At 40.3% G+C, this 144179-nt stretch overlaps 2 protein-coding genes and 1 long non-coding RNA gene across 9 annotated transcripts; all 3 read right to left on the reverse strand.

Annotated features, from left to right (window-relative positions):
- Window positions 1-1715: 1715 nt before the first annotated feature.
- On the reverse strand, window positions 1716-75294 carry LOC119480940. Of its 5 annotated transcripts, none has more exons than XR_005205035.1 (7): window positions 75173-75294; window positions 73871-73980; window positions 73496-73587; window positions 70585-70727; window positions 25772-25829; window positions 9595-9647; window positions 1716-2689 (listed from the first exon to the last, which is right to left on the reverse strand). It is a non-coding gene; the product is annotated as an uncharacterized LOC119480940 (long non-coding RNA). The 5 variants fall into 5 exon arrangements; XR_005205037.1 differs by lacking the exon at window positions 1716-2689 and adding an exon at window positions 8021-8335; XR_005205036.1 differs by lacking the exon at window positions 1716-2689 and adding an exon at window positions 8021-9434.
- Window positions 75295-104265: 28971 nt separating this feature from the next.
- rnpc3 (RNA-binding region (RNP1, RRM) containing 3) lies at window positions 104266-124970 on the reverse strand. 3 transcript variants are annotated; one of them, XM_037757507.1, is made up of 16 exons: window positions 124817-124970; window positions 123088-123244; window positions 122952-122999; window positions 122695-122804; window positions 122148-122237; window positions 120124-120235; window positions 119394-119462; window positions 117845-117987; window positions 117461-117586; window positions 116969-117096; window positions 113421-113606; window positions 110235-110329; window positions 109968-110026; window positions 108091-108223; window positions 104787-104864; window positions 104554-104626 (listed from the first exon to the last, which is right to left on the reverse strand). In XM_037757507.1, exons 2-15 carry the CDS (start codon window positions 123238-123240, stop codon window positions 104796-104798), a joined length of 1521 nt encoding a protein of 506 aa, XP_037613435.1. In that variant the 5' UTR covers window positions 123241-123244; window positions 124817-124970; the 3' UTR covers window positions 104554-104626; window positions 104787-104795. The 3 variants fall into 3 exon arrangements, with proteins under 3 accessions (XP_037613438.1, XP_037613435.1, XP_037613437.1); XM_037757509.1 differs by having other exon boundaries at window positions 124708-124850; XM_037757510.1 differs by lacking the exons at window positions 104554-104626; window positions 124817-124970 and adding an exon at window positions 104266-104329 and having other exon boundaries at window positions 123088-123240.
- Window positions 124971-128789: 3819 nt separating this feature from the next.
- On the reverse strand, window positions 128790-130922 carry LOC119480185 (trichohyalin-like). The gene is made up of 2 exons (XM_037756220.1): window positions 129331-130922; window positions 128790-129168 (listed from the first exon to the last, which is right to left on the reverse strand). Exon 1 carries the CDS (start codon window positions 130765-130767, stop codon window positions 129463-129465), a length of 1305 nt encoding a protein of 434 aa, XP_037612148.1. The 5' UTR covers window positions 130768-130922; the 3' UTR covers window positions 128790-129168; window positions 129331-129462.
- Between the last annotated feature and the right edge of the window lie 13257 nt (window positions 130923-144179).

Below are 144179 nucleotides of genomic sequence, written 5' to 3' on the forward strand. Positions count from 1 at the left end.
TGACACCGGGGTGGATCTCGTGACTACTAGAGAAAAGCTGCTTTTTTAATTCCTGCTTTACTGGAAAAGTCAATAGTGTTGCTGCGCTCATCGATAAAATCACTTCCACCAGGCCTGCAGCTTTCGTTACACAGAATGGCGACTAATTATCTGAGGTTGATAATATTGACAAGCCGGTTGTGCTGCAGATGATACAGACACATGAGCAAAGTGAAATAAGATATCCCTCAATAATTGACAAAACTGATCAGTTCACCATATTATTTTTAACATTTCTCCTGTTGCCCCACTACGTTATAAAGATGCAAATACAATAATATTACCATTATTTACATTGTAAATGTAATTTCACACCCCTCCTTTTCGCTGTTTGTTTCTTAATTGATTCTGTACGCTGGCCTTTAAATGTGCTTTATGGCCATTGCATCATCTTTTCCTATTCTCCGTTTCCCGTTACACACCCGGGAAATAAACAGCTCAGCAAAGATTCGCACAGAGGTGCAAAATTTGGCAGAGAAGCTGGGGAAAAAGAAGATGGGGAGAAAAAGTGTTCTTCAAATAAACCCCCGCTAATGAGCTGGCGAGAGATTTACATACCTTGATGACTAAGGATCCTGGGTAATTACCCGTGTGCACCTCAAGGTTTAATCTGTGATGAGTATAGGTCTGGTGACAATGCCAGCCAATCAATCTCTGTCTCGGGAGGTCAACGGGAACAGCAGCTCCCCTGGTTTAACACAAGCTATCTGTTGACTTATACGCTGCTTCTGGAGATCACCAATGGCTTTATGGATAATTTCATCATTAGCTCTGAGAGGACAGACAGCATTAATGGAAGAGTGCCTCATCTTTGTTGGTGTGGATCATATTAATAAAAGGGAGACGCACAAACACCTGAACTAATCCAGCATTCCAATGCAAAATTTGTTTAAAGTCTCCAAGTGGGACACATCTGTACCTCTCATGGCAGTGCTTGTATTGTTCATGGATGCTATGACAACAAGCATTTCATCACATTCTGCGAAATGAATAGGTAATGGTGAAAAACATCTACAATACACAATGTTTCCTCTCAGTTAGTGAGAGGGAATAATTCAGCAGCAATGAGTTAAAGCACTACACATGCTATTATGGACAATTTCTTTATCTGTGTCTTTAAAGCTGGGGTAGGCAGTTTTCTATAAAAGGCCAAAAAAAGCCATAATTTGATAATACAGCCTCCCTCCTGCGGCTCTCCCCTCTCTGTCCTGAGCCCCTCCCACCAGACAAGCATGGGCATATGCATGCGCTTCATACAGTAACAAGTACGAGTACGAGTACGAGTCATTCGTTTCAAACATCAGCCACATCGTCATTGTGATCTTGATGTTGTTATATAGCGCCAATTCTATGAGAATTACCGTTCTGTTTTCTTTGCAGACTTGTGGCCTGTGAAACCCTCGACATACTGTGAGAGATGTGGTTTGAGGCTCTAGCGAGCTACATAGCTGCAGCCGAAGCAGAAGTGAGCCCTTTAGCTACAGTTAGCAGAAGGCTAAACCTTTTTTTTTTAAAGATTATTTTTGGACTTTTATGCCTTTATTGGATAGGACAGATTTATAGACAGGAAAGGGGGTGAGAGAGGGCAAGACATGGCCGCTGCGATAATGACACAGCCTTAGTACAATTTCCATCTCCATCTCTGAAACCCTTCACTGATAATTACACGTGTTTTATTGCATTTTTTCCTTTTTATTTCCTACTTTTCGACTCTCTTTTTGATAAGTTCGTCTTCCTGTTTTGTGTTGCTTTGCGGTGTAGTCAGTCTTTGCCCATGCTGGAATAGCAACTTTGCTTGCATGATATTCAACCATTAAATCAGGCTGTCACTGAAGAAACATGCATGCGCATCTGCATTTGTAGAACAGCCAATAGGAACGTCCTCATTCTGAAATGACCTGTGATTGGACAAAGTCTCCCATAACTAGCACATTTTTTTAGAGCTAAGAGGAGGTGCAGAAGTCCAGTTTTCCCTCAGACTACCTGAATTACAATATGCTGAAAGATTATTATGGAATTTTTGCCCAATGTGACGTCCCAATTTTTTTAATTTTCTTTTTTTTAAATGCCCACCTCAGCTTTAACATTAATTCTGCAATGAAGGATGAAAAAATGAGCTGGAATCAACCAACTTGTGAAATCCCCAAACAGGGTAATGTTTCCTAAAAGCAGGATTTCACTTCAGAGGCTCAACACGCAGGCAACTTCCAAACCAGTGCATGTTTTCTATGACATTACTTAAGCCATTCAAGGACTTCACTTCATTTCAAGTGAAAGCATGTCAGATTTGATTGATTGGAATGATATAATGCCTGCCCTGGGTATTACACAACTGTCATGGAAATAGGTTGACAGTTGGGGCAGATACTTTATCAGACTTATACAAACGGATTTATCTGCGGTGCCTAGCCCATGATTGTATTAAAATATGTATCGAAGCTCTGAAAAGACCCGAGTGTTGGGAGTGGAGGAATTTCATGTTGTCTTCAAGTGTGACAGTGGTGGCAGAGAAAATATACTTTTGAAGAAGCTTGAGACACATACATTGCCTGGAGATGTGCATGCGTGGTGTGCGAGGATTTTCTTGTCGGAGTTCAACTTGAGGGCAAAACTTGGAAGTTCTAAGAAGTCCTCGGCACTGTGATCGTGTCTTGAAAGAAGAGGCAGATGATAACTAGTGTTCAAATTAATATTAATGCAATCTAGAAGGAAAGCTTAAAGTGTTTCCCCCTAATTACTCATGTATCAATAACTATAACAAGCTCTGCTGCTGAACTGTTTCTGAAAAGAAGAAGAAGGTTTTAAGCACATTAATCACGGATCAGCGTGGATTGCAAGGTTAACGAGCAAATGTTTCCTCTAAATAAAGATTTTTAACAGTCACATCACTCAGCAGGTCGCTGCTTTTTAGTCCAAAACAAACCTTTCTCTCAGCAATCTGTCTTGTTGTTCTGTGTTCTGTTCACCTGACTGATTACAGTATAGATTTCTCAAGGATACAAATTGTTGGGAGGCTCTTACATAAGATGCCCAGTAATCTTTATGCTTGGTTTGAAGTACACAACAAGCCCATATTTTCCACCATGCTTACTGACATTCACTGGAACATGCCAAACAATTCCATCCACGCCGGCCAGTGGTCACTGAAATGTTCGACGAAAATATCCTCCTGCACCAAAGAAGGTTACAGTACACGCTAAGGCTGTCAATCGATTAAAGTACTTAATTGCGATTTAATCGCAAATTAATCACACATTTTTTTTTCTGTTCAAAATGTACCTTAAAGGGAGATTTATCAAGTATTTAATACTCTTATCAACATGGGAGTGGGACAATATGCTTGCTTTATACAACCGTATGTATATATTTATTACTGGAAATCAATCAACAACACAAAACAATGACTATAATTGTCCAGTAACCCTCACAGGTACTGCATTTAGCATAAAATATATGCTCAAATCATAACATGGCAAACTGCAGCCCAACAGGCAACAAGAGCTGTCAGTGTGTCAGTGTGCTGACTTGACTATGACTTGCCCCAAAAACTGCATGTGATTATCATAAAGTGGGCATGTCTGTAAAGAGGAGACTCGTGGGTACCCGTAGAACCCATTTTCATTCACATATATTGAGGTCAGAGGTCAAGGGACCCCTTTGAAAATGGCCATAACAGTTTTTCCTCCAAAATTTAGCATAACTCTGGTGCGTTATTTAGCCTCCTTCTCGACAAGCTAGTATGATATGGTTGGTACCGATGGATTCTTGCGTTTTTTCTAATTTCATATGTTACCAGTATCTTAACACTAGCTTTAAAACTGAGCCCGCTACAACCTATATTCTCAAGTTGCGTTAATGTGTTAAAGAAATTAGTGGCGAATTAAAACAAATTTGTATTTATGCGTTATTATCGCGTTAACTTTGACAGCCCTAGTACACACCCTGTACATTGAGTATTCCGACTATTATTCGTGACAACAGCGCTCGCCATAGAGGTTTCAATTATTGTGGTAGTCAATCTCTGTATCAAATGAGTGCTCTACTTTCATTCTTCAAGAGGGGCTCCAAGCTGTGCCTGTGAATCAGCCTTAAATTTGTAAATGATAACACTACCGAGGGCTGCCTCATTCAAAGTGCTTAATAAAAGAGACACCATATGCATTCACATGCTGAGGAGACGGTGCTCGGGATCGACAGCAAACATTGCATTCAGTGCACACTGCTCCTTTTTCTTTGGAAAAGAAAACATGAAAACAGGCCTGGCATCTCCTCCTTCTGCTCTGCGTGTGACTGTTCTGTTTTGACTCTTGCCTTCCAGGGGCGATAAAAGACCCACATGCGATTACAATTTCACTGCTGAAAGCGTCAATAATTCATAGCTACGCATCCGTGTAAGTAGTGGTGATCTACAAGTCAGTTGGTCCTCCCCGCAATCCCAACATCGTCCTCCCTCCCGCCCATCCCCTGGCCCTGCATGTCTACTGTACATCCATCCGTCCTCTGACCTCTGCTGTAAATCTCCGTGCCCAATAGTGACACCAGGCGGTGTAGGCAGGTCACTGGGTGATGAGGGAGAAATAAAACAACAGCTTTTATGGCTCCGGAGGATGCAGCAGTTAGGCTTAGTAAGCCTTGCACTTGATTGGAGTAAGTCACATTTACTGACCACTGATCTCCCACTCCATTAGTTGCAGTACATAAAGGCCATTAATCCAATGCAGCTCCGAGCAGGCCATCCTGACGGTGCACGAGCCCAACACACTTACTCTAGCAAACATGGGTGGAAGTACCAGCAGTTTAAAGCAAACAAAAAAAAAAAAAACTGCTCATTAGATTAACAATTGTAACCACGCGTCCACATCGAGGTAATTGTCTAAGGATTTTATTACAACTTGGCTCTTATTTTCATCGTTTTCGCCGTCATCTTTTAACAGCTGTGATAACATCGTACTCACAAAGCAATAGCTAAGATCTTGAAACATGGAGACTTCTCTACAATAGGCAAAAACACAACCAGATAAGTTGTAAATAAAGCTACAGTCTAAATTAGAAATGAAACGGTTAAGTGATTACTCAGACAGAAAATTAACTATTTTTGATAGTGTATTAATTGTTTCAGTAATTTTTAAGAAAAAATTCTAAATATTCACTGCTCCCAGCTTCTCAAATATGCTGATTTTAATCTGTCATATATTGAGTACAATAAATATCTTTGGCTTTTGTACAGATGGTTGGATAAAATAAGGGATTTGAAAATGCCGCCTTGGGCTCTGGGAAATGATTCATCAAGAAAATAGCAGCTCTAAACCACTGTATTTGAGGCAAAACTGAAAATGAGCTAACCTGAAATGTTAGTAGTAATTCAATTCAAATTCAAGCCCAATCTCAAAATTCACATGTCAATATTTATTTTCTCTTTATCGTTTATTTAATATTTTAGGATGCTGTGCAAACATTTAGAAACACCAACCCTCCGCAAAGCTCCAATGTGACCTGAGCTAAGGTGGCGCTACGGACGGCTGCCGTGTCTCAAGCTCCTCCTCGACTTTTGTTTTTATCTGTTACTTATTTTTTACTTTTTCACATCATGCGCACCGCCAAAGCGAGCCCTATTATGCAAAATGATAGGGGACAACTTTTGTACATGAGATCGTTGGTGGAAGAGCTATTAGCAGTACAAATTTTTGGTTTTCACTAGTGTGCTTGCCTTTTCATACACGTTTAATTAGCATTGTTGGAGAGAGCTCGAGACCCAAGATTTACATTGACAACAACTGCTTCTGTAATTGCTGTGCGTTTGATAATAAACAACTTGAAACTTGAAACTAGCGGGGTTAACCTCATCGTGATGGAGGGCCACTGTGAGGCTGAACACATGAGCTGAGCATGGAGCCTGCTGAAAATGAACGCTTTGCCGCAACCCAGACAAGCAGCGACCTGGAGGGCCGGCGTGCGAGACTGGATGGAGTCGTGGATATATAGTGCGTGACAGTCAAAGACTCAGACAACCAAAAAGCCAGTAACTCATCTATCAAAGCGACAAGCAGCATCTTAAAGAATGGATGGCTGCAGCAACCTTGGAGCCCGTGTAAAAGCCTGACAAACACACATGATGAATCTACACGGCATAGCGCGAGGTAGGCCGCGCGCCTATGTCAGCCTCTAGGCAAAGATCTCCTCCAGTGAACACAGCAGGAGACAGGACCGGTGTCAGGACCAGATAAGCATAGTCTGGCTGAAGCTCCTCAACCTATAGTAGATACACAGTATATAGTAGTATAGGCCCTATAGTAGATCTATTAAATAAGAAGCTATAGCTTTAAATGGTCTGTGTTGTTACAGTAAGTCTTCATCATTTTGTCAAATATACTGTAGCTTGGCACAGGAAAAGTAAGGTTATTTTCATTTTAGTTTTGTGACTTTGGATGAAATACAGTTTAGTTATAGGGTAGTGTTTTTAATTATTGTGTTTCTATTAATAGAAAGATAGATGGTATCAAGCTGCCTTATAACAAACATTTTGAATGTCTGAATACTTCTCCTGCAAGATTGATTCCATAGGGATGCACCGTTTTGTCAGCCGAACATCGGTATAAAAGTGAAAGAAAAAGTCGGCACTGTCTCAGAGAAAGATCAGTGACAAGAACGTTGTTATGTTCAACGAAAATATTAAGCAGTAAAACAACAGCTTACAAGATTTCTTAAAAACACTGCAGTCTGATTGGGAATGAAACTCATAATGTGTCACTAGAAGCCCGTCACTCCAACGAGGGATGATATACTTGGCGACCGTTAATATCTGGGTTGCCTGCCCAAGTGAAATCTATGCGTGGGAAATAGTGCTCATGTTTCTAATCATTGTTACATCTACATTTAATTTATGTTTCACAAAACAAATATTTTTTGTTGGGCTATATAAGCCTGAAGCACTGAAACATTGTTCTCATTGAGTAGGTGGATGTATAGCAGCTAAGAATACTTTTGAAGCTGTTCTTTAAATTGAATTAAAAAAAAAAAAAAGTTACATAATTTTGTATGATTGAATCTGTGCTCATTCAAAAGCAGCGTAATTAAATGCTGAAGGACTTTAAAAAAGCTCAAAATTATAATATAATGAAGAGGTCTTTGTTTCCCTGGCACAAAAGGGGAATAAAATAACAGCAAAAACAAAATAAATCAAAACATCTGTATCAGCTATCGGCCCAGAATTTCACAATCGGTGCATTTGCACAAAAGATTCATGGACGTTCTTACAACCATTAATCATATTTCGAAAAATCCAACTTTAAGCTATCACACACTTAAAAAAGACTGAGAGAGAAACATATTTCAAACTTCAAAGCATGTTTCCATGGAGCCACAGGGCGTTTCAGACCACATATGGTGATTGTGAATTGGATTTGGTTGAGGTTATTTCAAAGTTAACATGTTAGGCAACATTTCATTTAAGCAATAACATGTTGAATGAGCCTCATATTGCCACTTTGAAATTATTTGCCCAACAAAGTGGTTCCTTGGGATTCTACTATTTGTTGGGATGGTACAAACCCTTAATTTGACAGAGTAAGATTTATCGACTTTATGATCAGTTGATTTCGGAGCATATTAACATTACAAAAGAGATTAATTGCAAAATTGCTGTAGAGGTAACCCATTGAGTTGAGTTGTGTAGCAGCCTGCAGACAAACTATGCACATGTGACTGATGAATTTGATGTTATTTCTCGACATCAGACGTTGATGAAACATGCATGATGACCAATTCTGAGGCAGAATTCAAGATACCCCTCATGGTACGTGTCCACCGATGCGTTTTTTATCATGAGGGGACGCGCTGCTTCCCAGCATTGGACGCTTGGTGGGCTGCCACTATAGACATAACACAATAGGCACCTGATTGGACGAACGCTTTCCCTCCGTGGGCTGCTGCTCCCAGCTTTCAAACCGGAAACAATATGGAGGCTCGTTTGGAAACTTTCTTCTCTTATTTCACGAAAATAGTTCACCAAAATGTGTTTCTGAAAACATTTGAGGCGAGAAATAAGCCACGGAGTTGCTGAATCTGTCTTTATTTTGGATCGACAACGTTTATTTTAAAAGATTCTCGGAAGTTTCGAGAGCCGGCAAGTCACGTCGGATGCCCGTGATTTGCATAAAGCAGACTGAACCTCAACTTTATGCAAATGAAGACCGCCCGTCGTGACTCTTCGTCTCTCGAATCGCGCCGCCACGCTACCAGAATGCATTGCACGGCTGCTTACAAGGACAACGAATGGGAAGTGTGGAAAGGACGGATCCTGTGGACACGTACCATCACTGTGTCCAAACAGAATAGTAGAATTCCTGAGCATAAAATACACACACACACATACGAACACACACACACGCACACACACAATGCCATAAAGCGTCCATAATCCAGAGGCTGCTTTGAACAGGCAGTCCTGCAGGCGTCTTCCTTAACTGATTTTACAAAGCAGGAAGGTGCCGGGAGATGGAAGGTGGAGTAGAAGCTAATTGAAACCTGAGTTAGCTCAAAGACGACTCTCTTCGGTGCCGAAAGACACAGAGTTATCCATCAGGGTGCTACAGGGTTATGATGGGATTTTCGGGAAGTGGACGATATTCTCGACTCAGCAGAGCTGAGACCCGTGTCCTTGACAAGTACACTTAATTAAACTCGCAATCAGCTGTTGACTGCTTCCCCTGCCTCATCAATAAAGCAATTGAACCTGCATGCTGGAGCGCCAGTCTCCTCATGTTAACTCCTCTCCTCTGAGCTGTATTGTCAGCTCATTTATCACTGAAAAACCTGAGCCATGTTACCATAAGACTACCCTAAAACAGTAGAAGCATTTCATCCAGCTGGCCTCATCCTGGTATTCCCCACATTATTCACAGTGATATAACAAAGTTATGGATAAATCTGACACAAAGAGCGATGACGTTCTAAACTGGCTGTGCACAGCTAGCTGTCTCAACCAATAATTTGGCACAAACGGCGGGCGATCCATGTCTTATTGATGGCACAAATGCATTAGTGTCGTTACTTATAACAATCTTAATCCAACTTTATTGATTACACATCTTTTGTGAGATTTTCTACGACGCAAGAAAAAGTTATTTTTTCAAGTAGAAAAAATGTCTCATGCTGTCAGTCTTCCATTCTGCTGTTGATCTAGGTGTCATTCATCAAAACTCCACAAGAACATGTAATGGCGTAATTATATAAACAATGATTGGCAGCCTAAATAGCATCATATTTCTGGAGAACCTTTCAAAAGGGTGTACATTTGCATAAGCAACATGGATTAATGCGACAGCCGAGCAGCTGCTCTCAGCGGGAGGCCGGCACGATAACAACTTTCAGTGATTTGGCGTAATCAGGAAAACTTTCTGTTTTGAGGTTAAATTTGTGAGAACATGAGAAGAGGAAGGTGTCGGAGAAGGGGAAGGTAAACTCAGACGAGAGTGACACTGATACCGATTCACACCCACTAGATAAAATAAAACAAACTTCACCCTCCGAATGGCCATTTGTATATCAATTACTCACCCCGTGTTGCCTTGAATTGTTGAAGAGAACTTTGTTTTTCTCTCGTGCCTCCACTGTGAACGAGAATCAAAACACAGAAACATCTCGATGAATTGAAGTTAAATGGTTTAACATCAGAAAAACTATATCGAAACATCCGTTTACAAACTCTCACACAACGCGTGCAGAATAATCCAAGCGTCATTTATCCAGTTGTATGCTCAGTACTTTAAAAACACATGGATCTTCGCTTAAACCTTACTACTTAAAACACTTCCACATAAACAGTCTCTTGCTTGCGGAAAAAAAATGGTATTGTCACAATACACAATGCTAATAATACTCAGCCTAATGAAAAACAAAATGTTTAAACTGTCACTCCAATCTGTGGCCCAGTTGACTTCATGGATAATCTCCATCACAACATCTGGATGTTTTTGATGTTCACCACAAAACCCAACAGAAGCATACCATGACAAATAACTCTGCTTTGCTCTTTATAGCAAATAGCGATACTGTATATCATGTGATATGGTCATCTCCTATATTTTATATAACATTAAAGCAGTTTTATCACTCAACTGACCTCCTAACAGACGCTCCCTGTATTGAACCGCTAAACGTTTATTGTGATTTATAGAAAACTGGTCGATTGGAGACTCAAATCTTTGGTAACAGACGACTAAAAAAGCAATAACAAACACTCCAGCTGGACATTTTTCCAGCTCCCCAGAGAATCACACATAACAGAAAGGTGAACTTCAATAGATTTTTTAGCTCTGTGGCTCTGCTTTTTCCACCAGAAACTCGACACGGCCGGGGGAAAACGTTTTTTGAGGCTGAAGAACAATTTCAACTACTATCAATAGTAATGAGCCAATAATGCCCAATCTGATCTGTTTTTAAAGTTTGGTAAGGATGAATGGAATTCACACAAAGTTTAAACGTGCATCATATTTAGTGTGTGCCACCATGCCCACTTGACATCAGATGCATTTCAGTAATTTCACGGTTGAGAAATCTTATTTTACTTTCTTGGAATTCTGAATTAAAGAGCTGTTTTTTTTTTTTGCATTTACCCCTAGTAGGAAGTTTTTCTGACTTTCAGACATCTGAATGGCTGGTTGTGACAGGTGAGCATCCTGAAATGCCTCCCATCTGTTTGTGCATGTGCTCAGGGCAGCTCACACTTTTTGAAAGACCCTTCGACTGAAACCTCAACCCTCCAGCCTACAAGAGTATTAGACCTGTAAAATGTCTGACACATTTCTATTTGACAGTTTCTTCCTTTCTTTTGGCATTTCTAATTTGAACCAACTGAAGCAGGTGTCACTCTCCGCCAATCCTGACTCTCAGCCTGGCTTTTCATTACAGTCTCTCGAATTGCACCGAGGTGTGAGATAAATTGGTTATGTCTAAAGTCAAATTATATCCAGGTCTTTGCAATTCAATTCACTTATCAAAAAGAGGGGGGGGGGGAACTGCTAAAAAAGAAGTTTTCCAAGTTGCCGCTTTTCGCTAAAAGACAGATTCACAAAGAGGGGAAACTCGCGCCAGATTGCCTGCCAATTTCTGGTCTCGACATGAGTGAAGAGTTCTTTCACTGCCATTCATGTATTGCTTGACGGGGAAAGAAATGGTTTCAAAATAGAAAAGTCAAGTCCCTCTCAGCAATTATTTGACAACTATAAAGCTGCTATTGAATGGCATGCAACCTGCAGGCCCAAGTGGAGTGGCATTGTAATTTCCTGGTTGTGCTATTTAAGCACTCTGGCACTTTGGCTAAGCACACGCATCCATCTGCACAGCTTGATTATATTATGTTGGATTTCTTGGAGTTCCATTATAGGTACAGTTGTCTTTTCATCCGGTGACCCAGATTAGATTTTAATAAGCCTGTTATTCTTTGTTCTATTTTAAGACATCAGAAGTGATGCTGCGTTCTAATGATTCAACTGGTCATTGGGAATTCCATTATATAAAACATAAAGGAATATTCTGAGAGCCCAATATGGTGATGAGTCCGGTAAAAAAACGTAATTGAATCGAAGATGAAGTTGACTTTTATATGAACCGATGAGAGTTGTGGTGATTGAAAATTCCTTTTATACTCTTGCCAGAGGAGAATCCAGAAAATGTGTGTGGTAGATGTGTGTGGTAGCCAAATGAAATAACGAAAGGGAAGAAAGACAGTTCTCTGGTGTCACTTCCTTACTTACGTACGACAGTATTTCCCATTTGACTGAACAAATATATCTCATTAAGGCTTTTTTATGTATATATCGTTTACTAGGAATTGTGTTTAAAGACGGCAAGTAGGTGTTTCAAATGTTTTAAACCTGTAAAATCTCTGTTGACTTTCACATTTGACTATTTTTTTGTAAACAGGACTTGTAGTCTACAGCCACACTAGCAGCTGGATTTAGGCACAGCTGAACTTTGAGCTACATGCTGCCGTTAGCACGCTAGCATCCTCACAATTATGATGTTAAACTGCTGATGCACATTACTTTTACCGTGTTCACCATCTGAACTTTGCGTGTTAGCATGCCAAATCTTGTTAATTAGCACTAAAATCCAAGTACCGCTGAGGCTGATGGGAATGCCATTCATTTAGCAGGTATTTAGTCACAAACCAAAGTATTGGAGAAATATAAATTATGGCCTGCCGGTGGTGCGGGATGAAAAGTCGGCGGAGAGTGATTACACTTCATCCTGAGGAGATGATATGAATGTCTGTACCAAATTTCAATTGAGACATTCCAGTCAAAGCTACAAATGTCAACCTCATAGAGGTGCTAGAGGAAAAGTCAAGTGATCACCTATACGTGATAGAATTCATCCTTTGAGCACTATGGATATGTGTGCCAATGCCATGACAACTAGTGAATGGATTACCATGACTTGGTAATCCATTCACTAGTTGTCATGGCATTTCCCTAAGAAAAAAAAATTGTCAACCTCATGGTGGCACCGGAGAGGAAAAGTGAGAGGATTTCAGTTAGTGGGCTTCATCCTCTGGTGACAGTGAATGTCATGGGTACTATCCGTGGCTCTAACTCATTCATTACATCAGCAGAAAAATCTGCCCGGAAAAATATTGAGTCACATAACTTAGCAGAGTGAGATATTTGATTAATATGACAGGTTTCAGGATTAATGATGCACATTAAGATACTTTGGTCACTAATGCAATTGTATTATTGGTGGAGTTAGTGCTGACCAGGGAGCCAATGCAATGTTTGTTGTAGCAACAAATGAAATCAATGGTCAACAGTTACAGTAAATACAGGACAGAGAACAAGGAAACAGGTTACATAACTACAAAATCCTCGGACTTTAACCCTTTGAACTCAAAGAAATGGTCCGCCAGGGCCTACATTTGTATTTTTGCTTACTGTTGTGATGTGATTTCTTGGAGTATCTTCAAATTATTCATATCCCTAATCTGTACAACCTAAGTTAAAAGGTTATAAAAGTCAATAAACCATGATGATTGACAAGTGTATTGAAATTGTGTCATAGATTAAAAAAAAAAAAACGTTTTTCAAAATATGTTACTAAATAAAACCACAAAAACAAAAGATTTCTAAATGTAGAAACAAAAACAAAATATTTCTTAACACTCTTAACACTTTTGATAGTTTTGTTACGGTCCTCACATAACGTAACTTCATGACGTCATCACAAGCATACCATGTGGGAATGGCAGCTGTGGCTCAGAGGTCGGGCGGTTCGATCCCCGGCTCCTCCGGTCGCATGTCGAAGTGTCCTTGAGCAAGATTCTGAACCCCAAATTGCTCCCGAAGGCTGTGCCATCGGTGTGTGAATGAGTATTTAGATTAGATCCTGATGGGCAGGTTGGCACCTAGCATGGCTGCCATCAGTGTGTGTAAATGGGTGAATGCTGACATGTAGTGTAAAGCGCTTTGAGTGGTCAGAAGACTAGAAAAGCTCTATATAAGTGCAAGTCCATTTACCATTTACCACGTGGTGATGCATTTTAGATCAATTCATACAGGATCATTCAAAAAGTGCTCTCCCACGGGGAAATCTGGCCCCACCGCACGTTACGTAACATAATGACGTCATCGCAAGTGTACATCGTGATGGTGCAAAATACTGCCTTGACTTTCCACTGCAAAAGAATGAATGCTCTAGCTATAATGGTTTTTATTTCACATCGATTTAAACAGGATCATGCAAACAGCAACCTCTCGCGGCTGCCCACGGGAGATCCGTTTGTAAAGGATTGAAATGTTGATGTTTTTGTTTTACTAAAATGTGTTATACAAGTAGCAAACTTCTTTAAGGAATAACTCTGTGTGTAGTTTGTGTGAGTAACGTATGCAGTCGTGAAAGATAGAGCATGTGTGTATAGTTTACACTATTTGTCAGTGAATAAATGCTACAACTCCTCAAGACCTAAGCCAAAATCCTGTGTTTGCCACCTGCTGAAGGGGGCTAGCACTGAAGCTAGCCACAAGGCTCACTTAATGTGGACTGACCTTTAAGGTGGACCAGCTATTCTCAATTTAGTGACAAGCCGCTCTGAGTTTTGCTCAGCATCCCATTATTTTAAAGTAGTAGTTCATTTAACATTCTTTAGTGCTGCCAACATGTAAACCAACATGTTTTACATATACTTCCATTAAAAATGGTGTCAAGTTTCAATCACAATAAAGCATTTGTTCAACCAAAAATAACTCTTCTGTTGTCATTCCTTTAAGGGTCATTGTAATTGATAATAAAAATAATAATTGTGTAATATTATATTTTATGAGAAAGTTATAGTACCGTGAAAATCTGTTACTGTTCCACGAGTGGATTCTAACTGCTGCAGGAAAATCCAGTGAACATCATGCTGCACTGTACTATACAGCTGATGTTTTACTTTAACAACTGCAAGGGGTGTTTCACTTATGTGTGCCTTTCAGTCATGGAGGCGACTGTCTCTAGGGCGCAAGTGGAGGAAAGCTGACACTGAACTTACTCATATCCCACCATGACTCATGACCCACTCACGCTCTCTGCCTTCAATGAGTTGTGGGGCTGAGCAGTCCCTAAAAGGATTTAGTAAATGATGAAGTCATGCCTGGGGGTGAAAGGAGAACAGGACAGAGCTTCAGCGGTGAGACGGGATGGACTTTCAGCAGTGGAACGCTTTCCGCTCAGCTAACCTTAAGCTCCACCTCTAGACTGTCATCTATTGTCAGGGCCGGGCCAGCCTATTGACAGGGCCATTGATTTCCTGATTAATGGACCTCGCCACCATTGGCATTTACCACTGCCGACATCATTTTAATGTGTGCGTGATCAATATCTCCATCAACACTGAGAATATCCCGCCGTCAAGCCACGGGGGATTTGTCCGGGCATATGTTCCCATCAGACCGATCATGGTGAGGTTCAATAGGGCATACAGCATGGGTGCAACAGAGTGTGGGTTTGTTTAATTCCTTAAATGTGAGAGAGGCATGTACAGTATTTCTCAGGAATAAGGGTGAGAGCGATAGCTAGAACTTGTGTCATCTTTCGCATTGCCTGTAGAAGTCGATAATAAAGAGATAAAAAAAATAAAACACAACAGTAGAACTATTTATGGTGTCTGTCATGTAAATAGTTCTACCGCAAGTTGCATGCTTTGTTACCACACTAGCCTGATTCAGAAACTGTTACGGAGTACAACTGTTAATGTGTGTAGGGGAGGTGTTATATCGTTATCGGGATATGAAATGATTAATATCGTGATAGAAGATTTTGGCCATATGGCCCAGCCCTAATCACAAAATATAATGTTCCCATCTCAAGAGTAAGCCACCTTATACCTTCTCCTACTGTAGCAACCCCATTCTCTCCTTTTCCTTGCAACGGTTGTCTTGCATTTTTTTTTTTTAAATCATGCCTACAGCGGAGAAAAGTGGATACAATACTACTATTTAAGGTGTGTTGTGTGCCAACTTTGAGTTTGGTTGTTTTGTGAAATTGACTTTCAATGAGCATGCGTGTGATTTGGGGCTTTACGGAGATCCCCTTCAAGAATTTCAAAGTTAAGTAAGCACAGAAAGAATGCCTGGGTGCATATTATTCATGACTCTTGGCCAAGTCATTGGTAATAACCTCATTAGTCATGAAGTGAACATTGTTCCTTAAATACTTAACACTCTAAACTTCAGCATACCGTATGTTAGCTAATTACAGACAACTTGGTTCATTCTAAACGTGAGAAAATGAGAATTTGCAGCAGCAGGCTGGATTGTTAGTAAATGTTAATGACATGTATAAACCTGCCAGGTTTGCTCAGCGATTGGCAAAAAGAGAAATTCAACAAAAAGAACGCCTTTTCAGTTGAAGAGCTGCTCTCCTCCCATGAGACTCCCCACACAACTTGGATTGTTTACACAAGAATTAAACAAAGAATCCAGAAAGACAAAGTTCTTCCACTGTTGATTTGTACTAGCCACACTGACTACACAATTTGCAAGCAATAACATACTAAATTAAATCTGTGTATGGTCTGTCAGGTCAACAGGACAAGACATGAGGACAAGATCACATTATAGGCCTTTCAAAATCCTCATCTTTGTAGAAATGATTGTAAACAGACTTTTAAACAGTGTTCGAAACTCTAGACAAGATAATTAGGTGAAAGGAAAAATGATATATATACAGTATGTACATACTGTATATATATCCAATTTTTTTTTTACGATTCTGTTATTGATTTTTAATGCCAGAATCGATATGTTTGCTTCATTTAAGTCTATGCAGAGGTAGAAGGAAGTTCCCGCTTTTATTGTTGTAGTCTGAGTAAAGTGACGTCATATCTGTTCCGTATCCGTCAACCAAAACAAACTGAGCCAAAATGAGCCAAAACAACAAAGCTGAAAACGGTGGAGGGTCTGCATGGATACGACCTGCACCCTCACATTTTAAATCCAAAGTGGTAAAAGCTACACATCCAGTAAAGTATGGAAACACTTTGGGTTTCACACATTGCAGGAAAAGCAGAGCTAGACATCACGGCTAAAGTTGAATGCTAAAAAATGTAAAATCAGCCGACACTACAACTGTAGAGCACCCATATACTGACATTTATGTTAAATGCATTCAAACGGCCCCGATGGAGCTGACTATGGATGTATAATGATACAGTAGAGCTTGCAACGGACTGGGCGAAGTTAGCAGAAGTATACACGTGTGACCACATCTGGTTTTCAAAATAAGGTGTTAACAGAGGGAACTGTATATACAACATACTTATATGGAAATAAGATTAATTGGATTATATTCACCAGAAGTATTAAACATTACATGTCCCTTATGAATTGAAAAGAAAATAACACTAATTTGTGAGGGAAATGTCTTTGTCTTTGATTTTTGGATTGCTGAAAAAAAATGCCTGACAATAACTGATATATTTGACACCAGGACATGAAAATCAAACATTTCTAATGTATTTATTTTGATATTTTCCAAATTAAAAGTCCCTAGAAGTGTATGATTCAACTTTTTCCCATAGTCTTGTGTTAAAAAAGTTCGCAAAAATCGTAATAAATTGCAATATCGAATCGCAATACTTGTAGAATCACAATACTTAAAAATCGCAATACATACAGACGTAGGCAAAGTTGTCGGTAACGTTCCGTTAAAGAGAGAAAAACCCACAATGGTCACTGAAATAACTTGAAACTGACAAAAGTAATAATAAATAAAAATTCACTGAAAATTAACTAATGAAAATCAGATATTGTTTTTGAATTATGGTTCAGCAGAATCATTTAAAAAAACAAACTAATGAAACTGGCCTAGACAAAAATGATGGTAACGTTAACTTAATATTTTGTTGCACAACCTTTTGAGGCAATCACTGCAATCAAGTGATTTCTGTAACTCTCAATGAGACTTCTGCACCTGTCGACAGGTATGTTGGCCCACTCCTCGTGAGCAAACTGCTCCAGCTGTCTCAGGTTTGAAGGGTGCCTTCTCCAGACTGCATGTTTCAGCTCCTTCCACAGATGTTCAATAGGATTTAGATCCGGGCTCATAGAAGGCCACTTCAGAATAGTCCAATGTTTTGTTCTTAGCCATTCTTGGGTGTTTTTAGCTGTGTTTTGGGTCATTATCCTGTTTGAGGACCCATGACCTGCAACTGAGACCAAGCTTTCTGACACTGGGCAGCACATTTCGTTCCAGAATGCCTTGATAGTCTTGAGATTTCATGGCACCCTGCACAGATTCAAGACACCCTGTGCCAGATGCAACAAAGCAGCCCCATAACATAACCGAGCCTCCTCCATGTTTCACATTAGGTACAGTGTTCTTTTCTTTGGATGCTTCATCTCTTCGTCTGTGAACATAGAGCTGATGTGACTTGCCAAAAAGCTCCAGTTTTGTCTCATCTGTCCAAAGGACATTCTCCCAGAAGCTTTGTGGCTTGTCAATATGCATTTTGGAAAATTCCAGTCTCGCTTTTTTATGATTTGGTGTCCTCCTCGGTTGTCTTCCATTAAGTCCACTTTGGCTCAAACAGTGACGGATGGTGCGATCTGACACTGATGTACCTTGACCTTGGAGTTCACCTCTAATCTCTTTGGAAGTTATTCTGGGCTCTTTGGTTACCATTCGTATTATCCGTCTCTTCAATATGTCATCAATTTTCCTCTTGCGGCCACGTCCAGGGAGGTTGGCTACAGTCCCATGGACCTTAAACTTCTGAATAATATGTGCAGCTGTAGTCACAGGAACATCAAGCTGCTTGGAGATGGTCTTATAGCCTTTACCTTTAACATGAAGGTCTATAATGTTCTTTCTGATCTCCTGAGACAACTCTCTCCTTAGCTTTCTGTGGTCCATGTTCAGTGTGGTACACACCATGACACCAAACAGCACAGTGACTACTTTTCACCCTTTAAATAGGCAGACTGACTGATTACAAGTTTGAAGACACCTGTGATGCTAATTACAGGACATACCTTAGTTTAATATGTCCCTATGGTCAAATTATTTTACATCTTTTCTAGGGCTACCATCATTTTTGTCTAGGCCAGTTTCATCAGTTTGTTTTTTAAAATGATTCTGTTGAACCATACTTCAAAAGCAACAGCTGATTTTCATTAGTTAATTTTCAGTAAATTTTTATTTATTATTACTTTTGTCAGTTTCAAGTTATTTCAGTGACCATTGTGGGTTTTTCTCTCTTTAACGGAACGTTACCAACAACTTTGCCTACGTCTGTATCTAATCGGCTCCCCAGAATCGTGACAGTATCGAATCTGGACATAGGTGTATTGTCCCAGCCCAATATAATGTATATATACAGCTTACATGTATATATATGTTAGGATTTTTTGTAAGACAAAAGGCAGAAGGGCAATTGGACTTGATCAACCCTTGCAGCACGCTGACGAGTGCAGAGGAAAGAGTAATAATAATAAAAAAAGATCAGTCAAAAACCTGTGGACTCATATTCAGACCTGAAGCCTTTCCATCAATATTTTATGGCCAGCAGGAGCAGATTGGGTCATATATTGAGAATTTCAACTAACTTGCGTTGAGAGAGGGTGAACCAGGGAAGCACATTCTACACTGGATAATAGCCTCCTTAAGGCAACGGTCAAACTGCCCTTTCCTCCAACACTTCCTCCTGAACTCCAGCTGCAGTAGTGAAGAAATCCTACTGTGTGTGATCACCACCAACATTCAGCCACCCGTGAAACAATGCAGTGAGAGAAAAGACAACTTTTGTGGTTAAGTTGTGACGTTTGTTTACTTCTTGTAGCTTGTTTTATGACTTCATACAAGTACAGCGTTATGACATTTTCATTGTGTTTATTGCTCTATCAGCCTCGGAAAACTCACTGCGCCATTTGAAATCTCCATCATAAATATTCCAAATGTTTGTCGCTGGGTCTGTGCAAAAATATAACAAGATATCACAAGATTACCGTACTGACCTTCACTGCTTGGTAAACTGCTTTTGGAACACTGTGAAGTTATGAGTTTTTCCCTGATGGGCTCAAAGAGCATGTTAATATTGTGTGGCATAAAATGCTAGCGTCAACATAATATGAATAAAAAAAGATGACCTTGCCAGCAAACCATGATGTGTGATGGCAATTTTAAATCACTTTTATTAGAGGAATTTCCTTATTTGGTGGCAGCAGCGATTTCTACTACTGCGAAGCATCGACTTGAATGGAACAAAGTTTTGGCATCAAAAATAATATCTTTTATTAAGAAACTGGTTCATTCAAATATGTTTGAAATGCCTCAGAAAAGTATGGCAATATTGCAGGGTGGACACATTAAACCCCCTGCCATGCATATATTTATTATAATACAACAACCTTCTATTAACAAGACTGAGTCTACAGCCATACTAGCAGCTCCATAAAGCTGTACTTAGGCACACCGGTGCTTTGAGATAAATGCTAACATGCTGATGTTATGCAGGTTTAACGTTCACACGTGTCCGTGTTATAGGTGGTAGAGGCTGTGAGTAACAATCATGACTTATCACATTCACTACTTTCTCCCCCTTTAATCACAGGACTATCCCCCTCATGACGCACTGACAGTTTGGGAGTCCTGTAGAGAGTTTCCCTCAGAGGAAACGTATTGTTGTCTGGGCCTACGTACATTATTTTTCAACTTGTTTCGTCTCAGGGTATTATAATTATAATTGTGGAGCTCAGACGACATTTTGGCCAGGATGGAGACACCGTCCGGGTGAAAGACGGAACGGGCGGTCCTAAGGGAGTTATAAGCGGAGCGAAATGCCTGTTGATGCGCAGAAGGAACTGTGTAGAATAATTAATCCATACGACACGTTTGATGTGCACATAAGCCCGGAGGGTTCTGTGGATCAAAACTACACTTAATGTAACCAGCGGATATCTGTTGCGTCCGTGCGTAATGTTGGCTTGACCGCAATCAACATCACTCGCTATAGAGACTGCTGCGATGCTGGCTTTTTGTATACTTATCTCATGCGCACAAATTTATTAATGAGTGATAAACGTCTATGTAAGTATAATATTATTATTTTGATTGTAGTGAAAACCGGGACAATTTGTTAGTGACTGCTGAAAACCGGGACATTTGAGTGTTTTACAGATATGTGTCGGGACTCGGGACACGTCAGCTTGAAACCGGGACTGTCCTGTACAAACCGGGACGTCTGGTCACCGTAAGTATATCACATGACTAACACAGAACAACAGAAAACCCTACTTAAAGTCACTGCAACTCAAATATATTCTCAACCCGAGCTACCCGTTTACCTCACACATCATGTGCTGTAAATCCAATAACATAAGCTCTATACATCAATTTTAGCATGAAAAAATAGATCCATATCTAGGCTTTCCTGGTCAGACGACCTGTTTGTTTGCATTTAAATCAAAGACTGGACATTTAAAATCACATCTTGAAGAGAGATCCATATTTTCTGCACAGAGATGCTTATCACAGCGCCATACATCACGGACAACGTGCTAGCTTGCAATAGCCCAGCTCGAGCCTCGACCCGGGCCGCTGGGTTGACAAATGAGAGCGTAAAGAGTTTGAATGTGCAGATGAATGATCCCGATGATTGCCCAGGACCGTAGTAAAACACTATGTCAACTCTAATGCTGTTACCATTCCGTTGGTCTGCCGAGTGAAATGCTCCTTGGCGTGTCTGAGTGCTCAGATTTCATTTAAAAAAGAAACAGCTGGATGCTGGTTTAATTTGTTCGAGTCAACAAAAGTTGCGGGCGAGCGGAATCGCCACATGCAGTTCCTTTTAACAAAATTGTTGGAAGTTGAAAGGGAAAGATGTTGTCCTAATGCAGGTTAAAATACCATTTCCATGGAAACGACACTTAACCATTCAAAGATATACTTGAGAGCTGTATTTTAAGGCTTCTGTATGCGTGTGGCTTTTGTGCAGAAATATATAGCTGTGCCGCTGTAGGTGGGGAAGATATCACTTTGTTTATTTGTACTATTTTTACTCCTCACTTCAACTCCAATATTTGAATCCTTTGTAAATTATAATATTTTTTAACAGGTACAAATAAAGCACCTGTAATATATGTGTGCTTGTGTGCGGGTTGGTGTCTTCGTGTGTGCTGTAGTTGGTTCCGTAGTTATTGCCCTGTCATATATTTAAGCACCATCATCCATCAGGATAAAATTTCAAGACAGTTTCCCGGCTGATTCAGATTGTCCTATGATTTATATGCGATTAAAGTGACAAACCAAAGCTGACAGGGAGCACAGTAATACAACAAATTCATATTTAATTCCCTAATTGCCCCATGTTATTTGTTTTGTGGCATTTCTCTGGGTTGTGTTGACGCATGAAATCCCACACGCCACATGTTGCAATGCCCAATGCCACACACAGATCAGTATTGTTCTGTCAAACTGTTAGCTTTCTGTCAGGCTTTGATTTGAGGCATTATGGCTTCTTCTGCCTCCCGTGAGGTTTGATTTTATCCAAAATTTCATTGGACTTCGAATATCAGTTGTTAAAGGTATTGAGGAATTTCACTTTTTTTTGTAAGTTTAAATCCTACTTCGTTTCTGCACTTAATCCCAAGTGTGCTTGTGGTTCTAGCCTTTCATATGGATTTTAAGCTGAGCAACTGAAAAAGATCTGTATGGAGGGAGCCTATGGTGGGAAGCCAACTTGGTTCCCATTCGTAGAAAGCTTTTGAAGCTCAAAGAGAGGCTCCCTTGAAACAGCCGGGGTTGTTGAGTTGAGCGTTCGTAGAGGCCTGTGCCTGAGGCCATCCTCTGAATGGCTCTCATCTCTGGCTTCCAGAGAGAGGGGGGGCTGACGGAAAGCTTCCAGGTGACAACTATGGGGGGGGACGGCAGAGAGAGAGAGAGAGACAGAGAGACCTAGAGTCTCACCCTCAATACTTCCCTTTACTATTTACTTATTTTCTCCATCCTGTGGAAGTGGCTGACTTTAGTTTTTAGCATGTATTGCATATATATATATTGCTGCATTATATTCATAAATAATATGAATAGGGCAACTTATAGTAGAAGTATTGCAGGGTTTGGAAATTAGCAGCAGCCACCAGCCACATACTGGAAAAATATGCAAGTGTCTGCTAGATTGGCTTCACTCACCAGACCAAAAAAACAAAGGTCATCTATTGAGTGGCTGGTAGATTTTGAGAAGTAGTCTTGAATTTATTACTAAATTCAATATTAGATGGCATTAGATTGAACAAATGTTTGTGTTGTTGACTCCACATATACTGCGTGCATTGAACATTACTGAGAAACTGGGCCACAGACATTGGCGATATTTTCTAAAATGTGTCTTAAAAGTTACTTCAAGGAGTTTTTACTTGGTTATGAAACAGTCTGGATTTAATACTGATGCCTCTATATGTCCTACATAAGCAAACAAGACCATCAGTAAGAAGATTGGCTATTTCTATATACAGTAACTAGTTATTCTTAATGCCTGTCACCGGGTCCTATTCCCCGCGGAATCAGACCAAGCTAAAAATACATCCCCTCATCGCGATGCATCATGCAAACAGCTGTGTTTAAAAATGAAAAAATAGTATTAAAAAGAGGTTGAGGCAAAGATGAGAAACAAGGGAGAGTTTCCAACACGGATAAAGATTTTTTCAAGGATTGTGTCTGACAGCTACAGCTGCGGATTCAAGCAGCCAATAAAGTCGAAGCTGTTTGCTACAGCATGTGTGAGGCAGTGAGACAGCTCCAGAAATATTCAACCAATACCTGTAACTTCTCTTCACTACAAGACAACAGGTCTCGCTTGCTTCCCACCACTGCAACATCCTGAATCACACCATAACTGAAAGCACAAGCTGTAACAGTACATTCACAGTATGTGTACAATGTTCTCTTCTCTCAGACAGCTATGTCTCACAGTCTGACCTATTTCCTGTAGGCTTATTTAGGCACACCTTTGCATTTTGCAATTTCACGCTTCCATGTTCAGATTTGTGCAATATGTCTGCTCCGTATTTAGATTACCACACCCCCTGTTTTCTACTTAATTTGAGCTGCATAAAGAAATTTGTTAGCAGTACAAGTGATAATTTACCGTGTTTCTGATTAGATAAAATGCTATTTTAGAACAGTGTGTCTGTGTCAATCAAACACACAAACACAAGCAAATTAGTTTTGTAAAAAGTCCATAGTGGAACTACTCATAGAAAATTACTGTTTGCATCAAGGCAGACATGATGGATCCATACCTTTAGTCACTTTTTAATCTTTACAGACTTTTCTACTCTCTCCATCTTTTCCATGGCAAAAAAATCCCCATGCGTGTTGCACAAATTGCGCAGCATCAGTGACTGGGACTCCATTATGGTGAACATCCATGTTCTTGAGGAGGTATCTCCTTCTCGCCTTATGCCTACTAACATATACGCACTTTCACTAGCTATTTAAGCACAACGGAGCTATTCATTAATATTAGGGGTGTAACGACACGTTTTTACAACGACACGATTTCCATGGTTCCGATACGATTCAAGGACGATATTTGGCTCATCTAGAGCGATACGATACGATTCAATGATTTGAAATTGATACAGTAACTTTTTTTGCCAAGAATTCAATTAGAGTGACTGTGAAATAAATAGCTAATACTGGACAGTGCAGGTCAGGATTTCTCAAAGTTTTTCTTGTAAGGCAATCAGGGATAAATTAATTATGGATATAAACAAGTAAACAACGATTCATGGCAAATACATACACCTTTTATTTGAAAATAATAAAAAGTGCAACTGCAGGACCTGCTGATTCAGTTCTCAAGATACAAGGCAGTGCAATATATAACAAAAAATATAATAAACCAAATTCTATTCAAGTTAAATGAACAGTGGTTTAACCTGCTGCTTCTGTCCTCATTTTCAATATAAACGGTAGAGCAATAATACAGTGATGAACTGCTTATAGTGATCAAACAGCTAACACTAATCATTCCTATACAAACACTGTTTAAATGATTTGCTTATAGTAATTAAGTTGTCCACCTACAGTGTTCATTTGGGGTCTTTTCATACATGAAAACATACGGGAAAACATTTTAAAACTACGTTAGACTAACATTAGTTGAATTTCTGTTTTGTTTTTTACTTTACTCCTGTCGTGATAATTTGCCTCGCGGACCGTCTGCTTTCCGGCTTGATTCGCGAGGCGTGTGCATTGATATCGTGACGAGGATAGGAAAGTCATTTTCTCTGAATGAAAAAACGACAGCGCACGGGGAAAGCGCCTGTGGATTGATAGCGCCTGCTCACGTAATGTCCCCAAAATGAAACCCTCCACGCCACTACCGGGTGAGAGAGCAAGTCCAGTGCGCCATTCGTCTGCGTGCACACCATGAATGCGTGCTCGCGCTGCAGAGGGCGAAACTGGCAAGCTGGCGCATGTCTTGAGAGTGAACCAGAGTAACGTTTAAAATGTCTTTACTAATAAAGTGCTAAAAAACACTTTCATATAACGCTATCGTCCTTAAATACAAGGTGCAAATGAATGCAGAAAGAATGAAGACATCATTACTTTAAAAGGTGAGACAACATGTTACATCATTTCCGGAGGTGACATACACCACCTCTGAACGATTTGGCACTGTAATGCTCCTCTCTTGAGGTACGGCCATGCAAAGGTTTGTGTTTTTCATTAACAAAACAGGGTGCAATCGCTCACAGATTAATCAAAGGGAATATGACGCATCCCAAGGTTACCTGCCCCGTCATTGTCAGCAAACATAACAAGCAATCCTCTTCCAGCAGCCCTCACTTTACTCATGCGTGCATGTTTTTCTGTGAACACTTGTTGTAACTATGTGGCAGTCGCAGCTGCTCACAGCTGTCTCTTGTCTCCTGCTCATTAAACTGCTTTTCTTTCAGTTAGCTAATAGACAGGATGGATGTTTAAAACTAATCCTACATCCAGAAAACAGTCATTTACATAATGCAAAGGACGGCGTGGGTGGAAGGCAATCTGCTATCTACCTGGCTGCGGAAGATGTGTCGCTGTTGTTGTTTGAAATGCCATATAGCATTTTTATTCATGCGTCTTGTGTTTGCATCCTCTGGGTGCTTCAGTTTTCTCAGGTGAACTGGAAACTGTGAATTACTCCTAGGTGTGGATGTGAGTGTGAATGCGAATGTTGGTGTTAGACCTGTGATTGAGTGCTGACCTGTCCAGGGTGTTTCCCGTCCTTCCCTCCTTCCAGTGCATGCTGGGGTAGGCTGACCCTGAAAAGAATAAGTGGGTGTTAAAAAATGGATGGATGTACTGAACACACAGTGTGGATGACGAGCATCCGGACAGATGTCTGTCTGTACTTCTGTCTGGTTGTCTACTACACTCTGCCTGACATGTCTTCAAACAGTGGGAGCACACATACATGTACATACAAACTCCACACAGAATGGGTAATTAAACCTTGAGTTAACATTCTCATGTGATGTATTTGTATTCTGCACAAAATCACACACTTTCTCAAACTAAATAGCTGCAACATGGATTTGCCTCCACTTGTGATTATTTTCCATTAATTATTTTAAATTATGTGAGCAGAAAATAAACCTCAGAATTGAAGATGATTTTCTTGGACTACCTGCAATTGACCAGCACCATTATGAATTATACTGCTGTGCAGAAAAACTCTGATTTGATTTTAAATATACCCTAACGTCTTAAGTAAAAAATATATTTAGATCAAAGGAATTGGTCAACAACACATATACTGTATGGCATATTATTTGCAGATTTGCAAATTTGTTGTAATGTGTGTTATTGTCTGTTGTCAATTCAACCAGCAGAAAGAACATTATGAACAAAAGAACCAAAAAAGGAGCAAAGATGCACCACTTGTTACAGAGAATTTGGTCCAACTTTAGCGATTTGTGTTACTGTATATAACCAGTTTTTCTGCCTTCGTCAAATTTTGTCCCGCCTGAAGGTGTCTTCATGGAAAACACTATTTTATAACAAGCGTTGCCCTTGGCGGATGTCTGTCATTTGTAACTGCAAAAGCCGTTGTGGTGGCGCTGTATCGTAATCAACAAAGTGAACCGGAAAAGGCGCTGCCAAAACTCCCAAAGAGGAAGAAAAGAGCCGTCTGCTTTCGGCTGGACTGCGGCCAGCAAAGCTGGAGCGACGGTGTTTAAGCCGGTAACGTCTTTGCCACCACAGCAAAAAAAATAACCAAAGTCAACAAAACTCCTTTTCCCTGCCGTTCGATGTTTTACTATAGTTTTATATCGCCAGCCGGCGTGTATAAATGCCGTTGTAAGTGGCAGTCTGCGTTTGAGAAAGCCGCTCCATGCACCTCTACATGTGTGCCTCAACAGTTTCATAATAAACCGAAAATACTTCTACACCTCTCAACGGATGGGCTGGCTGGCATTCACCGGGCGCATTTCCACCTCGACGGTCCGCACACTGCTCAGCGACTGGCTCTGGTTCGGCTCGGAAAGGCCAAGGGGTGAAAGTGGCTCGCGGCTCCCGCCGGGAGGAAATACTCAAGTAACAGCAAAAGTAGTATTCCGCCACTGCTAGAGCACAAAATTATTGACTCTTCATAGATATTGCCTCTTAATTTTGCTGTCAAAGTGTACTAGATTGATGTGTTTAATTTTAGAATGCACAAAATGTTCCTCCAGGGGAGCATGCCCCTGGACCCCCCTAGAGGGTTCGAGGTCAGGATGGTACCACCTCCGCCTCATTTTGAGCCAGGAAAAACCCCCCGTATATAACATGTACAGCCACACACAAAGCTCATCCTTTTAATGCTCACACAAGTCGTATTCTGGCTACGTTCCAGCTCACTGTAAATTCTGCTGTTGTCAGTGACTGTCTATAGGAGCAGATCTTTAAGTTGTGAGCATGCGAAGAAGGAGGTTGGGAAGGATCCATAGTTTCCATTAAGAGTAATTTCTTGTCTGATCATTTGCTGAGTAAACATGCAATCCTTCCAAGTAGCCCATTATGAACAAAGACAATGCCAAACTGTGTAAAATCAATTCATCAAAATATGTGAATGTAAAGCCGGTTAGTTTTGCTGGCAACAAAGGTGCATAGTATGGCTTTTATTATTAAAATGCTTAGCAATATGTCTAGTAATACTATTCAATTTTGTTTTAGTGGACTACTGTAACATATTCAACCTGACAGAGGGACATAAAAGAAGCCAGTTCATTACTGTAATCTGGGTACATCAGGGTCATCAAGGTTATTCTCACGTGGGATAAAAACAACAATCTAAAAAACGTTAAAATGCATAGCTTCATCATACTACATCCCATAAGTACATCCATAGAGTAAAGTGCTCAGACTATGTAAAAGTACAGTAGTGCATTCTAGTGTTAAATGAAGAGCTAATAAATGAAATATTATTATCAGCTGCCACTGAATGAACAAACTGGAAACGTTATGTATTTAAGCAGGTCTGCTGGTTGGGCTCAGACCAGGCAGGATAACTGTGGCCGGCGGCGACTCCAACACTTCAGCATCACCATTATCATCATAACCAGGGATAAGGCGGTGTCTGTTATATTGTTGTTCAGCGTTCTGGGGCATTTTATTGTCCTTGACTTGCTTTCTAACGTAGTGTTTATATTATATAATCCTTCTGCACGTGCATGTAGACACACAATACACAAACAAACTGCACACTGCCAATTGCAATAAAATAGCAATTTGTTAAACACTTTTTAAAGCTTCTACAACTTTATTCTAAGTAAATATAGCTGCCCAGCGTTGTGTTTACTTTACTAGGCCTGAGTGTCAGGCAGGGTCTGAAATTTACTTTTTCACAGTGGCAGGCAGTGAAGAAAAACACAAAAAAAAGAAACAGAACAATGATCCGAAGGGGCCGAAGTTGATGCTCACTTCAGGGCTAACCCCCTTCACTTTACCCAGAAGTTGGAAAGCTACACACGGGAACTTTACTTTGGTCTTGCAGCATTTATTCATGGACACACTGAAACCTACACTGTACATTTGCCATCACTGGACAACTTTTAATTTCTCCTCTGCTCCGATCGCCAACACCTGTCTGCTCTGAGCGCATCCCCCACCACTCTCTCTCTCGTCCACACACTCACTACACAATGAGGTATTCCTTAAAGCTGCTTGGCTACTCTTTAATGCATCAACAACATCCTACAAATATAGCCAATCAATTAAGCTGTCAAAAACTGATACATGAAGTGAAGTTGATACGGTAACGAATGGCCGCGTTAGAATTTGGTGACCTTTGACTATCAATCAAAACAAATAAGGTTCTACGGCCAATAGCGTTGGCATATTGCAGTTGCGAGGGATTTTCAAATGTGTAGCTCTGCTCAATCACACGCTAACCTTACTAAATGTGTCTTTTTGTTGTGAATTTTCCCTGTGCACCAAAGTGGCAGATGGCCACACGATTTTACCCGCCACTGCCAACATTTGGCGGATGGCGTGTGCTAATTTCAGACCCCTGGTGTCAGGGCATGAAAGCTGGTCACCTGACGCTCTCCCAGTTGGCACTCCAGTGACAGGGGCAGAGCAAATAAACTACACGGGGGAGCTCAGTGGGTAGAGCGGGTCGTCCTTTCACCGTAAGGTTGGCGGTTCGATCCTCGGCTTCTACTGTCTGCATGTCAAAGTGTCCCTGAGCAACCCCAAGTTGCTCCCTGAGCACTTTACAGCAGCCCACTGCTCCTTAGGATGGGTTAAATGCAGAGGTCAAAATTATGGTATGTATCTGTAAATGACAAATGTAATAAAGTATAAGTTTAATTAAGTTTTGCCAGCTCTTCGCTCTGATCATTTTGTTCAAAACACACCCCACAGTAAAATATTCGGGGCTTTGCTAATAAAATAGGGGGCTTAAGCCTCTTAAGACCACCCCTGGTACTGCCTATAGTTTTAGGTACATAAAGATCAATAAACTGCTGATTCAAATAGCAGATACTAATCAATTCCTTCTTATCATTAAAGGAACAGTGTGTAGGATCTGGCAGCATCTAGCGGTGAGGTTGTAGTAACAATTTCTCCCGTGTGCCAACGGTGGCCAATGCGAAAACACGAATAGCCCTCTCTAGAGCCAGTTGTAAGAGCAGAGTGCTTAGAGTGTGTTTATGTGGGAAGTGAGTGGTGAAGCAAGAAAGAGAGAGCGGTGGCGACGGGAGAGACAAGCGTTATTGACTCCAGCCCAAACAGGAAACGTTAAGTTTGGTTAGTCCATCCTGGGCTACTGTTGAAACATAACAGTACAACATGGCGGACTCCGTGAAAAGGACATACCCTCCAGTTCAGTGACACACTATATACCGACACTGAGTGAACAATGAAGGTCCAAAAATAGAGTCTTGACGCACACCTTGCGTAATCATTAAACAATAATAAATAATGAATAAAAGAAGAGTTCTTTATTGTTTCAATAAGGTGTTGTTATACAAATGGACCTAATGAAACTATGAGTGAAATGTTCTTTAAATTAAAAATTCTTTTCCACCAGGTCCACAGATGGTAGATTTGAGTGTGTGATGTTTCAACCACAAACAGCAGTATTTCTTGTTTCTTTTGATGTTGTTCTTGCCCTTTCCAGCACCTCTCAGCTGGCACACTGTGCACAAAATCTTGATGCAACTTCATTCTTCAGAAAGAAACCATTTGATGTTTTGATTATGCTGGTTGTAAATGGTCTCCGGAGCTGCATTGAGAATCTCCTGTAACTGCTGAGCTCTGATTGGTATTGAACTGAATGGAAAACAAGCACTGTGTGTGGACCTACTTTGCCTTCTGCCACATGTACAGTATACTTGTCTGTTTGTTGGAAACGTGTGTTCTCTTTTATTCTATATTGATAGTCTTAGTATTACATCTTTGAAAACTTCCATCCACAGATCTTCCAAGTTCTCCCTTAGGGATCTTCCTTAGTATGACGGGATACCAGTTCCTTATCTACCACGACTATGCAAGCACTACCTTCTTATGTTTTGATTCTTCAGTTAATCATGGGAGTCTTTTATTTTTGCAGTCCCTGAGAAGAACTCCAGTTGAGACCGGGTACACATGACCATTAATGATCATAAACAAGTTATTCTGACAAGACCACATGACACATGCTTAATAATAAAACAGTAATACCCTTTTCCCACCAAAATTAGTGTGCTTATGCAGGTTTTTTTAAACAAGGGAAAACCTGCTAAAAATAGGCGATAGACTCCTTTCCCATTGCGAGTGTGTCGGTGCTGTTGCATGGTTAGTTAACAGTGAAAAAGTAGAAATGGTTACTACATTTTTTTTTTTATATCTGTTACTTATTCAGTCTCTCTTTCTAGCTCTCATCAGAGTTGGTGATTGTTGAATCAGCGGAAAGACTAACAAAAACGTTGATGAGTTTTTGTTTCTGTTGAGTTTCAATGAAGTGTGTTTTAAGACAATCAGCGAGGTAAAATTACTGTTGTCTGACTGGAGTCAGAAATGGATTTTCACTCCAATGAACTAGTGTATAACAAACATGACAAATGTAAGCATTTAAGAGAAAAAAGAAGATCCGTCTCATCTTTTATGGCAAGAGCGCCACCATGTTGCTGTGACGTTGGATGGCTCGGCTGAATTATACAGATACAGGGGTAGAGAGCGTGAAAGACGGAGACTGAGGAGATACAGGACAGAAGAAAACAAAAGAGGGGACGCTATTGTATTGTTCCTGGATGTAAAGATGAGTTTTACAATGATAAAACCATGGACAAAACAGTCCATTTCATAAACTGCCGCTGAAACGCAGATCAGTAACGTTTCTGCATCGCTGGCACGTGGCACTGAAAGAGCCCTCCGACAGGCACCGAGTCCAGCTGCAGCTGACTGTCTCCCCATCTCCCGTCCTTTCCCGTCTCTGATCACCTGTCTCTCCTCCTCTGCTGTCTCATTCAGACCGTTCAAAGACAGGGTCACTAAGAAAATAAACGCCCAAAGCACTACATTATTCTGAAGCCCACGTTATAGCGTTTGTTAACGTAACTTGCCAGTAGCTTCTGCTAGCTAGCTAGCTACCGGCTCAACATTAGCATACCAAAACTACCATCGCAAAGTAAAACTAATCACCAAAGCAAACACTACAGACATTATCGGCCTAATGTTACCTGTGTACTGCTTCAACTAACGAACTAACTAACTCACTCACTCGGTTATACTCCCAAGCCGACGGACACCACGGCGCGACGACTGGGTCTACCCCGTCCACACCGCTTGGAGCTGCCGCTGACAGCAGCCCAGCGAGTCGGCTTTAAGGAGAGCATGTTAATTGTATGTTTTCTATGTTAATAAATTGTAATAATTGTCCAAAACCTTGTCGATTTTATCTATTATACATTCACTTCAACTTCAAGGTTAAAAAATGAATCAACGGTTGGCCAAATCTAAACAGGATATATTGTGCTAAACTACTGTATATGTGTTGAACTGTACATAATTGGCAAATTATCATAACCTTATTTATAATCCCAGATTTTAAACACTGATTATCTTGATGTCAATGCCAAAGGATTTCGCAGCCAATTACTGCATAACTGCGTATACGTGAGTGTGTGAACTCACAACATTGATTGTCACCTTCTGCAATGACGCTCTGATGTTATTTACATTTACATAAAAGTCAATTTGAGTCAATTTACTCAAAAAGAGTAATGCAGCAAACTGTAGAATTTGTAAAACAGATTTTCCTTCTTTACAGCGCAGCTGAATTATAAAGCTGTGGTTGGTTTCTACCATTAATGTCATAGCTGATTGGTTGCCAGCTATTTGGTCTAATGGCTGCATGACATGGTTTATACCCGTTAATTATAGTTAGATTATTGCCTGCCTCGGCTGTTCTGGAGAAAGCCAGGGGTGTGGACAAGCGCTGTCAGCTCTTTCTGCCCCAAGTCTCTGAATCGCTGCTTCATTGGTTGTTAAGTGTAACATATGGAATGCCTCTCCCCTTCCATGCACTTCTCCCAGTAGAATAATCAAGCTATTCTCAGTAGCTCAAGACTATGGCTGCCCATCATCATAAATTGTGCAGCCTGTTCGTTGTCTCTGATAAAAATAGGCAGGGTTTTCAGCGGCCTGCTAACACACACAGTAGCATGGGTGCTTATGATGGTGTGACGCAAAGTGAAACAATAACTCGGTCTGTTAAACAGTCAGTAGTAGAGATCATTATTAATTACAACAATATAATGTTTATGTACCAGAACCTTCTGATTACAAGCACTGCACACAGCATCCTTGGGTATTAGTACATAAAGTTGTTGTGTGTTTAATCAGTCAGAAAGTTCCTGTGAGACAATAAAAGCCAGATGCATTGGCTGTATTTCCATTTCATAGACATTAGATTGCAATTGAACCTTGGCGGAGACAAGGGGGGAAAGCAAGATGTGACACTCCCAGTGCCCGGCGCACCTGCAAAATGCCGGCAGAGGCCTTGTACGTATTCAAGGTTGATTCTCCTCCTTGGGGACCATTAGTAACAACCTTTCAGAAGTACTGATTGGAAGGAGAGGCGCTCTGCATATCAACAGGAAGTAGCATCCCCAGAGGTTGGCAGCCTGGACGAAAAGGTGTAAAGAGGAGCTGACAAAGGGAGGTGGTGCGAAATGAATGAGAGGTGAGGGAAGACGCAAAAAAGGGAAAAAAAGGTGGGGGGCAGCCGCAGAGGAGAGGTGATTAAGATGCATTTGAGCTAAAACAAGTTTAACAGGGGATGTGGGAGGGTGGTTGTGAAGGAGGAGGTGGATAAGAAAGGTAGGAATAAGAAGGAATCACTTCATTAAGGCTGACAAACAGGATCAAACTTGGGCAATCTCACAATTAACTAAATGTATTCTCATTGCCGTTTTCAATATAAAAATGTCTGAATTTGATGTAGGTAAACTAAGAACATCTATATCAACCAATGACATCTCCCAAATTGCAATCAACAAGTCAAGAATCTTCTGGACCAATCACACAGAGCGTGTTTTGCAGGTGGAAACCGTGAGACGCACCGCAATGCCTTTTTGTTGCCCGATCAGTCAAGAGCGTTTTTCTTGCCATTTACTGCATCTTTTTTATTTTATATGTTGCTAGGCAACCACCAAATGAGTGCTAACATTACCTTGTTACAAACCATGGACTGTACGTGACCCAAATATTTAAAGCTTCATTAGGCAGCTTTTGACATCATTGGGCAGAAAATCCATAATAACCTTTCAGCATATTGTAATTCAAGTGTTCTTTTTTTTTTAAGTTATTTTTTGGGGGCATTTTTTACCATTTTATATTGACAGTGGATAGAGTCTTGGAAAGGGGGGAGAGAGAGAGAGTGGATGCGGAAAGGGCCACAGGCCGGATTCGAACCCGGGCCACGGCACCCTGTTACATGGGCGCCCGCTCTACCAACTGAGCTAACCAGGCGCCCAAGTGTTCTGAGAGATAACTAGATAACTACTTCTGCACCTCCTCATGGCTCTGTTTTCAGGCTTTAAGGCTGCCGGGTCACAAACTTTGTCATTTTACAGCTAAACAGTACACTACAAGATGTTTCTGAAAACATTTGAGGAGCGAGAAAGGAAACATAGTAACAGAATATTGATTAATATTTTATCAGCGCTGCCTAGTTTGACCGTTAAATCAGAGTTTGCGAGTGATTGACAGCTGGCTCTGATAGACGGCAGACTCCAGATCAGTTCTGACTGGTTGTTTTCCTCCAGTCTGTGAAATCTTGCAGATGCCATTAGGAGCACCAGAGGACACCGGAGGACACCGGAGGACACCGGAGGACACCGGAGGACACAAAGCACATGATTTTTTTTCAGATTACCGGTCTCATGCACTACTGTCAGGATATAGTGACCGATTTATAAAAATAATTCCTTTAAATCATATTTGCTCCAATTCTACCCACTGCAACTTTAATAGTATGGGTTAAATTAATGAAAACTACTTACCCGAAATCCCAAATACCGCACTAACTGGCCTCCTGCTGTTTTCTGTTCAGACCACGGTTACTACGGTTAGTAAAGTCATAAAGCTCCAGGTATCCATAAAAGTCTCCACAAGGAGAAAAAAAACGCAAATGACATCGAGCGCCTTTCCACTCTGAGTTGAATTTTTTTTCAACTCAAGACGTTCAGGGCGCTCCTGTAGCAACACGAGGCGCACAGTGCGGATAAACTCGAGGCACTCAAAACGCTTCAATCTCATTGAAAACAATTACAAAAAGCCACCCCAGGCTGCTAAAACGCACTCTGTCTGATCGGGGCCTCACTGGTCATACTGAAAATGAATCCTGTTGAACAAAAATCATTTTAGACAATCCTTTACACAAGTGTGTAAGGGTTGTGTAAACACCCTCTAAAAGATTAAACATGCTAAAATACATATTTAGGCGTATTCCAAGAACAGTGCTGAAAGGGTTAAAAGGTTCATGATATCTGCTGCTCCGTTCTCCATTTAGACATTTTCTTCCTCCGATAAACCTGTATGCATAATTTTAATGAAGCAGCTCTGATATTTCTTTATATCGCTCTGCCAACAGTAGGTATTTGATCACGCTGCTTCCTTCCTCTCTCCGCTGATTTAATGCAGCACCTCAAACACAAGGCTGTGCCATGTTTTTTATAGTTCAGATAACACACCATTAGATGTCATAAGATATTCTCCTCGGCTGAAGCTTCCTATGGCACCGAAACAAGGGAGAGCAAAGAGCTGCGACGCAGCCTTTAGCTCAGCAGTCAAAAAATAAAAAAAAAATATAGAGATGTAACCTAATGAAGACATCCACAGCCAGAGACCGGCACTGCTGCGCCGTGTCACAGCAAACGGGTGAAATATCACCTCAACAGGAGAAAAGTGAATCAAACAACACACACAGCAAACCTAAAGAAGAAAGAGTTTGGAGTGTATTGGTTCATCTATCAACACCATCTCTCTCTTCAAGGGAAAACCATCAGTCACATTTTTAAACAATAGTCTCTCCATCTTTGTCATCCGGTGCCGGCACAACGACTTTACTTCAAATGTCTAGAGAGGAATCTGTGGAGAGTGCTGGATTTTGGGGTCAATCTTGGAAAATGGCTGGACAGGCTGTCTTGGAGATTTTACTTCAAGAAGCCGGTCCCTCGGTCCCCCTGCTGTGTGATGTTAAATTCTGAGAACTGAGGAAACTGTAACAGCAGGCACAAAGAGAACGTCAACATATTGATGGTGCAGTGGCTCGCTAGAAGGCATTGATTGGAAGAGTGTGAAGACTTCTATGTGAAAAGAGCCTTCTATAAAAGTGCCATGAGTCATCCAGGTTATCGCTTTGCTTTCTGTCTGCGCAAACACGTCTGTCTGTCTGTCAGCGGCAGAGTGGAGGGCACACAGAGGTACACACGCTACAGCCAACTCCTTTATGGTGCATTTAGAGAATACCCAGCTATTCTCACACACAGCCCCTAACTTAATTTCAATTGACCCAGAAAATATGTGGTAACAGTATCCTGTCTCCCTCAGGAGTACGGACGTCTTTTGCATTCACCCTCTCGAGGTAAACAGCGGTGGAACACAGTAATGCATGCAGTAAAACCTATGATCGACTACAGCCTTTACATCATCCCTCTGAAATTTGTCAGGCTACATCAAATTATGCAAACACTGAATATTTTCCACAACAGTCAATACTGGATTTGCTGGAAAATAAAGCACAATATAACCATAAGCCAAACAAAAAAATGTCAAACTTGGAGAGGAAAATAACTACGTTCAGGACGGGGGAAAGTCTAATCTTGTGGCTTCAGGCCCTGATCTGACTGTAAAGCAAATCTTCCATCTGAGTGGTACCGAGAGTGTCATCCAAACTTTTGCAAAAAGTTCTTGCAACAGACAAAAACAACTGGTTCCAATCTTTGGTGTTTAACCCCAATATTTGAAAGCATATTATTGTAAAATGTCACCAGGGTTTTCTGTCCTTTTGGCTACATATACACACAATACATCTACGATAAGATTAATAGAATACTTTGACAAGATGAAGCTTAGCGGACGTTCAGTCAGGAAGACTCTCTTTACGCTCTCTTTACATATCTCCAGTATGCATAGGACCAGTCTACCTCACCTACTGTATCCCACAATGCAAAGCGCTGGACCACTACAGGCTACGGTTACAACAACAACAGCAGCCAAAAACGGCTTGTTTTTTACATTTTCCGTAGCTATTTCATCACTAAATTCACTTCTGAAAGGTTTTGAGGCGAGAAATCAACTGTGTAGATTTTGAATATTGATAGTTTTACAATATTAGATTGCGAATGGAACATTTGTTCCACCGTTTTTCGGAGTTTAGAAGCTCCACAAACTGCCGTGACAGCTAACCAGCGCCTGCCGGGGTCGCTACCTCTCACAGACGGCTATGTGCTGGCTGGAGCTCTCAAGAGACTGGTCTCGTAGACGAGGGGCTTTTATTTCCTTGTTGACGGAAAGTTTGTTTAAATATCACAACACAAATGTCCATTATAAATAAACAGGAACCTGTGATTATCTGCCTTTTGAGTTGAAAAAGCTCCACAATTGCCTCCTTCGCGCGCCAGAGTGGCGATTTCAATCAATTTGTTTAGGCAAGAACAAAATAGACAAAACACAAATTACAATGGTTAACATATAAAACAATGTAGGGCTAAAGGGCTGCCTTATTACGGTTGTATTATTAACATTACATAGAACAACTTTAACCTCGGATTTTGTGAGTATACTGATTAGCATTCTGCTACTTGTGCCTTGCAAAGACAACTTTCAACACGAGTTGTTGAGGCGTTGAAGGGACTAAACACAGCTGGCACAGAACATCCAATCATCCGAATCAAATAGATGGTGAATATGAGTGTTGGGCTACTGTATGTGCAGTTTTTATATATTTTATATAAGTCAGTCTGCCACCAGTCCTTGCTATGCACTGCTTAGGCTTTGTGGATGAAACCTTGAAGCAGCTAAGGTCGCAAATCCTCCACAGGCACCAAGTTAAAAAGACACCCACTGCTCTCCCTCAGCCCCACTGGACAATGCGAGGGGGGCGGCTGACAGCCCAGAATTAATTGACATGCCTCCGAGAGGTTGTTCTTTAATAACATATTGATCCACCAGGCCTGATATGCAAAGCATCTGCCAGCGAGTGTCGCTGGCGAGGTGAGACAAATGCCCTCAGAATACCTTCGACCAAGCTGTGTTGATTAAAGGAGGTATTAGAGCCCATGATCACATAGAACCAGCGTGTCAGGTATTCCACATCGAGCCATGTCAGAACCTGTCCTCATTAGCAGATAACATATTCCACTAGCACTAAAAGCTGTGACACATTCACATTAAACTTTCATAAATTACATGAATTCAGTGACAGGTTCAAGATTCACTTTTTTTTTTTGTTTTGACACTGTGTTGCTGAGTCTCAACAGGATAAAATGTTAGCGTTGCCGCAAAAGGTGGGGAAAAAAAAAATCTTTCAAACTATTCAAATCCGAGAGCTGCAGTAGTCGAGATTTTACTGTGAAAATACAGACATTTAATCAGCTTAAACCACAAGGTAAAAAAAATACTTCTGTGTAAAAGCGAATGTAGAAAGGTAAAGTACCACTGCAGTGTGGAAGTTATTATGTGCGAAGGACATGTTTTAAGCACTTTTTGTGTTGGACTGAAGATTAGTCTGGCTCTCTGTGTGCGCTCTTTGCTGACAGAAGGTACAGTGAAGCCAGTGGCAGCAAATATTAACAAAATTAATTGAAATTTAATTAAAAATAAAAACAAAAATCATGTAAGAAGTACTCAGAGTTGTCCTTTAAATGGGGCTGCTCTGACTTTATATTGATGTTACAGATTAAAACTGCATGTCCTTACAATTTAAATACATTTGCAGGACTAAAATAATTGTTCAAAAAGATCTGAATATGAACTACATTTGTTAGGTGTTCTTGTGCTTGCTGTCTTCTTTGTGCTGCAGCTCAATATTTCTTAAAAAAGACTGGCCAAAGGAAGAAAAACTGAAAAACTGTAAGTGGTCCATGAAAACCGGTATTGACAGGGACATTCCTTACAAGAGCAAGGTCCTCCGAAAAGGTCAAACATGACACTCTAGTTTAAATGAGACCAAGGTCGCTGTGGGTGAGGGATCACTTGGGAGGAGAGATTGTTTTGGTAAACTCGGTTGCCATGGAGTTCTCGACGTTAGCCTCTCCAAACAAAGGCAGAAAGTGGCAGCAAACTCAAACTGCAATCATGGGCAAATAAGCGAGCACTCGGCAAGGTGATTTATCATACATTTAATTCCTTACATGCATGAAAATGGTGTAAAACTAATTTGGTTTGCATGATGTTTGTTGGTAACAAGAGTTGATGATGTGATGTCATCTAGAGAGCTGCTTGAGTACAATAAAAGGTGCTTTCCATGCTTCAGCCACTCCGAGCAGAGAGAACAGGTGCTTCACAGACAAAGACAAGTCATGTGGGGAGAGTACTGGGAAGTATCTGAAGAGACAATGCTGGGTGCGTCAAAATGTCACACCACATTAGCCTACATTTAATGGCCAAAAATCTACATGGCTGTCCTGCTTTCTGAAGCAGCTGTTTTCTATGCTTGGAGAGACTGAAGCGTGTTGTTTACAGCTGCCTGAGTATAATTTGTATTTGTGGAGATGACAGCGTAGAGGGAAACTAGAATTGGTATTCTATTTTTTTTCCCTCCTATTCTAACTCTTTCAGTGAATAAAATAACACTACTGGAGACATTAATACATCTTTCTTTGCTTAGTCCCGGCTCTCATGCAGTGATAGACGCAGTTCAGCTCAGTATGGGGGTGCTTTATATATTTGAAATGACATTTTATGAATTCATATCAAAGCAAAACATTTCACAAGAGTTCAGATATGTTTGTGTATCTCTCTATATAAAAGAATATATTTACGTATAGTCAAAGCAGCGTTTCAACACTGAGAAAGCCACTCAAATACGGAGTTAATTGAAAGACAGGAATAAAATACTCAGTACTGGTCCCAGGCATGATTTGACGCTGTAACACCGCTGGTTTAAAGAGAAATAGTAGGGGTGTGACGAAATATCGTGTCACCAAATATCGCGATATAAAAACGTGACGATATGCATCGTTGAGACAAAAAACTGAATCGCGATATCAGGGCATAATAGATACTACGAACAGCCAATCAGAGAGGCCGCGGTGGAGACGAGCTGACGCTACGCTCGTTGCTGTACGTAAGTGCAATAAAACTGTAAAGCCAAGATACGTTATTACAGTAGTTCAACAAGCATAAACATGAGGAAACGGTTAAACATGTAGGAAAGCAACGTTTCAATCTGCTCTGTCCGCAGTCTGTCATCCACCGCTGCTATGTTTACACAAGCAGAGCGCGTTAGCTCAGCGGCTAACAGCTAACTGTAAACACGTGTAAGTTGTTATGTTGAGTTGTGACTGAAACTAAAACTGGCAGGAGGCTGTGTAGTCTAACTGTTTAAGTTAGTTTGTCATGTATCTTACTGGTAAACTGATCAGCTGGCTGAGACAAAGCCCCCCCACCAGCCCTAACATTACCTGATGAGTGACATCAGCACAAGACAGGAGGAAGGACTGATACTGACTGATGGAGGACAGAGGACAGGAGGACAGAGGACAGGAGGAAGGACTGATATCATCTAAAATGTAACTATAAAGCAAACAACAGCATTGTTTTGCATTTTATGTCTTTTGAATAAAAGGCAATTTTTTTCAGTTATATATTTTCATCATTCAAGTTTTGTTAAAATTATTGTTATGATATCGTATCGTATCGAGATCGTGAACCCAATATCGTGTATCGTATTGTATCGTGAGCTGAGTGAATCATCACACCCCTAAGAAATAGCGAACGTACAGAGCACCATAACACAAGCTCTACTACTTCACTGCTTGTAGTATTAGTTGTGATACAAAATATAAACGATACAAAGTATTCGGAATAGTCAAACGGACTACGGCTTGCGCACTTATTTAATGTGTATTTCACAAACCGCACTTGGGAGCCATGCCTCATATGCCAAATCGATACTGAATTTTACCACCAACAAAATTACAAAATAATATATTTACACAATTATTCATAATAATTGAACAGTAGATAACACAAGCAGTAAAATGTATTAACTGAAGAAAGATGTCTAAAACTGGAAAATTTAATTTTTTCACAGAACATCTCTGAGGAATATTAAGATGGAAATTAATGATGACAAATCAATGTAACTTATTGGCTTGTAACTCATTCTTTTATCATCAACAAAGTATTTTATACACCAGGGATGGACTGGCAAGCACAAAATGATAAAAACATCTAATCTAACCAGTCAATAGTTTTTACAGATTTGTCCATCTTCTTGTAAAGTTTGGTTAGAAGTGATTTGTCCATGAAGCTTCTGCTAACTACACTAAATTACCCATAATTCAAATGGTCATGCTTCAAGTTCTTGGTTTCTATGGCTATGATGACAAGAAAGAGCAAGCAGCCAATCTGCTGTTCCTGGCTGCGATACAAAGCCCACTAATTAAAAGTCTGTCCAGTCTGTAGCCCTCCCTTTGCAGACAACTCTTATTGGATAGGAGAGCTCACAGCCCTCCGTTTTGCATTTTGATGTCTTCATCATTGTAATTGCTGGTTAAGTCACCCTGCATTATTGATGAGTCCATACGGTAAAAACAAACCAAACAATATGCATGCTAAACAAATGCCCTCCAGTGCACAATGCTCACATGGGCCTTCACAGTCTAATCACTTTTACTTGTAGTGTCTCAGAGTTATGCACACAAGCGGTTGCCTTTGGGTCTTTCATAGTTTCTGACTGGAGAAACGCCTGAAGGAGGGTACAGGGAGGCAATTATACGCTGTGTCTACTACGATTCTGTGCTCCCTTTTGTGGCACATCCAAAATGGCACATGTTGTACATAATGTCGTTATCTATGGAGTGAATACATCTGAATAAAGTACATCGGTGTCCTCAGCGATCTCTCGTGGTGAGTCTTAAAGCCCAACTTTGGATTTTGTCGAAATAACTGACTCACTCTTGAGTGCAGCTAAAACAAAAACCCTCATTAAGTGTCCAAAAGCAAAGTTTTTGTCGGATAATTCACTTACTTTTCTCTCATTACTTGCACCCAACATGTGGACATTAAAAGTGGATGAGTAGCCAGAAAGTGGGCACACTAATAGCCGGTTTACTGCCGGTGTGTGATTGAAATTAGAGAAGTACTGGTAATTGTCAGCAGCATTGTAATTAGGGGCTAATCGATAGGGATGGGTCGTGATTTTAGATTTTTCCAATAGTCATTAAATAAAAAAAAAATCAACTATGGGCACCCCGGTAGCTCACCTGGTTAAGCGGGCGCCCCATGTACCACGGCTGAGCCCTTACCGCAGCTGCCCAGGGTTTGAATCCGACCTGCAGCCCTTTGCTGCATGTCATCCCCTCTCTCTCTCTCCCTTTCACAACTGTCACTCTCACTATCTAATAAAAAGGCAAAATGGCCAAAAATATCATCTTTAAAATAAAAAAATGTTTAAATCAACTAGTTTATGCAACTATCGTCCTGGCTTAAAAAATAAATACTTTCCCTTGTTTTAACCATCATGTGTGTGCGGCGCCGCGCCCCTCGTAGTTTCAGCAGGTAAATCAGCTGTTCCAGCAGCAGAACATATCATCATTCAAACCAGACAGAAGCAAAATGAGACTCACCAAAACCGTCTTGGTTGGTCTTTCCACTGGCCTCTTCCACTGATCCAACAATACGGTTGAAATAAATTCAACAGGCAGTCACACCACTCACCATAGTCCCACTTGGCCTAGGCAGCCAATCAATTCAAGCTAGCTGGCTTTACTACATTACCACTTCTGGTAGTAATGATGCCGGTAGATGTGGTAGGGCTAGCTAGCTGGTTAGCTGTTGGACTGGAAGGGGCAATTCATATCTCATGTCGTGATAGTTTCATGTCGGCTACTGTCTTTGAGAGAGAGAGAGAGAAAGAGAGAGAGAGAGGCCACATTTTTCCGTTAACCACATTTGATCGTGAACGCAGCCCAGTCCACAGGCGCACCATGCTGATTTGCCCGGCGCTCTTTGCCAAGGCGTTTTTGAAGCGCCCCCAGCCTGTAGCGGCGCATCTCGGTGTGATCAGCCCAGTGGTCAGCACCATGCAGGAAAAATCTCTTGTGCAGGAGTGAACAAATGAACAGGCTGATATCTCAGGACTATATCAGTCTAGATATCAACCAGTCAATTCTGGGATGGTTATTCATGACCTATAGCTACAGCTCTTTTTTTTAATGTACCCAAAAGTCTTCCTGCCACTGAATAGTGTAGTGGGTGGGTCAACCAGCCTTAATGAGATGTTAACTCTAAAGTAATCCATTAGTCTGAGTTTATGAAGAGAGTTTTAGTATCTGTTGTGGTCTAAATGCTGTTTAGAGGCCTTCTCACCCTGACAAGAATAATATTCTGGGGGACAAACTTATTATATACTCAAACACTGATGTGGACCACGACTACTGCAGCAAACTGACACTATTTGTGTAAGCGTTGCAATGGATTTGAGACCCCGATGTAAGTTACTTGTCATGCATCATGTTGGGCTCTGTCTGCCAAGTCACATTTTATAAGTCGTAAAAAGTGACAGCACCGCTCAGCACACGGCATGAGAAACTCTTATTTATGCGGAACAGTGGATTAGAGCTGATTGATAATTGTTTATGCCCTCGGCAGTGGTGAATATGTGTATTTCAGGAAAATTCACCAAAGCCAGGGCTACAAAGAGAAGGAGGAGTGCTGGCTAGCGTGCAGAAGTGGGTGGTAAGTTTAGAGACGCATATGATACAGCCTGTTTGGTAAACACACTGTGCCACCTCCTCCCATTCTCTGCTGTGCAGAGACATCAAGCATGGTGTGATAGCACTGACACATAGAAGTCTCAGTTATATGAAACGCAACATGCCACCAGTCTCTTCCATCAGAGAGAATATTGGTTACTAACAATCAAAAGTTTTTGTTTTGTCTTTTAGAGAAATTATGAATATTTTAGCTTAAACTAATTTCTCATTTGTAATTGTGCATGTCTTTGAAGTAAAACAACGCGCTATAAGCTGCAATATCTGATGCTATTTACTTTTTTCTCAATTCAAATAATAGCATCATTATAGAGTGGTGGCAGGTTTGTAGAACGGCAGATATGGTTGTTTGCAGTTTACTATTCATTTACTCAGGGAGAAAAGCTTATTAGAAACATTGACATCAAAGAATGTTTTTGGATGCGTCGTGAAGCAAAGAATTAGCTTTGTAAAATGTGTTTCATATTAGAATCCATTCATCATTTGGGATTATGTTACGTTATTCTTGTGTTCTTCCTGTGTTTACTGAAGATCCTCACAGCTAACAACAAGAGGTAAAATGTGTCTGTTAAAAAGTGAGTTCATGGGAGCTGTGTACAGTACATACCATTCAATATGCTCATTCACTATCATCCCTGGATTATATCATTCTAGTTGGCATGCCATCAGAAATAAATAACTTCATTTTCATCCACATGTTGTATTAGTAGTTTTAACAAGAGGACAACCAAGGGTCAATGTAGCCCCTCCATAGCTATGGTCAAGGGTAAAGCATGTGATGACTGATTCTCTTCCTATTCCTGTTGTTCATCTACAGTGGTGAATACAGACTATAACCTCGGGCTGATTTTACAAATAGAAAGAACATGGAAAATGTCCATATCCATGTTATTCTGGTCTCATAGAAAAATTATACTGGGGCAAACTGGTGATTTTAATGTACTTGCTTTCTTGTATCGCGGTTATTGGTACGAGGACTTTTGTCTCTATTACCTTATCATTCCATTTCTTTCTATGGCTGCTCAAACTGAATACATTTCTTGTTGTTATTGTTTTGTTTTATATATATACATATATATAATATATGTTGTTAATACAAACCACTTATTTACAAGAATTGTGGCTTTACTGACATCTACTGTAGTTAAATAAAGATGCTATCCCCTCAGGGGCATGTTCAAAATGCTAAGCCCCTGTAGGAAAATATTCAGAAATTTAGGAACTAATTTATCATCTATAAAACGGAGCCTCACAACCATTTTGCACTTCATGGATGCTTCAGCACTCACACTATATCTTCTCTTTAAATTCTATATATTTCTACCGACAAAAGAGCAAACAGTGTTCTGCTGTTTGCACACAGAGAAACACATTGTTTTTCACTGTATGGTGGATGATTCAATTTAATTCGTTTGCATAACAGCACATCCACATCACCCATTCTGGCTTATTCGTCGTCTCTCTGCTGTTTCAGCGACACATTCTGACTATCAAATACCGCCGTTTGGTCAGTGCTCCTCGTCATCAGAGACCCACGCACAAGGTACCCCTCTTGCGTGCGTCTCCTGCGTGTAAGTCCTGTGTTTTTTCAACCCATCCACCTCAACCCTCCTGCCCGCCCTGAGCGGATTCTCCCATTCTAAGTACTATGTCACATGCTCTGACCATCGAGTAACACTACGGGAGGGTTTATATTGGCGTTAGCTGAAAGCCCGGTTCGTCGTTTACAGTCGCTAAAAGGCGCCTCCGTGCATTGGTATCCGATGCCGAGGGGCACTTACCAAACGGCGGTGTTTGACGAGTTGGGAGTGAGAACAGGTTGGTTTCAGAGATCAGGTTAAATGGTGGTGACAATGGATGTAGAACACATCGAATAAGAGGCCAAAAGGGTGATCAAAGAGAAGTCAAACTCTAGCTTTCATTACTGTAAAACTACATTCACACATTTAAAATGTACATGGAAAGCTACTAAACAAAAGCACATTTGTTATTTTTTGTTTTCTGTTACAATGTAAGAGAAGTAACATAATGTAAGAAATTGTAATTGAAATATTTCCACAAATATACATCAATACATGTAATATATAAGCCTCTTTATAAATACTCTCATCCAGTGATGCTGCTATGTCTGCACAATGTTGTACACATTAGTTATTGAAAAATGACAACTTCCAGTGGTGAAGTAACCGTATCTGCTTTTCTATCAATAGCATGGTCTCAGACCAACCTCAAAGGTCGCGGGTTGACTCCAAACGTCTCAGTCCCGGTAGGCTTTAGTCGCAGCTTTGGACTAGACCTCCAGGAAACAGTATACGGAGCCCCACCACTGATCAATGCCTTTTCAATGTGCCCCCACCCAGCGCACAAACCACATGTGGGCGTCCAACTGCTTGCCCCCAATCCATATCTCTCTGTTTATGTATTTACAGCAAATGAAACATTCAGACGGAAAGACGGCTGACATCGATTGGCTTGTGGGTACACTATTTTGAGTGACATTTCATAAATGGAGCCGCCTCGTGAAAAAGTAATGAGCCGATGGCGATTAGCATTCAACTTTAATATGGCATGATTGATTAGATATTCAAATTTCACTTGGCCAAGGTTAAATATTGAAGACAAGCATATGAAAATCCCACAAACAATACATAAACTATTGGAGGTTTTGCCTTTTATGCTGTTTATTGGTCAATATAAACTGACTCGAGCCTCCCTGCTGATGGATCATAAAAAGAGATGTGTAATAATGAACTGAGTCCAGCTTTCTTTGCGAGCTGCTGTGTCTATTTGGTATTTGAGGTGGGAAACACAAAAAACCTTGTTGCTTAGTGGAGTTAGTCTTCCCTTCAGGGTACATTGCTTTAGTTTAAGAAATATCTGGACATGAATACATTTGAAGAATAAGGAACATTTAATTTTGTAAAGAAAGCAGGATTATGTGCATTGGCGTGTACTTTGGTCATATCATATCTGTGTTCATAATACCTCACCTAGGGTGCACATGTTGCTTTAAAAAACCAAGGACACGGTGTAGGTAGTACACACTTAGTATTCCAGCCCTGCATGCAGAGAGAGATTGCACCTGTACAAGCTGTTAGGTGATGTCTGTGTCACTTGGATGACCAGTATCTGTAGCCAAGCATTTCCTTGAGGTATGGAATTGGTTGTCTCAGGAAAATCTGATTAGTCACCGCTGACAATGCAGAGACAAGGAAATTACTTTCTTGTGCATATCATTAAAGAAAAATCAATATGACGAATGTGGTGGGGGCCCAGGCTATTTATTGTCGCTGAACTAAGGGCAAGGCAGGCTCTCTTTGCATTGGCCTCCCGTTATTCCATTTAATTTGTTCTTCAGAGAGGGCTCGAGGTGCATCCTGCCGTTTCCTCCCCTTACCATATGACTGTTAACGTCACCAACTTATTCCAACCTATGACTTAATTGCCTCAAAATTAATTGGCTCATGAGGAAATGCGAGTGGTACTTCAAGGTGAGACCTCCTCACACTTGTCTCCTTAATGCTCTCATTATCTGCAAAGATTTGAATTCAAGGCCTGCACCACAATGTTACGAGAGAGACTAACAAGGAATTGAACTAACCACTCAACCCTGCTTTTGTGGTGCTTCAAAAATTCTACGCATCAAGTAATTGAGTACCTTTCTCTTGTTCAAGTGAAATGTTTTTGTGGATGAGGGCGCACCAAGACTGAGCCAGGCAAAGAAGTATAATTGCAAGGACGTGTTGCTGATTTGATGTCGATAACTCTTTGAAGTAACTGAGTGTTTAAACTGCAGTACAATAAGGTCAATGTTAAGCACTCTGTTTAAGATCAAAAACTCCCTATCTTCATCATACTGCCATTTTCAGCCTGTCACGGATGCTGAACAGAGCTTACTACAGTAAAATAACAGAAAATAGCACATCATCTACTAGGGGTGGGAAAAAAATCGATTCACCCATCTATCACGATTTTTTTTGTACGATTTTGAAATTTTTTTAATACCAGAATCAATATATTTGCTTCACTTGAGTCTACACGGAGGTAGAAGGAAGTTACCGCTTTCATTGTTGTAAAACACACATCCAGTAAAGTATGGAAACACTTTGGGTTTCACACATTGACAGGAAAAGCAGAGCTAGACGTCACGGCTAAAGCTGCATGCTAACTCTGTCATGGACAGGAAATCGTATTGCGGTAACGTGAGGTCAAGTCAGCCGTCACTCTCATCTCCGTGGTCAAATCGGCCGACGCTAAAACTGTAGAGCACCCATATACTGACATTTATGTTAAATGCATTCACACGGCCCCGATGGAGCTGACCATGGATGGATAAAGAGAACGGAGCTGACGGGAGAGCTGGTGTCGGACTTAGCGTAGTTAGGGGAAGTATACACGTGTGACTACATCTGGTTTTCAAAATAAAGTATTAACAAAGGGAACTGTATATACAAAATACATATATGGAAATAAGATTGATTGGATTATATTCACCAGAAGTATAAAACATTAAATGTCCCTCAGAAATTAAAAAGAAAATACCACTAATTTATGAGGGAAATTTCTTTATTTTTTTATTTTTGGGTTGCTCGAAAAATTATGCCTGACAACTACTGATATATTTAACTTTAGGACATCTCTGGCTACATACGAGCTGAAAATCAAAATATTTTTTACTGTATCAATTTAGATATTTTCCAAAGTAAAAGTCGCTAGAAGTGAATGATTCTACTTTTTCCCATGGTTAAAAAAGTTTTTAAAAATCGCAATAAATCGTAATATCAAATCTCAATGCTTGTAGAATCGCAATACTTAAAAATCACAATGCATATCGTATTGTCACCCTAGTATCGCGATAGTATTGAATCGGGAGATAGGTGTATAGTCCCAGGCCTATCATCTACATTATCATTAACATTATTAAAAGTGATTTGGGAATGTTTTGGTGTAAACAGCATTTGCTGGTCATGTAAATGTACCATGAAAAAACCTGGGAGGGCACCGTAAGCTTATTGACAGATGATGATCTTAAAATAGAGCTGGTGAGTAGGATCCACATTGCTGAAATCTACATCATACGCCATACATCCTGCCACAACATTTTCCATCCAAGCCGTGTCTGTTCAGTATTAACCATTCTCCCAATAAGCGAGGACGGTCTTGAAATAGAGCTGGTGAGTGGGATTTAATATCCTGAAATCCACATTGTGAAATTCTCCATATGCCCTCCCACAACATCTTATGACTGCATTTCCTCTCTCCCTGTTTAAGGTGAAGTCAGGCTAGCTCCATCCCTGAGCACAAGATCACTGAAAATAAATAGTTTGATGCATATGGTGTGTGAAGCGAACACTCTGATCCCTTCAGTCAGTAGCATCCTTGCCATGCTGTAGCCCAGACATGCTTCCCAAACAGGCTGTTCTTTATTCCCTCTGCACCCGGTGGGCTACAGGCACACAGGCTGCAAAGCTACGTCATTCAGCTGACCTGCTGCTGTTTCCTCCTGTTTATCACCATGTTTATATCCACATTTATTTTTGACCTATCTATTTATCTGCATTATAATATGAGGTGGACTCGCAGCTTGCACTGACCACAATAAGTACAACATGTCAAAGCTGACTGTGATAGGCTTCCAATAGCATGTTTTCACAGTGCTTTGCCTCAGTGGCAAAGCATGTGGCATCAGCGTGATATACTGTAGATTGATCCAGTATATGACGTATGGAATAGGTTGGTTGTATCGCCTATTAGTGACCACTATAAATGTTTGTAGTAGGATTTCTATTGGTGTGTACAGCTTTTATTTTCAGTGGGAATTCAAGCTATAAATAGGAAACAGCTGTATGATTTCCCATATTCTCTGTTAATCTCATTCTATGGAGAAGCTTGTATAAAATATAGGCGGAGGTACTATACATCATCGTGTAAGATTAAGATGATATCATAGACAAGGCAGGGAAACTGTCAGAAAGACGACTGACTATAATAGAGAGCTTGTTCTCGGAAAAGGGAAAGAGTTCATCCTAAAGATTAATTGGTTTGAGAGAAAGGCACCATGTTTCTGAGTTCAAGGTATGACATTTAGAGCCAACAAGGGAGTGAACTTCATTATTAAGATTTATGAAAATGATTCAGGTAGAAAATTCCATTCACCCCTTCCTATTATTAATTCCATCTTAAAAAGCAAATTGAATTAAGTGGTGCATTATTCTCTCTAATTATGATGTCCATATTAATTCTTTTAAATAAGTGACTGATGTTGAATAAAAGAGATGCAGAACACAAAGCACTCTAACCTGACCAAATGGAAAAGGAATCAGCTTTGTACTGGTAACTCTTTGTTGTTCGAGTAATACCGCACAAGAGAAGAAGGAAGCTCAGACTATAGAGTTGTCTTCCTCAGCACAGCCTTGTTTGTTTCTGTAAAGCCAGCTCTGGCCATTAGTACACAGGGGAGATAAGGAGTTATTGAACCATTATTGATTGCACACTAGGAAAGTCTAGTGATTTATATATATTGTCCTTTTCCAAGGTAAGCAACCAATAAGTATCAGAATGGCTGAATTTTATACTTTTTTGTTTGTAATTATGACAGTTTATCATTCCCTTACTTTAAGAGATGGCATTTCAGCAGCGGGCTGCAGAAAAGGATCATAAACAATGGAATCGAAAAGCTGCGATCATCCTATTTTGTCTTGTAGCTCATGCTCTATTAGCATGTTCACAAGCACACACATGTACAGCATACAAATGATGCAATGCACAGTCATATCAAATGCAGAAGTAGTAATGTGAATGTGTAGTCCGCTCAAGCTGTATAACGTTCCTCAGTTTAACGCTATACCATTAATCGACAGTTGGTTGTGGTGACTTGTCAAGAAATGTAGCAATGCGCCAGCAAAAGGAGAGAAAGAAGACTACCTGCCATTGTAAACATGAATAAACACAATGTATTTGTCAGAAAAAAATTCCCAAAATTGCCTTTTTCAAATGTTTAATGAGGAATGAAAAAACTGCAAGTAAGCATAACTGTGTTTACAAGAAACCTCTGCATGGTACCTTTAAGGGTTTGTTAGTAAATTGATGTTTTAGCTTGTTCCCTGTTCCGTTATGTTCCAGTCCTCCGCTTATTAGTGTGAATGCAAACTCTTCTACAAACATTGTTGGTAGGTGTCACAGCATCAACGTGAAAGCTGGAGAAAAGAAATGTACACAGCCTGCAGCTACACGTCGTCATTGGCCCAGCATTCTTTCTTTTTCTGTAACGTGTGACTGAAAAATGCCTGATTATGAAGGCTGGGCTTGATGCAATATTGGCCTTCTTAGAAACAGAATTTTAATAATTAGCAGGGAAACTGTAGCCAATATGGCAGGTTCAGAGAATAAATACAAATATTTTCGATAGATGTAATGTTTAAGATTGACCATAATAATAACATTAAGACAACACCATTAACATTCACTAACATACTCTTGTAATTGCTCATGTATGACACACTGTAGCTTTATAAACTGAACACACACACACACTCATACACACTATAGGTTTGTTTGACCATAATCAGCCATTAGTATGGTACAACCAGCAACTGTCTCTCAAAATATTCTTGTTTTGATACAGTGTGAGTGATGGTGATGGCAATTAAAATCAGGTAAGATGATTTCCTGGAGATGGAGTGTGAATGATAATATTTCAGAATGTCAAAACCCCAAGCCAGCATTATTTTCTGTCAGACCCTATTCAGTAGAAGAAGCCAAAATTAACTTAGATTCATTTTGGGCCATATTTGCCTTAATTTGCCATCTGTGCTTGTTTAGGAGGGGGTATCTGGACTCAGATGAGAGCGTCCACAAATCTTCCTCAAAGTCCTGCTTTCAAAGTCCTGGAACGCCCAGAGAGGACTGACATGTGGGGGGTTTGATGTGCAAGCAATTTCCATTCACACAAAAGCCAGCAGACTTTCTCTTGTGGGTTGCTTTCCCTCTCTGACTCAACTGTTGTTTAATTTAACAGTTGATATCTATGTAATCACTAATCCTTTATCCATTTTTCACCCACATTTTCAACAGTAACACTTGTACGCATCATTTAGCAATGACATATAATCAGCAGCTAAAAAGCTGATTTGTTTAAAGTGAATCAAAATAGAAAATCATCATTATCATATTTACCTCCCACACACACAAACACCAGCACACACAAAAAAAAGGCATTGACAAAAGGTCTGTGCTGAAAAATTGACTAGTTTCTATTTTGGAGTTTCAAGGTGAGCACTGTCGTGGAGACATCAGGTTTCTTATTACTTGGCTTAACAGGCTGCCTTATTAAGGATTCTGGTTGGACGCATATTCTCGGAGAATCCTAATTAGTGTGCCTTTAACAAAAGACAGAGGATTGTGCCATCTGCCTCACAAAACGAGGATTCCTCACTAATTAAAAACACCTAGGAGAGCAGTTAGGAAGTAATACCTGGTTAGGTTTGTAAGGTTAGGGAGTTTTAATGAACATGAAAATGAGTAATACTGCTATAAGTACCACCTTTAAAATGAAAGGCGTTGTCTCTTTAAGGAAATACATATGTGCATGACAAAAACATTTTCCTCCTCTTGTTAGGTTGTTAGACGCCTGAAATACATGATAGAATTGTATGTGTGGCCTGATAGTTACATTCAGAATTTATATAGTTAAACGTTTAAGAGGACTGCACCAATGGTTTAGGTGGCCTATTGGTCACTTTGCCCAAAATGTGGGCAGAGGAATGACACATAAATCATATCATTTGCAGGTTAATGGAAACAATCACACAAAAAGGTTGGTATAGTTCTTAAATCCAAACATATTGTGGGGGGGGTCGATACAGCATAGTATATTTTGCATTGCAATATTGTATTGATTGACAGATGTCAAGTATTGATCTTTTATTATATAAACTATTAACCTCTGAACAATCCGACGCCCGCCCGAACGCTATTCTGTCTTTCAGAGGTTGTAGCGGGCTTAATCTTAAAGCTAGAGTGAAGATACTGGTATCACATGAAACTACAAAACATAGCACCAACCATGTTATGTTAGCTTGTCGGGAAGAACGCTAAATAACGCTCCAAAGTAATGGTAAATTTTGGCGAGGAAAAACTGGCATGGCCAATTTCAAATGGGTGCCTTGACCTCTGACCTCAAGATATGTGACTGAAAACTCTGAGATGAACAGAGCGAAAACTGTATCGTATTAGATAAAACAGATTTGCATAATTTGTAGTTGAAAAAAGGAAATAAATCGCAGTATATCTTATTGCAATACTTATTGCAATAATCGTAAAATGTTTAAAATTGCAATAAGATCATATCGTGACTTAGGTATCATGATAATATCATATAGTGGGGCCCACCCCTAAAACATACAGTATATAGCGGTTTGGGATTATGCAGGCTGTTTTACCTATTTAGAAAATGTGTTTGCTAAATCCAGATTACAATTTCTGATTAAGTTTAAAATTTACAAGAATATTCAATTATCGTTCAATGTGGCATAACTGCATATTGCGTTAACTTCTATACAACTCGAAGGGAGCTGAAAAATCACTTATATAAGCATAACACTGGAGTACATTTACCACTTAGATCTTCAAGTGGTGAAACGTCACCTTCCCGACTATTCGTAACTATTCAAATAATGACAGTTGCATGTTTAAAGGTTTTATTACACAACGAACTAGCCCCAAAACGATTCTACTGAGTGAGGAGCAAAGCGAATTTCTGCAAGTCCTTAATTGATAGTTGAGGCTAAAAACCGTTCCCCTTGAAAAGATAATTTGTTAGAAATGAATTTGTCACACAGTATTTAGTCGTCTGTGCATGTCAAGATAAGGGAAAAAAGAGGGTCAGTAACTGTCGGGCCACAACGGCGTCCAATTTCATGCCAATTCTACCTATGCCTAATAGGATGAAGGGAAGGGAAATAAATCTGACCATTACGTATTTTGTTGATAATTAAGGTACATGAGCATGTGCTACACTGTGCTGTTGTAAGTGCACTGACTATAAACTAAACAGATTTACATATTGCCATAACTATTAAAATATTATAATAGCTGTCATGTTCAAAGGCACTTTTCTTTGAGTTATCTTTTATACTGGCTTAAAGCTACACGAATGGCTGTGTCCAGCACACACACACCCACACATACAAACACGTACACGCACACACTCACACAGACAAATATATCATCTCTACCATACACTGCAAATGCCCTCCAGACACAGGTTTCATTTGAGCACATTCATTACCTTTTAATTGCCTCTAAATTGCAATGTGACCCATCACATCAATAACACTATCTTTGTAACAGGAGAAATGAACCTCAGCGGGGTTACACTGGGTATGTATGTGTGTCCGTGTGTCCATGTTTGTGTGTGAATGCATGCATGCTAGGGATGTTAATAATTTACGTTTAACTGTTAACCGGCATTACGAATGTTAACAGACTAACGCTATCGGTTAAGCGGTTAAAAGAAGTATGAATAATGAATTAAAAAGCTGAGCAAAACTCAGAGGAGCGGCTTGTCAGTTTAAGGTGAAAAGCTGGTCCATCTTAACAGCCCACCTTAAGGGAGTCTGAGCCGGCATTGCAAGATACAGGAAGTCGGCTCCGGTCTATAGCTCGTTTGAGCGGAGCAAGCCCCCAGGAAGAGCGCCGGTCGTTGAGCCCGACTTTTGTAGTGGCCAAACGGCGGTACTTCTGTGTCTGTCACGTGATGCCATTGGGCCCAAAAATACTTTTTCCCATAGACTTACACTGGGAAAGAGACGTCTGTAACTCAGCGGATCATTTTTTTTTAGGTAAATAAACTCCCCAATACGAAAACTCTAATAGCCCTTATTTAAATCATTAGGTTTTAGGAGTTGTAAATAGCACTAATAGCCAAATCCAGAGGTATTCCCTTCCTCCGTTCATGTGAATGAGACCCAGACCGAAGCTGTGACGACAGCGTGACGTCGGGACCCCGTGACCGAGCCATGTGACTTAGCGGACGCTACTGCGCATGTTCCATGTGCCTAAGATCTGGGTACTTTTCCAGGCGGAAGTCGAGCCATTTTGTCTTCATGCGCCACTGAGCAACTTTCATAGGAATGAACGGGGCCCCGTCTCCAACGCTGTATTCAGTTCTCTTAATAAATCCATGGAGCGAAGGAGTTGTAGCCTCGTAGCATTTATTCACCGACAAATACACACACTGCTACACCTACATTCACAGCTATAACGCCACCGACTACCCCGCACTGACCGCCGCCACACACACACGGTCTGTTGGACACTCGCTAAAGTTACGCCGAGCGACAGAGTACCATTACGCCAGGCTGACACACAGCTGACAACCTGCTAAACTAAAGGATGCGGTGGTGGTGGTGGTGGTGGCGGACTTTTACTGGGAAAGTGGCTGCATTTCTACACGCAGCACCGTGGCTTCTACAGTAACGCTCCCGGACGGGTGAACTGGGGACTCAGTTGTCGGTTGTGCTCCTAGACTGCAGCTGGCGCACCGCCTCACGAGATGCACTAATCATGTCAGTTAACGGTTAATAATCGGTTAACGTGGGTCGGCTATCGGTTAAAAAATGTTTCCGAAATTATCATCCCTAATGCATGCATTGTATGTATGATGTTTGTGTGTGGGATTGGTGTTTTCACGTGGAGCGGTTTAATTTGTGAAGAAAAGAGGACGAGGTGTGCGCAGGGTACAAACAGTAGCTGGTGCTTTGTGCCCTCAGCTGGAGTAGTCAGCTAGTTTTTAAAGGAGCGGATATTACCACGATGAAGGTGAATCAAAATGTGTTTCAATTTAATCCCTTCTGATTACACACTGTTATGCCCTACCTAAAGCTTGCCAGCAATGCTGATCTTAGACTTTCCCCCTGACCTTCAGTCTGCACAGAGGTGGCATCCTGCTGGCTGAAACCCTTATACAAGGAAATTTGATTAAAACAGCATTACCAATCACCAGGAATCTAACAATATTATAGTCGGCATATTCTTACCAGAATGCCAGAGAATATAATACGTTGAACCGAGAGAACTTCTTTTCTCTGAGTTTGTACCTGAGTAGAGTCACACTCCTGAAAATAAACAAACAGCTCTCTCTGGGTGGTGGAGGGAGCTGTGCAGCAAGATGATAATTCCACATGAGTAGGTCTCTGATATACAAGTTAACCTGGATGTGAACTTTTTTGGTACAAAACAGCTAGGATTCTTCAAATTGCTAAGACTTTTAAAGAAGTTTAAGCCTGTTCATTTAGGACAGGGAATTATGGACTACTACTGTTTGTACACTACAAATAGTGCAGGTAGTACCATTGCTGCTACTGTTACAACTATGCTAATACTATACTATTACACTAGTATACTTATTTAGTTAGGCCGGTTGTATGACCATTAAAGGAATAGTTTGGGTGTTTTGAAGTGGGGTTGTATGAGGTACTTCTCCATAGTCGGTGTATTACCTACAGTAGATGACGGTCGGCAAGCTCCCAGCTGGGAGAAACAGACAGGAGTTGCTGCATGGAAGCAAAGCAATGTACTGCTGTGGACGGGGTCGGCAGCAAAACGTATTTTAGCCATCTAAAAGAAAGGCCAACCTAAAAAATAATCACTATCAGTTTAAGTGTACACTATATTTAGAATATTTTCAGCAGTTTACCTTGCCGTGGGGCAGTTACAGTATATAGCCTATGTTACCGACAGGGAACTGAAGCCGTTATCTATGCTCACGCCATAACAACACGTTAACTCAATTTTGTTTTAACGCCACTAATTTCTTTAACGCATTAACGCAACTTGCAATTTTTAGGTTGTAGCGGGCTCAGTTTTAAAGCTAGAGTGAAGATACTGGCATCATATGAAACTAGAAAACGTGTGGTGAAGGAGGAAACTGTCATGGCCATTTTCAAAGGGGTCCCTTGACCTCTGACCTCAAGATATGTGACTGAAAATGGGTTCTATGGGTACCCACGAGTCTCCCCTTTACAGACATACCCACTTTATGATAATCATATGCAGTTTGGGGCAAGTCATAGTCAAGTCAGCACACTGACACACTGACAGCTGTTGTTGCCTGTTGGGCTGCAGTTTGCCATGTTATGATTTTAGCATATTTTGTTATGCTAAATGCAGTACCTGTGAGGGTTTATGGACAATATTTGTCATTGTTTTGTGTTGTTAATTGATTTCCAATAATATATAAATACATTTGCATAAAGCAGCATATTTGCCCACTCCCACATTGATAAGAGTACTTGAAAGATCTCTCTTTAAGGTGCATTTTGAACAGATACAAATTGTGCGATTAATTTGTGATTAATCACGATTAACGATGGAAAATCATGCGATTAATCGCGATCAAATATTTGAATCGATTGACAGCCCTAGTAATTTTACACCACAGAACACGGGAGTTGCTGGTCTACCGCTGCCTCGATCGGTTAGTTTGTTTGTGTTATTGTGTGACTTTGGTTAGTTCGGATTCAAGTATTTATGAAAAAAGGGAACACGTCATCAATATTCACGATCATTCCTCACTTAAAATTTATAATAATGAATGTTCCCAATGAAACACTAAAAATCTATCAATCTTCAGTAGTTAGGAGTCATACGACAGGCTGATGAATGTGCTTACACTTCTTACACTAAAGAAGCTAAAGCAAATCTTTGTATAAGTGTTACTACTCAGTTGCTTTAATCCACTCACCCAAAACAGAAAATTCCACCATGGTCAACATTATCTCTACTGCACCAATCAGACTAAACACCAAAAAATATGTTGCTGCATTTAAAATTGCATGAAGCAACTTTGCATATTGCTGGCTATAAATGGTACAGTAGGGGGAAGTAGAAGAAGTTATCGTTTGATTTTTTATTTATTTACTTTATTTATTCAAAAGCCAGTAAGCCTGTAAGCTGACAGCAGTAAACCGCAACAGAACACACTCTCATGTTTACCATCCTTGTTGATCTGTGACCAAAGAGGCAAAAACATGCAATGGTATTGAGCCCAGATTTGACTTTGCTGTTTCAGAGACACGTTGGATTTCCCTCAGAAGTTGTGATTCATCATTTCTTTTGGGAGGAGAAGTGCTCATACCCAACAGCAGAATGTAATTTGGGCAACAGAGTGAATTCTTAATGTTTCAATTACTGGGAACGGGACAATCCTTTCTTAGGCAATGTATTATAAATCATTCCTATCATGAGAGTAATTCACTGTCATTAACAAAAAGCCTCATAGAATACAGTTGGTATTTATATCTGTAGATATGGCCAACAGTTGCCTAAACATACAAACAGCCACTCTGCCAAACCACATCTAGGTATTCAATTTAGAGAGACATAACAGAATTCTCTTCACTGAAGGAAGCATTGATAGTTCATGATCCAAAAAGTCACAGGGAACAGAAAAAATATGTTCTAGCAGCATCCATTCAAATTCCAGTAACTTCTATTGCTACAGCCAAACGTGGCACTGAGTTTACAGCATTCCCTCAAATCAAGCTCCTGCAGCGTCCCACACCAGACATCCACTTTGAACTCTAGCCATGTTGTTCATTACGGCACTACAGACCTATGCTGAGCTGCATACCTGCATCGCCATTACCTCTGAGCATTGCTAGCCACAGAATTAATTAAAGTCTAATATAGCCTCGTCTGGAGAATGTGGCGGTCTGCGGTGTTGTTAACAGCAAATCAAGGCCGGAGCACCTTCCTGGATCTGAGAAAATGACTCTTAACTGTAAGGTGCAATTAAGTGGGAGAGCAGTGTTACCTGCTATTGAGAGTCTGCAGGGAAATCTTCAGTTAAGCTACACTTTTCTTTTCCACTCAGTCTGTCAGCACTCATATCTCAGCGTTTGACACAGTGGTGACAGGCAGTTGTTCGGGGTTCGATTTTTCTAAAATGGAACACGCCACAAACTGTAACTACTGCAGCGCTCTGCGAGTTTGAGGTTTTCATTTCTGAAATTCTGTTTTGATTTTGCTACTCTGGTGTTAAGACCTTTTTGCTGTGATGCTCTCAACTTCCTAGATATCGCCTGTCAGTCACTGTGTCCAGTGATATGACATCCTTTTCCTTGGTCTTTTTTTTTTATTATTGAAGACTGATTTTCTGTGGCCCTGGTTCAGTATCAAAATCATCTTCTGTTCATTACAAACATACTTATTCCCATCTCTTCCTGGGAACAGGAGGATGTTTCCAGACACTCGGGGAGAGATTTATCGACGTGAAAGCGCAAGACAAATTTGCGCTTTACCTTTCCTGAGATATACGCTCCCAAACAGTGATTACGCAGTGAGTAGGAGGGATATGCAAGCTCAAAAATAAAATCCCTGTGATACTAACGTTATGAAATGACAGATTCCAAAACATTTACGATGGCTGCAATTCAAGTCTGCCTTTGATAAATTACTTGGGAATCCTTCAGATTTAAAATTTGAATAACAGTCTCCATTTATAAAGATCTCTTTCAATAAGTAATGAAATAGGACCTATAAAAGAAAATTAAAAACAGATGGAATTGGATAATAAGATGCACAAAACAAAGTATAATCCAGCAGAAGCTCAGACTGGAGCAGCTGGGGAACATGCATGGCAGTGATACAGCTGATTTGTTCCTTGGTTGCTAAAGTAACTGTGGCCAAGTACACACTAGAAATGATTTATCCAAAGGTAAAATCAAAAGACAAAATTGCCATGGCAGCTCGCTGAAGGTAAGGTTTGATTTTAAAGCACGAAACACTACAACCCCTCAGGTTCATATTTTTTAGGCACTCTTTTTCTTTCTTAAACATTTACAAGTTAATCTAAAGTTATTAAGGCCAGCTGCTTTATATATATTGCGGTGCACTCACTCTTTGTCTGTTGCATGTGATGGAGAGTTCTGATGAATACAGGTTGAATTAAGTGTCTCTTTCCCATCACAGCATTTTCAATACACCAGCACATGTTGCACCTCTCCTTGAAAGGAAGGGAAATTGCAACACAAAAGTCCAGGCTGCTTAGATATGGCTGTTTGCATACATATGCTGGTAGGTAAATAAGTTATTACATTTCTACTAAGTGTACTGAAGATGGGTAATGCTGTTGTAAGACAATGTCTGTTTGAATCCACATTAAAAATTCAACATTTCAACATTAAACACACATCTCCTCGGGCTCTGTTGCCAACCACGAACCAGGCTGTGAAGCAATTATCCTGCAGTTTCTCTCATCTCAACTCAAAAGTCTGTCCACCCTCTGTGCCATATTTGAGCAAGGACTGGATGTCAATATGATAATCAGACATAAATGTATCATATTCAACCTATAACTGCAAAGGGTGACCTGTTTGTGTGACAGTAAACTACAGGATTAGTTTTAGAAATGCAGCGACGACAGGCGTGACAATGAGTCGAGTAGTTGCATCAGCCAATAAGATGAAAGTCGACCAGTGACTTGTGAGCTCAGTCGAGCCATGCCATGAAAACTACTCTAGTCAGTTTTCTTTTTTTTTTTCATTTTTCAATCCTAAATCCAGAGTTAGAAAATTGACAATATAAGTCAACAATGATGTCCCAATTCCATACAACATACTTTATACCAGGGCTGTGCAATTAATCAAATTTCAATTAAAATTTTGGCTTACCAACGATTATGAAAACAAGATAATCGACATAAAACGATTATTGTGCCGCATTCCATTTCGCAATGACGCTCTCATGTCTTGTGTTATGAATCCAGCTCACCCCTTTCCTTTACAGAGGTGCACTTTGGCCCCGCTCGGCGTGTCATAGACAGCCGCTCGGCGTGGGAGGATCCCCTTGTGGGTCCTTTCGCCTGCCAAATTTCCAACATAGTGGTGTGCCGCAAACCGCTCTAGGTCGGCTTGGAAAGGCCTGGGTGAAGGTGGCACGTTACAGCACAATGTCGCCCGGAACTCGCCGCTTAGGCGGGGCGGCAGTAGCTCAGTCCGTAGGGACTTGGGAGTCCCTCAAGTCCCCGCATGGACCAAATACTGAGTGTGAACTAGTGGTTGGAGGGGTGCCAGTTTGCCTCTTGGGCACTGCCCGAGGTGCCCTTGAGCAAGGCACCAAACCCCCAACTGCTAGGGGCGCCTGTCAGGGGCAGCCCCCTCGCTCTGACATCTCTCCATTAATGCATGTATATAGGTCCTGTTTGTGCATGTATGTATTTCGGGCCTGTGTGTACCGTGTAAAAAATAACAGAGTGGAAAAATGTAATTTCAATCAATAAAGTCTGCCTTCTTCGTAGTGCTCGCTGTGCCCTCTCTTTTGGCGGCGGGAGGGACAGGGCTCCCTGCCTTCGACGCAACAACCTGGGCGGACGGACCTCAGTGCGGCGATGTTGACAAACCCACCCGACCCGTCTTGAAAAACAGACCCCGTTCCGTTTACTATGCTTTTGTTTGCCGTGTCATCGCCATTAACATTCATACAACCGATGTGTTTAGGATTAAATTGTTTACTAGGGCACAAAGTTCTTCATAGATCAAGCCTCTCAATTTTGCTCTTCAAGTGCACCAGATTGAAGCATTTAACTTTAAAATAGAGCCTACAAAATGTTCTTTCTAAATGCATGATGTTTCCAGAGTCATTGAGTAATCGTGTTAAATAATTGTCAACTCAATATTGACCAAAATAATCATGCTAATGATTTTTGCCATAATCGAGCAGCCCTAATTTATAGATCGTTATTCTAGGTTGTAATGGAGCTCTCTCACTATCTGCTCTTCCATTCCTTTGTGCTCCTATGGGACAAAAGTGTCCAACAACATCACACTCAAAAATGCTATACTTCGTTCTGTCACTTTGAGTGTGAACACACTACATACTCAAAACATGCTTAGCATTAGTATGCAGTGCGGAATTGGCACACAGATAGAAATTTGTCATTTTCTAATAGTGCTTCTTCCATTGAGGCACCGTGTGCTCTTGCCAGAATCATCTACCACCACTGACTATGAATTAGCTGGTCTTAAATGATTAACCTCATGCTAATATGTAATTTCCCACAATTACATCCTAAGACCTCCAATATCCAGATGGCTCATAAGGATAAAAATAAATTGCAAAGGCATTTATTTAATGAAAGTTAATACCACTGTCTTAATTTCAGAGCGAGAGCCAATTACTTTGAAATCAAAGCATCAAAAGTCACACGCTGAAACCACATGTCATATGTAGTGATTTCATTTCTCGAGTCCAACTCCTTCACTTGGCTCAAGCTCTCCTCCAGGAGCTGATTACAAGTTCAAGGAAGGACTTTGTCTTCCTTGGAGCAAGTAAAGGCCACAGCCCTGTTGATCCACGAGGAAGAGGAAGTGGACTCATCAAAGCCTCACAAGCTCTTTGAAGGTACTTTCTTCGGCCCATCCCAATCCCTTGCAAGATACAGCGCTGAAGACAAGATCAAATTAAATAGTTTCAATAGCCTCCCTCTACTATGAAACAGTAAACTGGGTGCAGGCAATGTATGTAGGAATTGAAGTACTTGGATCAATACAGAGCTGAAAATGTATCAAGTCTTATACATGAGCAGAATAATCAGAACTTTAACTTTCGTCTTCAAAATGATGTGTGACTGTATGTGAATATGGTGCTAGTTGGCTTGATTGAAACTTTTGGGATTACTTCACAGAAAATGTTGAGAATTCCAGCTCAGAGACACTTAACGCCCCATGTGGAGGTGTTGATTACCTTAGCACTCAGCTCCTGTTAGTATGTAATTCATTTTTGTCAGGCCCTCAGGTATTAACTAGATTGTCTAATATCTCCATCTTTACTGCTCCAGCCTCTTGCACACTTAATCACTCCAGGCACAGCTCCCTTTCTATATTCATCCACACTTATACGTTACTCTGAAATCACAGGTTGACTGCCTTTGCCTGAACTATGTTTAGCTATATTTCACTGGTTATTTATGGTTACTCACAAGATAGCCCCCCCACACTCACACCGCCACTGTGACTAAGTAGGCAGCTGAATATTTTATTCATCTAGCATTCCTCTCATCATCTAAGTCTGGGGAAAAAAAAATGCATTGCCGGAATCAGGAATCATCCATGATCCAGGAAGAGTGATAAAAAGGAGGCTATATATAGATGATGAATTACTATCCCAGGGAAAAACAGCTTTTTGAATATTTCATGGGACAGACTTTCACTTCTCTGGCGGAGAGAAAGAAGAATTCCCTTCCTTCGTCAAGAAAAGTTCCAATATAGATCAGTTAATTACTTTATCATCCTTGTAATGTGCCTTCTATAGATCCATTATCTCAACAGAGATGTAGTCTGAGTTCCTTCTTCTATTTTATTATTTTTTGAATATCCCCCGCATGTCCCTCAAATAAAAGTAAAGTCTTCACTTGGTGGATTGAAATGGCAGCGAGTTTGTGGCAAAACATCAAAAGCAAACAGGTGTTTATAAATCTGCTGCCTCTTGGCTCAGTGCCTAATTTCCATAAAATGATGCATTAACATTTTCACTGAATATTCAGCGCTTTTTACAAGCACCCGCTTGGTCGGTCTTGTTAAGTCATTCAAATGAAATTATAAAAAATGCAGAATGGTGGTGCGTCCAAGACAGTGCAGTGTCCTACACGTAGGCAGCATATGGTATTGGGAATAGCGCTCATTCAAGTGGTTGATTGATTGGTGCGCCATTGCCATCCGGCTGTCAATCACACTTTTGCTCCATTGAATGAGACCACAGACTCAAAACAATTGCAAATATTAATATTCATGACGGGCCCATGTTTTTTTCTTCAATGTCTTTCTCATGTTGTCTTTGTTCTCTACCGCGTTGACTGCTGGGATCCATGTGAATGTCAGGATAACTTACAGTTTGACTCTTTTGTAATGCAAGCTACTTCTATGAAAGTTGCTTGTTGTTATTCATGCTATTGTAATTAATCATTTTTACTGCACCACTGGAGCCAACAATTATATCATATATTTGTCAAAACATGTTATGTTATGTTTTTTTTTATGTTTTTCTAAATATATTCCAATATATTTCTGCCTGTTTGAATATCAGATAGAAGGGTGGAGGAGGGAATAGTTGCTTACACGATACCACACAGGAACACATGCCTGATGGAAATTCACCTGATCAGTCGAGTGTAGTTGCCTGCTAGTGCACACAGCATGGTATGAGGCAACCTGTGACAGCAGAAAAAAGTCCTCTGTCAGCTCCCATGATTACACAGCACTGCAATTATGCAGCCCTCTGTCCTGTGTACTGCTTTCTCTGCAGCCTTGTTAAAGCCCAGCACAACTGCAAGTTACAATAAAGAACAGTTGACACACAAGAAGCCTTTTCTCCTTCATTTGTATGTTGTGTCGGTAGAAGACGCCTCGCAATTCACCAGGTGGGCAACAGCTGGAGGGGCTGTTTGATTAAAACAGCTCCCTGCTTCCACCCAACACCCCCCTCCCTCTGTGAATATCTACCCCCCCCGCCCGCACACATATGGGCCACACACTGCCTTTTATGATACAGCATCGAGTAACCTGTTAATGCCCACTTCCTCAGTCATTCTGGGGAAATAACGGCAACGTCATCTTGCTCTGCATTTTCTGCAAGTGTGAAATAAGGTGATGATAAAATATAATCTGCAATTTCATAAATAACATCAAGGCCCCCAAAAGGCTGCATTTCTTGCCAGTCAGTGATTAACTATCACTCAAGAGGCATTTACCATTATCCATAACAGGATTTGTTGCACTCCAAACAGCATGAAAGACAAATGTGGCTCTATTCTGCTTCAGATTTAACTGAGCAGAAACAAAACTGGAAAATTATAATGTTTTCAAATTGTTAGTTTGCTCAAACATGTCAAAGGTAACACTATAAAATACTAATAAAGGCTATTTCAATAGATGCCCAGTGTATCATCCATTACTATAGCATTATGGGCATGAGATTAATCAATAAGTCTTGAAAAAGGGCCTTAATGTCAGCTGTGGGAGGTGTTGACAAAAAAAGGCGATGCTTTACATGTTCTAGGACACTTCAGTTTGTATTGAGGAGGAAGCTATAAATACGGTGACCAGAAGTCCTTGTTTGTCCGAGATTGTCCTGGTTTCGAGCTGGGTGTCCCGAGTCCGAACAAATATCTGTAAAACACTAAAATGCCTCAACATTGACGACCAAATTTCAATCAAAATAATAATCCTAATAATATTATACTTGTTTTCAGTGCTTACATAGACGTTTATCATGTTCTGTCCCATTGATTATTACCTAACCCGATATAAAAACAAACAATGCACCACGCGTCTGAATTCAACACTGATTTGTGGTCAAATCTGGTGTGTCAATCAATCAATGTGTCTTTATCAACGTTGTTGCTACGACGCTTGCGGCTCTGTCAGTACGCTGACGGGTAGTGGTCATGCCGAAGAGTAAGTCAGTCTTTTCTAAAGAGCTCCAGGAGGCTTACTCCTTCCTTCGTAAAGTACCCGGCAACGAAAATGCTGCGTTCTGCACACACTGCAAGAGAACATTTTCAGTGGAAATGCAGATATAAAAGATCACATAGTAATACGGCCAGATAGCTATAAATCAACACTGTTCCCTTAATAAGAAGTATGTGAAGTTCTTCATTGTACAGTTGTGTCAAAACAGCAGCTTTTGAAACGTAGTAATAAGCAGAATATACACAAGAATAAACCAGAGATATATTTTCTGGTTCAGAAATGGTTCGTGATGGCAATGATTTTACTTTTTTCACTGCCTTTAGCTACTTTATCTTATCACTTGCCAGCAAAAAAAAGCCAACAGCATTTGGTAGGAAAAGAACTGTCGCCTCGAATGGTTGACATGGGAATTGCCGCAAGAGCTGTAAAGACAAATGTTATCCATCACATTGATTAAATTCCTCTTAGCTGGTGTCCTTGGCCAAGTAAGTTTGTGTGAATGGCTGTGGTGCTAACAGCAGTCCCATGGAGAGCTAGTGGATTAATTAGAATTGTACCAAATGGCCAGTCTTGTAGAAGTCAATCTGCTCCCAGTTACATTACGACACCTTTCCCCCTGTGCCTCCGGTGTCCAGTGATTGTTTTAATGCCTTAATGTGATTCGGTTAACTGTCTATTTCTGTAGCACACTGGACCTGTCTATGTCTTGTGAGAGATTTTTAAAAATATTGGTATGATATGTATATTGATGTTTAGATAGTGAAAAAGGTTACTAGTGGAAAAAGCATATTGGAAGTAAGAACTGCCTATATACTTTGTTGACCTCTATTTGTAGACAGCAGTAAGTACTAAAACATCTATAGATCTTCCACTCTTATGCAAGTCTCTGAAAAGCCCCCCCCCCGCCACATTCCCTCTGGCTTTTCATTTTCACAAAGATATTATTTAGCGAGCTTATTAACTAGAGCTACAGCAAAACCATCAAGTGCAATCATGAACCAATTCAAAATACCGTGGAGAGGGGCGTTATTGGGACCATGTTGAAATTTCAATTCAAACACAGTTTTTCTTCCACAGCGAAAAAGATAGAAATCATACTATTTTTGAAAACAAGTAATTGCTGAGTCATTGTTGTTGTTGATCTACAATCCTAGGAAAATATGACGGTCATTTTGTACAATTGTGGACAGAAAAACGCATTTACTGCCCCTTTGAGCTATAATTTTCTTCCTTTTTTAAAATATCTATTTATGTTAGAGAGGTTTGCTGAGCATGCAGCCTCATTTCAGTAACACACACACACACACACACACACACACACACACACTACCTTATATAGTTACACACATTCACCCTGCAAGATGCCCTGTACAACCACAGTCTTCTACTCTTAGCCAGTAACAAGCTCAACAGAACTAATGGGAGTTTAGTCGCCTAGCTCTAATGCACTTCAACTTGAGTTGGGTCGATTTCCGGTTCTGCCGGTCCAGTTTGTTGTACGACTTTATGCCAGTTCATGACACGTTCTGGCAAATTAAAAAGTAGCCGACATCAGCAACAGGTGCCGACGGCGTCACGGCACTGAATCCAGCTTGTATTGCATTAGTAATAAGCAATATGACAATGTGATTAACATAATATTATGTTTGTTTATAAACGGACTAACGGAGCCACTAGGGTCTGACAGGCTGTGCAATTGTTATGCTATGACTTCAACATAATACCGGCAACAATGCCGAGATCAAAATACAGTACAGATTGGAGGGGGGAGGTGGTGCACGTTGTGTTTGTTTACTACAAAGTGCACGTTTTTTTTGGGGTGACGAGACAAGAGAGGCTTCTGTGTATTGCAAGCCCGACGTCCCGTAACGTTAGCAAGTGTGCGGTCACTGAAGATATAGTAACGCTATAGCAATGAACATAGAAGTGCAGTGGGTGTACAGTTTAGGTTGTCTGTGAATACATGCTACAACTCCTCAAGAACCAAGCCAAGTTCCTGTGTCTTGCTTGCCACCTGCTGATTAAAGTAAAAAGGGTTAGCCCCGAAGATAGTGGCAACTCTGGCCCAGGCTTACTTCAGGTGGGCTGTTAAGGTGGACCATCCATCCATCCATCCATCCATCTTCAACCGCTTATCCGGGGTGTTAAGGTGGACTGGCTATTCTAATTTTGTGACAGGCGGCTGTAAAGTCAAGTACGACACCTAGTGGTAAAATTTGGTATACTGGTCCGGTTCGTTGTTGTGGCTTAAAATCAAACTGGTCTGAAAATGTTGACACTTGCCCAACTCTTACTTCAACAGTATGTAATGGTAGGGAAAGTGTTTCTCCCAGATACTCCCAGCTAGCTAAATCACATCCGAACTGACAAACTGTTATAATAATTATTACATTGTCATTTTCCAAAACAAAAGTGATACTAACTCAAAAATGTCGACTGACCTTTGATTTACGTAACAGGGAATTTCTATTATTCAAAGTTCTACTACAACACACAAGCAAGCTTTGGCACAAGTCCTGTGGTGGCATGCAATCAGCTGCTGCTAATTCATCTTATTCATATTCTCGGGAAGGGTTCAAAGAAAAGATTTCCTTTACACGATTAGTCTTCACTGGGTGTGCCAACTCTGCGCTAGTATTCCAAAGGCACATCTTATCGCAACCCCAATCTCCATCTTAAGTGCCCTCGGGTTACGTACATATTGAATTAGCTCACATCAAAGCGATTCCACACGACAAGCCTTTTAAGATTAAATGCTCTTTTAATTCTCTGATTACAAACAATTTACTCCATTGGGACACTGTTACCTAGATGAAAAATGATAAAGATCCTATTTATCACTGAAAGGATGTTATATGAAAACAACACGTCTGAGTAGAATGAAAAATGAAGATGAGAGCTGGCAAGGTGCACTGTCACATGCCGGTGATTCAAAGAACTTAATCAAGAACGTTACAGTTAATATTTAAAGCAGGCAGCAAAGTTCCAGCAGATGACAGCACACAATGTGTCATAGATTTTAAGCACATTGCAAATGGTTTCGGAAAACTGCTTTGTGGCTGCACTACTGTTATGTTGGAAGTCTTAATGACAGTAGGAAGCATTTAAATATCTCGGTGGAGTCAAAGACAAACAAGGACACCAAGGAAGGGTCAGCATCAAAGAAGATACCAAAGGTAGAAACCACCCTGTCTTGATTTATGATTGTAAAAGGAATGGATTTATAGAAAATCATGGGCTAACCGCCCTTCTCAAAAGGCTAATGGTATTAACTGACTATGAGAAACAAATGCAGATGGATGCTAACATGACGGTCAGTATTGTCTTCAGAAGATGGATCACTTAGCTGTCTAATCAGTGGTTTAGTATGGGCCTTGAATATTTGTCAGAGTTGGTTATACCACGAGTCACTTGGACAGTCAGCATCAGTTGTTGCAGGCATTCAGTGAGATTGATTTATTTTAAAGGGAGAATTGGGCTCCACCAGTCACCTAATCTTGATAGATGTGACAGTTTTGGGGAAGCCGCAGAAAAGAGACCAGACAGATTATTATGGATGAATATTTTTATGATGCTGCCTTTATTGCAGACCAACAACTGAGGCACTTAACGCGCATACATTTTAAGAACAAAAACGTACTCTGGATTAGCTAAGTACCATAAAATGGCCTGTCTCCTTTAGCTATTCTCCTCCTCCCTTGTCATTAAGCTGCCAGTCAGAGTTAGGGAGTGGCTTGGGATCCAATCAATCAAGCTGATTGGGAGTGTCAGGAAGTAGCTGCTATAAGCAGCCAGAGGTTGCGCCTGTTGCAAACACCATTTAACCGACACAGCATGTTTAGCCAGTTTGATAATTAGGGCAAAGTCCTTGCTCATCTCCTCTCTTAAGCTTCAGACTCAATGTAACTCAAACTGCAAATGGCACAGACTATGGTGCTGCTAATATGGGTTTCAAATGCCAACACTGACACTGTGCTTTGGTATTTTCAGTTCAGCTTATACTGAAAGAGATATATACTGCATACTAATTGCATTAATTTGTATTACAATACTAATGGTTTGTGCCAGTACTGAATGGGTTAATATCCTGCATCTTTCAAACACATACATACATACAACTGCATATGCACATTTGTTAATTTTATTATTTATTGTTACATTGTTATCTATTTTTTACTCTGTCTTGTAAGGTGACCTTGATTATTTACAATAATTCACTACATGTTTAGAACCAGATAGGCAAATTCATTAAAATATGCAATAGTAAAGATCAGTGTATATGATGGAATAGTGGCATTAGAATGTGCAAGAGGCACCAAATTTGGGCTTTTACGGCCAACAATGCCCCCGGATCCCCCTGGCTGGCTACCTTTTGCCACTGGCTAGCTACTCCATATCCTTGTGGAAAGCTCTGCTCTAGTAGCCGATTGTTGAGAATGGTCTACCGGACACCAAATCCACACACAATAATTACGCATAGGCGTAAAAAACACCACATGAAAGCAAGCCATGAGCCATAATAAATAAAAAAACACCCAGGACCAGATCAATCATGTTATATGCATACTTGACCGAAGATAAAATCAGTCGCACTGAGCAGGGCAGTGTTGCGCACACATTTAATTACAGATGACAGGGTATTAGACTTCAACTAGATATAATGTATTTCATATATTGTTCATTGCAGCATTAGAAATGCTAATGGTTATCAGTTTTTCAAGACCTCCCAAACTCAAAAATTGTGTTGCTTCTGGGGGAGCTCAGGCTAATTGGAGCACTGGTTCTAGCCAGCAGGCCCACCCATCTCATTGAAATAAGTAGTTACAGAGAGGAAATATGCCAGCAATAATGCTATAACTCATAACTAATGTGAAAGACTAAATAACCAAAAACATTTTAGCTTAAAAATTGAAGCTTTCGCTTCTCTGCTTTTTCTTTGAGCAAATAGTGTGATGGTGAGTAGGGCATACTCAATGTAAATATCAAATTTACATGGCAAACCTGGGTAGATCAGCTTACTTTTGTCAGGTTTGAGTATATAAACCACCAATACACAGAGGGGAAGGCTGCTCCAATGGGTACAAGGATTTGCACAAGAAAATTACGTCTCTATTGCAAGGAATACGCCTTTCATTGGCCTTGGTATTGCTACTGCATTACTTATGTGCAGTATATACTGTAGGTTAAATGGTCTTAGTTTCATAACAGTAGAGCAGGTACTTTCAACAATAATATAAAAGTTATGAGCAGAGCTTACAGCCGGAGAGAGAGAGCAGGTTTGCATTGATTACCAGAGTGGCCAGCTTGAGTAGAGAATATGACCCGAGCCCCTAAGCCATCTCTCCATCACTCCTCCCTCCCCTCTCAGCTCAGCCAGTGCTGTCTGTCTCCCTGAGCTGTCAATAGAGCCTGATGGGCCTTTTAGACACTTATCAATATTTAACCAGCCTCCCCCATTGACTCAGCAATTACTGCCTAATTGATTTGAGATTGATTATCATCAGCACCATAATGGCAGTCTCGGTCAGCTGCAAGTGCAGATAAAAATCCTTGGTGTAAATTAAATGATATTTTTATGCAACCAGTGTGTGAAGTGGAGCGGTGTGTGTGTGTGCGTAAAGAATGAAAAGTGTCTGTACCACATCAAGGTAGATTTGTGTAGCCCTTCTCGGCTGCTCCCAGTAACAAATCCTCTTGCTTCAGTGAAAAGAAGGATGCAGCTTTCAGCTCAGATTGGTGTGTACACACTCTGGATGTGTTTTCCACGTTTTCCTTGGCAAGACTGAAACACAGACACAAATTTACATATGAAAATTTAGTAGGTACTGTGTGAGAGTGAAGTGAGACTGTCACTAAGTCACTTGTAAGACATACAAGGCTTTCAGATAATGTAAAACACACGTATGTGGTCATGAAGAAGTTCTTAGTATGAGCACTGTTAACCTACAGACAGTTCATTGCATTTTTTAAATCAAAACCTTGATATGGTTAATGCTTGAGCTGTTGGATTGACAATTGATAAAGTGATTTATCTGTCTAGCGAACCATTGTATCTGATCAGCTAAGCATCACTTTTGTCTTGTAAACACATTCTAGGTTACATAAGTATTGAATGCAATTGCATGTTTTTATAAACTGCTTTGCTAAATTAGCATGCCTGTAATTTACGTAGCTAACAAACCCAGGAACAGTTTGTTTAGGCTAGTTTGAGCTATCTCTTCTCAAGCATTTTAAAAAAAAAGAGATAAGGGTTAAAAGTGTACTCCATTAATTAAGTACTGCACTGCCATACAGTAAGTGTGAGAGAAACATTTTTTTTTGTTTTAATTGGTCAAATGCAGAAATTTCTAATACGGGTGAGGCTCCAAGAACCCTGGTCCTATAATGCAACTCAAAAGCATCTTTTGTAAGACCCTCACTGCCTGATAAACACATACGTCTTTCAAACTCTACACTCCCAGTTTGTATCGTTTTCAATTAAAAATGCAGTCTAAGCCTAAACTGAGATTAATTAAGTGATGCCACTTCAGTCATTTTCTCAGACTAGACAAAGCTCGCTCCAGAGGGAAATCTATTGAAAGGAATAAATTAAATAGTTTAAAACAAATAATAGAAAGGGTTGCATTTTTAAAACAAAATTGTGCATCAGAGAAAACGTTGAAAAACACTTCTGTGTATCAATAACTTAAGTGGACAATTCCTCTTTTGCTTGATATTGAGGCTGGGGTGGCCCACTGTGTGCTCCAAATATATGATAAAGATGTGAGCATTTTCTGCCCACATCATTACAGTGTTGAGTGATCCCACCATCAACCGAATTCAAATGATTGCACTATATCACATCCTTTGACAGAAATGCAAAGCGGCATCTTTTCACTTGTTCACTTGTAAGGGCTGTGAAAGAGCTCTTTCCTTTAGGCCAAAAGACTCTATAGTTGATGCCAGTAAAACTAATTAAAGCTTTCTCTGCTGTGTATGTGAGGGTGTGTATTATATACGTATGTTCAAACAGCAAGGGAAGGTGGGAGGAGGCTTTCCAGGAAGTGCAGCCATCAAATTCATTACACTCTGGCCAACGTTTTAGATGTGTCTCTGATGTTCCTTTTGTAATCTTTCTGGACATCATGACTGCTAACATTCGTCATTTCAGCATAAATGGCTTTCACGTCCCAAGTCCTTTGTGAAACACTGTGGACGCAAGTGTAGAATGATTGAATAGGTTGCGCAACAAATGGATTTCTCTCTGCGATTTTGGTGCAGAAGCCACTGATGGTGTGAAAACACTTTTAGTTCATTATCTTCGGTCCGATTCACACTAGAGAAAGATGCACTGATTGCACCTAGTCAGATTAGAGTTCACACTGCCTTATCACAAATGAAGCAAGAGATATAAACATTAGTCACATGGACTGACAACTCTTCGAGGTACACAACTGCATAGGCAGCAGTGGAAGAAGTACTTAGATCTTGTACTTCAGTAAAAGTAACAATACTATGGTGTAGAAATACTCTGGTGCAAGTAAAAGTCCTGCATTCAGAATCTTACTTCAGTAAAAGTACAAAAGTATTAGCATCAAAATATACTTCAGGTACCAAAAGTAAAAGTACTCATTATGCAAAATAATATATATTATATTATTGGATTACAATTATGGATGCATTAATGTGTCTATCACTTTAATGTTGCAGCTGGTTAAGGAGGAGCTAATTTTAACTACTTTATACTTCTGGGTAGTTTGAGAATTTAACACGGGGATCAAAAAAGTTTCCTCTTAATCTAATATTACAACATAATTTATAAATTTATAATTTATATGCGAAGTAACTAGAGTTATCAAATAAATGCAGTGCAGTAAAAAGTACAATATTTCCCACTGAGATGTAGTGGAGTAGAAGAATAAAGTAGCAGAACATGGAAATACTCAAGTAAAGTACAAGTACCTAAAAACTGCTCCTAAGTACAGTACTTGAGGAAATGTATTGTCCATCACCGGGCATAGGTGTTAAAATTAAAACACAGAACATTTAAAGAAACAAACCATAATATATTAAAGCTGTGTTCATCACTCAAAATTAGACAAATATTTCATTGCATTTCAAAAAATATATTTTTTTACTTTCCCTGACCAATTAAATAGTGCTGTAATAATTAGTTGAAGCAGTTATTCAGTAGCCAGAATTAATCAGTAACAAATTCATTCAGCATGAAAAATGCCAATAATGCTCTGGTTCCAGCTTCTCTATGTAAGAATTTTGCCGAACAAAACAAGACACCTGAAGTTGTTACCTTGGCCTCTGGGAATTTGTGAGCAACATTTTTCCCTATTTTCTTTCTTTCTATTTTTTTTTTACATTTTATGAACTATATAAGACTATCTATAGACTACTTATTAGACCATATTAAACTATATTTATAGACTAGATAGTCAGATTGATAATAAAAATAATTAAACTGCAGCACTAAAATGAACAATCCCTTTTACTTTATGGGTATTATGGGTGTTATTTCTTAATATTGTGTTCTACCACTCTTCCAGAACTGTACTGTACCTGATACATCCTGATGTTGGCATGTTTAACAGGCTCTCATCCTCTCACTCCAGCAAACACATATCCTCACACATCTCTGGGCTTTAATGTACCTGGATGAAAAATTGAAGATGTATGTTTCAAATATTGAACATATTTCTTACTGTATCAACTTAATGGACAACACAGTCACATTGTTATGTTAAAAATTAAACTAATTCACAAAATGATACAAGCTATATTATACTATACTATTACTATTACTAAATATGACTCTTATATTACATTAAATAGCCTTACTTCCAACTTTAACAAAGAATACAGAGGAAAAAAACATTTAAAAAAGATCAAATAAATGTCTTACAACTGGTTGCTAGTCCAACAAAAAGGTTTCACCTGGTCAGCTAGCTGTTTTTTTGAAGACATCTTTGAAATTCTTCCTTTAGCTGCCTCCCTCAGCTGATTCCTGCTCTCCTTCTGACACCTTCATTCAGAGGAGACTGCCACTGTAAACAATGAGCAAAACCCAAAGTGAAGCTTTGTTTATATAGGTCGCGTCTAGTAGGTAAAACCGGACATATCCTAACCCTAACCCAGGGGTCTGCAACCTGCGGCTCCGGAGCCACATTCGGCTCTTTAGCTCCTCTCCAGTGGCTATCTGTGGATTTTTAAAAAATGGAAATGAATAACTGTTTTTTGTTTATCATTGTTGTAGGTCTATAGTATGACGTTATGAAGTTTCAGAAGTTTAAGAGAAAAAAAGTAATATTATGAGAATAAAGTCAGAAGTTTACGAGAAAAAAAGTCGTAATATTATGATAATAAAGTCAGAAATTTACGTGAAAAAAAAGTCAGAAGTTGCGAGAAAAAAGTCGTAATATTATGATAATAAAGTCAGAAGTTTACGTGAAAAAAATCAGAAGTTTACGAGAAAAAAGCTGTAATATTATGATAATACAGTCAAAGGTTTATGAGAAAAAAGTCGTAATATTATGAGAATAAAGTCATAATATTATAAAGTAGTAATTGTACGTGTTATTTTCTTTTTTTCTCGTAAAATTATGACTTTGTTCTGGAAATCTCCGATTTTTTCCCCCTCAATGTGGCCCTAATACTCTGTAGTACATTTGCTCTTTGGCCCTCACTGCATTAGACTTATATACTATATACTTAGACTATAAACTGTGTTACCTTCATCACAATGCTCAAATGTTTTGCGGCTCCAGACAGATTTTTGTATTTATTTTTTGGCCAAAAATGTCTCTTTTGATAGTAAAGGTTGCTGACCCCTGTCCTAACCATTCGAGGTCAATGCCTAGCTTAACCATCTCGCGAGAGTTTTCGGTGTTAACGTTACCTTCTAGACACACCCATATATAGGCATATAGGTAAATTAGCTAGCTTAACCAATGTCGACAATTAGCCGTGACCATAACGCAAGTTCCAAGATAACAACTTCAACTTGATAAAATAAGCAATCAACAATAATGTAGGCCTGAGCACTGTCACTGAAATGTCACTAAGAATGACATGTTATCAGGGCTAACAGAGTACAACACATGACCCAATGTGTCGCCCTCTAAGCAGCTAATTAACGCTATTTAACGAGTAATACGCTCCAATTAGGAAGAAAATGGTCATAACTTTCTTTCAGGCGACAATATACAACCCAACTAAAACTGCTTATTAATTACTTACATGTATATAGAGAACAACGTCGTGTTGATTCATGTTTATGGTGACAGAAAGTGGAAAAGAGTTTCTTCTTAACTCAGTCAAGGTAGTTACTCCGGCAACGATGACGTCATCACGTGATGATGGGAAGCTGCGCGGACGACAGACGTTTTGACTTGACGTCACAGTAGGAAAAGGGTCGTGTCTAGAAGGTAACACGCAAATTGCGAAATCTGATCTGAGATCTGCAAAAAACCTGCTCTTAAGTACAGTACTTGGGTAAATGTACTTTCCACTACTGGGCATAGGTGTTAAAATTAACACTCTGACCATTTAAAGAAACGAACCATAATATGTTAAAGCTGTTTTCATCACTCAAAATTAGACAAATATTTCATTGTATTTTTAAAAAAAAATTATTTTTATTTTCCCAGACCAATTAAATAGTGCTGTAACAATTAGTTGAAGGAGTTATTCAGCAACCATAATTAATCAGTAACAAATTCATTCAGCATGAAAAATGCCAATAATGCTCTGGTTCCAGCTTCTCAATGTAAGAATTTGACGAACAAAACAAGACACCTGAAGTTGTTACCTCGGCTTCTGGGAATTTTGAGAGCAACATTTTTCATTATTTTCTTTCTTTCTATTTTTTATACATTTTATAAACTATATTAGACTATGTATAGACTACTTATTAGACAATATTAAACTATATTTATAGACTACATAGTCTGATTGATAATAAAAAATAATTAAACTGCTGCACTAAAATGAACTGTCCCTTTTACTTTATGGGTATTATGGGTGTTATTAACCAAGTTATTAAAACTTGCAAAAACTCTCGCAAGACTCGCTGCCCGACGACCTATGATTCGGAATCAATGCATAACCTTTATAACAACTTGCTGGTTCCCTTGTAGACACTACCCAGGAAAAGCACAGGTGGAAGTAAGACAATTAATAATTATGGCACTATTGTAATTAGCTGTGCAGTGGTTGGAAGTAACTAAGTAGCCTACATTCACTCGAGTACTTGACCTTAGTATTTCTATACTTCTACTCCACATTTCAGAGAGAAATATTGTACTTTTTTACTCCACTACAAATATTTGCTGTAGTTAGGCCTACACATGATCAAATGCAGTAGGCCTATAATACAGTGTTACAAATTAAACAACCAGTATATAAAGTTATTGGATTTAATTCCGTCTCGACCAGCTGCAGCGTTAAAATGCTGCTTAGCCTACATGTTAATGCATCAATAATAATTCACCAATGTAACATAAATATTAGGCCTAAGTAACTCTCTAAAAGTATAATAATTATATTATAAATATTAAATTTGGTGTCAAAATAAATGAAAATGATGCTCAATGACTAAATGTATGAATATACCTATATCTAATACAGTCTGAAGTCTAAAGAAAACACTGGAATGGAAATTAAAATCATCAACTCCAAAATTCAGAAATCAAAAAAATACGCCAATCCTAAATTAAGTCAAATTAAAGTTATTCCACCAAGAGAGCTCAAATGAAAAGCAATATTACTGCACAAATATTTGGCACTTCTAAAAAGCAAAATAGCAAGCATTACTTGCAAGCATAAAAAAAATCCAAATATCACATAGCACATAAGGGCTTAGTTCTTTGGTGCATATGCAGATAAAGTATATGATATTTACCCACAGAGCCGCAGAGCAAGAGGTTAGGGACAAAGTAAGTGCTATCCATTGCTCCTCTTTGAACATGACAGCTTAGTATAAGAGGCTGGCTGTGAGGACCAATGCAGGTCATTAGCCCGCTGAAATACCTTCAGCTTAATTTATTTCTGAAGTGATTATGACTGCACGATAGGCTAATTAGGAACTCTGCTTAACATTTTACAGAGACTGTTTGTAAAGCATTAACTTCCACTGATTAAATACAGAATCCTTGATGAGTGCTCGCCTGTGTGTTTGACAGAAGCCCTTGCCTTCGCTGCATGCAAATTCAAACGCTGTATTTATATGTTTTATAGAACGACGAGCAGTCATGTGTATACGTCTCAATTACTGTGAAAAGAGTATGTGTGCATACAGGCAACAGCGAGCGCGTCTTCCAGACAAAAAAATTAGGCTGTCAAGTCAAAAATCTTCCATCCGACAGTGCCAGAAAGGAAAGGTTTTCTACGTCATGTTATTTTGTTGGTCTCATATTTTGTCTCTAACCTTTTCTGCTTAACCTATCTGCTTACGCTGATTTGATTTTGCCATCCCCCCTCGTCCTCCATCTCTTCCTTCCATCCTCCTACTGTCCTTCACTTATCCATTCTTTAAAAGTCATCTCAGGTTAGCTGGAATGTCACATCGCTCAAGTGTGCCCTCTGGGGCAGCTCCTGTTATTTTAAGGGGTCATGTACATTTATCCAAGCAATGAATAAAGAAGCACCCACAGGCTGGAATGAGAGGCCCGAGTCGAGCCGCGGCTTGAAAGGGCGAAAAAAACAACATTTACTTTGGAGAAGTGGGTTTCAACAAGGAGCCTTTTTAAAGGTCAGAGGTCAAAGACGGACGCCACCTGTCATTAGTTGACTTTTGGCCTGGCTCAAGGGACTTGGACTTTTAGCCGTCAACCCGAGAGACCGTAAGTGGTGACTTACAGAGATTTTTTTTTACGAGAGGAAATCAGTTGGAGTGCTTTCAGTAACAGCATGTATTTTATAAAATCCACTCTTAATGTGTGAGCAGAAACCAGAACACCAACACAGCACACTAAAGGTCCATACTAATAAAATTCTTTTAGGGTCAGCAGCTCCTTAAGGTGATGTGACACTTATATCCGATCGTAAAGGAAAATTCTGTCAGCTCTAAATCCACGCTTGAGTGTGCTCGTTTCTATCGGCGTTTGAACATGGTCAAATTATTCTGACAGAAAAACAATTACATCAAGTTGCATAATTTACAGTATATGCAAACATTTTAATTAACTCAGATGTCTCAGATGTGTCGCGCACACACATGGAAAAAAGCGAGTGAAAAGAAAGTGAAGCTTTTCTGACCATTAGCTGCTGCCTGGAATGCTTGCAGTGGGTGTAGTGCTCATTAAGCAGTGATATAAAGCACAATCTCATAATGACTAAAGATCTGTTGTCTGGTAAGCACTAACAAAACGATTGATTCGTAAGCAGAGGAAAAGAGGGGGCCAAGAGGAAAGGGAGAAAATTATAATGAGAGCGCAAGAAAGAGAGGGAGGGAGGGAGGGAGGGAGGGAGACGCATTTAGTTGGCAGACAGTTTCCTGATTCAGCCAGGCTGGAGAGCAGGGGTAGCTGTCTTCCTCCATGTACCTCATCTATCACTGCCTATTTCTAGGAGACTCACCCGTTTCCCCCTCCACACACACAGATGGAAGGGAGTGAGAATTCAATCTTTCCTTGCCTCACAGTCATCTGCAGAAATGCATTCGTTCACCCTTCGCGGCAGGGCCCCAAAACCTGCCAATAATCGTCCACCAGGGCGGGAAAGAATCACTGCAGGTAGCCGAGCTTTCCTCATGTGATCTATTTCCAATCTGTAAAGTCCCACAGGTAGATTAGGGACAAGTGGAAACAGGCTTTAAGGAGTAGCGGTGGTCTTCAACAGCAGAGATCCTGTGGCACTTGTGGAAAACACACATACAGTATAGCATTCGGGAGCTTGGAGACATATTCAACAAGGGAATTCATTGTTTTTTACTTTTGAGGAAAATAACGATTTCTTAGTTTACCTCTTAACATATTCTTTTACTGAACAAAATTGTTTTTTAAATATAGAGAATGAGAAACTCTTCCCTGTTGCAGCAAGACTGAAAAAGTGTATTTTCAGTGAGCAACCTCCAGGTCTGAAAAGTGAAGCCAATGCGGAAGTGCCTTAAACTTGCATTCTTTCTAACAGCCAGCAGGGGGCGACTCCTCTGGTTGCAAAAAGAAGTCTGATTGTATAGAAGTCTATGAGAAAATGAGCCTACTTCTCACTTGATTTATTACCTCAGTAAACATTGTAAACATGAGTTTATGGTCTCAATCACTAGTTTCAAGTCTTCTTCAATACAGTATGATGTTCATTTAGTAAATTATGGTCCCATTTAGAGTCAAATAGACCATAAGGCAGGGGATGCTTTAGGGCGTGGCTACCTTGTGATTGACAGGTCGCTACCACAGCATTGTCTGGTCTAGGTGTTGTCTGCATTTTCGTCTTACAACTTTAACCTTTTCACAGTATGTTTTCAGTTCAAGAAAGTTAACTAACATTTTGGTCGCCTAAAAATGTCTTATTCAGCATTCGGCTGTACTTAGCTCCACCCTCTTGTGTCAATTTTGGTTGCAAACAACAACAAGATGGCGACGGCCAAAATGCCGAACTCAAGGCTTCAAAATGCCAGTCCACAAACCAGTGGGTGACGTCATGGTGACTATGTCCACTTCTTATATACAGTACAATCTAAATGTATTTTCATAAATTTTATATTTAGTACTGTCTTAAAGAGCGTTCTCATCCAAAACATCAACAATAACCGAGTTTTTTGCCTTAAATGGCAAACAAATAGTTACCTTTTTACACATCCAGCAGATATGGATATGTTTCTGTCGAGTTGCTAGCATAAATAGCTTGATGTGTCATCATGACCAATTCCGTAAAAGTGTTGTTATTTTGTCTTTCCCTAGGATATCCAAAGGATATTAAAAGATGATACCCACCGCAGCCACAGCTTGTTCACCCTGCTGCCGTCTGGCAAGCGATACAGATGTATCAGCTGCCGTACCACCAGACTACAGAGCAGCTTCTTTCCTCAGGCTGTGAGACTCATCAACTTATCCTCCACACTCCACCACAAAAAATAGTTTGTTTTTTCTTATGTAGCAAAATGGGACTACGGCTGTGTTTCGTTGCGCAACCCTGTGCTGTACAATGACAATACATTTACCTTAAACCTTCTAAATGGTTTGGTCATTGGTCAGAAATATGGCCACTTGGAGGCAGAGCTCCACAACGAGCCGAAGATTGCTCACATTTGACATATTATGGCCATATATACAGTATGATATGACTAGTATTAGCAGAAACTTGCCTATATGTACACATCTGGTAGACAGGGAGCAACATTCATTTGGAGCTGTTTTTCTGGCTACCTGATGAATTTGGTAGCCAGTAAATTGTCTCTGATTCGGGTTTCCACACACATCATTGCAGTTTGTATGAGAAAGTGCTGGTTTGTCCTCGTAACCGAAGAATGGAACACTGGTGCATTTTTCTGCATAAGGCCATATTACATGAACTGCCTCCTTATCTTATCTACAGTATATTCTCTACTGGCGTCTAAAACTATCAGTGGCTGCAATGCATGCGGACAAGTTATGTACGTTATTCCTCGAACCCACACCGTCTTTGGTGAAAGAGCTTCTAAAGTTTTTGCATCTTGGTGTCAGCTACAGTCACTTTAAACCAGATTATTTTATAATATATTAAGGACTATTTGACCACTGAATGCACATGTCCTGTTACTGAACACTGCTAATTCATTGTTTGATGTAATTTGCAGTCTGCAAGTCTGTTATTTGTTCTTTTATGTGAAACTTTGGCCAGGAGACTCTCTTGTAAAAGAGATAATCAAATGTGAATATTCCTGGTAAAATAAAGGTTAATTCAAATTTTAAAAATAAATCAAATATAGTGGGTTTTTACAGCTTTTTTACTAAAAACAGCACAATGAGAGCGGTGAGAGTGAACCAAAACTGAAACATTGCAGGTCTGAAAACCAAAACAATGAGCTGAAAGATGTTAAAGTGCTTCGTTAGGTGATAATTCTCTGTGGCTTCATTGCTACGTGTGTCCCCTATTACGAACAAGAAGTCACGTGAATGGGAAGACATTACAGCAAACTAGTACCTGCGTATTCATTAATGGACTCCATCCCAGCCAAGATTTGGGCAACGAACAGGTGTTAATAGGACAGCCTGTATCTGTGTTGACAACCAGTGAAGGCATAGTAGTGCTACAGGACCTAATATGTCACTGATATTAATTAACAAGTTTCCAGAGCTGTTTAATAATACTTCTACCATGCCACTATGACGTACTATAAAAAGTTTGGTTTGTTTACCTGCATGTCACCACCTATCCTAACACACAGCAGGTGGAAAGTGCAAATATTTCCTCAAATGATATTGCACTGTAAAAAAAAAATCCTATGAAAAAATCTTTTGATGGCAGTAAACTATTTAGCCGACATCAAGATTTCATTTGATTATTTCTCTTTGTTTTTCTATTTGTGCGTTTATGTTTACACAGGTTTGTGATGTTGGTGCAAGCTGTCATGTCGACATCTGCTGCACGTCAAACATGTCGGCTGAGCTATTCAAAGGGGAAATCAGTATTAACGTGTAGCCTGACTTTCCCCATGTGAAACAACGGGCTCATCATTACTCTGACAGGCTTTCCGCGCGTAACGTCTCTCGACATAAAGACGACCTTTTCACCAGGAGTGTCTGCGTCAGGTCAGAACGAGGGGGGGGGACGATGATCACAGCCACGATCCGACCCTTCTCGAACAAAACCACCTCCCTCTGGTGAATGCCAACACAAGTTTGCTGAAATCCAGACTCTCATCTTCTCCTTCCTCTCTGTCTCTAGCCGCTCTTTATTCATTTGCATAATCCCTGTGACACTCTGATTAATAACTCCAATGTGATTTGCATATCTATGCCTGAAATTGAGGACAGACATTCGCACAGTAAACAGTCCGGCGAGAAACAAACTGTGGTGTTGGTGGGACGAGGGATGTCCAGGGAGGGGGGGATGAACGTGGAATATTCTGAGGTTAAATCACACACAAGTGACTACACACACACACACACACACACACACACCAACAACGCTTACTTTCTAACTCTCCATCTCCAATCCTTTTCTTAAGCCCTTGGCCCCAGCCAAACACAGAAGGGCTGGGAAAATGCAGACCTTACTACTCCAGCTGTCCCTGCTACAAACAGTAGTTTAAGAAGATGCAACCCCCCAAAAAATGACCAAGGCAGAGCTGTGGTTAAACCGTTCCTTGGACAGTAAAGGCAGATTAGGTGTTAGAGGTTTGTATTTGCTTCAACAGTGCCCCCCAGTGGCAGAAAAGATGGGCTACTCGTGATTTTCTGTCTGATTTAGCATCAGATCACTGCACTCTGCAGTTCATATCAACAAGTTAAATGTCAATTAAGGGGCTACTTATTAGAGCTGTATAGAAATAACTGTGGAAATTACATTTGCTACAGACACAAACTAGGATACATATGGTTTTAACCAGATATTCTCCTGTTTCTGGGCATTTTTTACTTACTAAAAAAGACAAACAATTGCATCCTCATATGAAATGATATGGAGCCAGTATCTATTAAAGAAAAAAATCGGATCCATGTCTGATTTTTCAGACTACATACATAAAATTCAGTTTAATTACTGATCTAGTGGCTGTCTTTAAAAAGCCAGAACTTCAACCAATTTTAATATAACACAGAATTTCATGCAATTAAAAAGGATCACAGTTATTATAATAATGATGGTTTGAATAGAGAGCTTTAGTTAAAAAAAATATAGATGTTTCAGAGGATTCTCAGGACTTAGTTTTTTTGAGGGATTCGGCGTAACAACAAGCAACTTTTGAGACTGAAACATAGAAGTTTTACCATCAAAACCCTCCCACCAAAGAGTGAATCTCCCCACCACCGTGTAGACCTTATGCATTTGTGTTGGGTGACTGAGTTACACAGACACACACCTTCACACGCATACAAATCCCCGCTGCCTCTGGGAGACCAAAGGCTGGAGATGACAAGCCTGCAATGAGGTAATGACATTTCCTCCTGCGTAATGTGGCCAAAGGCGTCTCTCTCTCTCAGACAACGACAAGACGGAGATATCTGGCCAGCTCCGGTGACAAGCCCCGCTCTAATCGGCAGGTACAGCTTTCACTGCAGCTCAGGACCCAACCACAGAGTAGCAGCTAAATAATTGAACAGGTGCAATATGTTGAGGCAGGGTGGGTGGGGGGGGAGGTTGGGTATAGTGGGTGGTGAGGGGGGATAGACGAGGAAGAGGAGGAGGAGGAGGAGGACTCGCCCAAAATGTCTGCAGTGTCCTCTGCTTGGGGTAAAAGTCATCAAATGTTGGTTTGGGGAAAATGTCAAAGTACTTGCCTCACATTTTGTGGTCCAGAAACATGCTTCCTTCCACTTGATTCCCCCAAAGGCACCAGCTGTCAGCAGCTGCTCTTTTCTTTTTTTGAAATTTCATTTCCCAGATTCTCCACCACACGGTCCCTTCATGGCACATTTAGTAAAAACAGATGATTTATTATAAAGCTTTTTGTATGCTGGTGTGTTTTGCTTCCAGGTTTGTCATCAAGTCTCCAGGTTGCCATGGCAACAAATTGGGATGTCACGCTGGCATTTCCACCCTTGTCTTACCTCATGTGCACCACGACTTCACGGCCATACCAATTCCGGATTTCACGGGAGAGGCTGTCAGCGGTGGGAAGTGAGGGAGAATAGGTGTGTGTAGATGTGTGTGTGTGTGTGGCGGGTTGACTGACCTTGGGAGAATGTCCCCGTGCAGGGTTTAGGGAGAGGGAGGGATGGATTCAGTGAGCAAGATGCTGTGAAGCAGGTACCCAGTCTCCCAGCCACACATGGCGAGTGCCAGGGCTGCAGTCAGCTGAAACCGACGTGGCCTCTCTGTGAAGGCAAGGCGCTGCCCTCTGACAAAAACAACAACACTCCGGTGTACAGCTACAGGTTTCTCTGTGGACAGGACATTAGTGAGAGGGCTCAAAGATGAAGGGCCCAGGAAACTTGAAAGAGAATCAACAAAGGCCCGGATCAAGAAAATAAGGAGAAAGTTTCCACAGAGTAGCAGCGTAATGCACAGAATATAGTGAAGAACAAGAGAAAATGCATTTAGTGCTGCTGAGTTTAATCCAAATGAACCACACTGAAGGAATCTCTTTCAGCTGCAACTCTCATAATAATGATGTAACATACCTTGAAATGTTGGAACCTTCCAAAATGTGAAACAATGGGCCTCATGCAGGAAGCGATGTACAAACAACTTTCGTCTTATTTTTGTTCGTATTCACGGTTTGGTCTTATTTTGTTAGTACCCATTTTCTATCTGTCTGTCTGTCTGTCTGTCTGTCTGTCTGTACATCTATCTATCTATCTATCTATCTATCTGTCTGTCTGTCTGTCTGTCTGTCTGTCCATCTATCTATCTATCTTCTTACAGCCTTTTTTCTGGTGGCATCTCTCCAACTATTGGGCATGTACCTGATTATTTGCAAAGTACCTGCCCTTATATAGTGTTTTGGGGGTGTTGCCTATGCTAATAATAAACAATCGGCCACACGCCACCAATTTATGATCAAGTGGGATTCATTATTCAGCACACTTGGGTAAGAGCAGAACATTTGATGCATCTGGAGTTGACTTCTATTATTTTTTCTCTTAAAGGTCCCATATTATAAAAAAGTGATATTTTCATGTTTTTTGTATTATAAAGCAGGCTTAAGTCCTATATAAATACTGTGAAAGTATCGAAACACTCAATCCACAGGGAAATACACACAGCCCGCATTCAGAAACTCTGCATTTGAAACAAGCTGTCAGGATTTCTGCCCATTCGTGATGTCACGAATATACAATATTTAGACCCTTGACACAATTTTAAACATAAATATTCTAAATGTGTCCCAGTTTATTCCTGGTTGCAGTGTATGTGAATGTCATCAGCTGTCAGGAAGTACACATGGACCCAAACTGTTGCCTAGCAACGCAATTCTGTTGCAATTCTGTCAAAATGCGCTAAAACGGAGCGTTTCAGACAGTGTGTGAATACAGGCATATTCAGGCTGACGTATTTCCTATGAGGAAAATAACGTTTTTTTTTAACATTACAGCATGTAAACATGTTCTAGTAGAAACACAAAATACAAGTATGAACCTGAAAATGAGCATCATATGGCACCTTTAACAAAATATAAAGGCTGCACTTATTGGTTAATAAAGGTGAAAAAAAACACTTTTAAGCCAAGAATATTAAGGACCCATTGTTTATTTATATTATAAGATATACAGTTATTTATGAAAATAAAAATCGGTTTAGGGTTGGAGGGGCTCCGAATTCAAAAGGGCTCTGCTGGAAATGACATATGGAAAAGTGGGGGTTGAATTGTATATAATGGCAAATAAAAGTTTTTGAGGGAGTAGTGTTATTTGGGGTTAACGTCAAACTCAAGAATTACACATCCAGCATCCACAAAATGTTCACTGGGACTCCTTGAAAAATAAATAAATCGGTGTCAAAGTCTTCTGTGCCATCTCTCACTCCAAAAAGTTTGACTGCGCCAATCAATCAAATAGGACGTTATGGCAGAATAATGTGTGTTTCCTCTCAAGGATGCCCGTCAAAGGAGGCATTGTGGTGGAAACCTCCTCTGGACCCACAAAGGTGTCACAGTAAGCAGGGGTTGTCAGAGGCTTGTCACTGCTGGGTGGTTTGAAAGCATGAAAAATACCCTCTCTGGGGACAGGAGGACGAGTGGTGAGGAGAGAGGGATGAATGTGTGTGTATGGGAGTGTGTGAAGGCCTTAACTCACACTAGCCTGTTGCATCAACCCTTGTCAATCCTCCAGACAATAGGTCTCCATCCACGCAGCGGGCGGTTCTCACCTTCAGGGGTGACGGCTGTATTATTCAGCTTGACAAGCCGTGCCAAGGGGAGATCAAAATCTTTGCCTAATTGAATGCTGACAGTTTGGGTTCACTCACACTCCGAGCTATATGGAGACTGATTATTTGACTGAATAGGATTATTATGGGGTGGAGATTCCATCAAAAAGTAATTTTGGCAGAGTGAGGGTTCAGATTCAACGTCACTTATATCTGACAGGAAAGCACCTTTGACACAGCTGACAGCTACGTCTTAAAGGCAATATCCACCTCGCAGGGAGATTTAGCATGGGCTGCTACTCCATTTCTTCTGGACTGCGTTAGGCAGATTCACCTTTTTTGGCAGCCCAAAGTGGCAGTGACTGATGACTGTTCCTGTTTTTAGAACATTTAAAAGACTTAATCGCACAGGAGTCATGCAACATTAAACTGCGCACTCCTCCTGATCCATGGAGCGAGACATCTCTTTTGGGGTGGATTAGACGTATTCTTTCAGATCGGGTTGTTGAGTTCAGCTTGACAACAATTTCAAATATTAATCTTAAAAGATTATTCTGAATATTTTCAGCCTATTTTCTGCCAATATCACTATTATTTACAGTTTGCCAGTACCCACACAAGTTGAACATATACGTATATATATCACGATACTTTAGTCACGATACGATCTTATCGTTTTTTTAAACATTTTGCGATAAGCTTGAGTTTTGCGATAAAATATATTGCGATAAATTGAGATTTATTACCTTTTTATAACTGCAAATTATGCAATTTGGCAACATCTGTTTTATCTAAGATGCAGTTTTCTCTGTTCATCTCAGAGTTTTCACTCACATATCTTGAGGTCAAAGGTCAAGGGAACCCTTTGAAAATGGCCATGCCGTTTTTTTCTTTGCGTAAATTTGGAGCGTTATTTAGCGTTCTTCACGCCAAGCTAACATAACATTGTTGTTTTTTTCACTCTAGCTTTAAGACTGAACCCACTACAACCTCTGACAGACAAAATAGCGTCAGATTGTTAAAAGGTTAATAGTTCATATAATAAAATATCAATACTTTACGCCCATGTATCGGTACAATATTGCGATACTGTGCTGTATCAATTTTTCCTCCATCCCTCATATATACATCTATCTATCTATCTAAATGTAAAATTGATAAGCAATCTACAGCATATATCTTCTGTTTGTAGAAGTAGTTTGTGTCGATAAAACCAATTATGACTTCAGAGCAGACTTTGTTTGCCGGTGTGGTTGGTGGTGCCGCTGTGTTTACTGCTTGGGTTTGTATACTTATGCAATACAATATCTCCCACCAGCAAAATCCCATATATCCAACTTGTAATTACAACGAGAGGCTGATGTCAACATGTTTTCCTATTGTGCAGTTCTCTGTTTACAGAACTGAATCCAGCATCGTAGTCCCAGGCAGTCTAGAGGTAATAAAACAAGTTTAGGTATAGTGTGCATAGTCAGAATTTGGATGCAGGTTCTATTACAGTTATTGTGATGAAAGAGTGTGTTTTAATCACTGAGTGTGTATGACACCTCTAGCAGTAGAGCCCTACAGTGAACTGAAGCAAGTGATTACATTTAGGAAACAATTAACCATCACAATGGCAACAGCAAGCAAGGAAATTTAACCTTAAAAATAACTTGAAAATAACCTTAATTATATCGCTTTGTCTGTTTGACACAAACTAACTCCTTCAGTTTTGGAGTACAGTGTTTCCCATACAGACACCGGAATTAATTTAGGTTAAGTAATCTGCATCTCACGTAGTCGGGGTGTGATGCTATTCCCTTTTGCAATCCCATTTTGTGATTCATGATGATGTGTTTTGACTTCAAATCTTTGCCTTTTGCAGCTTTAATCTGAATCAATTATTTGTCATCATAAACAACCTCTTTAAAGCTGCTCCCCGAACAACAACTAGAGCACTGGAATTTTTTGTGTGTGTGTGTCCATATAATATGTTTAAACCTACTCTCAAATGATCCTCCTGCCACAGGTACACTACCACTTTGGAAGCATAAAATTGGCCTGTCACAGTATCCTCAAATTCAATTTATTACCAACAAACTAAGTGAGTCCTAATAGCGCAGTGACATTGCCTTTCCTTCTGTGTCATCTTTATGCAATGCAAGCAAGATGTACACCATGTACAAACACACAATTTCATCTGGTTAGTGAGGCATCTTAAGAAACCCAGACTGAACAATACAAGCGCTGCCCCAGTTAATGATGCAAATGTAAATTCTGTTAAATTGTAAATTCCAACAGAGAAGAAATGATTTTAAAAAAAGGCTTAAAACAATGGGAAGAGATTATGGAATGATGCAAGCAAAACAAACAATCAAGCAGGCATCATTATAATATATAAAGAATAATTATCTTGTACCAAACGACAGCACCGTCTGCGACAGAAATCATCCTCCTCGAGCCAAGCATGTGCTATTTTAGTGTGCTTCTTTCTTTTTTTTCTTGTCAGTTTTGATAAGAGACCAGTGGAATAGATTATGCTCTTCAGGGGTCTCAGGGGGTTGGCTTGGCTCCTGTTAGAATTCATTTAGTCAGATAGCCTCGGTGGATTATCCCTGTTTCAGAGGCCTGCATTTCTGACAGGTCATTATTGTACGCCACACTGGGACCTACTGCGGAGAGCACCACGTAGAGAGCCCCACCACGCATCCGCAGCCCCGCACAGCGGCGCCTATGTACACACACACTATCAAACACGCCAGACAGGGGGTAAGAGATGCCCGCTCGTCTGATGTGCCGCTAGTTCAGTGGTGGACCTGATAGATCTCCTGCCCCGGCTCTCCGTGATCATTACTGCTGCTTCGTGGACCCAGAGCCAAGGAGAGGGCTCACTCACATGTACACGCTGCGAGCAATGAGCAGCATGCTGGATGGATGGACCCCAAGCCTGCATTTAACTAATAGGAAACCTGTGTCAATATCAAAGGAGGAAGGAGGTGGGGGGGGGAGGTTGACAAGGACTCTTCTTTCACACATACACTCGGTATATACACTCAGCACCCAGAGTTAGTGAAAGATAAGCAGTTAGATACTGCAAACTATTATTCCTTTAACAACAGGAAAACACTGTGTTTTTGGTAGGTTGCTGTGTTGGTCAGCGCTGTGCAGCAGGATATCTCACCTTGTTGCAGCTTTGAAGCTAGAACATGAGCTTACTGTATATGAAACTCAGACGGACTTCAAGTATAATGTTTTCATTGGAAGTAAAGATTTAAGTTGTCAACTAAAATTTTAATAAACTACATTGATACTGCAGCAGATATTTCCATTTGTCAAAAGACGATAATTGACATATAATTATTGACGTATTTGTGGAAACAGCTTCTAAACTTCAACCCTCTGGGTGAGCATTTCCCTTGGCGGGAGTTAACGGACATTTGAAAGCAGGCGTTGCTAGGAGACGTGTCTGGAGGCACAGTCACACCTGCGCAAATGCAGGAGAGTCAGTCCATCGTCTGCCGAGGCGATATTCACTTGAAAGTTCTCCAAAGTTGAACTCTACTTTGAATGCAAAATGGGAATTTGGTTCACAACCAGAAGCAAATGTTTTTTCGCCCCTTCGCTCACACAGAATGGAAGTGAACGGAAAGCGAATGTTAATTTTGTGCATGTGTGACTGTGCCTGTGGTGCGCTATTGACTGAAGAATGCCAAAGTGACCAGGCGAGTGACCATCGACTGCCGAAGCAATATTCGTGCTGAATGTGGGCAGTGCCAAGTGGGGTCAACCACACACACATCTTTGCTATCGGTTGAGGCTGTCAAAGTTCACCAAAGTTGAATTCCATGCGATGCAAATTTGCTTTGCCACCGGAAGCAAATGTTTTATTTGCCGCACATCTTCCTAACATACAGCGCCCAAGCGAACTCTGGCGAATAGAGTGCGAGAAATTGTCCAGATATATTACGTGCAACGTCAATCTCTATTACATAGAAAGAGTGATATTGATTGATTTATGTCAGTTACTGTCAGCATCGATTTTGACCAATGAAAATAGGTTGGAGGTAGAGCAGGTGCACGAAACTTTGCATAAATAGAGCCAGGGCAAGTGTGTCGCTTTGCCTATTCGCTGAAGCATCACTATGCATGCTACTATACTAAATGCAGCTCAGTTACAGCCAATATATTTATTTCCTCTCAGAAGTGGCCATGAAGAAACTGGTTAATGAGGCGAAAAAAGGTCCTCGTCTTTCCAAACCATTCTTCAAAAAGTTGAAGTTTGTGACCGTGTATGAGCAGCCACGTATGAACAGGATAGTAAGAGATGTGCGTCCAAATATATCAACAACTTCCGCCATGTTGTTGTCAGTTCTTCACAAGTGGATTATTCCTTAATTAATCATTATGACAGAGATCAAAGGTCAAGCTAAAATCCTCCACAAATGTATTTAGAAGTATGAAATAAAATACTATAATCAGATAAATTAAAGTTTTAAGTTTTTAAGTTAATTCTGATATAATAATATCTTGCCAAATAATAATGTGTGATCAGTTATAAGTCGGGGATCCATTTGGTGCTTAGAAACATTTTTGGCGATAGATTACACACAGGAGCTTCAGTTTGTGATGAAACGGTGCCTCTGAGAAATGGTCGTGTTTACTTTTCAGCATAGCAAAATAAATCGCAATTACACTCGGAGAAGCAGACAATTCAGCCAAACACGACTCCGCTTGACCTCTCATGAGCCAAAATGATTGGGGCTTTGACAAAGACCCGACCTAGCTGTCTGACAGTTGACTGGCAGACAGACTTTTGCAAGAGAGGGTGCTTTATCTCCCAAAACCGAGACGGGCTCGAGAACAACAGCAGACGTCTCATGGCATCCCTGAAGTACCGTGCTACTGGTCCTCCCAATAGAGTGTCTCTCTTTCTCTGTAGCTCCTAATTAATAAAACCGCAGAAGAACCGGGATTTATGTGAGAGCTTAATGGGAGTGCGTACACGTAAGGCCTTTCAATGTGCGCTAGTAGTATTAACAAATGACCTGACTCCCATTAAGGAGCATTAGTAGAGAATTTCCCGAGCTGCACACAGCTAATATTTACAGCTAATTAATGAGTGCTGGCCGACTGTCTATCAAAACCGTGACAATAGAGCAGAATTACAAAGCGCTGCCATGGGAATGAGTGGATATCTAGATAGGATTAATGTAAACAAGTGAGAAATTGTTGATGATGAGGTTCCTGGCTGCCGAGGGACTGTTCCCTGACAGCGTAGTGCAAAGAATTAAGCAGTTAGAAACTACATTGTCCCATTGCAAATTGTGTCACTGAGTACACATCCAGGAAGCGAGGCGCCTGTTGAATGCTGAAATGAGCCCAGACGGATGAGCAGAGAGGCTCACTCTGCAAGGTCACTGTTTCTGAACCTGCCTGGTAATTATTCTTGATACAAGGATTAATATCTAATTCAAGGCGTAGGCCTGGGTGACTCTTTTGTTATTAACTTTGCTACAGTGGGGGAAACCTTTCAGGATTATTTCAATTCGGTGATTACTTTTGGCCTAGCAGCTGATTGCAAACTGTGCTGGTAGGTTTACTCACCACATTGATTTCCTTGCCAATATTGAGGGTAGAGCTCCCAAGACATATCACCCTGCTCTCTCTGCTATACTCTCTGTAAATCTTATTAGAGATGGAAGCTGATGGAAGCTCGTTCCCCGCACGATACTGAGAAAGAGCACAAGGTTAAAAGAAGAGACAAGTTCGACGGAGGTTGAAAAGATGTGCTCTTCAACTTACTTATGCCGGAGAAGTATGAGGATCTTTTTCAGGTGATTAGACAGAGACTTTCAACTACCTGACTACAATACAGCAATAATAGATTTTGTGACAATATTATCTGAGCTATATGTTAATTGTTAATTGTTAATTGGCATTTGGTTCCCATCCGTGTGCATTATCCAAATACATAAAATAATACAGTCCTGAAGTCTATCATAATTCCATTATCGGAAAGTATCACTACACTGATAAAAACTCATTTATTATTATTATTTAACATATTATTATTATTTATTATTTATATATAACGTTTTTGTTGTGAAAAGTTCTTTAATTACACAAGTTATCTGTCAATTAACAAAGAAATCTATGTGAAATTACAGAAACAATACTTCTTTTACTGTTAATTGTCACTAATTTGATTACATTTTAGAAATGCATTTACAGTATTAAACTTGAATTTCATCTATTTAAAAGTTGAAGTTAAGATACATTTGCAATAAAATTGTGTAAAATTTTTGTAATTTATTGGTATTTTCGTGTATTTTAGAAATACAGAAAAAAATGTAAAATATACAAGTACCATTCTGTAAAATTACTGATTATTTTGCAGTGTATCAACACCTATTTTAATTTAAAAACAAATCACAAAGTTGACTATACAGTTGCCTAAAGACACAAACAGGATACTGTTTGTTTTTTTGAGCAGTTATGTTAACTTTTTCCACATTGTCACTACATATGTCCATCCATACCCACTCTGAATCACATAGGTATGGTCAGTCTCGATCAGTCTAAATATTAATGAATGTACACAGAAGGATTCACAAATGTATTTTGTGAATTATATATAAATGACTCTCTTCACAGAAATATTTTTCTGCAAAGTCAGGGGAGTCTCAAAAAAATCCAAACACAAATGCGGAAAGAAATGTTGCCAAAAGAGAGGAAACACTCTGCTTGGGGTGATGTGTGCCAAGGAAAACAGTGCCAAATTTGAACAAGATATACAACGTCTCCATTCAACGGCACTGCTCACCATTTGATTGGTTAAAACCAATTGTTTGCTATAAAAACCAAACTGAGCAAAGCCTCTACTCTCCTCTATTTGCTTAGATACGTCAAGCTGTGGCCCACAAAAGGCTTGTGTTCCCCAACAGCTCTAGCCTCCTACAAAGAAACACACCAGAGACCCTGGAGAAGATATGGAGCATCCCGCAGTTAAAGACCCAGATATTATTCTCAGGAGTTGGTGGAGAGCAGACAGAGCAGGAAATAGTGCTAAAGAAGAGTGAATATAGGACTTACATTCGTCTGGTGGCCAGAAACACGACTCTAAATTAATGCTTAATCAGATTCAGAATCAAAATTGTGTTTATTGCCAGGTGTAAGAGGTAAACACTAGGAATTTGCTTTGTTTTTTTTGGTGCAAGTAAACAGTATAATAACAAAAGAATAGATAAAAACGTTAGATTAAAGTAAGAATAAAAAAATTGAATTTCTACCAATAAGTTGTCGTGTCTACTCGATGTGTGTAAGTAGGCAACTGTTTGCTCACAAATCAGCCATAATAAAAAAACTGATGAACTTTTCTGCCCCCTAGTGGCCATTAAATGATGACTGCAGCTTTAATAGTGAGTCCCAGTTACTGAAGAGTAACAGCACCTCTACAAAGGGAGATATGTTTGTGCTCTTTTTTTCATAATTGTAAGCTCCAGCTAGTACTTTAACTACAAACAAGCCAAGGACAGGATGCAAAATGTATATACACACACAATTGCTGAGTCAGGTCCCTGTTGGGTGTTAGCTAATGATACCAGCTCACGGTAGATGGATAGCCAGGCGGTGTCTCACTTAAGAGTCGAAGGCCAGCGTAGCCATATTGCAAGCACAAACAGTGTCGCCATAGCACTGTTTGGCATGCTGCTCGGCCTCTGCGCGTTAGTCACATAGAGTCACCTGGGGAATACTTTCTACCTCTACTGATCACCGGCCTGCACCTCCTGGCCCTGAGAAATCAACAGCCAGGATTTATAGATTTACCTTAGATTGGCTGTCCCGCATTTGTACCCCCATAAATACTTTTACAGCTTTGCTAATGCCGCTGTTGGGAATAAACAAGGTTACGGCGGACAAGATGAGGCTGAGATTTAGTTGGCAACTCGGACAGCGCGGGGCAGAGCAATGAGAGAGGAGGTGTAATGTCAGAAAGGGAAGGAAGAAAGTGGCGTTGGGGATGAGCACTTTATAGCAAAGCAGGGTGTACTTTTACATACCGACACAGGCTTTACAAGCCTATGCAATAACTGACAAACATCTTGTGCTCTCACCATTTCCACTGCATAACTTGTGAAGAGAGTTGCCTCCTCCTCTGTAAAAGCCGAACCATTAAGAGCTCAAGTGGGACGACTAGATCTGTATGTACCGAATAAATTCCATCCATAAGGCTCCTGATGTAAACAAGTCAAATGTGCAATTAAGATTAATAAATCAACCTCCCTGGCTTAAATAAAACTGATGACCTTGGTTGTAATTCTTATCAAAGACATTATGGATTAATTATTCAAGCACATTACTTCACTTCAGTTTTAAATGCTACTCATTCGGACAACTTCATGAAACTTGCAAGGTTTAAAAGCATAAAATATACATGGTCGAGCCATCACTCTCTCCATAATGAATAAGCATACCTTGGAATTGACACATTTGCTCTCGGAAAGACTTGTAAGACTGACGACCGTACATACACTCTGGAGTTGACTAAGCACTGTGTGTCTTCCCACTATTTGCTCCTTCAAAGTCAGCAAGTTAAGTTGGTCCGGGCAGGAAGAAAATTCCTGTCTCAGCAGGCCGCCAACGCAGCTGCAAAGCACCATGGTACTTTTATGCTCTAATATTACAATTGAGGAACACAAAGGGATTTCTTGGGAAATGTTTAGGTCCATCATTGATTCTGTGTCTGTCACCTCATTGATGTCTGCGTGTGGCTGGAAGGCCCAGAGGGTCAAGGGGATTTAAAGCATTTCAATAAAATGCACTTTAATTACTTCTCAGTCCACAGCGTACAGAATGTGACATAATGACATAATCTATCTGCCTAGGGGTGTATTTTTATTCTCACGTCATCTGACTGTGCTGATCCAGTCGGATTCTAAGTAATAATTTGAGTTCAAGTCATCCCTGCCGTAACAAACTACAATTACCACCTTGCGGTTGTATGCCTCAGCCAACCACAGCTGCAGTTCACATCCATCAATTTATCCAATTAGACATTTCTTTGAAGTTATAATAATATATAATTATAATATATAATAAGTCATAATTAGCATATGAATTCTTGAGTTAGCCAAAAAACATGTTTTGTGAGGTCACAGTGACCTTTGAAGACCAAATGACGACCAAATGACGACCAAATTCTAGTAGTTCATCCTTGATTCCAAGTGTATGCCATCCATCCATCCATCCATCCATCAATTTTCTTCCGGGTCGCAGGGTCAGCAGGCTTAGCAGGGAATTCCAGACATCCCTCTCCCAAGCAACGTCTTCCAGCTCCCCCTGGGGGACCCGAGGCGTTCCCAGGCCAGACGAGATATATAATCTCTCCAGCGTTTTCTGGGTCTACCCCGGGGCCTCTTACCAGTTGGCCGTGCCCGGAAAAACATCCATAGGGAGGCGTCCAGGAGGCATCCTGATCAGATGCCCGAACCACCTCAGCTGGCCCCTTTCGACGCGAAGGAGCAGCGGCTCTACTCCGAGCTCCCTCTGGATGTCTGAGCTCCTCTCCCTATCTCTAAGACTGAGCCCAGTCACCCTACGAAGGAAACTCACTTCAACCGCTTGTATCTGCGATCTCATTCGGTCATTCTACCCAATGCTCATGACCATAGGTGAGGGGCAGTGACTCACTCCCAACCTGGAGGGCGCAGTCCACCATTTTCTGGCAATACAATTCCCTCCAGGTGTTCTTGAGAAATCACGAGAATGGGACAGACGTAAGGTCACAGTGACCTTTGACCTCCAAAAATCAAATCAGTTCATCCTCAAGTCCAGGTGGACATTTGTGCCAAATTTGAAGATATTCACTCAAGGTGTTCCCAAGATATCACAAGAATGGGACGAACGTGAGGTCGCAGTGACCTTTGACCACTAAAATCGAATCAGTTCATCCTTTAATCCAAGTGGATGTTTGTGCCAAATTTGAAGAAATTCCCTCAAGGCATTCCTGAGATATCACATTCACAAAAATAGTCTGTATGTCCGGACGGTCGGACAACTCAGTACCATAATGCCTCCGGCCCCGACTGTCGCCAGCATGGAGGCTCAATAAAGAAGTAGGAGTTATTCTGAACAAGGAAGCAGCAGCAGTCATCTAAATTACCTGGAATCCTTAAACACAAACTCTTTCCAAACTGTGAATACTCACTGCAGGTTGGAAGTGTTCATTTATTTACTGTACACACCAGTGGGGGGGTACATGAAGAGAGCAGCGATGGGTGTCGGAGAAGAGGCAGATGGCAGATTGAGGGTTATCACATCCTGTGCTTAGAAAAGGAGGATGCAAAGAAGAGATGACATATGCACCATCAAACAAGGAGACAAGGTGGGAGGCTTAAAGCAATACGGAACTTTACACCTTGAATTTGTTACTTCCTGCTGCAGGTGATAGTTTTGTCTGTGCCTTACTATCAGCTCCAAGAAATGCCTTCAACAACTGCTCATCATCTGCATCCCCTGCTGTTCTTTTACCTTCTGTTTTTATTGTTGCAGACTTTATAACAAGGCAGCATGGAGATGTAAATTTCACTAGACTGCAGCAAAGTAAACCAAGTTGGGAAGTTGCACAGATACCTTTGTGAGTCACTACCTAAATATAGTGGAAAGTGGACACGGTGAGGTATTTTAGTGTAAATTTGTCAGTGCAAAAGAAAGCTTAATATTAGCCCAAAATGTACAAGCTGAATTAGATACTGATGAATTTGGGAGCAGTTGGAAGAGAAAGAAATGTTGCCAAAAGAGAGGAAACGCTCTGCTTGGGGTGATGAGAGCCAAGGAAAATTATGCCAAATTTGAACAAGATATACGACATCTCCATTCAACTGCACCGCTCACCATTTGATTGGTTAAAACCAATTGTTTGCTATGAAACAAAACTGAGCAAAGCCTCGACTCTCCCCTATTTGCTTAGATATGTATGCAAATCAAGCTGTGGCCCACAAGAGGCCTGTGCTCCCCAACAGATCCAGCCTATCACTCGCTGCATGTGAACTCTACACACTGCATTACTCACTAGCATTAATTCAGCCAGGGCAGCAGGCAACCCCTGTACTGGTAACGTAGATTCAGTGTCAGTTTTAATGTCATCCGACAGCGAGGTTTCCAGTAACAATATGCTGACAGCCAGAGAGAGGGTGTGTATTATTTTTGTACCAAATGCTTTCAAAGATGTTTCCATTAAAGTGTCAGCACAGATTACGCAACCTCAGTGTTTTAGTTTTCCATCTTGCTGCGACTGTTATCAGGCCATTAAGTAGGCGTTATCGGTCGCTATAAGCACCATAGATGTGGGTCAATAGGGGCCTACTGGGCCTACTACGCCTGCTACGTTGTAAAAGTGAAAGCTAAACTTAAAAGCAACACATTCTAACACGTTGTAAAACTGAATGAAACGTTACATTTTGAACACAAACAAAAAAGCTTCTTTAGGTTTAGGTAACAGAAATCCAACTTCTTTAGGTTTAGGCAACAAAACTACAACTTTTTTATGTTTAGGCAACAAAACACAACTTCTTTAGGTTTAGGCAACAAACTTCAACTTCTTTAGGCTTAGGCAACAAAACACTTAGTTATGTTTAGGTAACAAAAGTACAACTTCTTTAGATTTAGGCAATAAAACCACAACCCTTTAAGGTTTAGGGAAAAAAGTTTTGGCTTAAAATAACTACATTTCAAAAGTGAAAGCGAAACTTAATGCTTGTGAACACAAAGACAACTACATGCATGGGATGCTAACTCCGGTCTCCTGGGTGAAAGCTCTGCATTTTGTGCCCCATCCATCGCCCCCGACCTTCACCAAATAGGTTTCACGCTGTCTACACTGCAGCGCCTGACTTCCTCTTCTGCTCCTGTCATAACTACTACGGTCACTAGAGGTCGCTGATGTCTTCTTTTATGCACTGTTTTAGTAATCTACCATTTGAATAGATGATAAAACCTAATATTGGGTGTAGTAGGCCTCTATTGATCCACATCTATGGTGCTAATAGCGACCGATAACGTCTATTTAGTAGCCTGACAACAGTCTAATCGGCTGCTTTAATAGAGGGTCAGAAGTAGGGGTTTAGGGTTATTATCGAGACTAACTCAATGTTTGTTTTGGGTTGTTTGTTATTTTAGGTATTTCATTCATAATGGTTCAATCCCACTGGTGGCTACACCTTACTTGTTTGCTCATAACTTCTAATACTATTTTGTGGCAAAATATACAGTAATGCAGTGCAGAATATAGCTCAGTGAGAAATAATCACCATCTGCTGTGTAACAGGTGAGTATGTGCTTGATGTTTCAGCAGTGGGAAATGCAGGATGCGTTCTACAATAGAAAACCTGTGATGTCAGTTTTAATGGCCTTCTTTAAATTCAAATTGATTAATATCTGACAAATAAAGCCCATTATGTTAAAACAGGGATTTAAAAAAAATCATATCCATTAGTGGCTTGTATGTGTTGTTGACTCAAACATCAAGTAACAGAAAATCACTCCTTTGCTTAATAAAATCCTCTAGCGGAGCCAAATTTATGAGCCAAATTACTAACTAATTTGTGCAGAAAGCATATTTGATGAACAATATAAATATTTCGGAGGTAAATTACACCTCGATGAGTCTTTAAAAACACAGAGTTCACATGTCATCTATTAAAAACAAACACAAGCACAAATGTTGATGAAGCTGAAATTTGATCATCCTTATAAATGCAGTAGAAAAAACAATTTCACACTAATTTAATTTCAGCTGGCAGAAACATTGTGGCATTTAAAAGCTTTGCGGGACACAATATTAGTAGTACAACATTTAATAAAATGCTAATATTATGCACGCAGACCTTTATCAAAGAAGCAGATGTTTTCTTATGCAGTTAATCTTTTGTACTGATGATTTTCATGTATATGTCTGTTAAGGAGGTGGATTAGTTCTCCCAGCAGAATCCTTATTTGAGAGCTTCCTCAAAGAGCACAACCTTTTCCGCCAAATCTAACTGTATAATCAATTGCTATAAATGCTCAATTTCCTGATGTGAAGTGTCTGTGATTGAACCGTGGGTCCCTGATGTGACAAACCAATGCTTTGCCAACACGGCTAAACCCAAAGCAGCACAGCAAACATGCTCATAGACTAGCAACTGTGTGCAGTGGCATGGGGGAATGGACTGACTGACAGAGTGATGTATGCTGGCTCATGAGCGCATTAGTATTCAGTTTCAGTAAAAACAGAAGCTGGCGTTATACGAGGCCCAACAAAACCTTGACAATAGAGAACAGAAGCCCACAGGTAGATTCAGACATCAATGTCGTCATCGGAGGTGTCTGGAGATTCCTTATGGCCTGGGGCATGTTTATGTTGCCTGGAGTGTTCCTGGCATTTTCTTTAAATGCGTAAAAAAGATTATGAGTAAACATTGCGCTCAATTTGTACAAGTAATATGCAGTAAAAAAAAGTAGAAATGACCAGCGAAATAGGCCACATGTGCCTCATGTCCAACACATACCCGCACTGTTAAGAACTGGCAGCAGGGTTGCCTTTATGTTACTGTAAAATTAACATTATTATACTGTCGCTGAAATTTACAGCTTTGTACTGTTAATGAAAAATACAGTTTGAACTGTTTTTTTTTTTTTTTTATTAATTTCACAGTATTTTACAGTTAATTTACTGTTTAAAGATACATTATATAGCTTTCACATTATCTTACTGATTTGTTTTAATGCACTATTTAGGTTGTATTTTTTACATACATTTTAATAAACATGATTTTTTGCCTAGATGAATAGACTTAGCAGGTTACAGACATAGGAATAGTCACACTAAATACAATTAAAGGAACAGGTTAGGAAAAAGGCTATAATAGACTTGTTGACACTTTTCCCAAAACGTCTGTCTATAGCTGGCTACAAGCACAGAATGCCAACCAGAACAACATGTGAGTGAAGAACAGAGCTAATTCACTGATTTTACAATCATGTACAATGTACAAGCCTCACATGTGCAGATCAGGTCCCAGAATTAAAAAAATACTGCATGAAACTGTTAGTGATGATACTTTAGACAGTTGATCAGCAGTAAAGTGCTGCTTTTTAAGAATGCATTATAGTTCAGATAAAAAACGGCCTATGAGCGTAATTTAACAGGTTTTGTATTAATAGTAAAGCACTGTTTTTTAGCAATAACAGGTTGATACTATTGAAATCCTGCTTTAAATTAACAGCAATTGTTTACAGTGCAGCAATCCGTGGGCTCCGTCCAGCAAACAGACCGCACACCTGGTTGAACCCAGAATAAGAAACACATTATCATGATATTACTTCTGGGTATAGCTGCAGTATTAAACAGAGACGGGGCCTGTGCAGAGGGAAAGGCAGAGCATACATCTTTATCTGCGTCCACTTACAAAAGGTTATCTTTCATATTGCTCAAATGTTACCTGATAAATGTCCTGGTAACTCTCAATATTTCCACTGCGGGTGGCACATTTGTCATCGTTGAGATGGCGGGCAGAGTAGGGCACAGATGGGAACTCCTCCCTCGCGCTGGCGTTGACGTACGAGCCTCGGGTCGGACCAGACGAGCACATGTGATTGATAACTCTGCCTGGATCTTAACCAGAGAGAGGCTGGGACTTAATGAACTACAACAGAGTTTTACAGAAAAGTTACACAGACGTGAAATCAGGAGGAATGCAATGGGTTTGCCATTTCACATCCAACACACTCTGGGAAAAGTCTGTAAAAATACGGGCCAATGTACCGTGTTAAGATGAAGGAATTTTCTGTATCGATTTAACCTGCTTAAAGTGGCAGTAGGCAGTATATTTTTGGCATCATTGGGCAAAAATTCCATAATAACCTTTCAGTATATTGTAATTCAAGTGTTCTGAGAGAAAATTAGACTTCTGCACCTCCTCATGGCTCTGTTTTCAGACTTTAGAAAATCTAGCCCGTGACGGGAGACTTTGACCAATCACAGGTCATTTCAGAGAGAGAGCGTTCCTATGCTCCGGTCATGTGACCGGAACTTGGCATTTCTTCAAGAGATTTCAACATGGCTGTCGGGTCACAAACTTTCTCATTTTACAGCTAAACCGTGCACTACAAGATGTTTCTGAAAACATTTGAGGATAGAAATAGGCATTAATGTAACATAATATTGATTCATATTTGATCAGCCCTGCCTGGTTTGACCGTTTGGTCGGAGTTCGCGACTGATTGACAGCCGGTTCTCATGTTTTCAGGTTACCTGTTTCATGTACTACTGTCACGATATATAGCGATATTTGCTCCAGTCTCGCCTTCTTCAGCTTTAAAGGAAACAAAAAGCCATTGAATGCACTTTTATGAATTTCTGTTTTCAAGAGGCGGAAAAAAATTACTGAAGGAGAAAAAATAAACATGTTCGATTGTATATATTGTGGTGGATTTATTTGATCATGTAGCTGTCGCCTAATAGCTGTTTAAATAGTTATTTTATCACATTAGAACATTACAATGGTCTGGTGATTATTGTATTTTAGAATTGTTTTAGAGTGGAAGAAAATACTGTATATTTACTAGAAAATGTAGGCTACTAGTGACTATAGAATTTTACATTTCAGCTTTGATGAAACTGTCCATAGAAATGCAGTACAAATTTAATTATTAGAATTTTCTGTGGAAATGCTACTGTACTGGGGATATGCTGTAATTTTACAGAAAATTTCTGATGTGGGATTGACGGAAGTGTCCGTGGACTTCCTGTAAATCAACAGAAATTTCCGTTTTCGGGTTGAAGGAAATGTCTGTAAACTTAACGGAAAATGTACTGGTAATTTTCTGTCAGAACATTATCTGTTTTTCTACAGATTTTTTTCTTAAAGTGCATGATCTGACATTTCTCACAAACAGACCGCCTGTTTCTGAAAACCATTACAGTAAATCAATGGATTCAAGTTGCATCTAAATGTTTTTTTGTCTATTATAAGATACACACAATATGCTTTTGGCTCTTATATTGCAATTAAAAGAAGCACACATGATTGTTTAATTATGGTAATTACCCCTCTGGAGGATATCACAATCACACCCCATTACCCCGATTATAGTCCTGTTACATCAACTAGCAGCTACACAGTCACTGTGCTCTCACATAAAGGGTGAATGTGATGAAACATGGATACAGTATGTGATAACTAACGCGGGGGGTATTCGTCGTCACAGATTACACTTTCTTGAATCACGATCGGTAGGTGATAGCAGTGTGTGCAAATGGACTGTTTTAACCAAGTACACAATTGGTGGTTAAATTAAATTGATTACATGGAGTTTTTTACAGTACAATATGCCTTCTTCAAAAGGAGACCAACTTTCTTTTAAACACTTCCCTCCCTGCTGTCAGATCTGAACAGGGACATGTGTAACAACAAAGGCGACATGACAAGAGCTGTGATGATATTCCTGGTTAGCCACAGAGCTCTGCGTGCCTTCTGGCTTGTCAGTTAATTAAAATAGCCTTTGGTATCATAGCTGCATTCTGAATTATGTTCAGGGCAGTAATATCATTCACATATTCTGAAGGGATTCAGCAGTTAGTGTGGTTTGGGAGCCACGGGATCACTGAGATGAAACATAACTAAAATCTGGATGGGGATTTGGTCAAACTGGGGAAAAAGATATGAGGTTCAGAGATTAATCACTTATTCATTAGGCATCACATTTGTGAAATTTGGAGCTTTGTATTGTTTTTGAAAGTAAACTAAAGAGCGTTTGTTGTATCAAAGTCTTCTTCTTAAGTATACCACTAAGACCCTAAACCTGAGTACTTGCACTACTTTAAAGGTACAGTGTGTAGGAATTCGCGGCATCTAGTGGTGTGCAACCAACTGAGCACACCTCGCTCAGAGGCCATCCTTACCATAATAACTCTACTTTAGGAGCAACGGAAGTCAGACGGCGGCTGGCGGTACCACAGTTTTGCACTCTGCGGCTCACGTTACCGCAGTTTCACAAGCATGTCGGAGAACTACAGTGACCTTCAGGTAACGTAAAAAACATGAAAGGCTCTCTCTAGAGCCAGTGTTTGGTTTGTCCGTTGTGGGCTGCTGTAGAAACATGGCGGACTCCATGAAGAGGACCCGCTCCCTATGTAGATATGAAGGACTCATTCTAAGATAGCAAAAACACAACGATTCTTAGTTTCAGGTGATTATACACTAATGAAAACATAGTTATGAATATTATATTCCATTCCTGCTGATAGATCCCCCGAAATATTACACACTGGCCCTTTAAATGCAACAATATTCCATTGTAAATTTTTAATTTTCATTTTACTAATCAGTTTTAAATGTTTTTTTTTTCTATTCTAGAACAGCATTAGCAAGCAAGTGCCATGGTCGTACCCACACGACTGGACCAGCAAACAATAAAGTGAAACAGGAAAATAGAATCTGAGACATAAATGCCAATGTGACCCATCACTTGAGTATTTAGAGAAGCTAAATTATATATAATAAATATATACATATATAGAGAGATCGATGCCATACTTTTATAAAACATTTATATTGTTTATTTTTTGAGTTGGAGAACATCCACAAGGTAAGAATGTTCTTGCACTGGCTGCCATCTGTGTTCCTGTTTGGAAAAAGCATATACATCTCTATAAGGTGTACTAGCAAGCTCCATCCATCCTATTTTAGAAAAAAACACACACCTGCATAGAGTTTCTCTGATGCTCACATTTCTGTTACTTTGGACCTGACGCATGATAAAAATGTGGGGCTGCTTTTATGTCTGTCGTCAAACCACCAAAGCGGTGTAAAACTGAATCAAACCAGACCGCGCTTGGCCAGCCGCGGACCGCAGCAATTTAAATGTTTTCCCTCTTTAGATGTCTTAAGATCACACATCACAAACTTTAATTTAGCTGTGATTGACATGCACCCAGTTCACTCCCAGTATTGCTTACACCAAAAGAGGCCCAAAAACCAATTTGATTTCCAAATCTTCAGTTATGATGGCTGTCGAGGGGAGAAGTTCACCCTCCCAAGGTTTACTCTCTATAATCACACAGATGGGGCCAGCCAGGGATTGTAAAGGTAAGCTAACCCAGTCTCTGCAATTTCCCACAGACTGCAGTCTGTTTGGTTTGTTTGCCGTCTCCTCAGGACTGTGGTTTTTCCACTGTGTTGACAGCCCACCATCTGCTGCAGAGCCAATCTAGATCTCATATACCTTCCCCAGTCTGTGTTTGCTCAGCGCTGTCAGGACTTTCAGTTCGGGACTAAAGATAAGCAGTTATGATAGTTTGACTGAAGTGTGCCCACAAATGGTGACATATGTTTGATGATTGGAAGAAAAAATGACGAAAGTTATCTTAATAAAATAGTTTTTATTTAGTAATAAATGAAGAAGACGACATCTGACGACCATCACCTGAAATTCAGTCAAACAAGGTAGAGAGAAGTGTAAAGAGAGGTTTGAGGGACTTTAAAATAGCACAGGTTTACAGAGTCTATGCTAAACACGCATATTGTAAGAGACAATAAGCTACAGAAACAAAGCATGGTGCGCAGTCCTTTTAAATTTAGACTACAATGCATATTGTTTCAATGTTCCAATTGTGCCACAATAACTACAAATAAACTGCCCCCGTTTTCTTTTTTTTCCAAAGGATATGCCAGAATAAGGATACAAATGGTTCTGCTGGGCCACAATATCAAGCCTTGGCATCTTGAGTAAATAAGGTGTAAACACAAATGTAAAAAGAAAACACCATTAAAGGAATAATAAGGCTTGCTCTATATATATATATATATATACACAGAACAGATGACATAAAGAGAAATCTGTTTTTATTTCAATATTTTCCCTTCTTTAGTGTCTCACTCACCTGCTGGGTTCATCGTTGTTTGGGTCCTCTCTTGGTAACCGTGTTGTCTTCTTTTGGTCTGGCAGATCTGGCAAATTGCTGTGAATGTATAGTTAAGGTCTGTAGGCAGCAAATGTTTTTATTAAAACGGCAAAAGGTTTACTCTCACTTGATTAAGCATCTTCTTTTTCAGGCAAGGACTTTGAGCGTCTTTTAAAGAAGCAGTAGGTAGAAATGGAGCAAATATGATTTAAAAAAAGTTATTTTTATAAAACAGTCACTATATCCTGACAGTAGTGCATGAGACAGGTAATGTGACAAAAAAATCATGTGCCTCTGTGTCCTCCGGTACTCCTAATGGCATCTGCAAGATTTCGCAGACCGGAGGAAAACAACCAATCAGAGCCGAGCTGGAGCCTTGCCGTCTCTGAGCAGCTGTCAATCACTCGCAAACTCCGATCAAACGGTCAAACTAGGCAGCGCTGATCAAATATGAATCAATATTCTGCTACTGTAATGCCTATGCGAGAAATAGGCATTACAGTAACAGAATATTGATTCATATTTGATCAGCGCTGCCTAGTTTGACCGTTTGATCGGAGTTCAAAACACAGCTGCCTCCGTTGAATGAACAGCAAATACGAACGCTCTCTCTCAGAAATGACCTGTGATTTGTCAAAGTCTTCCGTCACGGGCTAGATTTTTTAAAGCCTGAAAACAGAGCCATGAGGAGGTGCAGAAGTCTAGTTTTCTCTCAAAACACTTGAATTACAATATGCTGAAAGGTTATTATGGAATTTCTGCCCAATGATGCCAAAAACATTCTGCTCCTTCATCTGGTCCCATTAGTAATCTCTACTACTACAGATGTATACCTATCGTCCTACAAATGTTAATAAAGCAATAGCACCTCAGAAAATATACACCAAAACCACAACCTCACTGAAAAGCCAATTTCAGCTTAAGGCACAGGTTCACAGACGGATATTTGACGTCATACTCATATACGATGGTGTTGTACTCCCAGAGTTGTATGCAGCAGCTTTAAGCCACAGGGGCCATCTTCTTTGTGACACTTGCCAACTTATATGAATTTAATTTGGGAAAAGGTCGCAGCTGTTTGCTCATAAATGCCACAAGACCACTGGCTAAAAATGGACTTTTTAAGAGCTTGGGTCTGAGTTTGGCTCACATACTCAGTGACGGCTACTGTCATTCACACAGATTGATCCACTTCACCCATGTGACGGGTTGAGTAAAGGGGGAGGAGCCAGATGTGTGAAAGGCTGCCGCTGTAGTGCAGTCTCTTAATAAAGCTTACATTCCGTGCAGGTTTTTTCTCCCAGCTCACTAATTTTAGTAGCAGGCTGTTTGAGGATTCTCTGGCAAGTGTCATACTGCGGTCTCTAGCTAGCACTGAAAAAATCATTATAGGGACTCTAAACTGGGACCGGCTGTCCTCTGCCTATGACTGCTTAAAAAGACATCTGTACCAAAATGAACCTTACTCGACTTTTTGATGCTCCAAATAGAACCAACCCCTAGAAACAATCCGAGTCCACCGTATTACACATTTTGAGATCTGTTTGCTCTACCTTTTAAGCACACTTGCAGTAGTGTATTTTCAGACTTTTTTTACTGCAACACCAGCAAAAAAACACATAAAATATATATAAATAAAATTCAAAAGGAAAAAAGGAGCTCATCCTGGCTAGCTGCTGGATGTCACCATCCATTTAAAGTTATAATCCTTGAGATCTTCATGAAATGCAACAGCCATTTAATGTATTTGCATTCAGTAATTACTTCTCTGGATAGTAGTTTTTTATTGGTAGTGGCAGAGTCTGCTAACCTGACCCACGAAATGGTTCGTTACACAGAACCACCTGAGAAGCAGCCATTGGAAACTGTTCGGAAAAGGGCAGGCACTTTCAAAACAAACTTGGCAGGAGATTGGATGAACCATCCATCAATCAAACTCTTGCCGGAGCCAGTCGGGAGAAGAGCGAACACATCTTTTCCATCGAGAAAAGCCTTCAGTGACGTTCTTTGCTCTTCTTTCAATGAAGAACTACTCCAGTTCTGATATAACTGATGCTATTGCAGCTACGCTAACCTCTTCATGCCCGTAGCTACCAGTAGCTCCTCACAGGATGCTGATTGGTCCGTGCTCTGTCTTGCAGGCCGCAAATGCATTATTGAAGCCTGACGAGATGAATTTTGGCGTGATATGTGACCCCGCAATGCTCGCGTGGTCTTGTGACATTGTAATAATCCAGCTGCCGTGCAAGGTAAGGCGTGTGCCGTTCCAACTCTGATTCCAACACGGATTCAGATAGCGTACCCAAACAGGAGGGATTCGCCCAAATTTATCTAAGTGATACACAATTTTATAGCCCCTATATGAAGCTAATATATTTGCTAGACAGAGAAAAATGTGCATCCAACGCACAATGCCTAAAAATCTATAAACCATCAAACTCCAGTTAGCAAAGCAAATATGAAGCTTGTAAACTAACCTGGCTGAATGGCGACTAAATGATAACCGTCACCTTACCTGGAATACAGCTACATGACAGGACAACATCTTCAACTAAATGACATCACAGACTTCGCTGTTCATGCTCTGAACTCAAACACTACAGTAATATGCTAGTTGGTTACGGGATGCACATTAAAACACCATCAAAATCAATAGCCTTGTTCTATTAGACAAGTTCAAAGGTTGATGTGCAATTATTGGTGTTGAGCTGGGGAAGAGCAGGTGGTGGTTCTGGGCTGCCAGAAAATTAGTCCTCATCCTCCTGAAGTCACAGAGGAACTAAGCCAACAACACATCTGTGATGGGAGGTGTCCACCTAATAATCACCACACACCACCTCCTAACTGCCCCTTTATGTACAGTGTGTTAAGTGCATTGGTATATACCAGGTCTAAATCTTTCTTCTCTTAATTGGTCACTTGTGGGATATACTCTCCACATACTATAACATGTTGTGTTCATATCTCCTAAATGCAATATAAAAAGGCCTGATATGGGACAGGAGGTGGATAAAACACAACAAATGTGTTTCAGGGCAACTGTTTGCTCCAGGTAGATGAAATGTGTCTCCACTAGCAGCTCAAGTTTGCAAATGAGCATTCCTCTCATTTAAATAGATTTGTCTGAGTAACTGATAATTAAAAAATATCGTAGCAGTAAAAAGAACCACCTATGTGGTCCAACTCCTCCAAATAACCGAACCCTAGCAACTAAGCCTGGATTTCTACTCCTTATAAAATCTTGTCCTTGTTTCATCTTGTGAGAGAAGGAAAAAAAGGATACAACGACGAGGGGTTTGTCATAGAGAACGTAGCCGTTGGTCTCCCGCAGGGCTTTCTCTGCACTCTGCTCAGCGGGGAGGCCTACGAAGGCCTGGCCTTTCATCCGCCCCTCCTTCATTAACACAATGTCAAACCTGAGAGGGAAAAAAAAAACAAAGCACGGACACATCATTATCACTCCAGACTGGTGTTACAAGAGGAAAATGTTATCTGCTTCTGTAACCATATAAAACAGCGGTTGTCAATCATGTGTCACATGAGACCTTGCAGGTTTTATATTCCAACATATTGATTTTACTGATGTGCAACTTAAGTCAAAGAGAATCACCAATGTTTCAGTGCAGAGCGTGCAGGCTGGTACAACCTCTGAACACTATATTAAAGCTAGGCTGGTAATGTATTTTAGAAACATTTTGTTATATGTGTTGAAAGTTTCTTTACATCCTGACAGCAATTAATAATCAAATGCTCTGACAAAAAAAAATAAGAAATCTGGTATCTGGTGGCTGTCGCAGGACTGTAATCAATTTATGCAATTCTTTAATTCGGCCCAAATAAAATGATTGGATTGGCTACCTACATACCTGCCTGCACTCTGCCCATGCACTCATTGCACGACACCGGAGTCTTCTACAAGCCGCTGGTTTGACAGCTGTGAGGACCAACAATAGCCATGTTTGTTGTTTACGTTCATTACGATAATTTTGGGGGATTATTTTTTGACGGAGGCCCGAAGGGACGGGCTGTCAGTGTATAGAGTTGTGCAGGGATGACGTATTTTTGTAGGCCAACCCGAAAGTTAGAATCACACGGGTTCCCTCGACAAAAAGGGTTTGGGATTATTGCAGAAAATAAGCTCTGTGGCAAACAAACATTTATGATACTTACATGTTTTGTTCCGTGAGATAATCTCCACAAATGAACACCCCTTTTATAATTTTTGAAGCGTATAGGCAATTTCCAGAAGTAAAAAGCTAACGTTAGGCTATAAATGAACTACACCACGGTCGTATGACTTCATGTCACCACCACTAGCCTAAAGACGCACTAGTGTTCGGCGTGATGATGTTTAGTAGTCTCACGTAGCCACTTAGCAACTGCCTTTTTGAAGACACGTAAAAGCTTCAAAATTCACGAGTGGGGTATTTATTGATGTATCTTATGTTGTAGAACAAAACATTAAAATCTCTTCAGCTTGTGTTAACCACAGACTTTATTTCAGGCGTCTAACTAAAAATCCATTAAAAAAAACAAAAACATTGACTTCCCGACGGGGAAACCAGAGGTGCTAAAATGCTAACTCATTTCTGGGATTAGGACTCATTCCTGTAGCACTCTACTGCCGAATTGGCAGATTTATACTACTTTCATTTTGAAATAGTTTGCAACACTGGGCTGGGTGTTTCAGTTGGATAATAATTTAAAACGCTGTTTTTGTGTGAAAACGATTTGGGTCCACATCTCTGCTCACAGTGAAACACCTGAACAATAGTACTTAGAGACGGGTTACCAGAGGACAAACTGTCTGTCTGGCTGAGTTGCATCTTCCCGTTTATCACCTACATCTGTGTTCAGAGTCTGGCCCTCTACTCAACATAAGCTCGGTCTGATGACTCAAGTGGAATATTCATTTGAAGTACTGCTGATGCGCAAACATAAAATGTCCCTCATGATCTCTATGTCAGGTTAGATACTTATTAATAACACACCACACTGTCAGCATGAATTACTAAAAACTCTCAAAGGAAAGTGACAAATTGCTGGAGTCAAAAATAGCTCATGAAGATGGGATGGGGGTGAAGTGACACGCAATGCCATGTCGATAAGAAATGAAGAAAAGAAATAAAGTCGAGATCATCGGGATCGCTGGTTACATACATGTTTCTCTCGGCTTCTGACGAAGGGTTGACGTATCTCCCATAGATGTACTTCAGGTCCTGGAAGACAGATGATGAATATCAGGAAAAGTAGTCAATATATGAATCTATTATCTGTTAACACCTCACTGCAAAATGTAACTTTGACATTTAATAACACAGAACGACATATGACGGCATGTAATGTTCTTCAAGAATAAATGAAAACTCCAGAATAAGCATCATATCCAGTAAACCAAAGTGGGTCAAGTGCTATAAATGTACCTACTTTCTCTTCCACTTGCTTTGCAATGTTCTTCACGTACAGTCTGCAGGTTGGCTCGCCCGGTTCATAGTTTTTAAACACAGACATCCTTTTTATCTCTGTTTTAAAAGAGAGAAGAAAAGAAATATACACTTGATGCAAGGTGCATTTCAGAAACAGGTACAAAGAATTCATCACAGAGCTGCCCGTACATACATAAAAGGTAAATTCTAAGTCATTGCAACTCAATACCATCCACTCAATGATTTATTTATGGCAGAGTGGACTGGAGAAGTAGGCTAAGAGACGCGCCGAGACATTAAAGCAATGATTACGTGTTTGATCCCAGCACCTAGCAGCCAGTCCATTTTAGATAGGACTTGGACGTATCTCTGTATTTGAATGGAAAACGTGTCTGAACATAGTGAGTCAGTTGAAGGAAGAACAAGGAATTACACTTAAAAGTACTCTGGCTCAAAAAGTACACATAGTAAGAAGTAAAGATCAGGGATCCATATCATATTCAATCCCCCCTATGAGCATTTTTACATTTTAATATCGCAGCCGATTATATTCATTTAATTGTGGGAATCCAAAATCGTGATCACGATTAATATTCGACTAATTGTGCAGCCCTATGTTATTGTATAATATTATTTTGTTCTTAGATTTACATTACACAAATAAGTTAAAAAAAAAAATACAACTATCTTCAAATGCAGATTTTGTTTTCACAAAAATGGAGCTGCAAATGTCATTTTAGTTACCCATTAATACTTTTCTAACATAGTGGAAATACAAATGTTAATGGATGTATAAATATTGATATCAATTGTACTTCTTTTCACTCTCTGTTTGAAACGCTGTTTGATTGGTCAGCTGGCCCACTCTGTTGTGATTGGTCAACCGAACCAAACTCTTCAGACTCTGCTCCAGCTCCGCTTTAACTAGCTTTGTTTGAGGGCCAAACTAGCCGCTAGGCAGGTATTATGCAAATGTGTTACTTGGTGACATCACCACGTTACTTCTATCAAAACGTTTCAGGCAGTTCAGGAGCAGTGTTTCTGTGGTGCAGAGTAACTCCTTTTGGACTGGACTTTGTAACTTTGCAGACCTTTTACATGCACAAAAAACTATATAACACACTAAAGGAAAGGGAAAAGCACGAACGCATAATAGATCCTCTTCAAGTTGGTATTGCGAGCTTGTTAGCAAACAGTTTGGCCTATTTGGACATTCAGAAGATGTGAAACAACATTTACATTCATGTTGAGCCGTGTTTCTGGTCACCTTACGAAGGTCGGTCAGACCTTGTTTTTCGGTCTTCATTAACTGCTTAAGAATATATCCTATTTATTTCTAACTATAGCTATTTAGCTGCTAAATGTTCCACTATGTTTACCAGCTAGTCGGCAACTTTGTAAGCAACCCATTTAGCGCCAAACCACAAACAGTTTATTCAAGCCTTTTTGCTAAAAACATCTGCTTGAGTCTGGAAATGGCACTGATTATAGTGGTGAGACTGACTGGTGAAAACAGTAAAACCAAAACAATGAGCTGAAAAAGGCTAAAATGCTTTGTAAGGCTGAGGGGAACTAAAGAGTGGGACAATATTTCTCTGTGGTTTGTCACTACGAGCGACCCCTTCCATATTACACAGTAATTTGATCCATTGTTAATATAAAAATATTGATTAGAGCAGCTTAAACTCGTGAATTAAAGTGCAGCATGGTTTTATTCAGTTAAAGTGCTCTATTGACAATCCTTTGCTTTAAGAACTGTAAGAAGAGAAAACTCTAAGGAAAAAATTGACTGACAATCTCAATTAAATATTGACCAACAATCTCAGTAATGTTGGTTGGAGGTTGACATTATTTGGCCTGGATATAAAGGTAACAGATTCAGATGACACTATATCAATAGAAATGATCAATGTTAGGATTACATTACGCCACTGGGCACGGTCCAAATATAACAAGACACTGAAGACAGGCAGCAGCTAATTACCTACAGCAGAATGTGCCATTCCAGAAAGCCAAACAGCTATTTTACATCTCTCCTCGGTCCTTATCATCCTGGGGTGATTTTAATCTTAGAAAGGTAATGCTGATGTTTAACTTTTTTAGCGCAAGCTCCTCTTCCTCTGAGGGATCTATCAGTTTCTTTTGTCAAGTTGGATTCTCTGCAGTTGGCACTTTTCTTTTTTGTTCAGCCACGACGGCTCTCACTGCTCACACTAACTGACAAATTTCTCTAATATGCATTTCAAACAAACCGCTGTTGCTGCTTCTATTCTCGTTACATCGCGTCTACACAGGACAGGATGTGTGAGAAAGACGAAGAATGTTATTAATGAAAAATGTGAAAGCTTTTTTTTTTTCTAGTTGGTATGGTCACCGTTCTACAGGATCAATCCGCAATACAAACATTATTATTAACACTTCTCTGACCTGAAACATTTAGTCCTTCCTGTTATTCAATGATTTTTTCTACATTTTGAAAACTAAAGTCTAAGGTCTGGTTTATTGATTTCACTGTCTGCGTATTTGTAATCCGTATGTTATGCACAGAAACCTTGCACATTGAGTCCAATGCGTTTTTATCATTTTATTCATTACCTTAAATTCGCAATACAAGACAAAACTGAATGAATTACATGGGTGCAATGGATAGCGCTAGTCCCAAACGGGGCTAATGAATGAACGACATTCGCAAGAAGTTATTGTTTAGCTTTCAAGAGCTCAATCACTACTGTCTACTCTTTCCTACATCCTTTGTTTTGCCCACGATTTCCGAGCTGTTCTGCAATCACCTGTCACAAATTAAATAAATTCCACATCTCTGTGTTCTTTTATTTCTTTATCGTAAGGTGCTTTGTGCAGGGAGATGAAGTGAATGTTTATCAGATGTCATTTTGGATGACGATGTTTGCACGTACGATGTTTCTGAGTGGTCAAACAACCCTTTTCTGCCTTTTAACGGATGCGGAAAAACGCAGAAAATCAAATCTGTTCCGAAAACTTTAATGACGGACGAAAGTTTCGGAGTCGTCGTGTGAACGTGACTGGCGCAACGTGAGGTTGAATTTATTTTTAAACATGCGAAATGTCAGCCGAAAAATGAAGACATGTTCTGTCTTAAGGCCGTTGTTTGGACCAAGAACCTTCGCTGCTGTAAGGGGACAGCGCCAACCACTGAGGTCATGCTTACCATCTCTTGACAGCCGTCCTTTCTCCAGCTCCTTCCTGGAGATGACGTCTGAGGGGAGATCATCCTCGTCGTCGCTGTGCTCCTCTTGCGGTTGGGATGCCTGGGCGCTGGGATAAAGCTTCCCAAAACCCTCAACCTCCGCCGCCTCCTGACTGCTGCTAGTGGTGAGCTCCCTTTCATCCACGTCTGAAAGAACACACAGGTAGCACATTAAAAAACAACTTGTTCTCAAGTTGTTACTACATTAATTTGGGCAGCAACACTGGCAGCAGCTATTTCATATCATGTGCCACCAAGTTGGACGCACATGCGTTGCTGGGTTACTTTATGATAGAAAACAGGAAGAGGACTCTCTCCCTCCAGCACAAATACAGATGGAAGTTTTTCAAAGTGTCTAACAACAGCAGATGGTGAAGTAATCACTTCCACAATGTTTACCCTCTTCAGTAAAACCAAACAAGCTCAGGATGGGAGAGTGGAAGCAAATCCTCTCGGTCACAATTAGTTTAACTTATTGATTGTTTAAAATTTCTAACCGTGGCATCATTAGAAACTGATTGAGTGGAAAATATTGATTTCTTTGCCGAGGTTTAGTACGATAAACGCCGTCTTTTTGTCAGAAATAATGTTTTAGTTACGTTGGTTGATAGAAGACGGTCTCAAGAGTGAGGCATAAGCACATTCATGTCAAATAAAGAACTGTAATCAAATCTAAATCCATTCCTGTTTTGCAAACAAGAGTTTGAAAGGCAGTGGGAAGGATAACTCTGGCAGACTTTTGAGGAGAGAATGTATGTGCACACACACACACACACACACACACATTGTAGATGGAATTACTAAGAGCAGTGAGCCTGTACAAATCTGAGGAGAAGGGAAAAAGCTTGTCATCCACATAAGGTGTGTATGTGTGTGTGTGCGCACCGGAGCAAGAAGTGTTGGGGAGCTTTTCTGATACACTCTCGGCAGATCACTGCTTTCAAAATTATCCTCCTCCTTATCTGTCCCCCCCACCTCCCCTTTTCCATTTAAATAGCTTGTTTATCGGATCACACACCCCTCCTTCCCCAAAACAAGACTAATCCAAAAAGCCACCTGTCATAGTTTATCTCTCCCCTGCCTTTAGGAAATCTTTTGTGTTTGACTTTGAGATCTATTTTACTTCTCAGGGGCTTGCCAGGGAGTGAAGTTGTAGCTAGAGAGAAGGGAGATAAGGCAAACAGGGAACTGCACAGCTGACAAGTAACACAGGCTGTGCCCCCAATGACATTTTCTCATACAGATAATGGGAAAACCTTTTTGGTGCCAGTTTTCTGCTGTGATATACTGCTGTGCAACACTTGGCTCTGACTTCAGCCATGGTAAGGGCTTTAACTTATGTCAATAGGAGTATCAAACCACCCCCTGCTTCAATGTGATAATAAACATGATGTATAGTAATAATCAAATCCTTACGGTGCCTTTCTTGCTCAAAAGAGGGGAGGAAGTGCCCTTTTTTATACAGATCAGCCCCCCCTCCCCTCCAATGTATGTGCAGACTGTATTGGTCTGATTTATTTTTACTAGCCAATTGTGAAAAAAAAAGAAGCTTTTTGTGTTACTTAAAGGGAAAATTGTCTATGTGTTGATGGTGAATGTGGCCGATCGTAGCGATAAATTCCTCAGTGCGTGCTGTATTAACCGAGCTGAGTCCGCAGCTGCAAAATCTGTTGTTCTTCCTGCATCCAGTGGAGTCGTTTGGCGTGACTAGAGATGCTAATTCAGAACTTATTTTCTGACCGATAGCCGGCCCTCGTTAACCGATCATTAACCGTTAAGATTAGTGTCTTGCATCCAGAGGTGCTGTGGTTGAAGTGCCTAACAAGCTGCCCAGCTGCAATGATAACCCCAAATTCACGAACAGGTTAAATCCATCATTCACCACCAGCTGCAGTGTGTGCGCAAAACAGGCAACTGAATCCCCAGTTCACCCCTCCCTGTGAGAGTTACTGGAGCAGCCACGATGTTGCGTTGCATTATCGTGGACACATGCAGCCACTTTCCCAGTTAAGTCTCCTAGTTTAGCTGAGAGGTTGTCAGCGGTGTGTCTGCTTGGAATTCTCTGTCAGGGAGTGTTTCTGCCAATGTATCGCAAGCCCGGCGGGCAGCCGTGTGTGTGACGGTGAGTATGAAGTTAGCAGTACTAAAGCTGCAACGATTAATCAATTAGTTGTCAACTATTAAATTATTCGCCAATTATTTTGATAATCGGTTTGAGTAATTTTTTTAAGAAAAAAAAAGTCAAAACTCTCTGATTGCACAGTCTTAAATGTGAATATTTTCTGGTTTCTTTACTCCTCAATGACAGTAAACTTTCAGTAAATCAACAGTAAATCTTTGAGTTGTGGACAAACAAGACAATCGAGGACGTCATCTTGGGCGTGGGGAAACACTGATTGACATTTCCACCATTTTCTGACATTTTATAGACCAAACAACTAATCGATTAATCGAGAACCAAAACAAAACAACAATGAAAATAATCGTTATTGTCATCCCTAGACGTGACAGTGACATAGTTGGATGCAAGGAAGAACAACAGACTTTTTCAGCTGGGATTTGTACAGTAGGCTTCGCATCACGGTGGCCAGGGGGTGTGCATGCTCTAGGTGTAGCACTGTAACAGTAGCATGCACTGAGGAGTTTATTGCTTCAATTGACTAAATTTACCATCAACCCTGATTGGACATACACATAAAAGGTGCCGAATACAATTTAGCCTAATTTGCCTTATGTGCATCAGCACAAAGTTCCTTCCCAAGATGCAAATAATCAATATCTGATTAGTGATGGTAAACAGTGGATATTAATTGAACGCAAAACTGAACGATTAGTAGATTAATCCATTAGTCAGTCGACAAGAAAATAATTAAAACAATTAAATACTAAATATTTGCTGATTCCACCCACTATTTTCTGACATTAAATAGAAAGTGATTAATGGATTAATTGAGATAATAATCCCACAGTCAGGGGAATGAAAATAATTGTTAGTTTGGGACCTAGTTTCAGTATATCTTATGAGCTCAACACAAATACTACAGAGATCCCAGATCTCATTGATGGGGCAAGAGCAGACCTGATTTGACTATGGTTTATGTCAAGCAAGGTGATATCATAAAACCCAGAGGAAAACTTTATTTTAGTCATGATTAGTGATAAAATGATCAGTAAATTGATTACTCAATAACTGGGGGATCGCTTTAATCGCTTTTCTAAGCACAAATGCCAAATATTCACTAAATCTAGCTTCTTACAAGAGAGGAGTTGCTGCTTTTCTCTGTTTTATATCATTGTGAATTGTGTATTTTTGGGGTTAGGAACTGTTGTTCAGACAAAACAAGAACTTTAAAGATGTCACATTGGGCTTTGGGAAATAGTGAAGGACATTTTTCTCTGTCACCAAATGATTAAAGAAAAAAAAGATCAACAGGCTACGTAGTTATGAAATAATCATAAGTTGCAGAAAGTGGACATCTGAGGTCAAAACAGGGAAGCAGAGCCCTTACCTCTGCCTTCATCACCGCTTCCTTCCACTATGGCCGCCACCTCTGGAACCGAAATGAGGAATTCAATTTTCTTGTGCCCGGCGGGGTGGGGCTGCTCGAACACATCGGAGGGCTGCAGCACTGGAGCGCTGAGGACAGCAGAGACAATCAGCACTCAACAGCAGCCTCTAAAAAGTCCCCACAATAAACCCGGCTCCTGAGCGGCTTAAGGGTTGGGATATTTTGTTCTGGTCAACCAGAGATATTTCCCAGTCCGCAAACGTGCAGCCTGGAGACACTGAGGTGTGTGTGTATTTATAGTATAGAAACAGAGTTTGTGGTCCGTCATTAAGGGAGCGTGTGTGGTGCTGAAACAATAAGTCTCAGAGCCACAAAAGGCTGTCTTTATGAGGAAGACATATTGTCTGGAGGTTTTGGTCCTCCTTTTTTCAGCTGCCTATGAATACTGTGTATGCTTGAGGACTGTGACATGCATGAGTGCCTTTGGTGTACCTCTGAGAGTCTGGTTTGGGAGCATAGAGTAGATCCTTGATCTTGGGCTTCTTTCTCTTTGAAGCTGTTTTTGGTCTCAAGGGTCTCTTGCATGCTTGGTTGACCAGGCCCATCAGACGAACAATCCTGAAATAAAGCAAGCATAAGGAATAAGGGAAAACATTTCTAACTTGGTTAAAACAAAATAATAAAATCGCCCACCTATTGGAATTTAAAGATATTTCCCTTTAAGCCTCTTGTGTTCCTAGAAACATTATTACATCTGAATGATACATTAACACACTGAATCGACTGGCAGCGGCAATACGATGCGAAATAAAATGAAAGTCCTTTGCTTGGTGAAAATGTTTATACAGAGATGAGCCCTCTCTAACTACTCCTCACCTCTCCTTGTCTTCATCGTCCCCACTCTCATACTCCGATTCTTCTCCACTGGACAGCTCCATCTCCTCCTCTGGTAAAGGAGGGTAGGCAGGAGGGAAGGGAGGAGGCATGGGGATGGGTGGAGCAGGAGGCATGAGCTCAAACTGCAGGAAACAAAACAACATGGCTCAGCTAACGAATGCCTCTGGGCTCAACTGATGAAGTCTTCATGAACGTAGTCTTTGCTAACGTACCTCATTTAAAAAACAGTGCGTAGGATCCACACTAAATGTTTGCGTAATGCACGTACTCCAAAAAAAGAGTAGGATTTATAAAACCATGCGATCGCCTGCCAGTGCACAATTTTCTTTTATAAATCCCAAATCAACTTTTAAATGTGCGCACATGGATCAGCCTCATATCCCGCCCTTTACACGCCCACATTTAACCATAAATGGTCAATCTCATGAATGCTAATGCAGGAAGACCAAGAGAACAATTTTTCTGACACGGAAATAGAGGTGCTTGTTGGTGAGGTGGTCCCTGAACACTCGTTCCCTCCTAATTCTTCCATTCACGTTGTCCTCTAGCGGTGCCAGTGCATCCTTCATGCAGCAATACGCATCACGAGTGTCATCCTAATATTGATATGTTCACAGCAATCAGACCGATCGCTTCACAACTTGCCAAAATGATAGCAAAAATGATCATGCACTTGGCGTGCATTACGATTAGGACTGATAAGGATGTGGAGTATAACTATTGTACGCGAGCTGTCACTGTCTAATTTACACAATCCATATGTGCAGGTGGTGAAGATGTGACCAGAGCACACATAGTGTGTGTGGCGTACTTGGTGATACAGTATAAGCACAGTATTAAAAGATATTATGAAAACTATTGACGCTCTGTTGTGCCCTTCTTTAATGCTATTTGATGTTATCTTGGATTTCTACAACCGATGATGGTGATTTCATCAGCTGCGGTGCGCTCCCCAGCTGACCACGATAAATAGAAGTAACATATCAATAAAAAATAAGTGGCATATCCAGCTACTATTGCACTTTGTAAAGATATTATTGCACATTTCCTTATTTAAAACTATTTCAGCTTTAGTCCTATGCAAGGAATAAAAGCTTGTCCACCGTCTGCCTTCAGTACTCAGGGCTTTCCATGTACTTTCACATAACCTAATGCTCATACATGTGCTTCTGTGTATACAGTGAGGACAATTTATATTTTTACATTTAATATTTAGCTAAATATCTGCACTGATTTCAGTAAAGGAAAAGATGGTTAGTGGCACAGAAGTGGTCTTTGAGGCGATGAATTGCCGCAAGAGTGACCAAAACAAGCCAGAGAGTTATTAAATCAATAAGGTACTGATGGTTGAGGGTCCTCTAAAGCTGGTAAACCTCAATAGTTTAGTTCCTTCCTTGGACACCTCTGCTCTGACACATTTGAATACTGGCCTCTTGTTTAACATCAATAAATCCTTACCAAACCATCTACAGACTATTCGGCCATTAGCCTGTCCTCCGTTCTCCAACAATAATGTCTACAATCTTACCATGGGGGGTCTGGCAGTGATTGGGCCAAACGGACACGGTAGATTCATCTTGTTCATCAGATGTAGTACCTGTATAATTGGAGACATGACTATTAGAACAGTGATGGTTATATCTAAAGATTCATACCAAAAGCCTGGTGGGAGCTGGTAATATAAATATACTGCCGCTCTCAAACAGGCAGCCTGTAACTCGGGCTCCATATGTAAAACAGATGGCAAGGCTTTTGCATTTTCATTTAAAATACAAGGATCAAGGTGAGATTGAGGCTGAAGTGAGATACCAGCGGCGAGGCTGAGCATGAGGGCGGCTTCTCCGCAACCCACCAGCACCACCAAGACGCCAACGCTGGAAGTAGCAGCGATGGAAATCCAGGCGGCACGGCTCCCAGGGAAATGTTAAACCCATAACTCATGCCTCCCACTTATGGTTTATTATTAATACTTGCTCCCCAAATTGAAATTTAAAAGGCAAATGTTTGCTGTTTGATCTTTAAGAGGTTGGATGCAGTTCAGAAACCAGTGGGATATTCGTATTTCCATTCTACAATAGGAATCTGACGGCTCCAAATGTTGTCATATTTGCATTTTTTGAACAAATTCCCACTTTCCAAAAAAGGAAAAGTACAAATACAAGGACAGAAATACAACACACAGATGACCAACATATGCATATCAAAGACGTGCAGGTATTGAAGAATCAGATGATATAAAAGAAGCGGTATTTACTCACTTGAACATAAAACTTTGGCACACTCATGAGGACATGTGTTATATTTGTCAGAATGCCATTAGAAGGTGGTGGGTATAAATATTTCAAAGTGGGATTCGATTGAAATTTCAACCTGTAGGAGAGGAGAGAGGAAAAGACAACATTACTTAAAAGGAAACTCTGCAACTCGCTGCCTTAAATACAAGCTCCCCCTCACTTAACAGCTCGCAGAATATGTCAAAATAATGGAGACACATGAATATGTGGTCCAGCCGGTGGGCTCTAGCTAGGTAGCTTATTCTTTAGATGACAAGCACTCAGCAAACAAAATGTGAAACCAAGCCATTAAGGGACGCTGGGGCCAGCATGCCATGTCAGCACCAAAGCTTATCCTCGCGTAATAATAACTTTTATAAGCCAAGACTCTGAGGCCTAATAAACAAAGACTTAAAGTGGGGGTACACTCTGTGTTGTCTAATATGCCACTTGGCTAGATGACAAAGAAATCTGTTAGCAGTTCTGCTGGGACTGAGAAGAATAGTGAAAACGCAGTAGGTCAGATAGTTAAATAGAATACAGGGCTGCAACTAATGATTTATTTTAGATTAATCTGTCGATTATTTTCTTGATTAATCGATTAGTTGTTTGGTCTATAAAATGTCAGAAAATAGTGACAAATGTTCATCCCAGTTTCTCAAAGTCCAAGGTGATGTTTTTAAATGTCCTGTTTTGTCCAAAAACCCAAAGATATTTAGTTTAATATGATATACAACAGAGAAAAGCAGGAAATATCCATATTTGAGATGCCATTTCTGCATGAAAAATTACGTTAATTATCAAAATAGTTGCTGATTATTTTTCTGTTGTTGTCTAAGTCAACCAACCATTGCAGCTCTAGATTAGGCTATTGTAAGCAATGTTACAAATCAATGAGCAGGACTTACATAATATTGGATTTTCATATGATTTTTATATGAATTTGATGAGATACATTGATTTGTCAGGATTTTTTAATCACTGGATTAACTACATTTCTGTCCGGTTATTGTATTCATTGACAAATCCAGCTTTATAGATTATATATCATATATCAACTTTGTGATAAACAATTACATAGCCAATGATAGAGGATTTTTTTAATTATTTTTTTTCATTCATTCATTAATGCAATGAAGGAATTGCTGCACCATAAAAGCATTCAAAAACATTTTAATTTTGGAGGTAATTCACGACAATGCTACTTTGCTTCTTTGTTTTATCCCAGAATATATTCTTGTCTGGATGAAAATGTCTATTAGCAGCACTTCAACTGTAGGACACCAGAATTATCTGCTGCTGTACACAATATGAAGAGAAAAAAATGTATTTGAGTAGACGGGTATGGAACCCAATCAAGATATCTCATTAGAATTCATTCACATTATAAAGGCTTCTGATGAACAATCAGTGTAGTATTGATCCGTGCTACAAATACACACTCTGCATCATATCAGGAGGTGGTGAACACTACTGGCTGGTCCAAATTTTATTTTAGCACAAGGCGGGATAGACTGTCAGTATTGGAGCAAATGCTATAAGACCACCTGGTCCCACCAACTGTTAGGGAAGACGGCCTGTCAGGCGGCCTGTCAGGCGGCCTGACCATCTAATTGGACACAAGACCACTGACAGCTCTTGACTATTGCTCTCAGATTCTCATCCAGGTTTATTGTCAGCAGGCCTCCAGGCACATAAACTGACAACACCAGGTTTGGACAGCATGTGTCATACATGCATATTTTAATTGTATATAGTATCAATTGGGTGGCTAATGACTTTGTAATGGGAGATGGGGCCTGTTACCAATCTGCAGAATGTAATATAATCATTTTGTTTTAAACACACAAGACTGGGCGAGAACAAACACTAGCCTGCTGTGTATAACTGAGGCAACTCTTTACCAGCCAAAAACAAATCATGAAAACAGAATGCCTCATCTCATTCAGCAATTCAGATATCATCACAGAGTACATAAAGATTAGCTCATATCAGCATTCAACACTTACCCAAGGCTTGTTGCTATGCCTGTCTCTATGAGGGGAATGTTTGGTTGCTTGGTTTCCTGTTTCTTCTGCTCTTTCCCAATACGTTTACCACTGTAGAAAAAAAAAGTAAACATGTTACAAATAGGATCCAACTGCAGCTTTCACCCTTGATTATGTATTGAATAATTGTTTTAATGCTAGTAATTCAGTTCAGCTGGGTGTTGAGAACATGCTCACACTGAGACTGAATCAGTTTTACTCTAGCACTAGGTAGAGATTTCAGTTCACAGCAGTTTTAAATGTCATTTTTTTTTCCAGTTGGGAGTCTGGTCAATCTGATTTGTGTTCAATTGCCAACTTATAAATAAAATCTGTGTGGAAAATGATTTCTTTACTGTGGGGCTTTCAACAGGATCTTAAGACCACACAACAGATGTCAACGTCTGGCTCTGTCTCACAGGGAGGTTAACAGTCCATACATTTGCAAATTGCAAAAGTAACATTTCTGATAACTACAGTTTGTGCAGGTCAACAGTGTTTCTTAACTCATATGATGAAAGCAACTTACCTGTCTGACACTGGTGGGTCCTTCAATACTGTCACGTGATCTTGGCCTTTCGCAAACTCCGCAACAAGTGTTTGATCAAGAATCTCTAACTGATGGAGCCTGCTGAGAGCCTAAAATAGATGGAACGGGGATTGAACATCATACAGGACAGCTTAAGATACAATTAGATTTAGTCTAAATTACTTTTAGCAACAAGTGTGTGCACGCAAGTCTTTGTAAAATGTCATATAACTAGAAACACTGCATAAAGAACTCACTTTTGCTGCTGACTTCTCACTTCTAAAGGTTGCAAAGGCTGCATGTTTCTGTGGAGAGGGAAAAGCTTGTTCAGAATGAACAGTAACTCAAATGAATTCTCAAAAGACGTAAAGGCTTCAGTGAGGCACAACCTACCAAACGACCTGTGTTGGAGAAGACCCTGACCGACTCAGCTCCAAAATACTTAAAGAGATCCTTTTTCTCATCCTGGCTGAGTTCAGCTGGTAAGTGGCGGATAAGCAGAGTTTTACCGCCGTTTGTTTGGACCAGGTCCTCATTCTTGTCCATTTCCCTGTAAAGGACAGCAGGCAGAGAGGTGCCACAGTTACACAACACAGAAACAGTACGGAACAGTCATAAATATTCACAGAGTTGGATCATCTTCATTGTTACCAGTCGTATTGACTACTGGCATAATATCAGAAAGAGTGACCAGAACAATAGAAACATGAAGAACAAAATGGGAGTGCTGCAGGGGGTCAGGAACTCAGGGGTTCACTAATATATATGCTAATATATACAGTATTTTGATATGTCTATTGTAATTTGCACCACCAAATGAAAATCTGCTCAAAGATTGTAGGTCAACCCCTTGAGAAATTCTATGAATCAGCCCATCATAATAACATATTAAGGCTGGCTAACACCATCATCTCTGACCCCAACCATGTTTTGAACAGTGAATATCAATTGTTACCATCAAATTGATTTAATAAGGTTAGACTGAAGCACTCTTTTGTGCACCAGTCAATCCTAAAACTAAATATGGAGCCTAATCCCAGATCAAATGTACGTTGAAGGGCCCAGAATATCGTCTTCTGTGATCGTAATGTTTAAATGTACGTATCCTTGTTTCTGGTCTTTGTCCTTTTTGTGATGTTGCAAATGGAGCTGCTGTGATGCTAAACAAATTTCAGACCTGTCTCACAATAAAGTATTATCGTATCATATTTTATTGTTTCAAGTGGGTAGCATTCTCATGTCATGTGACTCGGGTCACATGACCCCCTGATGAGTTTTTAAATGTGAACTCCTGTTCACACCAAACTACACACCCTGATGAAGGTTGGTGGGTGTTATCCATGTCTGAATAAAGGGTTTTTAATTCACAATCAGAGTGCCTCAGATGTTTTCCAGACTGCCATCCTATACCACGGACTTCCTTTCAAAGTAAGCTGGACAGTCACTGTTTTTTATTGTTATTTGCAGTGTACAGCAGCAAAGGGGATAGTGCAGAAAACAAGATGCATCAGCTAACACAGTAAAAAAAGAAAGAGCTAAACAAAGTGTAATAAAATATGAACCATTTAAATAGAAGGAAGTATAAAAATAGGAGCAGTATATACAGTATTGACAATAAACAGACTATTAACAAAATTGCACAGGTGGGAAATTATAGTGCACAGTGAGAATGAATGAATGAAAGAATGAATGAATGAATGAAATTTCACCTGGAAATATCAGGTTATTGTCAGTTTTTGGTGTGTAATTGTATTAACGTTCATTTATCGTAAAACATTAGCCATTTTAAAAGGAATACAGCCGAATTAAAGAATGAATTCTGACGATGTTGTTAATATCTATAGTCCTGCTCTATGAGATGTGCGCGTGTTTCTATCAGCAAAACAAAGTTAAAACACCATTAATGTGAATGAAGCCCGTTACTATGACTACGCTGAGCTAGCTCCAGTTAGCTCAATGCTAACCTACATCTAAACGAAGCTTAAGAGCAGTAAATCCCCGGGCTGACTCTACCTCTTTACTTTTCCGTTGTCAAAGTAGATTGCCTTATTAAATGCAGCCACTATAGTATGAACAACTAACTGTTTAAGGGAATAATCAAGAGCTATCTTTGATAACGTACCTGCCTGCTGCGGCTGCAGCTAGTAAACATGACCACTTCCGGCCAACTCGTCTTCTTCGCTGGTTTCAGGGCGGATTACAAGTAGCACCGCCACCGCCCCCTACTGGACTGGAGTGTGACTCTGTCTCCAGTAACATTGGTTCAATCTACCACCAGTGATTGGTGAAACTAACGAAGCTTCCTCTAAACACTACACACACAGAGCTGTGCACCTGAAGGCTACTCCACTAAACAGCTCTACACATTACAAGTTATAGTTGTTGTCTTCCACCAGCAGGTGTCAGCCTCGCCATATGAAATAACAGCTGCTGCAGCAGGAATGGATCTGACATTTCAAACTACTGTATGTAGGTTAAAATTAGAATACTTAGTTTCTCTCTTCAACCACAATATAGTTTTAAATATATAATAATAATTATTAGTTATTTTTTTAAAAACATTTTTATTTTTTTTGAATATAATTATTAATTAAAATATTGTATATGTACGCTTAAAAAAAGAAAAAAATGGAAACACTCTTAAGTACTTGCTGCTCATAACATCATGCCACAAACATGTACATTCCGTGATCATGTAAAGTGTCAATGTCTCCAAATAAAAATGAATTTAAAAAAAATACAAATAATTAATAATAATATAATTTGCCTTTCTCTAGTTCTACATGAAAATGGTTAGATTGTTTATTAATCATATAGAGATTTAAAGGGATCGCAAAGTGATAAATGTACCACCTCTAGCCCTGAGGTTTCTGTTGGGTCAATGCAAATCTATCAGTAGGCTATCACAAAGATTGGGTACCAGTTAGAGAAGGCCTGCCCTCCTGTCCAGGCTTATGAAGGCCTTCAGCTTCCCATCCCCACCCCCCGAGAAAATCTCCCCTTTACACTTCTCGAGATGCCTCCAAATTCCAGGCCAAATGAAGCCCTTTCTTTGAGGAGCGACGCAAGGGCATTCCTCATCAGGGGGACACAATACCCCCTTTCACCGTGGCCTGGCTCTGAAATTTCACAGGTGATGGGAGGAACGGTAGACACTCGATCCTCCTGCCTCCCTCCGACGTAACGCATTAGACTGAGGGAGAGGAAGAGAGAGATGGGGGAAATGAAAAACGAGTTGTCTGACTCAGTTTCTATTGACTGGTCTGACAGTAATATTTTGGAGGATAAAGCTGTAAAAAGCTGATATTTTGTACCAATAAAATCATCAAATTTGACAACTTTCATGACAAACTTGACAGCACTAGATCTTATTCTTAATAAAATGCCAGTTCCAGTCTAAATATCAATCTAGTGAAAGAGTTGAAGGGAGAGCGGTTGCACTATAAGTACAGGAGAAGTGTAGAAACTGAAAGTGCAGTTTCAGGTGGCAAAAAGACAGAGGAAGGGCTGTTACTGCCTCTGTAGGCGAGCCGAGGTAATGATTCTGTCAGCAAGACATTATAAGTGCAAAGCAGTCACCCGGATGCATACTGATGTTTGTATTTTTAGTCATTTAGCTGATGCTCTCATCTAGAGAGGCTTACCTCACATGTCAACAGAGTCAGTGTTCTTATTCCAGTCAGTGGGCTTTTATTATAAAGATCAGGATGTTCTTGATATTTCATTAGAAACACAAACTGATTTATGTTTTTTGGAGAAAGGCAATAAGCACACAATGTAAAACAACAAGCTTCCCTCAGGTGGCAATCGGTGAGAATATGAGATCTACACTATTTCTTTTAATTTTGTCTCCATCTTTGGTGCACTGCACTTTCAGGAAAACTCTCCCATTCAAACACATGCGCACATATAAACTGGGAAAAAAAAGTTCGGAAACTTGTGTTTGGTCGATTATTTCTCTGTTGTTACAATGCTAATTGGCATTGTATTTTACATCGTTGGAAAGCATGTTTATTTACCTTCGCAATGATGCCCAACTTGTAAGGATCATGCATTTGTGGGATGAGCAGCACGGCTGAATATGCGGGTAGCGCCCAAGAAGAATTTGCCAAAATGCTCAGCCAATGGTAAACAGTGTATTCTCCTGTTGGAATTGACTCTTGTTTTGAGTTGTTTGGTGGATTGGATGATTGAACTCTCTTTCAGTAACAAGGCGCAAACAAGACATATTGGCTATTTTACACTTTATTCATTTAATACACCGTCAGGAGCCTCAGTAGCGGTGGAAGATCCATACGCAGCCACAACAGCCTGTCACCTCCTCCTCATGCTGGTCACCAACCTGGTCACACATTGCTGTGGGATGGCGTTCCATTCCTCAACCAGGATACGTTGCAGGTCAGCCAGCATGTCTTTTTTTTTTATGATAAAGCAGGTTTAAATGATGTATAAATACTGTGGAATTATTGAAACCCTCAATCCATGGAGAAATAACACAGCATTTTCAGGCAGACAGTATGGGGAAAATAAAGTTTTTTATTTAAATATTACTGCATGTAAACATGTTCTAGCAGAAACATAAAATACAAGTATGAACCTGAAAATGAGCATAAAATGGGACCTTTAATGCTTAAACCTGATTAATTTTTAGCCCACTGGGGGTTGTAATCATAACATTGACATAATGTCACCCTATAAAGTTGATAAAGTGGCCATCCAGCAGACTATGAGCAACACTGCATTCATATGAGATGCTGTGTAAGAATGGCAAGCAACGTTTGTTCTGTCTGTTTTATGTTGACAAGACCCTCATGATCTTATTTTATAGATCCTATTTTGAGTCTGTTTTAATTTTTTCTTTAATCTGTTGGGACGAGAACCTCAGCATCAAGTTCAAGAGTGCTCTATCCAGGATATTGAAAGTGAGCAGCAAGATCTTCAGAGCATGCTCTCCGACTTAGCGCTTGAATTCGCCAATCTTGCAGATCAGCATTTGACTCCAGAGAGTCTATACGTTGGCCGTGCTCGGTTACTGCAGCCTGGGTGATGTTCAACTTCACCTCGAGGGCTGTGAAGACTGTCTTTAAATCAGCGGAGATGCTAGCTCTGTGCTCCTCTAGCAGGCCTGCCATGTCGGCTAAGCATGAGATAACGCTACCACACACACTCGGAGCTTCGGCATCGCCCTTCCTAGACTTCGCTGATTTTGTTAATATAGCGGGTACTGTTCAAAAATATGCTATTTAAATCTCAGGGGTTATGGAAAAGTACTGTTTTAGAGTGAATTCGCGGGAGAGCGAGGCCAACACGCCTGAGGCCAACATTCCAGCGTCACCGGAAGTCCCCCGTAAAAAATACTCTAGAATCTCAACACTGTAATGCACAATCAAACTGGACTATCAGAATGTGTAAGTTGCAGTGCTGTCACATGAATGTATAAATGATTCAAATTACCATAAAGACAAGAGAAAAACTAAAACGGAAATTGAATCTCAAAGAAAAGTATTCAAACCACACAGAGAACCATAAGGAACAAGGTTTTGGGCTTTTGAAAAATATTCTCCCAGGTCTTGGGAGTCAGGAAAAAAAAAATCATTCTAACCAACACACATCAAAAGATATTAACATTTTTTACAGAGAAGTCCTGGTGTTTTTCTGTCTGTTTTTCTATAAAAAGTTAGCTGTACAATCCCTCAAAGCAGTTCCTGTCAGCAGTGACCCAGAGCTCCTTGTCTGTTGCTGCGGAGGATACTCTTCAGCAGCCTGTACAGTACAGAGATTGTGTATAACAAGTTCTTCCCTATTGCATTGTGTGTTACTGTCCAGATCGCCATAAAAACCAGTCATGTTAGCATCAGTTAATCTAACTGTAGCTCAACTGTAACATGATACAAAGATTAGTTTGTGGTGGTCACATGACTAACTTAGAAAGAAAAAATAAATATTTGAAATGAAAATGTAAGTCCAAACATTTTATTCAATTTTCAATTTTTTTTATTTATGCAATATTTTTTTTATTTAAAATGTACAGGAAGAAACATGGCCTTATGTTTCTTCCCGTACACCCGAAGTAAACCCTAACGTAAATATGAGACTTAAAGAGTAACCAGTCATAGTGTTAATTTCAGTAGACGACATTCACCTGTCCCCAGTGAAAATACACAAATTCTGTCCTCTACACAATTTTTTTTTTTTTTTAAATTTAAAGTGTGCAGGAAGAAACCGGAGCACCCGGAGTAAACCCTAATGTAAACATAAGGCCCAAAGAGTAACCAGTCATAGTGTTCATTTCAGCAGAGGACATTCACCTGTCCCCAATGAAAATACACTAATTCTGTCCTCTAGACTAAATTTTTTTTTTTTTAAATTTAAAGTGTGCAGGAAGAAACTGGAGCACCCAGAGTAAACCCTAACGTATACACAAGGCTTAAAGAGTAACCAGTCATAGTGTTCATTTCAGCAGACGACATTCACCTGTCCCCAGTGAAATACACTAATTCTGTCCTCTACACAATTTTTTTTTTTTTAAATCTAAAGTGTGCAGGAAGAAACCGGAGCACCCGGAGTAAACTCTAATGTAAACATAAGGCCCAAAGAGTAACCAGTCATAGTGTTATTTCAGCAGAGGACATTCACATGTCCCCAATGAAAATACACTAATTCTGTCCTCTACACTATTTTTTTTTTTTTTAAATTTAAAGTGTGCGGGATTAAACCGGAGCACCCTGAAGAAACCCTTTCGTAAAGATCTTGGCAGAACTTGAGCCCCTACCGCGCTCTAAAAGGTTTAGGAAGTTTCGAAAGTCTGCATTGTGGTTCCTTACCTGAAGAAATGTAATTGGACCCCTCTAGACTATGATTGAAAGCCAACCCTTTTCGGAGGGACAGTAGCTTGTGTTCAGGATGTTCCGGAAGTCTGCAATGTGGCTCGCCCTTACCTGAAGAGATGTAATTGGACTCCTCTAGACTATGATCTAAAGCCAACCCTTTTCGGAGGGACAGTAGCTTGTGTTCAGGATGTTCCGGAAGTCTGCAATGTGGCTCCCCTTTACCTGCAGAGATGTAATTGGACCCCTCTAGACTATGAGTGAAAGCCAACCCTTTTCGGACGGGCAGTAGCTTCGGGGAGGGAGTGTTGCGCCCCGGGTTTTCCCCCTCTTTCTTTAAGGCCAGATTGTCAACAATCTTTTGTCGTGTCTGGAGCTCCCTGAACCTCTTTGCTTTTGCAGTCGGTTTTAGGAACGAACTGCCGTTTGCGGTCTTCTTTGCAGCATTCTCCTCCTGCAGTCTCAAATGTATTTCAGATGCAATGGAGATATCGAAGTTACGTTCAGAGATTCTGATTTCTCTGTTCTTCATAGCCTTCAATTGTTCTTCATGTTGGAGCAACCTGCAGTCCTCACCCCTAGTCAGATAACTGTCCAAATCACTTTGACGCTCTGCCTCTTCTTTCTCCGTGAACCTGTCTGCTTTTGCAGTCTTCATTGCAGCATTCTGCTCCTGCAGTCTGCCACGTTTTTCACTTTCGATGGCGATGTTGAAGTTCTGTACATTGATTTGTTTTTTTCTGGCCTTCATATCCTTCAATTGTTCTTCATGTTGGAACAACCTGCGGTCCTTATCCCGAGCCTGATTTAAGTCCAAATCTTTCTGCCGCTTTTCCTTTTCTCGCTGCCTTTTCTCTTGTATCGGCATCCGAATGCCGGCACGGTGTGTGTGACGCATTGCAGCGCTGTTTGTCTGCTGTTCCTGCTTCTGCTTTGCCAGTTCAGCCATTCTCTTAGCTTCCCGCTGGGCAAGGCTCTGTTTCTCCCTCAGAGCTCTGGCGGTAGCCTGCTCCTTCTGTAAAGTTGCCTTGTTGTCAAAAGCCATCTGTTGACGTGTCCGGAGCTCCGTGAACCTCACTGCTTGTTTAGCTTGTTTAGCAAGTTTTGGTCTCTCCTCCAAATGTGTCTTTACGACTACTCTGGTTGAATTTGGGACAAGGCCTCTTTTTTTGTTTGCCTCCTGCATCAAGGTCCGGGCCTTGAGGAGTCTGTCCTCTGGTCTAGATGTCGGACTAAGTCTGAACATTTCAGCCTAGTAGTGTCGTGTTCGTTGTTCTGTAATATTAGTAGTGAATATCCTACTGACGTTCACTACACGCGTTCTGGTATGACGAAATCGTTGGAGCTGTAGTTCTGATCAGTCCCTTGGTACTATCTATCCATCTATCTATCTATCTATCTATCTATCTATCTATCTATCTATCTATCTATCTATCTATCTATCTATCTATCTATCTATTTATATATCTATATATCTATATATCTATATATCTATCTATCTATATCTCATGGTGCTTTTGCTTCTAGAGCCTTTATTACATCACATTCTGTGGATTTGTAGTCGAGACTTGAGTTCCGATGACATCATCAAATTCTGGTGCCTTCAATGGTTTATTTTATTATTATTTTTTTGTTTTTGTTTTTTGAATTCCAAACTTTATTTATAATCTGACTTCACAGCGTGAAAGAGGTTGCATTTTTTGTAACACTTTCTATGATGTTATTGGGACCTCAGATTACAGAAGGTTTTTAGAAAACGTTCTTGTAATGTGGTATAATAACAAAGATAGAACATTTTGCCTGCAACATTAGACTGTTTTGGGGAAGTTATTAAAGGTCCCATATTATAAAAAAAGTGCGATTTTTATGTTTTTTTTGTTATAAAGCAGGCTTAAGTCCTATATAAATACTGTGAAAGTATCGAAACACTCAATCCACAGGGAAATACACACAGCCCGTATCCAGAAACTCTGCTTTTGAAACAAGCTGTCAGGATTTCTGCGCATTCCTGATGTCACGAATATACAACATTTAGACCCTTAACACAATTTTAAACGTAAACATTCTAAATGTGTCCCAGTTAATTCCTAGTTGCAGTGTGTGTGTCAATGACATCAGCTGACAAGAAGTACACATGGATCCAAGCTGTTGCCTAGCAACGCAATTCTGTTACAATATACATACTTACATAATGCACTCATATACACAAACACACGTGTACATACATCTATGCATATAAGTATAAAGAATTAATTCACGAATCGTTAGAGAGGAAAACAAGGGAGTAAAAGTGGGTCTAAAAACACCTTTTAAAGCAGGTTAAATGTTCATGAAACTCTCCCAAGAAACATAAATATATTATAGCAATTGTGTGAAACATTCAGGCCTTTTTTTTTTTTTTCAAAAAAAAGTAACAACCTAAAGCCAATTTAAATAATCTTTGAGCCCCTAAAAAGTATTGTGACAATATTACTAGCAGATGAAGATTGCCTCATGTCGCTGCACTACTGTCTCCTACTGGTTGGTGGGGGAACCTGGGCAGGAGGTGGGATTTGTGAGTGATAATATGAAGCCTGCTTGTGTTACACCTTCCAGGTGAAAAAACTTCTTTTCACCACTATTTCATTTCCCAGGCCAATAGAAGGTGGAATAAATGAATAAAAATAAAGAAAAACAACCAAAAAGCTCTAAAAATCTCAACATTATAATTCTGTTATTAATTAATCTTGCTTTGTATGTGTTGAAGTAAGTTACTTTTATATTGATGATAAGATTCCAGACACAGTTTCCCACCTTGTTGTTCAAAATGGCTGCCTTAGAAATAAGGTCAACACTCAAAATTCTACTCATATCTCTCCGGTATTTCATGTCCTCTCTGAAGTTGTCCACAGAAATATTTTCCAGTTAGGTTCTAGCCTTGGATGAAAAACATTGGCAACTACACACATCAAGTCCTGTTTGTGAGTTTGAGGGATTTACTAATAAAAAACTGTTTGCAGCATTTGAACTGAAAATTCAAATAAACTACTATAAATACAAATACTTCATGAAGATCATTATTGTCCTGAGCCTGAGACTTATTTGGACACAAAATATAACACACTAAATAATACTGGGTGTATAGGGAGCAAATTATGTAGTCTTCCAGAGGTTTTTCTTCCAGGCTGTGCACCTTCAACAGGGTCCTACAGTCCTCATCATGTATTCCTTGACTGGGCACAGAGGGAAGGAAGGCTAATACACCCTAGACAGTAAACTCAGGTCACGTCCAGCCTCTGAGGCTTTAAATGGACTCTTTCATGGTTGGGGCAGCAGGGGCCTCTGTGGTGGGATAGTGTGTATTTCCAGCAGCCTGCATGGAAACTGCATTGAAAAACGTAGTTCCTGAGCATATCATGCCTCCATTGTGCCTCTAGAAATATATCACAGACAGGACTCGGTTTATTTCACTGGAAAACAGGTTGGGGCTTACTGGGATCTTTTAGTTTTAGTATTTGCACCTCAAGTATCCCGTGTTTTCTTAACCGCTGCATCTGAAACCAGCCTAAGAAATAGCCCTACACATAACCCCATGTAAAACCAAAACATGTTGTGTTTACGCCTCAGTTTTTGTACCGTACATATATAGAGGATAATTAGTTGAGCTTTAGAGGTGCTGGTAGGAGGATTTTATTACCTTCGGACAGAGCCAGACCAGTGTTTTCGGTCTTAATGCTGAGGGAGGTATCAATCTTCTCATCTAACTCTGGGCAAGAAAAGAAATTAGCACATTAACCAAAATGCCCAAAATTCCTCCTCCCGTCAGTCTGTGTATGTGCGTGTGTTTGACAAAGCCCATCTCTCAGATTGGTGTGGAATGCCAGTGACTGTAGTGACTGGTTTCCAGTCTGCACGACCTTCCCTTTAGAGCCTGTGATTCTTCAGACCAGGCATTCATGATTATAGAAGCATAAAGGCCAAGATAATGGTTAGAAAAGGGCATTTCTTTCTCAAAGTAAGCAAAGTTAATTCTGAGACCCTCCCATTTTATTTAGATTTTGTTTTTACAATTACTACAGTATTACTTACTACTACTATTGCTTACACTTATTTTTGTGTTTAGTGGTCACAATCTCTAATAACCTGTCAGTCTTTATAGAATAAAACTGAAAGAGTACCTTCCAGACCTGGCACAAAGCCACACATTCAGTTCAATCAGGAGAGACTTCATTTGGAGTGAAAAAAAAAAAAGAATTGACACGTGCATAACAAGACGAGAAATGTGAATAGGCTTTGTGATTGGACCCCATCGAAACATGGTATTTTTAAGGGGGTGATGAAGCCGTAAGTGGAATAGGAATCCCCCCTCCATGGGGTCGAGACACTGGTGTGGTGGTAATGAGATGAGAATGCTGAAGATCTGGATGTGGTGAGGCGTGGATTTCTAATGAGCTCAGCCTGGGCACCGGATATGATGGTTGGATGTGGTTGATTTAAGATCGTATTAAGATCTGCTTGGTTTAACTAAAAGAGTGAACGCCCATAATCAGCTGATTAAGAAGAAACGGGAGGAGTGAGAAAGAGAGAATTGTGAATGAATGCAGCATAGGGATGGTCTTCCTGACTGAACTTACGCTGAGCTTCATTTACTAGTCACATCAATGGAAGCTTGGCAGTTACATCACAAGTCTTCCAGTAACCATCTTGTCTGACACCAGCATGGAGGTCCACTGGAGAATTAGCTGTACATATTGATGAACAAGGTTTTGTCAACACGATAGCGTCACAACTGTGCAAGATGCAGTCACGAAACTTTAGTAGTGAGTAGTTGAGATCAAAATAAAGGCAGAGTTTGAAGATGGGTGGCTTCCTAACAGAAGGATATGTGAGGCTAATAATACCATGAAAGCAACTAATATGTAACAATAAGTCACTAATAGTGCCAGCGTCTGCTTCAACTAAATGAAATGGCTCATGTCTGTTTACAACAAGACAACTTCAAAGTTGAGGTAAAAATGTCCCATATGCATACTGAATCAATTGTCAGTGTCCCAAGATGACTGCATATGAGTTATATTTCAACCAGCCACAACAGACACGACATGCTGTTGACATAAGACAGAGAAGGTCTTGCAGACATGTATTGTGTTCTTGACAGAATGGATGACAAAAGCCATCCTGCTGACAGATGTACGGCATGACGCCATCTGAGTATTGAAGACTCATGTGGCCTACAGATGTGCCATGTTATTCCTATTAAGTTGATAATTTAATTTTCATTACAATTTATGCAATAGCTGTTATTGTCTGATTCTTTCTAAGGAAAAGAACAGATTACTGGTTATGTTTTGCATGTCCTCTTTTACATTTGCACAGTCACGCTTTGTTAAATGAAATAACTCCTTAGGAGGAATAAAAGATAATTTCTGTTTTGCCCTTAAACCTAAACAATGCTTAGAAAAGGGAGGTGTGGAGCTTAAGGCTGCATATTCTGTATAGCATGGAGGTTTATAATCATGGCACATAGTGGATATCAGGCATAGAGACATAGAGTCCAGGCAAAGACAGAAATAATATGAATTTTGGGCAGTCTCTGTTTAATCAGCACTTCCCAGCAAGCATTTGATGGATGGTGATGTAGAGGAAACGGCCAAGTTTAGCCCGTTGACGTGATATGTAGGTTCAGCATCAACTGAAACATGCACAAAATATACTGACAATATGATGTAGTAAAGGTTTATTAAAACAACTTTTGAAATTGTGTGGACCTGATATCCCAAAATGATGCAAACGGCAGCTACAGTCACAGCTGACATCGCATCAAGCTTTATTTGGTTGCTAGAGGTAACTAGTGCTACTCCAGGCTATACCAGTCTCAGGCTGAATCATTAAGTAAAGCCGCAGCACTGACAGTCTTGTATCCTGTTTTCAATCACTGTCTGAAAATGAGTGAGAAGATAGCAATCTTCTGTAATTTTGCAGGTGAAACTGAACACCAAATACCTTCATTTTAGGATCCATGTATACAGACATCCAACTGGAGAGATAATTTACGTCCGTCCAGACGTGTGTGTGATTAATGATAATGAGGGCCCTCTGTTAATGCAACATGCACTCTCAGGCTTAAACCAGTTCACATGTTTACTCATCTACTCTTTTCCTGGCCACGTAGGAGAAAGCTTGGTGGCGAAAGGTAAGACGTGTGCAGGGATCAAACACGGTGTCACCCACTCTGGAAGGAGGGTGAAGAGAGGTCAGGAATCCAGGGTTAAGGCAGAATGCGAGGAATGTGGACAGCAGACCTGAACACTGAAAACCAGCGACCACAGAGAGATAGCATCTAAGGATTTGCAGAGTAATGGCTCAGGGTCAAAGACACAGAATGAGTGATATTGGGAGCGGTTGTGGCTCAGTGGGTAGAGTGAGTCGTTCTTTAACCTCAAGGTCGGCGGTTCGATCCCTTCTGTCCGCTTGTTGAAGTGTTTTTTGACCGAGACACTGAACCCCAAGTTGCTCCATGTGGTGCTTCACAGCAGCCCACTGCCTAAATGCTTAGGATGGGTTAAATGCAGAGGTCATATTTCATGTTGAAAATGATTAGACATGACATCTCATAACCAAGTAAATGTGAAGAGAAATCTACAGCCATGCTAGCTGCTCTGTGAGGCTGTAGTTCTTTGTTTTTTTGAGCTGAATCAGCATGGTAAAATGCTTACAGTTGCAATGTTAACATGCTGATGTTTAGCAGGTAACATTAGGTTTAACACACCACCATCTTAGGTCAGCACGTTAACATGCTGTTTTCTGCAAAAAACTGGTGGACATAGTGGAGCATTTAGCAGCTTAAGAGACAGATATTTCCTTCAGGAGTTGGTAGAGACCAAAAACCGAGCAAAAAGAGAGTGAATATTAGACTTACATTCACCAAGTGGACACAAACCTGACTCCAGATGAAGGATAATGTTGCTCTGTAACTGCTGGATGTGTAAATAATCATCTGTCTGCTAACAAGTTCCTCATATCAACCGCTGCCTTCAAGTGGCCAAAAATAATAATCCGTTTTTGCAGGTTTGAGTAGTATGAGAGGAACAGAAATGTCTTTTTATGGCAATCCATCCAATAGTTGACAAATGTCAACCTCAGGGTGGCGCTAAAGGAAAGGTCAGGGGATCATCGATGTCATTGGGATTCATCAACTGGGGACCATGAATGTCTGTATCAAATTTTATGGTTTTCCATATATTCCATTAAGCAGACAAGTAGAAGGTGGATATTTCACAGAATAAGTGAAAATTTTGACCTTCTGATGGTGCTAGATAAAAAGGATCACCAAAGTGGTTAAGATTTAAGTCCTGGAGACCATGAAACTCTGTACCGAATTTCTGGCTATCTATCCAACAGTTGTTGATTTATTTCAGTCTGGATGAAATTGGTAGACAGACTGGCAGACCGACAGTGCTATCCCATAGAGCCACGTTGCTGGCGTGGCTAAAAATGAAATTTTATAACCATGCTCTAAATAGAAGTAGTTATGCAACATACATGATTGCATGCTTCATGGATAGACAGTCAGCTGGTAGACTATCCAGTGTATTTTTGCCTCCTTGTTCTGAAAATGAGGATCAAACATACCCATCTTTGCAAATTCAGCGTCCAACTTTTGAATTTAGCAAGTGAGATCTCTACTTTCTTCAAAGAAACCAAACTATATTCTGAGACACAGCTGTTCTATTTCAGCTCAAAGATCCCATAATCACAATTTTACTAAAAAGAGTCTCTGTTTGCCATCCTGCTTGATGTTTAGTCTCTCCACGTCACCCCAATCCACCGATCCAGCCAGACTGCCCTCTCAAGACAGTTAATTATGTCTCTAATGCACTGGCACATCCCATAGCTCGACTGGACCACATGGAGAATGGAGACACACAGCTGCACTACAGCAGCAGTCTTCCACTTTTTCTTTAGGAGGCATGTATCTGGGGACATTATAGATCCTTTGAAGTTGGTTTCACCGAGAGATAGCTTAACAGCAGTCGCTGTATACATGTAACAGTTCTGATTATTGCCGATGAAGCTGCAGCTGTTGGACTCTGGCTGAGAACTTTCCATATAAGACAACAATTATTATAATCTTGTTTTAGCTCCAGTGCCATTACCAAAAAACACCTCCCCTAAACACTCTTCAGAGTTGTCAACTCCTAAAACCAGTCAAAATTACAGCATTACGCAGCATTTCCCATCCCTTCAAATCATTGGGGACACTGACTGCTTCATGTTAATCTTCTATCAAACAAGAAAGATTTCTGTAATAAAATAAAGTTAAAGAAAAACTCCACATTGCTCTGACATAATCTGAGCAGGCCACATAATATACCCCACTGAGAGTGCATTGGCTTTGGTAACAAAAGACAGCACATACGGAGACCATTCACATCTCTAAGTGATTCCAGCCGCAGCAGGTCAAACCATCAATTCACTGTCAATGGTGCTTCAGCAATCCTCTTTTCTCCTATACTGTATGTGATGATTTCTTGCTTTAGGCTTTCAGCCTTACTGTTAAGCCTCAAATAGTCTTATACCTTAGCTTTTCTTTTCATATACCTTTTTACTGCAGCGACTTAGTGTCAAACACAATCCACAAAGTTTAACACGCTGTGGATTGTGGATGTTAAAGTAATATGGCGAAGTTCGCAGTGCACAAGGTAAAAGCCTAAGGGCCATTTAGGCACAGTCCTACCATTTTAATGTGGGGAGGACGTAAGAATCTGACATTAAGAGTCCCACTAGTTCCCATGTCTCGACTGCTAGTCTCCACCTCCTCTCATGGCTGGCTGCAATTCTTTAATTATAGAAGGCCTGTCTCAAAGGGGGGGCAAAGTGTCTTCAAGACCAGAGTGGTGAAACCATTCATTCAGCCACTAATATGTGTTATATAGTTTTCACTATTATTTAGTATCTCAGACCAAATTTGTTGTATACTGGACCAGTAATTCCCATGAAGATTATTTTAAACTAGCTTAATTTGTATCATTGGAATTGCTTTTGTGATAATTGAAAACTGACAGAATGGAGAGCAAACAGTTAAAGGGACTGTTTGTAAGAATCAGAAATGCTTGTTAACAGCGACACCTGTGGCCGTTAAGTCAACGAAAGTCGGCGTCCTCTTGCTCGCGCTTGTCCTCGCTCTACATAGACATGAACGAGCATCGCTCAAAACAGTGAGGCGACACACGTCAGCTAAAACCACAATATCACTATATTTCACCTGCTTGGCAGTAATGTTAGCTGACCAGACGAAGGTCTCTCCATGAATCAATGCTGGATCCTAGTGTTGGCTTTTCCTGCTTCAGCCTCCCGACCGCGGTCGGAGGGAGACACCGGCACCTGGTCGGAGACGATAACGTTTCTCACTGCGGAGCCCCGTCACTTCACAAGACACGGGAAACCTCTGTTGGTCTGGAGGAGCTGCAGCAGTTATTTCTGCACAAACGTCCACTGTACATTCATTAGATATTCTCAGAGCTAAACTAACTCTTCTGCAGTGTGTAGTGTGCGCGTACGCACGTAAGAGTGGAGTGAAATAGCGAGAACGCGTGCGGTGTGTGACTGAAGGCAGGTAGAGAAGCAGAGACTCCGGCCCTGGAGACCAAAGCTACGGTCCCCTCCTCGTACCATGACCGCGGCCAACACTGTTTAACAGACGGGCTTCACTAGATATAACTTTGCGGTTTTGGTGCTTCCGTGTAGTTTGTGTTGGAGTCTGAGTCTGAACAGCGTAGCCACACGCGAGCGCGCATGGGAAACCGACCCGGGTGATTTATACATGTAAGAAGGTACAAACAGTCCCTTTAAGACATTATAATTTACTGGTTATCAGTTATTTTCATAATTTTATATTTTACCCAGCAGCATCAGTATCAGTCAGACCAGCTGACCAATCAGGTGTAAGATTCAAGATGCAATCAAGCATCAATGAAGTGCAGCTGCCTGTGTGACAGGAGGGCTTGATATGGTGCAGTACTTCAAAGATAAACCAAAAGAAACCACGGGTACGAGAGAAAAGTGAAATACTGAGTAAGTTCCTCCGGAAGCTACCTCTATTTGCACTGTATTGTTTTCCAGCAATGAAATATGTAATGTAATTTTCTCTGTATGACTAAACTTGCTGGTATAACATTAGCTAACTGCTAACAGCTGGCTAGCTAACCTACTGTAGTTACTGTTGTAAAGCTAACTGTCATAGCCATTGTTTGGTTATGTAGCCTACTGTAATGGCCAACTAGCTTAGCTAGCTATATATTGTTTTATCACACCAGTTTGCTCCAGTTGGACACAAATGACATATAAAAATTAGCTAAAATTGTAAATTGAGTGCTATCTATTTAGGTGATGATTTGTGGTAGTAGCTAACGTTAGCTACTAGCTTCCTGTTTCAGGGACTAATTTGATTCGGTAGTAATAATACTAAACTATACTGGAGCTTTAAAACTAACAAATTATGTGGGGCTCTAATACCTGGCAGTTTTGATTTGTCACAGAAGGAAAAACACAGGTGTATAACAATATGAACAATGGCTCCATTAGGGATGTTAGTAAGCTGGCTCTACAGGTAAGCTAGCATGCACAGTAGACCTTTTCCATGTGAGACATTTTTGGCTCGTTAAAGGGACTGTTTGTAAGAATCAGAAATGCTTGTTAACAGCGACACCTGTGGCCGTTAAGTCAACGAAAATCAGCATCGGGCTCGCGCTTGCTCGCTCTACATAGACATGAACGAGCATCGCTCAAAACAGTGAGGCGACACACGTCAGCTAAAACCACAATATCACTCTATATTTCAGCTGCTTCGCAGTAATGTTAGCTGACCAGATGAAGGTCTCTCCATGAATCAATGCTGATCCTAGTGTTGGCTTTTCCTGCTCAGCCTCCCGACCGCGGTCGGAGGGAGACACCGGCACCCGGTCGGAGACGATAACGAGCCCCGTCACTTCACAAGACACGGGAAACCTCTGTTGGTCTGGAGGAGCTGGGGCAGTTATTTCTGCACAAACTTCCACTGTACATTCACTAGATATTCTCAGAGCTACGAAGTCTTCTGCAGTGTGTAGTGTGCGCGCATGCACGTGAGGTGGAGCGAGGTGAGTTAAGGCAGGCAGGCAGGCAGCGGAGCAGAGGAGCAGAGTACAACAGAGACTCCGGCCCTGGAGACCAAAGCTACGGTCTCCCTCCGCGTACTACGACCGCGGCCAACACTGTTTTCCAAGAAGGGCTTCACTAGATATAACTTTGCGGTTTTGGTGCTTCCGTGTAGTTTGTGTTGGATTCTGAGTCTGAACAGCGTAGCCACACGCGAGCGCGCATGGGACACCGACCCAGTAGATTTATACGTGTAAAAAGTTACAAAGAGTCCCTTTAAATGCAGGTGTAATCAATAACATTGATGATGAATAACGATGCCTGTATTCCATGTATGTGTCCAAGGGCCAAGGCCTTGGCATTGTGCATGCTGGCACACAGCCATAATTAAAATGATTTGTTACACCTGTGTATTTTCTGCAATGACGAGTTAAAATGGCTGTTGTTGAAAATGGTCTCTACCAGAGACCTGGAACAGGTATGTATGACTAAATGAAAAAGTCTAATTGAATCCTTAGTGCTATGTAATACACATCATTAAAGCCTGTTAAAGTTTGCCTGTACTAGCATTTCTTTACTTAAAGTAACTTTTTACACGTATAAATCACCCTGGTCGGTTTCCCATGCGCGCTCGCATATGGGCGCTCGCGTGTGGCTACGCTGTTCAGACTCAGACTCCAACACAAACTACACGGAAGCACCAAAACCACAAAGTTCTATATAGTGAAGCCTGTCTGTTAAACAGTGTTGGCATAGGTCACTACACACTACACACTGCAGAAGAGTTAGTTTAGCTCTGAGAATATCTAGTGAATGTAGAGTGGACGTTTGTGCAGAAATAAATGCTGCAGCTCCTCCAGACCAACAGAGGTTTCCTGTGTCTTGTGAAGTGACGGGGCTCCACAGCGAGAAACGTTATCGTCTCCGACCAGGTGCCGGTGTCTCCCCTGTTCCCTCCGACCGCGGTCGGGAGGCTGAAGCAGGAAAAGCCAACACTAGGATCAGCATTGATTCATGGAGAGACCTTTGTCTGGTCAGCTAACATTACTGCCAAGCAGGTGAAATATAGTGATATTGTGGTTTTAGCTGACGTGTGTCGCCTCACTGTTTTGAACGATGCTCGTTCATGTCTATTTAGAGCGAGCAAGCGCAAGCCCGACGCTGACTTTCGTTGACTTAACGGCCACAGGTGTCGCTGTTAACAAGCATTTCTGATTCTTACAAACAGTCCCTTTAATGGAGCTTTTAAAGCACTAATGTGTTATGAGAAGTTTTGAGATGGTGAAATATTACAAAATATTGGATTTATAATGTTATAATCAAATTCTATTAGTACACCTACTAGGCTAATGGGTAAAGTGAACACAGCTGAAATATTTTGTCTTATCAGCAAAAGGTTTGCACTGAACTCCCCCTCCCTCTCCATTCTTCCGACATGCTTTTTCGCAGCATACCTGAACACCAAGGGTCGGCACTGGAAGCTCGCCCTGGGGGGCTCTGTTGGATAATCTGTTAGAGCCTGTCAGAGTAAAAGATGGCACAAGCAGCACAGAACAGGCAGCTCTGGCTAGAGGTGAGTGCTACATGACTCGTCTTGAGCTATGTTGTGACCTCTTCAACAAAACTCCCTCAGTGGTCAAAGGTCAAGCAGAGCAGCTGCTCACTATCCTTTTTCAATCAGTCCCCTGACAGCGAGTTAATGAATTTGCTGGCCAAAACCAGAATTGATTACACGATCAAATATCAAATTTTCTTGCAGTTTGTGAACCAAGGTGGTCAAAACTGAGAAGATAATCGCAACTCACAACCATCAAATTAGCTTGTGAGTTTTCCTGTAAGTAAATATGGTCAGCTAGGCAAAGACGTCATTAAGTTCAATAGAGAATGCATTAAAGTATTTTTCTCTAAGTTGTCAACAATTGAAGTTACTTATATTTTTAGCCATGCTAACAGCACCACCACTTAAGTCCAGAATAAAATATCTCAAAAACATCATGAGGCTGACATTTTGGGGATTTGAAGGAAATATCAACAACTATGGCATGGATTAGGTACACACATTCATGTCTCCGGATCAATTGTAATAACTTTGGTGATCCCTTGACTTCTCATCCAGCGCCAACATTTTAGTTTGTCCATTACTTTGGTTTATGACCAAATACCTGCAAAACTAATGACATTCCCACCAGCCTCAGCTGTACTTTGTGTTTAGTGTTATTTAGCAAATGTTAGTATGCTAACACACTAAACTAAAATGGTTAACATAGTAATACCTGCTCACCATCAGCATGCTGCTGATGTTGGCATGCAGCTGGCATGGCTGTAGGCTCTTAGTCTCATTAGTCTTATCATACATATGACATATGTCCATATCATTAATATAATATTTTACAAAACATTAAAGATAACCAGAAAACCATGACATTTTACTGGTATTTATTTGTTATTACATTTTACCTACATATTGCTTAAATGTCGTATTCAGTAGAAGGACAGACACTGATCTGTTCCTTGTGTCACTTTTGGAAAATCCTGGGGAAATGTTGAGTTTTCTGGTGTGAGATATAGATAAGTATGCCTCAGTGTTATGAGATTTCCTGAAATAAGCTTTAACTCTGAAACACAGATCATAATATCAACGCTCGTAATGTAGGAATACTGCATGTAAGAATAAGATAATAAGAGGTGAGTTAACTGTTTTGGTTTTAAGGTTAACAAAGTAGATGTGGAAATCAATTTAAACGCAAAACATTTTTCAATTGCTCAGATAGTTTGTTTTAAAATGAGATTCCTGCACTGTTCATGCATTCAAGCACTATAGCATAGTCATCCACTAGCCTCTTTTTCCAAAGTATGTTGTAGGTGTTAATAGTGATTAATCTAAAAAAAATAGTCAAACCAATGACTTTTTTTCCTATCTTCCAGGCATCCTCTGCTTACAAGTCATGACTGTGTGGTATAAGCACCAACTTGCAGAAGCATGTAACCTGCTTGACATACAGTAGGTGATCCATCACAGTAAATACTCTTGTCACTTTTACTCTTTGTCAGAAATCTGTCATCACTGCATGGTAACGTTTGGTGTGTTTAAGTGCTTCTGGAACATCTCAGACTCTAGAGTCAGCTGCGAAACAACAACTTTTTTAATTGAACATTACATTTTTACATTTGCCCACCTAAATGTAACAGGGCATAATACATGATATTGATTGCACCTGTGTTTACCTTGCAATGACATGTCAAAATGGCTCCTGTGAAAAGGGAATATTCTTCTCAGTTTTCTAACATCGTGCATATAATTGCATTTTGCAATGCCAGAAAATTATTTTAATATATAAAATTATTAATTATTATAATATCAGTCATGACACTTTATTACATTATTGGTCAAGTTATTACATTATTGGGTTTTATTACATTTTCGATCAGGATAAGAGCAAATTTTATCACAATTTTAGGCATTATTTCATTTTCAGGAAATTATTACATGGGTGCTACAAGTCATAAAGAGCTGTGTGGTGAAAGTGACTCAGCGCAATGAAT

The sequence above is a fragment of the Sebastes umbrosus genome, chromosome 21, assembly GCF_015220745.1.
Source record: "Sebastes umbrosus isolate fSebUmb1 chromosome 21, fSebUmb1.pri, whole genome shotgun sequence".
Classification (NCBI taxonomy): domain Eukaryota; kingdom Metazoa; phylum Chordata; class Actinopteri; order Perciformes; family Sebastidae; genus Sebastes; species Sebastes umbrosus.

Bases quoted from the DNA above. Each gene is read 5' to 3' on its own strand.
- rnpc3 (XM_037757510.1), bottom strand. From the start codon at position 123,240: ATGGACAAGAATGAGGACCTGGTCCAAACAAACGGCGGTAAAACTCTG. The intron at 117,988-119,393 runs GTAAGATTGTAG...TGTTTCCTGCAG, and splicing joins TCACTGCCAGACCCCCCATG to TTTGAGCTCATGCCTCCTGC. The intron at 117,097-117,460 runs GTACACCAAAGG...TGCTGTCCTCAG, and splicing joins CCCAAACCAGACTCTCAGAG to CGCTCCAGTGCTGCAGCCCT.
- LOC119480185 (XM_037756220.1), bottom strand. From the start codon at position 130,767: ATGTTCAGACTTAGTCCGACATCTAGACCAGAGGACAGACTCCTCAAG.